General features: G+C 41.8%; 2 protein-coding genes, 2 long non-coding RNA genes and 1 pseudogene across 6 annotated transcripts; 2 read left to right on the top strand and 3 right to left on the bottom strand.

Annotated features, from left to right (window-relative positions):
- The first annotated feature begins 3,091 nt into the window (after positions 1-3,091).
- LOC139575308 (peptidyl-prolyl cis-trans isomerase C-like) lies at positions 3,092-24,343 on the top strand (annotated as a pseudogene).
- A 23,538-nt stretch (positions 24,344-47,881) lies between these two features.
- snx2 (sorting nexin 2) lies at positions 47,882-78,701 on the bottom strand. The gene is made up of 15 exons (XM_071400081.1): positions 78,380-78,701; positions 76,206-76,320; positions 67,728-67,882; positions 67,381-67,447; positions 65,725-65,768; positions 62,535-62,676; positions 62,301-62,379; positions 57,353-57,428; positions 56,755-56,868; positions 56,182-56,275; positions 53,637-53,842; positions 53,071-53,214; positions 49,302-49,382; positions 48,911-48,982; positions 47,882-48,413 (listed from the first exon to the last, which is right to left on the bottom strand). The coding sequence occupies exons 1-15, from the start codon at positions 78,485-78,487 to the stop codon at positions 48,363-48,365; spliced, it is 1,548 nt and encodes a 515-aa protein (XP_071256182.1). The 5' UTR covers positions 78,488-78,701; the 3' UTR covers positions 47,882-48,362.
- A 155-nt stretch (positions 78,702-78,856) lies between these two features.
- On the top strand, positions 78,857-81,193 carry LOC139575099 (uncharacterized). The gene is made up of 2 exons (XR_011674885.1): positions 78,857-79,070; positions 79,826-81,193. It is a non-coding gene; the product is annotated as an uncharacterized lncRNA (long non-coding RNA).
- A 7,151-nt stretch (positions 81,194-88,344) lies between these two features.
- On the bottom strand, positions 88,345-113,982 carry sncaip (synuclein, alpha interacting protein). 3 transcript variants are annotated; one of them, XM_071400067.1, is made up of 10 exons: positions 113,864-113,982; positions 100,733-100,830; positions 100,400-100,472; positions 99,432-100,276; positions 99,139-99,318; positions 98,603-98,716; positions 96,107-96,232; positions 93,818-93,987; positions 91,864-91,953; positions 88,345-91,744 (listed from the first exon to the last, which is right to left on the bottom strand). In XM_071400067.1, the coding sequence occupies exons 2-10, from the start codon at positions 100,787-100,789 to the stop codon at positions 90,745-90,747; spliced, it is 2,655 nt and encodes an 884-aa protein (XP_071256168.1). In that variant the 5' UTR covers positions 100,790-100,830; positions 113,864-113,982; the 3' UTR covers positions 88,345-90,744. The 3 variants fall into 3 exon arrangements, with proteins under 3 accessions (XP_071256168.1, XP_071256170.1, XP_071256169.1); XM_071400069.1 differs by having other exon boundaries at positions 100,400-100,451; XM_071400068.1 differs by having other exon boundaries at positions 100,733-100,815; positions 113,864-113,965.
- A 7,342-nt stretch (positions 113,983-121,324) lies between these two features.
- On the bottom strand, positions 121,325-131,029 carry LOC139575104 (uncharacterized). The gene is made up of 3 exons (XR_011674891.1): positions 123,725-131,029; positions 122,152-123,534; positions 121,325-122,016 (listed from the first exon to the last, which is right to left on the bottom strand). It is a non-coding gene; the product is annotated as an uncharacterized lncRNA (long non-coding RNA).
- Positions 131,030-136,670: the final 5,641 nt, after the last annotated feature.

The following is a 136,670-nucleotide window of genomic DNA, read 5'->3' as shown; positions in this document are numbered from 1 at the left end:
CCAGCCATGTGAAACCCATAGATTTTGGCCTACTGAATGTATTTCTAATTGACTGATTTCCTTATATGAACTGCAACGCAGTAAAACAGTTTAAATTATTGCATGTTGCTTTGATTTATTTTGTTCAGTGTAGATAATCCGGTTCTAGATTGATATAGCCCTAGATGTCCTAGTCTACCCTCTTTCAGGTAATACATTAAATGCAGTATTAGCCTTATATTTAGCTAATTCATGAAGGATTGGTTATGTATAGTAAGCTTCTAACTTGCAGCCTCTGTCTCTTGAATAATACGCACCGCACCAGTGCTCTTCTGGCCTATCTCCTTAAAAAATGCTCCTTCGCTCTTGGAGTCCCATGCAGGAAAAGCTAGACTAGAATAGCTTCTGGATATTACTTTTATACCATATCTTATACCAATAGCCTATGTGAGGAGGGACACAAGCTCTAGCTTGCTAAATGTTAAATAATGCAGCCAATAGAACTTGCAGGTAGTTTGAAAGAAGAGTGAACATGCGATGGCAGTAAGCTATTGCAATTAGGCCTATTTCATCAGACACATAACCCTTCAATCTTTGTAAAAGAGATGGTAAAGCCTTCTGCATCTATTTCTAGTCCAATATTATTCAAGAATGTCATTAAAATTATGAAGATAAGAACAACAAAACGTATTTAATTTAACTGTTGAAAGCAAGGAACGAATTAAGCAACAATGGAAAGAGAAAGAGGAGGTAGGCTAATAACATTAAGGGAAATATTATGAAAGATATATATGCATCAGCCTACTAATTATACAAATAGGCCTGATTCTATTTTAAAATGTGTGTGAAATGTTAAATGTCAGAATAATAGTAGAGAGAATGATTTATTTCATATTTTATTTCTTTCATCACATTCCCAGTGGGTTAGAAGTTTACATACACACAATTAGTATTTGGTAGCGTTGCCTTTAAATTGTTTAACTTGGGTCAAACGTTTTGGGTAGCCTTCCACAAGCTTCCCACAATAAGTTGGGTGAATTTTGGCCCATTCCTCCTGACAGAGCTGATGTAACCGAGTCAGGTTTGTAGGCCTCCTTGCTCGCACACACTTTTTCAGTTCTGCCCCCAAATTTTCTATAAGATTGAGGTCAGGGCTTTGTGATGGCCACTCCAATACCTTGACTTCGTTGTCCTTAAGCCATTTTGCCACAACTTTGGAAGTATGCTTGGGGTCATTGTCAATTTGGAAGACCCATTTACGACCAAGCTTTAACTTCCTGACTGATGTCTTGAGATGTTGCTTCAATAAATCCACATACTTTTCCTGCCTCATGATGCCATCTATTTTGTGAAGTGCAGCAGTCCCTCCTGCAGCAAAGCACCCCCACAACATGATGCTGCCACCCCCGTGCTTCACGGTTGGGATGGTGTCCTTCGGCTTGCAAGCCTCCCCCGTTTTCCTCCAAATATAACAATGGTCATTATGGCCAAACAGTTCTATTTTTGTTTCATAAGACCAGAGGACAATTCTCAAAAAAATACGATCTTTGTCCACATGTGCAGTTGCAAACCGTAGTCTGGCTTTTTTATGGTGGCTTTGGAGCAGTGGCTTCTCCCTTCCTGAGCAGCCTTTCAGGTTATGTCGATATAGGACTGGCCACCCCTCATAGCCTGGTTCCTCTCTAGGTTTCTTCATAGGTTTTGGCCTTTCTAGGGAGTTTTTCCTAGCCACCGTGCTACTACACCTGCATTGCTTGCTGTTTGGGGTTTTAGGCTGGGTGTCTGTACAGCACTTTGAGATATCAGCTGATGTAAGAAGGGCTATATAAATAAATTTGATTGAAATAGGACTCGTTTTACTGTTGATATATATACCTGTTTCCTCCAGCATCTTCACAAGGTCCTTTGCTGTTGTTCTGGGATTGATTTGCACTTTTCGCACCAAAGTACGTTCATCTCTAGGAGACAGAACACGTCTCCTTCCTGAGCGGTATGACGGCTACATGGTCCTATGATGTTTATACTTGTGTACTATTGTTTGTACAGATGAACGTGGTACCTTCAGGCATTTGGAAATTTCTGAGGTCTTGGCTGATTTCTTTTGATTTTCCCATGATGTCAAGCAAAGAGGCACTGAGTTTGAAGGTAGGCCTTGAAATACATCCAAAGGTACACCTCCAATTGACTCAAATTATGTCAATTAGCCTATCAGAAGCTTCTATAGCCATGACATCAGTATCTGGAATTTTCCAAGCTGTTTAAAGGCACAGTCAACTTAGTGTATGTAAACTTCTGAACCACTGGAATTGTGATACAGTGAATTATAAGTTAAATAATCTGTCTGTAAACAATTGTTGGAAAAATTACTTGTGTCATGCACAAAGTAGATGTCCTTACTGACTTGCCAAAACTATAGTTTGTTAACAAGAAATTTGTGTAGTGGTTGAAAAACTAGTTTTAATGACTCTAACCTAAGTGTATGTAAACTTCCGACTTCAAGTGTAGCTAGCTACATCTATTGGCTTTTATGTTTTCCTGTCGTGGGTCATGTGCAGTAGCCTGTGTCTTACATGTATTCGATAACAGCACAATCATTTGGTCTTGTTTGGGCTTGGGCTCATTAAATGTATTTAATGTATGGCTCATCAGGCTTAGGAAGAATCAGGCTTGAATTTTCGATCAAAGCTCTAATCAAATCCAGACATAGGCCCATTTATATGCTTTATAATGCTTTTGAAGGACACTTCTGGTTTTGCCGGGAAATAGCGGGTTACCCGGGAGAAAGTGATTTATTCTCCGGGGGTCAGAAGTGTCAGAAGAGTGGATGTAATTGGACATTATCTTCAATCAAAAATGGAGGGAGAAAAAAATTCCAGTAGCTAGCTGCATGAGTGAGAATGTGGACTTTGCCAGCAGACTACTAACGCTAATGGACGTGAGTGAAACATAAATACTTTGATATGCGCTTGGGATGAGCAGCAATGCAGTCATTTACATAACCGAAAATTGGTGGAAATGGGAACAAGGCTGAACCTGTATTACATAGCCAGTGGGCTAAATGACAAGCCGGTGGAAAATAGCAGTTTTTCTACACTGCATCGGCGAGGATGCGATGGAGATCTACAACATGATGGAGATTCCATATGCTGATCCACAGGACAAGAAAATGGCAGAGGTGAGCAAGCGTTTGAAAAATATTGTGCACCACGGAGGAATACTGTTGGAGAGATCCGTTTTAGGAACACAAGTTCAATGAAAAGCAGGTATTGACAAGTTTATAACCGAACTGAGGCTGAGAGCACGCAACTGTGAGTTCAGAGACACTGAGGATCTAATGCTAAAGGAGACAATTGTGTTTAGCATCACAGACAGTGTTAGCAGAAAAATTTCCCAAGTAATTCAAATTAAAAGAGACTGAGACTGTATTCATATCCCATGGAGGCACCTGCATAAAACCAAAGGGCGTAATGACATTGTAAGTGCACACTGCACAAACAAGCTAAAGGTCTATGTTACAGCTGCATCTGACTACTAGACAGAGAGGTCTGTGTACAGCTTTACCTCATCAGAAAAGTTGAAACAGTTGCACACCACAGTCCGCAAGCGCTACGCATCTGTGTTCAAAGGACTATGTGAGTTTCCAGGCCAGCACCACATCTACATTGATTCAAAAGTCTCTCCTGTTGTTCATGGATGTAGGAAAATCCCATATGCTGTGCTTGACAGGCTGAAAGAGACATTGGACAACCAAGAGCAGAAGGGTGTGGTCAGCAAAGTAACAAAACCAAAAGCGTGGGTGAGCAGTCTAGTCATAACTGAAAAGAAAGATGTCTCTGTTAGGGTATGCTTGGACCCTAAGGACCTGACTAAGTCCATACAGCATCAACACTTCTCCATACCCACGCCAGAGGATGTGCAATGCAAACCAACAAGCAATAAGGTCTTCACTATTCTAGATGAGAAGGATGTGTATTGGCAAATCAAGTTGGATGCGGAATCAGCCACTCTCTGCACATTCAATAACCCATAGGGGAGGTAACAGTTTAATCGCTTATCCTATGGCAAAAAAAAGTGCCAGCGAGGTATTTCAGCAGATTAACTCAGATCGTTTTTTAAAGAAGAGCATGACCGCATTCTACAGCAGGCAATGGACAGAGCCATCCGTCTGAATGTGAAGTTCAATGATGACAAGATACAGTACATGGTGAGTGAAGTGAAATACATGGGGCACATCACCAGCACAGATGGGGTTTAAGCAAGGTGTCAGCAATCACAAAGATGCCCCCACTAGAAGACAGAAAATATCTACAGAGGCTACTGGGCATGACACGTTTCCTAACCCAGTATATCCCAGATGAAGCCACTCAGAATCTTTTTCAGGAAGAACATGGCATGGCAGTAGCACCCAGAACAACAAGCAGCACTGGAAATTGAAAAAAAGCCATCTCCACTGCATGTGCCACTGCTGAAATTCTTCAATCCACAGGAAGAGATTGAAATCAAGTGCATTGACAATCTGAAAACTCCAAGAACACGACAAACTGAAAACTATAAATAGCTCTCTTCAAGTCGTTTCATTACAACAAATCTCTAGGCCTAATCAGCAGGCAGACCTATGAACAGTAGCCTAAATAACTCATGTGTAATAAATAGCCTAGAGATAATGACCATGGCTGAAGCCCACTATAGCCTTCCACCTTATAATGCGTAAAATGATGGTTTTGCAATGCTCGAAATTACACAGGATGCACTGTCGGGTTGTAGAGCGCTCGCTCCTGCGCATCTATCTTTCCGCCATTTCTCACTGAGCTGAAGTATGTTGGTCTACATTCTAGGGCTGTTTATACCCTACGGAGAGTAGCGTAGTGTCGCAATGTCGTTTTTCGTCATAAAAGGGGCGGCTACCTGTAGTATCTTCTGACATTCGATGTACTCCTGTGCAACATTACGTTTGTAACGCGCCATATCATTCATTGCGTAGCAGTGTTGTGGAGGCAGTTCAACTTGCTTGGTTCCTTGATCTGATCTATACCCACTGGGCAAGGGAATTTCGTATCTGATTATTTCACATGGCTATGTGGGAAGCTAATCAACTTCCAAATCACCTCAACTTCAAGATTGCTGTCTTGGTTTAGCTTGCCATTCAATAAGAAGCCTATAAAAAAATGTATGCACTCAACTACTGTAAATGCAAATGACTAAAATGTAAATGTAACATTTTCCATTGATAACCAAATATAATCTCTGTGACTGTTCAAACAATAAACCAAACAACATTGTAGCCTTATTAGAATGCCCCCAAAATTTATTTTGTTTAGAAGTAATAACTACCTGATTGACTACCTAAAAACAGCCCCATGCCATGTGCTTTTTCTCTGTGAGCAAAAATGATGGCATTCTATTTTTAGCTGATATGGGAGAGAATACATTCAAGTAGCATATTATACTGGGATAGTGTTATAGGTTACACTGGCAAGTGAAGAATATTTGCCGGGCCATATGATTCAATTAGAAATCAGATTATTTCACACGTGGGAAGCTAAAAGGCCAGCTTGCTTGCTGTTTTTAGCCAGATAGCTAGCAAACTGCTAGCGGCATAGCCTACAGCCAACTGGCAGGCAACCGGCAGGCACACAAGATAATGTAAAACAAACCTAAACTTTCATTATATGTAGCCATTATTCAAATATGCAGTTGGTTTTCATTTAAATAAGCTAACAGTGGTGATGATGTTTTAAATGTGATTCTTCTTTGCTTTTACCACAAATGGGAAGACAACAACAAGAAAATCTCTGCTATCGCCACCTTGTGTATGTTGATATTCGGAGGATTAGGAACACATGGGCCTGTGAGGGTATCATGTTACAAAAGGTGCATGTTGCTCCAAAAAAATCGGACTCTACCCAAGAGCACACATGCACGTAGATCTACGCACACAAACCCAGGCTGCCTCAAGAGGGAATTTGATGGAAGCCTTCATGAACGAACAGCTACTGTGTTGTATACATACTGGTACAAGAGTCAACGAGAGTCTACATTTTCATTTTTATTATTTAAAAAACCTTTATTTAACTAGGCATAGTTCATAACGTGTATAGGGCAATAACAGCACATTGCATTTATCCCATTCTAACGTTGAACGTCTTGGTACATTTATCGACATATCTTGTGTCACTCCCTGATCTGTTTCACCTGTCCTTGTGCTTGTCTCCACCCTCCTCCAGGTGTCGCCCATCTTCCCCATTATCCCCTGTTTATTTATACCTGTGTTTTCTGTCTGTCTGTGCCAGTTCGTCTTGTTTGCCAAGTCAACCAGCGGTTGTCACTTAGGTCCTGGTTTTTCCTAGTCCGGATCCGGATCCACGGCCTCCCGGTGGACATGGTCTCCGACCAGGGTCATCAGTTCTCGTCTCAGTTCTTTCTGAGACGAGAAAGGCTTTCTGCACCCTTATTGGGTCGTCGGCCAGCCTGTCCTCCGGATTCCATCCCCAATCCAACGGCCAGTAGGAGTGAGCAAACCATGACCTGGAAACAACCATAAGATGCCTCGTCTCGACCAACCCCACTACCTGGAGCCGACAACTGGTCTGGGTGGAGTATGCCCGGAACACTCTTCGCTGTTGGGCCACGGGACTCTCCCCTTTCGAGTACTCCATGAGGTATCAGAGTTTTTGGACTCTGCCCTGGCTATGAACACTTGCCTGTCCCTGACCTGCCTTTTGGCTACCCCTTGGATTATAATAAATATCAGAGCTCAAACCATCTGCCTCCTGTGTCTGCATCTGGGTCTCACCTTGTGTCGTTATAATCTTGTACAATTTTAGGAGCTAGCATTAGTTCACTGGAGATGGATCTAAAAATAGCCTATTTTTGTAATAAACTTATTCAAATAGGCTAGGCTGGAATGGAGGAGTAGGACTACTGTAGACTAGTAGCTTATATCGTCTACATAATAAGCTACACTCATTCCCCTGGCATGCACCATATAGGAAAATATACTTTATAAAAAGCCTGAGTTCAGGCTTATGTTTATGAGAGAGCTCAGCCATTCAAATGTTTGTAATGACTCATCATCCATTACCAGTAGTGTATAAATAAAATGTGGACCTATTGTATGTATGCCTAATTTATAGTTTTCTTCAGTTCACAGCTCAATATATCACCACAATAATTAAATATGATCACTTCTGTTTTACATTTCAAAAGAACTCTACTGTATATTAATCAATTACTGAAGTTAATGTGAAAAAGAAAATCATTATATTACATTCTACTCTCATTCAATCTATTCAATTATTTTGTTATATAATTAGTTCCTGTGTTTGTTTCCCTATTTCAGGTGTTGTTTGATGTCACTGTGACAGGCCATGAGGTTGGCAGGATTGTGATTGGCCTGTTTGAAGACCTTCTTCCACTGATTGTGAATACCTTTGTGGGTCTTGCAACAGGGGAGGTAGGCCACTGTACGCTGTCCGTGTAAAAGTTGTTATTGTGGTGTGAGTAAACAAGACAGGAAAGCATCAGAATACCAATTATCCATCCATAGATCATAGGTCTATGATCATGGCTGTTTAGAGAAAACCGAACCATGGATTACAGTTTCTCCTGGCCCATAGATTACAGTTTATCCTTCAGTGTGAGGAACCATCAAACACAAGTTGTAAAATCCTGAACTTCCCCTTTAACTGTTGACATGATGTTGTTCTTAAAGTGTAGACTGAACATAGCATCTAAAGTAGCCTACATTCTGACACACCTGCATATCTCTTGCACATTTGCAAATGGATAGGTGATACAGTCATGTGAATTTCCAAAATCATCGTCTTTGCAGAAAGGATATGGTTACAAAGGAAGTAAGTTTCATCGGGCAATCAAGGACTTCATGATCCAAGGCGGTGACTTCACAGCTGGAGATAAGACTGGAGGTAAGAAAGATCACATAGAGTTTGACCTGTCTTAGACATTTGATCTCATGTTGAACGTTGACTTCCAGCTGGAGATGGGATTGGAGGCAAGAAAGATCACATAGAATTTGACCTGTCTTAGACATTTGATCTTATGGTGAATGTTGGGAATAGTATATCAACAAAGCAGAGAAGGTGCTTACGTACACTCCCCCAAAGTTCTCAGTGGGCCCATCCCAGAGGGCACCTATTCCCTATATAGTGCACTACGTTTGACCAGAACCCATAGTCTCCAGTCCCAGTCTCTTCATCCGTCCCTACACAGTCCCTAAATGCTGTTTCCTCATTTGTTGCCACAGGTAGAAGCATTTACGCAACCAATTTGCTGATGAGAACTTCAAGCTGAAGCAACTGGGAGCAGTTGGGCCAGTATGGCCAACACGGGCCCAGACACAAACGGCTCCTAGTTCTTTTTATCACTGCGGCCAGGGCTCCTAGGCTGGACGGGAAGCACGTGGTGTTTGGGAAGATGCTGGAGGTTATGGTAAGTGGAGGCAAACAATTTGTTTTTAGAGTTTGAACATTTTTTGTGGCCACTGACATTGGAAAATAATTTGTCACTCACACATATACATACACATGAACACACACACACACACACACACACACACGCACGCACGCACGCACGCACGCACGCACGCACGCACGCACGCACGCGTGTACAGTGGTACAATGAATCGCTAGTATATATTCTAATCTTCTCTTTTCAGTCTGTGGTTCACACCATCGAGCTCCAAGACACAAATGACCGAAACCTGCCCTATACAGTGTGTCATTGTCAACAGTGGGAAGACTGAAGTCAAAAAGCCATTTATTGTGGAGGGTTGGGAGGGTTATCACTACACTTTCACTAGAGAAATATTATGCAGTTGTTGTTTATGTTTATTTATTACTAGAGCATATCCGTGGCTCTCTAATGGGTATACTAACTATTAACAAAATAAATTCTTAATTCGTGAGAAGATGTAATTTATAATGAATATGTTAAAACTGTTGGGCGTAATTTGTTGTTTGTTCTACACTAATTGTCAAATGATCAGTATGTCATTTGCACTATCCACTCAGCACTTTGTCATGCTAAGCCGAAACAACTTTTTTCTCTCACATTGTTGATACAAATAAACAATGTATGCAATACTTCACACATTTTCACATATGCTATGCATCAAATGTCATCACAGCAGCTGTATGTCGTTAAATGCATTTGAATGTGTTAATGAGGTCCCCTTTGTGAATAAAGTATGTTGCGTTGTTATGGTCATAATATTTTTATTTTCTCTATGAGAAATCAAATTTTCAGGATTAATCAGGAAGATGTAATAGTTAGCAGGCTGCAAAATTTTGAATATAAAAATGTATTGTGCACAATTGCATTAGGCAATGTTCCTATTAGGTCCCTTTGAGGGTTCAGTGAGACGGTATCCCACTGACGTTCAGAGAACGTTCTAGGAACATTAAAACCTCAGGACCATAAGAGGACATCCTTTGTCCCTGGAACAAAACGGGAACTAGACAAGAACCGCCAGGGGACCATGACACAACAACCAAATAACATCCTAAAAAAACTTCCTCAAAGATGTCCCTGGAACAAACCGGGAACAAAACGGGAACCTCCAGGTTACCATGACACAACATCCTGACCACTTTAGGAAACCATTTCATGACATTCCGGGGATGTCTTAACGGCACATTTTTGTTAGCAGGGCAGTACGCCGCGTGATGGTCCCAAGGGAACGTTCTCTGGTGGACCTATGTGTAGTTCCCTGTAAGTTATTGTAGCGGACATGAGTTACTCATGGTTGCTCAAGGTCATGTGATGGGTAACCCCACCTGTGACTTCAAAATCAGTGTCGGCCCTCAGACCAAAAGGGAATTTCCTCTTGGTCTATTGGTTAAGATGTTGGTTTCTCACAAGGTGGACCAGGGTTCATATCACACATGTTACATTAACAGGAAGTCATTGAGGACCATGTTAGGACATTTGTAAGATGTTCTCAAAACATTTGTTTTGCCAGTTGTCAGGACGTCACATGATGGTCCCAGATGTCCCAAACCATTATAAGTAAAGTAATGAAATGTTATGGGGCTTTTAAGATAAGTGGTAGGCTTTTCAGCTAAAATAGTGTACAAATCTTTAATCAAAGACAATATGATTACATTTGACATAATCACTTAGTACTGACCTTTCAATGTGCCCACCCTGGGATATGAAATCACAACCTCTGGATTTGGGTTACGCTGATCTTTCTGCTGCGCCACAAAGTCTGTAGCATTCTCAGAAGTCACCTACACGTGCATTACCTACAGTGCATTCGGAAAGTATTCAGACCCCTTGACTTTTTCCACATTTGGTTACGTTACAGCCTTATTCTATTTTTTAAATTTTTTTTATCTCTCAACAATCTACACACAATACCCTATAATGACAAAAAAAACAGGGTTCAAATCCAGGCTCTGGCTGGGCCACTCAAGGACAGGTCTCAAAGTCACTCCTGCATTGTCTTGGCTGTGTGCTTAGGGTCGTTGTCCTGTTGGAAGGTGAACCGTCACCCCAGTCTGAGGTCCTGAGCGCTCTGGAGCAGGTTTTCATCATTCATCTCTCTGTACTTTGCTCCATTCATCTCTCCCTCAATCCTGACTAGTCTCCCAGTCCCAGCCGCTGAAAAACATCCCAATATCATGATGCTGCCACCATCATGCTTCACCGTAGGGATGGTGCCAGGTTTCCTCCAGACGTGACGCTTGGCATTCAGGCCAAAGAGTTCAATCTTGGTTTCATCAGACCAGAGAATCTTGTTTCTCACGGTTTGAGAGTCCTTTAGGTGGCTTTTGGCAAACTCCAATGTGCCTTTTACTGAGGAGTGTCTTCCGTCTGGCCACTTTACCATAAAGGCCTGATTGCTGCAGAGATGGTTGTCCTTCTGGAAAGTTCTCACATCTATACAGAGGAACTCTGGAGCTCTGTCAGAGTGACCATCGGGTTTCTGGCCACCTCCCTGACCAAGGCTCTTCTCTCCTAGTTGCTCAGTTTGGCCAGGTGACCAGCTCTAGGAAGATTCTTGGTGGTTCCAAACTTCTTCCATTTAAGAATGATGGAGGCCACTGTTCTTGGGGACCTTCAATGCTAACATACATTTTTTTGGTACCCTTCCCCAGATCTGTGCCTCGACACAATCCTGTCTCGGGGGTTTATGGACAATTCCTTCGACCTCATGGCTTGGTTTTTGCTCTGACATTCACTGTCAACTGTGGGACCTTATATAGACAGGTGTGTGCCTTTCCAAATCATATCCAATCAATTGAATTTACCACAGGTGGACTCCAATCAATTGTAGAAACATCTCAAGGATCATCAATGGAAACAGGATGCATCTGAGCTCAATTTTGAGTGTCATAGTAAAGGGTTTGAATACTTATGTAAATAAGGTATTTCTGTTTTTTATTTTTAATAAATTAGCAAAAACATTCTTAAAAACTGTTTTCGTTTTCTCATCATGGGGTATTGTGTGTAGATTGATGAGTATTAAAAAAAATCAATTTTCGAATAAAGCTGTAATGTAACAAAAAGTAGAAAAAGTACTGAATACTTTCCGAATGCACTGTATAACACATCTCTGCACTAAGCAAAATAGTGCCATCTGCACTTCTATTTTAGTTATAAATTAATGTGACTATTCTCTTCATCATTGATTTCATTTACTTATTTACAGAGTTTTCCATATAGTGGTCTAATGTTGGTGACACATTTTATTCTGTTTCAATGTTACTCCTGAATCACTATGAAAAATACAATTGTTTTTCTTGAGTGTATCTTGATGGCCTCGGCAACAGTAACAAGGGGTATAGCTTTTTGGGGGGTAGAACGTTTCTTTGCAACCATCAGGTGACGTTCCCGGAACAAAACCTCCAGGGACTATGACAGAACGTTCTAAGAGCATCCTATAAACATCCTTGGGGGGTGTCCCGGAACAAACCGGGTACTAAACAAAAACATCCAGGAGACAATCACAGAACATTCCAAGAGCGTCCTATAAACGCCACCCTGGAACAAGCCGCGTACACTCTTAGAAAAAAAGGAACCTAAAAGGCTTAGTCAGTTGTCCACATAGGAGAACCCTTTGAAGAACAATTTTTTGTTCCAGGTAAAACGTTTTTGGTTCCAGGTATAACCCTTTTGGGTTCCATATAGAACCCTTTCCACAGAGGGTTCTACCTGGAACCAAAAAGGGTTCTTCTACAGTTGAAAAACCCTTTTGGAATCCTTTTTTCTAAGCGTGTACTCGACAAAAACTTCCAGGGGACCATGACAGATCGTTCTAAGAACGTCCTATAAACATCCTTGGGGAAGTCCCCGGAAACAAACCGGAACCTAGACAAAAACCTTCACAAGACCATGACACAACGTCCTGAGAACGTCCTAAAATTGTCCTTCGCGATATCCCTTTAACAAACCGGGAACTAGATAAAACCTCTACAGGACCATGACACACCATTCCGAAAACATCTTACAACTGTCCCTGGGGATGTCCCGGGAACAACCTGGGAACTAGACAAAATGTACATAGAACAATGGCACAATGTCATGTCGACTTTAGGCAACCATTTCGTGATGTTCCGGGGACGTCCTAATGACTCATTTCTGTTTGCATGGAATTCATATTTGTATCAGAAACAGTCCATCCAATCATATTATATCATGAATTATTTGCAATGCAGTAATAGTAAAGGAAAGTGTCAGCAAGGGCATTTTCTACAATAAAATGCTATTGTTAGAATTCTGTATTTGTACGGGTTGTTATTTTCTTCTCTATGGACCTGTCTCAAGTGGTTTTAGTATTTGTTCTAGTGTTTGTTTGCATTGGTATTTTTCCAAACTCAAGATAATTACTGGTCATCAATGAATACAATGGGAATGGGTTGTTCTGCCTTGAAGAAATACTGCAGTATATCAATGAGTCGCTAGGGGACAAATCCATTCATGGGCTAAATATGGTATGTATGAAATAATAAATTCTGGGGGGCCAGTAGAAAACCCAGACATTTGAAATGAATGGTCAAGTGCAAGTGTTGGGGTTGACAAGTGATTTGCGTAAGTTGACAACACTGTGAACTAATGAGAACACAGTGTGATATGTTTTCTTCACTCCCATGTCTCCACACTGCCAGGGCTAGAGGAAGAAAACAGCCATGGACACAAAGGTCAGAGCAAGAGGATACATCTCATGAGAACACCATGGAACGCACGCACGCACGCACACGCACGCACACACACACACACACACACACACACACACACACACACACACACACACACACACACACACACACACACACACACACACACACACACACACACACACACACACACACACACACACACACACACACACACACACACACACACACACACACACACACACAAAGTTTGTATTCTCCATCTCCCTCCATCTTTCCACTCCAGCTGAAATGAAAAGTTACCATTCCTGAACGCATGGTATCTTCATATGCAATGACTTATACCTGTATACAATGGCCTCAACACAACAGTGCATCTACATTGAAAACTGTTCTAATGTATTTTTCTGTACTTCATTCCAGGTAGTCATATACATGATGTGTGTAGTGTATCTGTAGTCTGAACCATATCTCAGTGGTTGTGCATGTAATGAGAGGTCTGACCATGCAGCGTGTCCACAAGAGTGGAAAATGGTCCAGTTCGGTAACTGGGTAAGAGCAGTCCAGAGCTGGTTGGGAATATATGAGAGGATCAATGGGAGATGGGCTAAAAGTTGGCTCTCTGTCCATTGCAGGGCTTGGAGAGGCTGTGAAGGGATGACAGGCTTCATTAGCAACAATACTGGGCAGCATGCAGTGCTCCCACAGGACCCTCAGTGCAGGATGATGGGACAGTACGCTAGAAAGGTCAAGCGCAGACAAATCAGCATCGCAGAATGAAAGCCTGATAGAACCATAAAACCATACAGACCAGTGCAACTTTCTGCCCGCAAATACATGGCCTATCAATTATACAGATCTACTTTGTATTTTTTAATCAAGATAGTTAGAAATACAGTACTGTATACTCTCATGTGAAATGTTCACCCCCCTGCTCTAATGAAACCAAATAGTGATATCTGATTATATTGTTAAGTTATGTGTGGATTTCACATACCACAGAATTAAAAACACAACTGGTTTTGTAGGCTATACTGTAAAGCAGAGACATGTACAGTATGAATGTGTCTATTATAAGATTATGCCGGGGCCAGATAATCACTATCATATTCCACAGTCTTCATTCTCGTAAAGCTTATACAAGGCAATACAACCATACTCATATACTATACACATTAGTTTTCACTAACATGTCCCTTCTGTATAACAGTGACATAGAGTTCCTGTGAAAGGCCCTCATGGCTAGGTTTCATTTCACTGCGTTGTCAAGCATTGAATAAACTCACTGAGAGTGGGCTATTGAAAAGCTTTTTTTTATGTCCCTCTACTGATTTCTGACAGTGAAATCATTTACAGATCTCTTCTCAGTGTCAGCCATATTGACTTCTTAGTAATGACAGTGTCTCACCCTGTTATACACTGACAATTATCACCAACCGCTCCTAGTCCACCAGGCTACAATTATGCTCTGTATTATCATATTGACACTTCTGACAGCCTTTTGACAGCACTATCAGATAGTATGAAGAGTTACTGTGGCAGAGCTATAAGCATCAGTAAGTACACTTTGAGCAATTAAATTAAGCAAAATTGCAGGTCGTTGTCCCAAGCCTGGGAAAATATTTTGTCAAGATTCAAAACACCTTTCTGGTGATTCCAGAGCCATCATTTTGTCCACTTTTGTATCCGCTCTACCACTCCCATTGTTCTGCAATGCTAAGTTATCAAACCTAAATAATGGCTCACTAACTCTCCTGGTTCATACATGGACTACTTTCTATGTGTTTTTAAGATTATGCAAATGTATCGTTGAACTATCACTTCAACATATATTGATTTGAAAACATACTTTGTGGTTAAAAAGTGTTTAAAACCCTGTGAGTATAAGCATTTCAGCCCTGTTTCCATTAGCTTTCAGTTCACACTGAGAATGTGGCGGAACATACACATAAAAATCATTAAGTTTCCATCTCTTTAAATTGTGAGTAGGACACCAGGTGGACGGCATTGACAGCCTCTCTGGTTCTCTCAGCACCTTACCACCATGTTCACCAATTGTCTGGATTTTTCTCTTTCCACAGTTAAAATTTGGTCACAAATTTACAAAAGGGACTTGTTCTCTCTTGACCCCAGCGAGGTACCATCACTCGGTGGAAAACATTGTGAAAATATCAAAGGCAAGCGAACTCGACAGGGGAGAGGTATAAACAGCCTAATGATTTCCCCTGAGTTTCTGCCTAGGAGCAGTGTCACAGAAAGCAGCATAAATGGTGACATATCCTCACTTAGGCTCTCGGGGAAATCGAACACTGACACTCCCTTTTCAACTTGGGCTTCCTCATCAGCCAATTACCGCAGTAACGGAAGAGCGCACTCACATCTTGGGACGAGAGAGCCACTAACCTTCTGAGATTATGACTGTGTACAATGCCAAACAGGCCACACTGCACAGACTTCAGGGCCACCATGCCCTGAAGAGCTATTTAGAAATGAATAGAGGATTCTTCACAGCAGCTCCAGATCACACCTCCATGTAATAGGGCTTTTTTGCCAGCTGCCAGACAAAACAAATACCCACAGGCTTTTCCCCCCACTCTCCAATGGATGGGAATACATGAACAAACAAAAATATGTATTTGAAAAATTCTTCCTGTTTACTAAAAACTTGAATATCTTTTGGAAAAAACTGAGTTTATAGAGGAAGATGGAGGAAAAAAGTTAGGCGGACGATCACTGCAATGTTTAATCATTAAGACGAAAGGTTGGCGCGGGAGCCATTGTGTTAAATTTATGCATCGCGCCACATTTATCATAAACTGGATTCCAGGCTCAGAATGCAGAAAAGAAAAGCTGCTTAATAAATCAAGAGATACTGAGCTGTAAGTGCTTTCCACTTGAAAGCATTGAGAGAGTAGAGGTTCTCTTCTCCACACCACCACTCACCACTTCACTGATAACCTGTGGGTACAGTGCATGTGTAAACTATCTCAGTGCGTAACAGATCACTGATAACCGTGCACAAATAAAACAACAGCAAAGCATTCATAACATCTAAAGTATCCACAGCAATTATATTACTATTAAAGGTGAATAAATTATGAACAGCTTCTGCATAATCTTATATGGAGTACATAGGGCATTTTTTCAGACCAAATTAACTCCTGCTATATTTTATTTTGGTCCTAACCAGAGACGTATAAGGTTCTAAAAAGGTTTTAATACAACAACATTTGTTGAACACACTGAAACAACCAGTTTATAACAGCCAACTACTAGGACTGAGAATATTCTCTGCATCCTCACCAGAATGGTGCTGCTGCTATTTTCCGGCAGTATTTGTCTCACTAATGTTTCTTCTCTGCAGTCATACACTGTGTGGCCTGTGCTTGGAGTAAGGAGCCCTCCGCTCCCTCTGAAACTAATTAACTGGGAAGGCAAGGAGGGGAGTGCAGGGAGAAGCGAAGGGCTGGGAGAGGAGTGACGATGAGACACAAAGGGCTGCGGGTGAGCTCTCTCTCAACCCTGGAAGCCCACTCAGCCGAGAGACAATGGATACTCCACCGTGTCCAACTTATCTGAGCATCAAGGCCTCATTACAGCCATATCATTAGAGGATAATTTCCATTTACACTGCTTTTGCCCCCAGATTGCCAATGGAAGCTGGTCAATATTCAGATTTAATTGAAACAACTTTGATACATACTGTATGTTCATAGTTTAGTATGTATTTGATATTACATTAGTGAAGGAGACCACTTTGGAATAGGTCCATATTTCATCGACTGGATTAAAATATTGTGCAACTATCAGAAAAATCTGTCATAACTGATGGATTACATATGCAATTTATTTTTGTAGCATGGAGGAAGTAGACAAAGATGTTCATTATCTCTGCTGTTATTTGCTATTTTTTTTAAACCTTAGCTAATATTCCACTATAGTGGTTAGTCTCAGCTCAAACTCCAGTGGATTATGCACTGTCCAGGCATTATTAGAATGGTAAAAGGTGAAGTTACCATCTAGTAGGCTCGTGACGAGCTATGGAGCTGGGGATGGGGGTGAGGATGGGCTAAAACTGTGAAGGTTCAGGCTAAAGTTTGGGTTAGGGTTAAAACAGAAAAAAGAAAAAAGAAAGTGCCTAGCACCAGGATTGAACCCGCGATGTTCGGAACCGTAACTCGCGTACAGTAGCCCCTAACCTAGGGATGGGCTAAACCTGGGGAGGGGCTCGCGTAGCCCCTAACCATAAACTGCAAGTTATGGCTCTGAACATCACGGGTTCAATCACTCTGATTTAATGCCTAAACTTAACCCTAGTGCCGAAACTTAATCCAAACTTTAACAACTACTCTGAATTAATGCCTAAACTTAACCGTTGAGGTTGGTAAACATGGCCTGAACCTGGGGAGGGGCTCGTGTAGCCCCTAACCATAAACTGCAAGTTATGGCTCTGAACATCACGGGTTCAATCACTCTGAATGAATGCCTAAACTTAACCGTCGAGGTTAGTAAACAGACCGCAACAAACTCCGTAATTAAAACGGCAACACACTCAGTTATGACAACTCTTTCAGTTTGCCTTAGAGGTTGCGTTGCGTAGTTCCATGGTGATATTATCATGGCAACTGTAACGGTTTTCTTCCATATGTCACACCCTGGCCTTAGTTATCTTTGTTTTCATTAGTATTTTAGTTAGGTCAGGGTGTGACATGGGTTAGTATGTGTTTTTGTATTGTCTAGTGTGGTTTGTATGGTTGAGGGGGTTTCATAGAGTAGATGGGGTTGTGTTCAGTGTAGGTGTTTAGAATTGTCTATGGTTGAGTGTAGTTGTTTAGGAAAGTCTATGGTTGCCTGATTTGGTTCTCAATCAGAGACAGCTGGTTATTGTTGTCTCTGATTGGGAGCCATATTTAAGGTAGCCATAGGCTTTAGGTGTTTGTGGGTAATTGTCTATGTTGAACGTTTGTTGCTTTTTTGTGTGCACTAACGTTTATAGCTTCACGGTCGTTTGTTGTTTTGTTTTGTTAGTTTGTAAAGTGTTTTACTTCGTTTTTCCTTCTTCAAATAAAAAGAAGATGTCTTATTTTTCACATGCTGCGTTTTGGTCCGTCTCTCCTCCACACGATCGTGACAGAATTACCCACCACAGGATCAAGCAGCGTGACAAGCGGCAACAGGAGCAAGGCATCAAGGATTCTTGGACATGGGAGGAGATATTGGATGGAAAGGGACCTTGGGCTCAACCTGGAGAATATCGCCGTCCCAAAGCTGAGCTGGAGGCAGCGAAAGCAGAGAGGCGGCGATATGAGGAGGCAGCACGGAGGCAAGGCTGGAAGCCCGTGAGTACTACCCAAAAATTTCTTGGGGGGGGGATAGGAGGTAGCGGGCCGAGGGCAGGTAGGAGACCTGCGCCCACTTCCCAGGCTAACCGTGGAGAGCGGGAGTACGGGCAGACACCGTGTTACGCAGTAGAGCGCACGGTGTCTCCTGTACGTGTGCATAGCCCAGTGCGGGTTATTCCACCTCCCCGCACTGGTAGGGCTAGATTGAGCATTGAGCCAAGTGCCATGAAGCCGGCTCTACCTATCTGGCCACCAGTGCGTCTCCTCGGGCCGGCTTACATGGCACCAGCCTTACGCATGGTGTTCCCGGTTCGCCTACATAGCCCGGTGCGGGTTATTCCACCTCCCCGCACTGGTCGGGCGACGGGGAGCACTCAACCAGGTAAGGTTGGGCAGGCTCAATGCTCAAGGGAGCCAGTACGCCTGCACGGTCCGGTATTTCCGGCGCCACCTCCCCGCCCCAGTCCAGTTCCACCAGTGCCTACACCACGCACCAGGCTTCCAGTGTGTCTCCAGAGCCCTGTTCCTCCTCCACGCACTCGTCCAATGGTGCGTGTCTCCAGCCCATTACCACCAGTGCCTACGCCACGCACCAAGCCTCCTGTGCGTCTCCAGAGTCCTGTGCATCCTGTTGCTGCTCCCCGCACTAGCCTTGAAGTGCGTGTTCCCAGACCGGTACCACCAGTGCCGGCACCACGCACTAGGCCTAATGTGCGTCTCCAGGGTCCAGTATGCCCTGTTCCTTCTCCCCGCACTAGCCTTGAGATGCGTGTCCCCAGCCCGGTACCACCAGTTCCGGCACCACGCACCAGGCCTACAGTGCGCCTCATACGGCCAGAGCCATCCGTCTCCCCATCGCCATCTGAGCCATCCGTCTCCCCAGCGCCATCTGAGCCATCCGTCTCCCCAGCGCCATCTGAGCCATCCGTCTCCCCAGCGCCATCTGAGCTATCCGTCTCCCCAGCACCATCTGAGCCATCCGTCTCCCCAGCGCCATCTGAGCCATCCGTCTGTCCCGAGCCATTAGAGCCGCCCGTCTGTCCCGAGCCGTCAGAGCCGTTCGTCAGTCAGGAGCCGCTAGAGCCGCCAACCAGACAGGATCTGCCAGAGCCGCCAACCAGACAGGATCTGCCAGAGCCGCCAACCAGACAGGATCTGCCAGAGCCGCCAACCAGACAGGATCTGCCAGAGCCGCCAACCAGACAGGATCTGCCAGAGCCGCCAACCAGACAGGATCTGCCAGAGCCGCCAACCAGACAGGATCTGCCAGAGCCGCCAACCAGACAGGATCTGCCAGATCCGTCAGCCAGCCATGAGCAGCCAGATCCGTCAGCCAGCCATGAGCAGCCAGATCCGTCAGCCAGCCATGAGCAGCCAGATCCGTCAGCCAGCCATGAGCAGCCAGATCCGTCAGCCAGCCATGAGCAGCCAGACCCGTCAGCCAGCCATGAGCAGCCAGATCCGTCAGCCAGCCATGAGCAGCCAGATCCGTCAGCCAGCCAGGATCCGCCAAAGCCGTCCAGCCAGGATCCGCCAGAGCCGTCCAGCCAGGATCCGCCAGAGCCGTCCAGCCAGGATCCGCCAGAGCTGTCCAGCCAGGATCCGCCATTTAGTCCGGTGCTGCCCCTTAGTCCGGGGCTGCCCCTTAGTCCGGTGCTGCCCCTTAGTCCGGTGCTGCCCCTTATCCCGGTGCTGCCCCTTATCCCGGTGCTGCCCCTTATCCTGGTGCTGCCCCTTATCCTGGTGCTGCCCCTTAGTCCGGTGCTGCCCCTTAGTCCGGTGCTGCCTCTTAGTCCGGTGCTGCCACTTAGTCCGGTGCTGCCCCTGAATCCAGTGGGGTTAAGTTGGAGGGTGGACATTTGGAGGAGGCTACGAAAGCGGGTAGTGACTATGGTGGGGTGGGGACCACGACCAGTACCAGAGCCGCCACCATGGACAGACGCCCACCCAAACCCTCCCATAGACTTTATGCTGGTGCGTCCGGAGTTCGCACCTTAAGGGGGGGGTTATGTCACACCCTGGCCTTAGTTATCTTTGTTTTCATTAGTATTTTAGTTAGGTCAGGGTGTGACATGGGTTAGTATGTGTTTTTGTATTGTCTAGTGTGGTTTGTATGGTTGAGGGGGTTTCATAGAGTAGATGGGGTTGTGTTCAGTGTAGGTGTTTAGAATTGTCTATGGTTGAGTGTAGTTGTTTAGGAAAGTCTATGGTTGCCTGATTTGGTTCTCAATCAGAGACAGCTGGTTATTGTTGTCTCTGATTGGGAGCCATATTTAAGGTAGCCATAGGCTTTAGGTGTTTGTGGGTAATTGTCTATGTTGAACGTTTTTTGCTTTTTTGTGTGCACTAACGTTTATAGCTTCACGGTCGTTTGTTGTTTTTGTTTTGTTAGTTTGTAAAGTGTTTACTTCGTTTTTCCTTCTTCAAATAAAAAGAAGATGTCTTATTTTTCACATGCTGCGTTTTGGTCCGTCTCTCCTCCACACGATCGTGACACCATAGTTGAAGGAGAGGACCAAAATGCAGCGCAGTTAGTGTTCAACATGTTTAATCTGACAATAAACGGGAACACTATACAAACAACAAAATAACAAATGTGAAAACCGAGACAGACCTATCTGGTGCAGAACACAAACACAGAGACAGGAAACAATCACCCACAAAATCCCAACAACAAACAAGCCTCCTATATATGATTCTCAATCAGGAACAACGATTACCAGCTGCCTCTGATTGAGAACCATATTAGGCTGGACACAGAAACAGACAAACTAGACACACAACATAGAATTCCGACCCAGCTCACGTCCTGACCAACACTAAACAAGCAAAACACATAATAACTCTGGTCAGGACGTTACAGTACCCCCCTCCTGAGGTGCGGACTCCGAACGCACCCCTACAACTCAAGAGGAGGGTCTGGGTGGGCATCTGTCCGCGGTGGCGGCTCCGGCGCAGGACGAGGACACCACTGTCTTTGTCCCCCTCCTTAGCGTCCTTTGAGTGGCGACCCTTGCCCACGACCTTGGCCTAAGAATCCTCCCCAAGGCCCCCACATGATTTAGGAGGTAGCTCAGGACAGAGAGGTAGCTCAGGACAGAGAGGTAGCTCAGGACAGAGAGGTAGCTCAGGACAGAGAGGTAGCTCAGGACAGAGAGGTAGCTCAGGACAGAGGGGTAGCTCAGGACAGAGGGGCAGCTCCGGACTAATGGCAGCTCCGGACTGAGTGGCAGCTCCGGACTGTAGGGCAGCTCATGACTGTAGGGCAGCTCATGACTGTAGGGCAGCTAATGACTGGAGGGCAGCTCATGACTGGAGGGCAGCTCATGACTGGAGGGCAGCTCATGACTGGAGGGCAGCTCATGACTGGAGGGCAGCTCATGACTGGAGGGCAGCTCATGACTGGCTGGCGGCTCCTGACTGGCTGGCGGCTCCTGACTGGCTGGCGGCTCTGGCAGCTCCTGACTGGCTGGCGGCTCTGGCAGCTCCTGACTGGCTGGCGGCTCTGGCAGCTCCTGACTGGCTGGCGGCTCTGGCAGCTCCTGACTGGCTGGCGGCTCTGGCAGCTCCTGACAGGCTGGCTGTTCTGGCAGCTCCTGACTGACGTACGGCTCTGGCAGCTCCTGACTGACGGACGGCTCTGGCGGCTCCTGACTGACGGACGGCTCTAGCGGCTCCTGACTGACGGACGGCTCTAGCGGCTCCTGACTGACAGACGGCTCTAGCGGCTCCTGACTGACAGACGGCTCTAATGGCTCGGGACAGACGGGCGGCTCTGAAGGCTCGTGGCAGACGGATGGCTCAGATGGCGCTGGGCAGACGGATGGCTCAGATGGCGCTGGGCAGACGGATGGCTCAGACGGCGCTGGGCAGACGGATGGCTCAGACGGCGCTGGGCAGACGGATGGCTCAGACGGCGCTGGGCAGACGGATGGCTCAGACGGCGCTGGGCAGACGGATGGCTCAGACGGCGCTGGGCAGACGGATGGCTCAGACGGCGCTGGGCAGACGGATGGCTCAGACGGCGCTGGGCAGACGAGCAGTGCAGGCGGCGTTAGGCAAGCAGGCAGTACAGACGGCGTTGGGCAGACGAGCAGTGCAGGCGGCGTTGGGCAGACGGCCGACTCTTACCTGCTGAGGCGCACAGTAGGCCTGGTGCGTGGTGCCGGAACTGGTGGTACCGGACTGAGGGCACGCACCTCAGGGCGAGTGCGGGGAGAAGGAACAGTGCGTACAGGGCTCTGGAGACGCACAGGAGGCTTGATGCGTGGTGCCGGAACTGGAGGCACTGGGCTGGAGACACGCACCACAGGGTGAGTGCGTGGAGGAGGAACAGGGCTCTGGAGACGCACTGGAAGCCTGGTGCGTGGTGTCGGCACTGATGGTACTGGGCTGGGGCCACGCACCATAAGGCGAGTGCGGGGTGCTGGAACTGGAGGTACTGGGCTGGGGCGGGAAGGTGGCGCCGGATATACCGGACCGTGCAGGCGTACTGGCTCCCTTGAGCACTGAGCCTGCCCAACCTTACCTGGTTGCATGCTCCCCGTAGCCCGACCAATGCGGGGAGGTGGAATAACCCGCACTGGGCTGTGTAGGCGAACCGGGGACACCATGCGTAAGGCTGGTGCCATGTACACCGGCCCGAGGAGACGTACTGGAGGCCAGATATGTAGAGCCGGCTTCATGGCACTTGGCTCAATGCTCACTCTAGCCCGGCCCGTGCGGGGAGGTGGAATAACCCGCACCGGGCTATGCACACGTACAGGAGACACCGTGCGCTCTTCCGCATAACACGGTGTCTGCCCGTACTCCCGCTCTCCACGGTAAGCATGGGAAGTGGGCGCAGGTTTTCTACCTGCCTTTGCCACACTACCCTTTAGCCCCCCCCCCCCCCCCCCCCCAAGACATTTTTGGGATTTCTTCTCGGGTTTCCGTGCTAGCTGTGTACCTTAATAACGCCAGTTCCTCTCACCGGTTGCCTCCAGCTGTTCCCATGGGAGGTGATCCTTTCCAACCTTAGCCCAGGGTCCTTTTCCGTTCATGATTTCCTCCCATGACCATTCCTCCTGGTACCGCTGCTGCTGTTGCTGCTGCCCGTTGCCATGCTGCTTGGTCCGGGTTTGGTGGGTGATTCTGTAACGGTTTTCTTCCATAGTTGAAGGAGAGGACCAAAATGCAGCGCAGTTAGTGTTCAACATGTTTAATCTGACAATAAACGGGAACACTATACAAACAACAAAATAACAAATGTGAAAACCGAGACAGACCTATCTGGTGCAGAACACAAACACAGAGACAGGAAACAATCACCCACAAAATCCCAACACCAAACAAGCCTCCTATATATGATTCTCAATCAGGGACAACGATTACCAGCTGCCTCTGATTGAGAACCATATTAGGCTGGACACAGAAACAGACAAACTAGACACACAACATAGAATTCCGACCCAGCTCACGTCCTGACCAACACTAAACAAGCAAAACACATAATAACTCTGGTCAGGACGTTACAGCAACATTTTAATTTCCGCTGTGGGTTGTGTGTGATGGCCCTCTGGTACCCAATGTCAATGGGGAAGGAGGAAGGCAGGCCAAAGTAATTGTGATTTCACACACCTGTCTCTTCCTGGCCACATATATCGTTTTTCTAATGAAAACTTAGTGCGAAATAGTGAACTTCCCCCTGTTGTTTCCCTTTGTTTGCTGGCTGTAGCCTATGGGAGGATATCAGTGGGGATGGAGGGGCCCAGTATTGGTGCCCGCCCAGCCCAGCCTGCCCCCCACTCGCCTGCAGGCCTCAGATCAATAACAGCTGAATGCCATCTGCTTGGGGCAGCAGAATGCCACCAGAGGTCCACGCCATGCATCTTCCCCTATTGAAAGGTTATTTTTATGCGAGTAAACAATTCATCCTCTGGCCGCATGCTTGATGCTCGTTTACCGCGCCCGATCAATACATTATGCAAAACGGAGGGGGGGGGGGGGGGGGGAATTTAATCCTAAGAGCAAACCTGACGCCCAGGTGATGGCAAATCGATTCCCCCGACCACTAAACTCTGACATACGGTCAGGGTGTTTTATAGCCGGAGATGCAAATTATGCTCAACTCTCCTCCAAATGTTGAAAATGTTTTGTCATTCCGAACATGCCTTAAACCTGCAAACAATGTAGACCAACGTGGAGAAGATCAAGATGTATTGCATTTCATAGAGATACGCTACAGACAAAGAGCAGAGTGGTAATGTTTAGGTATTACAAAAAACAAAAAATCGTCCCCTTTGGAATGAACTTCTCTATCTCACCTTTGCTTTAGCAGTTCCATGGGCCAGTGGCACCATTCTGCTGTCTGTCTGGTGGTGCTTTAATCCCTGCAGGGTTACAGTGGAGGGGGTTTAGTAAAGAAACAAGCGAGTGAGCGGCATGACGAGATGATGCGTGTGTTTGGGGGCATCATCGCTGTGATCTTGCCTGTCTGACACACAACACAGGCGTCGAGGGAGACAGATATTTCCAGCACACGCTCTGCTGGCCACACTGAACCTGTTACAGCTCCACAGGGGATTGTTCGCCTCTTATTAGATTTTCTACAGCACAGCCATTAGTGATAAATGTACTGGTGTATTCACTGTCAAGTTAATCAATGCTGCCAAAGTTTTGTTGACCTAACAGCAATCTATAAAGCAAACCGGCTCTTTTTTCTCCCCCACTATGACAACTCTGTCCACCACGGGGTCTAAACAAGGCTGATTCCCCTTCAAAGGGGGTAGTGCAGTTTGAAGTACTGTCTACAAATTGAAATACTGTCTTTAAAAGCACCCAATTGCTGTGACGCCTCGCCTGTCCAAGAAATTGTTTAAAAACCAGGGTCACTCAAATAGATCCAGTTTGATGGTTAAAACACTGGCAAATCGATAACTTCACAGATGATAGAACGTTGTCAAGTAAGAGAAAAAAAAATCATGCAATTGTCTTGACAACCAACTCCTTATTTCCAGCGGCGATAGCTGTTAAAAAGGAAAGGCGTTAGGTCAGGGGGTAGGCAGAATGGAGTATAGAGTAGAAATAAGACCTTGTTCTCCAGTCTCCATTGTAACCCACTGGGCACAAACTGGTTGAATCAATGTTGTTTCAATGTAATTTATCAACGTATTGTGATGTGGAATCAACGTGAAAAATACAATTGATTTGTAAACTGTTGTTTAGAGGGTGACATTTCAACCACTGGATTATGCCATCATGGTAACCAAATGTCAACATCAACTAACGTTGTATACAATATGTTGAATTTGTACCTTTAAAACAACGTCAGATTTTCAACAGTATATCCACTATCAGGAAAAAAAAACAATAGGCCGGGCAGCACCTCCTACTGGTGAATCGATCTAGCTAGAGCTACCCTCTGGTTTCCCATCCAAGGTTTTAATCAAGCTCAGCCATAGTATTTGTCTCTGACTATTACCAATGTGCTATCGTGAGAATGATTGTTGAGAGATCTCCACTTAAAAACTAAATAGATTCACCGTTTCTATAGAAGTAATTCCAAAGGGTAGGGTTAACAGAGCAAATTAAATGTGACTATACTTTATTAATCATCAATGATGCTATTTGAGCAAAAACTGGTTAAATCAATGTTGTTTCCACGTCATTTCAACAAAACAAATCAATCTGATGACGTTGAATCAACATGGAAAACTGATTGGATTTGCAAAAAGCCATCAACGTAGGGGAATTTCATATTTTTTTCACCAGACTATTAACCTAAATCCAATGATATGGTGAAATGTTTTGTTGATTTCACATTGAATTCCCGTTAGTTGACAACTGAACCAAATGTAAATCAAAACTAGACATTGAACTGACGTCTGTGCCCAGTGGGTAGCATTTGCAAAGTCATCAACAGCAATTGTTTGAATTCCTCCCAGAATTCAACTGAAAATAGACAATACAATAGGCTAGGGTTTCCAGCACTGCTTGATTTCAAATTGAATGATATTTAGTGATATTGAATTGTGTTTGGTTGTCAACGCAACCAAATGTCAACATTTGAGGAGTATCTTCTGCTTGGATAGTTCATACGTGCCACTTACTTAGCATGGCTTTAATTCCAGTTTGGCTACAAATTAATAATTGATATGTTGGATTCAGGTCTCCATCTCAACCAAAAAATCTATGTAAAAGAATAGGAATAAATCAAATCAAACTTTATTTAAATTGCATTTAAAGTTTGATTTGATTTAGTGTTATTCTTTAACTGGGATATAAAATATATATATACAGTATATTATACTTTTATGTAATCATATAAAACGTGCATGTTCAAGATAGCATGCAAAGGTCATGCCAGGTCTGTGGAGATCTTTACAATTGCTGTAATAATCTTGCAGAATCTCAAACTGCATTTATCACTTACAACATGTAGGCTGATTTGAATGTAATCTCAACTTCGATCCAGGTAATTTGGTTCTGCTATTAGATGAAGAACAGTGATAACACATTAATCTGTTGTATAAATAAACAAATGATCTGACATTGTATTCCCATTTGAACTGCTGTGCTTTTAAATGGTTGAAAGCGTAGTGATAGACACTTGTTTGACAACTAAACCAAAAATCAAACATTGTTCTTCCATTGGAATTTTGTTGTGCTTTATTATAATTATTTTGTACTTGTAGCCCTTTTTCTCCCCAATTGGTAGTTACAATCTTGTCCCATCGCCGCAACTCCCCTATGGACACGGGAGAGGCGAAGGTCAAGAGCCATGCACCCTCCGAAACACGACCTTGCCAAGCCGCACTGCTTCTTGACACACTGCTCACTTAACCCGGATGCCAGCCACACCAATGTCAGCTTGCAGGCGCCCGGCCCACCACAAGGAGTCGCTAGAGCGCATTGGGACAAAAAAATACCGGCCAGCCAAACCCTTCTCTAACCCAGACAACACTGGGCCAATTGTGCACCACCCCTTTGGTCACGACACAGTCTGGGATCAAACCCAGGGCTGTAGTGATGCCTCAAGCATTGCAAAGCAGTGCCTTAGAACACTGCGCCACTCGGGAGGCTTTGTTGTGCTTTTAGATGCTTGAACATATAGTGATAACACATTGGAAATTCAACTAACTTTTTGCTGTCTTTTTGAGTGGGTGAATATAGGTTGTAATCTCATTGATCAACGTCTCAACCGAATATTGCCCAATTACTCACGTTGAAATGGCGTAGTGTGCCCAGTGGGAAGGCCAGCCAGGTCACCTGTGATATAAGTCAGTATTCGACGTCCATCCATGTCTGAGGACGTCAGGAGATGACGTGGAAACCGGCCACTAGGGGCAACAGTTATCTAGCTGTTATCTTCAAGTAGGTTTCGGTTTTGTTAGGGCATTGTGGACTGGGATGGGCATCTGCCTCTGATTCAAAAGGTTGCAAGTTCAAATCCAGCAATAGAAAGTTATTTCTATTGCCTATCCCAAACTTTAAGCCTATCCCAAACTTTAACCGTTGCCTTAAAAAATGGAAGTTAATGCCTAAGAATTAGAGTTAAGGCCTGAACTTAACCTTAACTTTGAAATAGGACGATGGGAACAACTTCGAAATTTGAAGTTTTAGAAACATTGATGAACGTCTAATTTTGACGTGAGACTGTGCGAGCACCTTCCAAAGCAATTATAGATTTCTCTCATGGTCATTCTGTTACTTGTATAAACATTCAAATAACCTCTCTGTATGAATTGTGAGGGAGAGCTGACAATATTTGTGATTTTTGTTCTGTATTTTTGCCCTTAGTGAGAAATATAATCTCTGTGCAATCACAGATAATTAGTTATGGCTGGTCTGCAGTGAAGCCTTGCTCCGCTTTCCTTGCCGGTGAGGCCCGGGTTGATAGGGGGCGCAGAGAGGCACAATTACTCTGGAGAAAAGAGAGACCACTATAACCTGGCTGGAGAATACTGATTAACCTTTTTCACGCTGTTGACAAATGAATTGGATCAACGGTGTAAGACTGCATTTATCACGGACCTATCTGCACTTAGGCCCCCATTCAGCAGAGGAAAAATAAAAACGTTCTGCTAATAAACCCAACTAGCATGCCACAACGCATTACACTGTCATAGACCTCCCAGTGTCGCATCGATCTTCTTTGATCGCCCACAGAAAACCAGCAGACTGCTGTATTGACCAAACACATTACAGAATGTTGAATTATTACTGCATTTGTTACCAACATAGCTAGATATTAAACATTCAATACAGTATGTATACCGTACTGTATATCATTTAAAATGTCCTGTGTCTCTACTGTACTATAGAGTAGGCCTATATTTTGTGCGAAACATGACTGTTTTCGGTGGTTTCTAAGATAGCACTTGATATACATTCTCGGAGGCTGTAACTGTATTGTAAATTGAGCATAAAAAATAGTTGGATGTTTTCTATATTACCATGTGGTCAGCAAGGACTAGCTATGATATGTTTATTTATTTTTATTATGCACTCGTGGGAAATGTCTTAGTATTAGTTGCAACTATCATTCCAAAGCTACTGAATGAGCCTGAGAATCTGTCCTTCTTTCCCACACAAAGGTGGCTTTCTGTGGCAGGTTACAGTACCATTTGCATTTAAGTGTACACTCTATTGACCTTCAGTTGCAGTGTCCTGACTGCATGCCATTAATGTGTTTCAGGCTGTGATGTGTTCACTCAGCAGATGTAGCACAGAGGGTCAATTAACCATGCTTGCTAATTGCACATCCATTCAGCACCCTTTCCCTTTGCCATTCTGCTTGCTTTACAAATTAAGAACAATTGGGAGGGTGGCGTTAATTTGGTCTCTCTAATGAGTCATCTAGAGGAAATAGGCTCTGCAAATGATGATACAACTCTCACCGAACAATGTCCTGCAACCCTCATCCATTTCCCCCTTTATTAACTAGATTTGTTTTCAGGCTTTCTGGCCGGTTTGAAAGTAACAGGCCACCCGGTAACGAGAACAAAGCTTTCCCTCCTCCTTGTCTGCACTCTGGAATAATTTCAGAATAGCAGGCGAATCAAGAAGAAGAAGGAATTATTTTTCTTTATTAAGTGACCCGGGTCCCTTGGGGGACAAAACAAAGCAAACAATTAATCTTTTCCTATTGGTTCTGTGTTGGGGCAGCTGTGGCGCTTGGATCAAGGCGGCCCGTACCTCTGGCAGGCCAGGCAGAGTAATTAGACTTGGCCTGGGAATAAATGGACTCGACTGAGCGGCCATGCTCTGCAGAGATTTTACGTCCAACAGCGAGCTTACCCTTCTAATAACATCACCCTAGCAACCATCAGTGAAAATGACCAATCAACAAGTGCATAATCAAGCAGGGCTGGCCATATTAGATGCGGCAAGCTTTGGACAATTTTTTCTGGAGAACATTACATTAATTGCTACAAGTAACAAAGTGTTTAATAAGATAAAAGCAAGCCCCCCTGTTCACAGTTGGCTTGGCAGCAAAAACCTCCTCTGGTTCAGAACAAAGACTCCTGTGGTTCAGTGACCCAAAATATCAATACAAGTGTTGGGCAATACTAGTCAAATGGACTGCTGTTTTGCATATACCGTATGTCCCAAAATGTTGTTTAATTTTTGATGAACTGAAGAAAAAAAACGATCTAGTTTTTCATTCTTTTTTACTCTTCAATCGTTTTCCAATATCTGTTTTGGATCCCAACAAATAGTGGGATACCTGTAGGATTGTACACAGAGAGGATTCAAATGATGAAACTGGACAGGTACATTGGAATTTATACTGAACAAAAATATAAAGCGGTTTGCTGATGTCAATGTTGTGAACAGCGTGCCCCGTGGTTGCGGTGGAGTTATGGTATGGGCAGGCATAAGCTATGAACAATGAACACAATTGATTTTATTGATGGCAATTTGAATGCACAGAGATACCGTGACGAGATCCTGAGGCCCATTGTCGTGCCATTCATTCACAGTCACCTCATGTTTCAGCATAATGCACAGCCCCATGTCGCAAGGATCTGTACACAATTCTTGGAAGCTGAAAATGTCCCAGTTCTTCCATGGCCTGCATACTCACCAGACATGCACCCATTGAGCATGTTTGGGATGCTCTGGAATAACGTGTACGACAGCGTGTTATAGTTCCCGCCAATATCCGGAAACTTCGCACAGCCATTGAAGAGGAGTGGGACAACATTACACAGGCCACAATCAACAGCCTGATCATCTCTATGCGAAGGTGATTTGTTGCGCTGAATGAGGCAAATGGTGTTCACACCAGATACTGACTGGTTTTCTGATCCACGTCTTTTTTAAAGGTATGTATATCTGTATTCCCAGTCATGTGAAATCAGTAGATTAGGGCCTAATTTATTTATTTAAACTGATTTCCTTATATGAACTGTAACTCAGTAAAAAAATTGAAATTGTTGCATGTTACATTTATATTTTTGTTCAGTATAATTTCACTTTTCTCCTTGTCCATTGCAAGTACAGTATATAGGGCCATGGCAACTATAGTTTCACAGCCCATTGACAAATAATAGTCCAGTCTGTGTTGTCCTACATTCCTGGGCCTGCCCGCTCTCCAAAACCTGTGGACTCGGGAGAGGGAGAGAGCCTGGGCCTGATAGAAACAGTGATGGATTTCAGTTATTAGCAGATCAAAAAGATGGATGGTGCTCTGCTTCTTCCAATCAACATCATCATCTAGATCTATTTAAAGATAGTGGGTGTGCTAATCAACTTATTTAAGCCTGTGATAATATCAGGCAGAATAATCTTCTGTACTGTGCTGCATTCCCCAGTGATCGATAAAATCACTTGAGCCGGTACAAACGGAGGTAAGTAATGACTATCCCGGTCATTAATATTATTTAACACTCTTCTCACAGAGCCTAATGAAGAAGAAAAACTGTGTGTTCCTCTCAGCTCACTGTGTGTCTGTTCCAAATGGCACCCTATTCCCTGTGTAGTGCACTACTTTTGACTAGGGCCCATAAGGGTAGTGCACTACGTAGGGAATAGGGTGCCATTTGGGACGTATCCGTGTGTAATCTTCCCGCTGCCTCCTCCAGACCCATCCACACATCCTCTCAAGTTCAAATACAGAACTGTTGTATAATATCTCATGGAAGTTTTATTGGGAAGAAACTAACATTATAGTTAAAAAAATATAACGCTTCATCATTGGGACAAACATTGCTTCTATAAGAAAGGTAAAAGGTTGTAGCACAGACAGAATATGTTGGCTACATTTAATCAAATGAAAAAAGTTTCACATAAAAAGGAAATTCATAAAACACAACAAATTAACAGATCAAAACTAGTGACATACGTAATAGATAGTGCTGGTACAGTATGTTGAATAATTTGAAAGCAAAAAACTACCAACCAATTTTTGTGTGTGAAATACTTAGACATGAGTTAATGACATGTCTAGCCGGATATCTAAAAGGTTGCATCTTGCTACAGATCTATAAAGATGGGTACCCTAAGACTGGACTAGGGTACTATATGACAAAGACTTGATGTTCTCTTGTCAGTGATAGGGATCAGCACTCTCCCATCATTCGGTGAAAATGTTCGTCACATTTCTGTCAGTTTCCCCCGCTTCACCAAACGACGGGGTCAGCTCCTCAGCTCCTCAGAAAACCTCAGATTAATGCACCTTTAAAACCATGACAGCTGAAAAACCCAAGTTTGATTCTTAGAATGTCTATATCTACATAAGGTCAGACACACCAGGAGCTGTGCCTTGGAGAATAATGTCTGCTCATCCTCTCAATTGATCACTATATGGAGTACCCTTGTTTAAATAGCAGGTTGCAAAAATCCCAATAAAGGACAGGCACATAGAGCCAGTTTCCCGGACACAGATTAAGCCTAGTCCTGGACTAAAAAGCATGCTCAATGGAGATTTTCCATTGAAATAGGTTTTCAGCGCAGGACTAGGCTTAATCTGTGTCTGAGAAACCGTCCCATAATGTTGCATGGTTATGGCTTTCTCACCTTAGGTTGTATAGGTTGTATATTTTACATTGTCAGCCTTGGTAATTTTCCGTATTTTCCACCCACTTTGGCTACCCTGAGGTATCTGGACAGGTAGTGTGGCCGGTGACAGTCATTAACAATGGCTGGTGCTGAATGAAGACAAACGGTAGACAAGGCCAGTTTCCAGTAGGGCTAAGCTGCTTACAAGATAAATACTCACAGGGTGACCCTTCAGTCCATGATGTACAACCTCTTGTGCTCTGCACAGCCTCCGCCCACCACCTCCTATAGCCAGACCAGACGCTGGGGGAAGGGGCCACTATGAACTCACCTTCTTTAGCCCTAGATGGAATGTACCATAGTAGCTCATTAGTATACCTTCAGGTGAAAGAAATGGTGGCAAAAAAGAAAAACAATATCATAGACTGGCAAGATTCTGTCCCCAAGAACGACTCAAGGTACTGAGCTACTTCAATTCCATCAACTCGCCAATTCGGTCATAAAGCAAGGACGAAAATGGATGTAAAGCAGCAGATACAATCTCCCTTTTCCCTTGTGATTTTATTATTTGGGCACTCTGGATACCTACAGTACACACTACAAACCCCAATATTTTCAATATTTACATTTAGAATATTGTATTACAAGGATGCTCCTGCCTGCTTAAAAAAAACAACTCATCAACTAAATGTTATATCAAGTTGGGCAAATGCTAGGTTTAAAGCTGTTTTTGAAAAGAGAAACACAATTCACCCCCTGCTCCTCCATGTAGTTACATCCAGAGGAACAAGGGCACTATTTTGGATGGTTTTCGACACCCCTTGCCAATTAAATCTCAAAGAGGGATTCTCTGCTACAGTAGCTGTAGTGGTTGTGGTTCCTGTCTGTTCGGGGACCAAGGTCAAGATAGGAACCCCTAGGCCACCCTAATTATGACCCAAAGCCATGCCACTCAAGAGCCACTGGGGTTGCAGGGTCAGAGGTCAAAATCAGAGTGGGGGTGCCTAGAAAGGGATGCAGTCTGCACCTATTGTTCATTGATGTCTAGTGCATACCTCTCTGATATACAAGACTTTGGTAGAGGTGTTTATCATTAACTTGTAAGATACTGATACATTGATGTTGATATCTGGTGCGGATATTCATAAATCAATGTCACCCACACAGTCAGTGTATTCCATGACTTCATGACTTGATTAGTTTAGATATCGGATTATCTTCTGTTCCATTGAATAGTACTTATAAGGCCTATATTCTGAGTACTTTGTGTACTTGATCTAATATCAAATTGTATTCAAATCGATGTAACAATAGATCCTTAGGTTAAGGATCAACAATGTTTGAAGAGGAAGGCAAGACGTCTTTTTTTCGGTTTCAAAAATTATATTGGTTTCATTTGAAATTGCTACTGTATCGTCTGATCTCTGGGTGCTAGCTATGTTGCCATTAAGAGCTTTTTCACAAGATTTTGCATTCCCCATACAGCAACTGTCTTAACACCTACGTATATACTCCTGCATATGTTGTATATCACTTGTCATGATTGAGAAAAAGAAAACCCTCGTATCATTTCTGTAGATGATCAGCTTCACTTCTTCCTCAGTATGAAAACTATTTTCCTACTCTCTCCTACTGTAGAATCTAAAAATAAGTCAATAGTAAAGGTTTCCTGCTTCCCGCCAGCTTCCAGACCCCCAGCCCTTAACCTTTCCCAAAGTTGCAGATGAAATGTCAGCGGCAGACCCTCAGGTATAAGTTAGAGGCCTAACCGGACAGCACCATGGTATGAATCACTGTCATTCTAAATGTGGAATCAGCAATTCCAGACCCATCCTATCTGGACATTTAAAAGGGAAAAGGGCTGCTCCAGGAGCTTTGGTATTGATTTTTTTCCCGAACAAAGAGACTTTCTCTAATACATGATACATCATAATCACTTAATTTGTAACCTTGCCACAACAGATGTACAGGAGTTTCAAAACAGACATTTACCTGTAAGGGTACGGACCGACTCTTGTGTCTAACAATGACACACTGAGAACAAAAAGTCTGTAGGCCCTAATGTATAGGGTTCTACAGTATATCCTCTATTGAAATTGGTTTACACAATGAAAATATTGGTCTTTATTTGGTCTGTTCATGTCCGTTTTCCTTTTCTCAATGAATTTGACATGACTGTAAGTCCCAATATACTGTCTATCTGCGTTTTGTCTTCAGTATGTTACTGGTAGAAAAAAATACACATCTGAAAATGATGGATGGCTTCCAAACAAAAACACTGTTTGAAGAAAGAGGAACAGTGACATATACATAACTCAAAATCGTAGTGTCTGTTTTTGTTTCAGCGTATTATAATATTGTATTTATTATTTTCTGTCCTTTGTCCAACATTCTGAAGTAGAAAATGACTATAATTTATCCGTGTCGATTGTATACGTTTTAAATGTTTGCTACATTTTTGTCTGATATTTATTGTAAAGATGTGTGAATTTAAGCTTAAGCCAGGGTTCCCAAACTGGCAGCCTGCAGGCCAAATATGATTTTATTTGGCCCCCCAAGTTTTCTGAGCAAACAAAGATAATATATATATATAAGTATATATATATATATACTTTTTCAAATTGTTGGCCATAAAAGAACGTAAAAACACCAGCTCCAAATTATTTCAATTTGGGAAATCTGTTCCAAAGTATTCCCAAGCATAATAGAGAGATGATCGTATATAAATGTGAGCAAGGTTTGAAATGATTATGTTTTAGTCAAATATTATATCTAATTGGGATTATTGAGGTCAATTTGCAGTCAATAAATTATTTTTCATTATGTTCCGTTCCCCCTGACCATCCGTTCAAGAAAAAATCGGCCCACGGCTGAATCTAGTTGATGATCCCTGACGTAAGCCATCATTTGCCAAGAACTTAGTTAATTATTAATAGCCAGAGAAATGCACTTTCTTAACAACCACATTTACATTTTCATTTAGATTTCTAATAGGAGAATCATCAAACAAAAGGTTCAATCAGCCCCCCCCCCCAGCCCCCACCCCTCCCACCCGCCGACACACCCCACCCACCCTGAACACTTTGCAATCTGGGCCAAGATGAGAATGGCGGCCCTTGAAGTGGCTCGGTGAACGATGTGAGACACACACTGATGCCTCCTCTGTCTGATCTGCACTGAATCTCCTCTCCTCCTCTCCCGGGCGGCGAGCCTCACAGCAGATGCCACACTGCATCAGAACCAGTTTGCCTTCCTCTCTCGGACAGTCTAAAACACTTTTCCTGATCTCTTTCATCTTGATGGATTGTCAATATATGGATTGTCTTGCTCTCTAATTCAGTGAAAAAATCTAGTTTTCCATTAGTCTCTGCCTCTCTAATTTTCACTACAGCTTTTCTAAGTGTAATTATTAAAGGCAGATTCAAGAAAGCAATTACTGAACTAGTGTTCGTATCTTTGAAATCTTAATAAGCAGACAGAATGGGGTGTGGAGAACACAATACGATGGTACAATTCCCTGCTAGCCTTGTTATCACCTGGCACTATCAATTTATGTTACTCAAATTTAGCGTTTAAGGGTATTTACCAAAAAAAAAATCAATAATAAGCCAACCGATGATGTGAAAGTAATAGCTATATTACATTGCATGACGTTTGGTCAAATTTATTGGTCAATTTATTGGTCAAACATTTACAATTAAATGTTACTGTATGAAAGGATAAACTCAGACTGGCATCTACCGATTACTGCAGTATTGAACTGCAAGAGATGCAAATTCATTTATTAGAACAACATGTAAAAGTATTGCAAACAATCAGGGATGGACAGAGACCAGAAATCGGCTCTTTTTTTACGAAGCATTGTCATCCAAGTATACAACTGTATGTACAATGCTATTTATGCGCTAAGACAACAGAACATACAACACTTCCAAACTAAATGGGTACAACAAAAACAGCATGAAAAGAAAAGGAAAGAAAAAAGTCCTGAGACAAGACAAACAAACATTTTAAAAATGTGTTACCCCTGAACCCCTTCAAGATCGAATCAAATCAAATGTATTGGTCACATACACATGGTTAGCAGATGTTAATGCGAGTGTAGCGAAATGTTCCTCTGCTGGTCAGGTCCAATCTCCTGATGAGTTGAGGTGGTCTGAGCATGGTTCTTCCTCTGACCCAGTGGGCAAAACTGGTTGGGAATGACGCCATTTCAGTGGGTCTTCAAGTCTTTGACTTGACACAGTATTGTTTTAGTCAATACAGTGGTGATGATACCATGAAGCTATCTACACTACAGTAAACTCAAGCAATTGTACCACATTTAAAATAGATGCTTGGTACTGCCCTGGTCCTCCCTACAAAAATGTATACATCTTCTCTCTAGACCACAAGTCTCATCTATGAGGAATGGTAGGCACTTTATGTTGACTACAGCTCAGATTTTCATTTATGATATTATGTCTCTCAATATACATCATTCACAACATCACATCATTCATGTTCTGATACTGAGGTAGACATTTTCATACGCTTTATGTGCAAGGTGTTGATTTGTCATGTCATGCACTTCTAAGACCTTTGCTGCCATCGACAGAGACTACCCACTGGGCACACCATGTAATTTCAACGTGGATAATTGGGTAATATTTGGTTGAGACGCTGATCAACAATCTATATTCACCCACTTAAAAAGACAGACAAAACGTTTGTTGAATTTCCAATGTGTTATCAATTCTAAAAGCACAACCAAATTCCGAATGGGAATACAATGTCAGATATTTTGTTTATTTATACAACAGATCAATCTAATAGCAGAACCAAATGACCTGGATTACAGTAAAAGTACATGGTACGAGTGATCAATGCCATTCGAGATTCTGCACAGATTATTACAGGAATTGTGAAGATCTCCACAGACCTGCGATGACCTATGCATGCTATCTTGAACATGCTTTATATGATTACATAAGAAGAAATGTATAGTTGCAGTAACCTCAAAATTTAGCCATGGTTGTGTTACTCATTTTAAGGTTCAATGGTACATTTGTTTGTAAAATAGCTTTCACTTTAGGCTATTTATTGTATTTCAAACGTGATATTGTGTTTGGTTGTCAACCAAAACTAAACATTTGAAGGAGATTTATCTTCTGCTTAGAAAGTTTAATCTGTGCCACTGACTTAGTCTGGCTTTAATTCCAGTTTGTCTACAAATTAATAATTGATTCACGATCTCCATCTCAACCAAAAATCTAAGTCAAAGTATAGGACTAATTCAAATCAAACTCTGAGATGGAGAGATATACATTATTCATTTGTAAACAAACTGGATTTGTCTACAACTCATTCAAATGTTGATATTTATTCCACATGTTGTTGTGTTACAGTCTGAATTCTAAATTGATTAAATTCCTTTTTTCTCTCAACCATGTACCCCATAATGACAAAGTGAAAACACGCTTTTACAACTTTTAGCAAATTCATTGAAAATACAGTACAGAAACATCTACTTTACATACAGTAAGTATTCACACCCCTGAGTCAATACTTTGTAGAAACACCTTTAGCAGCGATTACAGCTGTGAGTTTCTCTGGGTAAGTCTCTAAGAGCTTTCCACACCTGGATTGTGCAAAAGTTGCCATTATTCTTTTCAAAATTATTCAAGCTCTGTAAAATTGGTTATTGATCATTGTTAGACAATCATTTTCAGGTTTTGCCATAGATTTTCAAGTAGATTTAAGTCAAAACTATAACTCGACCGCTCAGAAACATTCCCTGTCTTGTTGGTAACTCATAACCACCATCGATAAAAGACAGTACTGTGCAGCTGTCTTCATCGACCTGGCCAAGGCTTTCAACTCTGTCAATCACCGCATTCTTATCGGCAGACTCAACAGCCTTGGTTTCTCAAATGACTGCCTCACCTGGTTCACCAACTACTTCTCAGACAGAGTTCAGTGTGTCAAATCGGAGGGCCTGTTGTCCGGGACCTCTGGCAGTCTCTATGGGGGTGCCACAGGGTTCAATTCTCGGGCCGACTCTCTTCTCTGTATATATCAACGATGTCGCTCTTGCTGCGGGTGATTCCCTGATCGACCTCTACGCAGACGACACCATTCTGTATACATCTAGCCCTTCTTTGAACACTGTGTTAACTAACCTCCAAATGAGCTTCAATGCCATACAACACTCCTTCCGTGGCCTCCAACTGCTCTTAAATGCTAGGAAAACCAAATGCATGCTCTTCAACCGTTCGCTGCCCACCCGACTAGCATCACTACTCTGGACGGTTCTGACTTAGAACATGTGGGAAACTACAAATACCTAGGTGTGTGGCTAGACTGTGTGTGGCTACACTCTCCTTCCAGACTCATATTAAATCTCCAATCCAAAATTAAATCTAGAATCAGCTTCCTATTTAGCAACAAAGCCTCCTTCACTCACGCCGCGAAACATACCCTCGTAAAACTGACTATCCTACCGATCCTCGACTTCGGCGATGTCATCTACAAAATAGCTTCCAATACTCTACTCAGCAAACTAGATGCAGTCTATCACAGTGCCATCCATTTTGTCACCAAAGCCCCTCATACCACCCACCCCTGCGACCTGTAGTAGGCTGGCCATCGTTACATATTCGTCACCAGACACACTGGCTCCAGGTCATCTATAAGTCTGTGCTAGGTAAAGCTCCGTCTTATCTCAGCTCACTGGTCACGATAACAACACCCACCCGTAGCACGTGCTCCAGCAGGTATATCTCACTGGTCATCCCCAAAGCCAACACCTCCCTTGGCCGCCTTTCCTTCCGGTCCCATGCTGCCCATGACTGGAACGAATTGCAAAAATCGCTGAAGCTGGATACTTATATTTCCATCACTAACTTTAAACATCAGCTGTCCGAGCAGCTAACCGATCGCTGCAGCTGTACATAGCCCATCTGTAAATAGCCCACCCAATCTACCTACCGTATCCCCATATTGTTTTTATTTACTTTTCTGCTCTTTTACACACCAGTATTTCTACTTGCACATCACCATCTGCTTATCTATCACTCCAGTGTTAATTTGCTGAATTGTAATTACTTCGCTACTATGGCCTATTTATTGCCTTACCTCCTTCTGCCATTTGCACACTGTATATAGACTTTAATTTTATTTTTCTATTGTGATATTGATTGTACACTTGTTTATTCCATCTGTAACTCTGTGTTGTTGTTTGTGTCGCACTGCTTTGCTTTATCTTGGCCAGGTCACAGTTGTAAATGAGAACTTGTTCTCAACTAGTCTACCTGGTTAAATAAAGGTGAAACAAAAATACTCCAGTATAGATTTGGGTTTGGGTTTTAGGTTATTGTCCTGCTGAAAGGTGAATTAATCTCCCAGTGTCTGGTGGAAAGCAGACTGAATCAGGTTTTCCTCTAGGATTTTGTCTGTTGTCACGCCCTGACCGTAGAGAGCTTTTTATGTCTCTATTTTGGTTTGGTCAGGGTGTGATTTGGGTGGGCATTCTATGTTCATTTTCTATGTTTTGTATTTCTTTGTGTTTGGCCGGGTGTGGTTCTCAATCAGAGGCAGCTGTCTATCGTTGTCTCTGATTGAGAACCATACTTAGGTAGCCTTTTCCCACCTGTGTTTTGTGGGTAGTTATTTTCTGTTTAGTGTTTTGCACCTTACAGGACTGTTTCGGTTTCGGTTATTCTCTTTGTTATTTTGTATTAGTGTTCAGTTTTCAATAAAAAGCATGAACACTTACCACGCTGTGCTTTGGTCCGATTCCTCTTCTTCAGACGACGAAATCCGTTACACCTGTGCTTAGCTCCATTCAGTTTATTTTTAATTCTGAAAAACTCTCCAGTCCTTAACGATTACAAACATACCCATAACATGATGCAGCCACCACTATGCTTGAAAATATGTAGAATGGTACTCAGTAACGTGTTGTATTGGATTTGCCCCAAACATAACACTTTGTATTTTTGACAAAAGTTAATTGCTTTGCCAATTATTTTTGCAGTATTACTTCAGTGCCTTGTTGCAAACAGGATGCATTTTTTGGAATATTTGTTTTCTGTACAGGCTTTCTTCTTTTCACTCTGTCAATTAGGTTAGTATTGTGGAGTAACTACAATGTTGTTGATCCATCCTCAGTTTTCTCCTATCACTGCCATTAAACTCTGTAACTGTTGTAAAGTCATTATTGGCCTCATGGCGAAATCGCTCAGCGGTTTCCATCCTCTCAAGCAACTGAGTTAGGAAGGATGCCTGTATCTTTGTAGTGACTCGGTGTCAAAGGGATATTCAATGTTTGCTTTAAAAATATATAGTATTACCCATCTACCAATAGGTGCACTTCTTTGCGAGGCATTGGAAAACCTCCCTAGTCTTTGTGGTTGAATCTGTTTGAAATACAGTGCTTGATTGTGGGACCTTACAGATAATTGTATGTGTTGGGTACAGAGATTCAAAAATCCTGTTAAATACTATTATTGCACACAGAGTGAGTCCATACAACTTATTATGTGACTTGTTAAGCAAAATGTGACTCCTGAACTTATTTAGGCTTGCCACAACAAAGGGTTCACTATTAATTCATTTTTTAAACATTTTGAAAAACATAATTTCACTTTGACATTATGGGGTATTGTGTTTAGGCTAGTGACAAATAACCACAATTTAATCAATTTTAGATTCAGGCTTTAAGACAACAATATGTGGAACAAGTCAAGGGGTGTGAATACTTTCTGAAGGAACTGTAGGCCTAAATAGCATCATTGATTATATATGAGTGATAAAGCATGGTCACATTTAATGTATCTATTAAACCTATACCCTTTGGATAGACTTTGATAGCAACAGTGACTCTACTTCGTTTTTAAGTGGTCTAATTAGTTCTCAGTCATTCTCATGATCGCACATTGGTAATAGCCTGTGACAAATATCATAGCTGGGCTGGGCCTGGTTAAAACCCTGGATAGAAGACCAAAGGGTGGCTGTAGATAGATCAATTATCCAGTAGGAGGTGCTGCCCAGCCTGTTGTTGTTAATTTTCTCATCGTGAATATCACAGGAGGTTGGTGGCACCTTAATTGGCTCGTGGTAATGGCTGGAGTGGAATAAGTGAAATGGTATCAAACACATCATACACATGGTTTACATGTGTTTGATGCCACTCCATTCGCTCCTTGCCAGCCATTATTATGAGCCGTCCTCCCGTCAGCAGCCTCCACTGGTGGTTATAACTATGAAGATCTGACGTTGTTTTAAATGTACAAATTCAACATATTTTATACAAGCTTTGTCTGTGTTGAAATTTGGTTACCATGATGACATTCTCCTGTGTTTGAAATTTCACCCTCAAAACAACAGATTACTTTTTTTCAAATCCAATGTATTTTCCATGTAGATTCCACTACCACAATACATTGACGAATAAACGTTGATTCAACTAGTTTGGGCCCAGTGGGAAGGAACTTTGTGTTTGAAAATGACCTCCGCAGTAGCCGTCACCGTTTGAGTAATTTCCAAAGTAGCAAAAGGAAAACTGTCAAGCTAGTTTCTGACATAAATTTCCATCCCTCAATGTCAAGTGACACCAGTGAAAGGCCAGGGGAAACTGTTTATTGATCAGTGTAAAACTATTCAAGGGAGCAGATGAGGTTATATCTGAGATAGGCACTTACCAACCAAGACATTATGCTGCCCACCAGAGTGCTTTAAAGAACACAACTTCATTACATCACGCCACTTGTATTTATATCATTTTAAAGACCCTGCTGATTGGTTTGTAAAGGTGTCGATGGGAGCGGCTTCCTAGCACATCAGAGCTATTAACTGATAATCGTGCCCATTCATAATCTCCTGCATACTAAATGCTTGGGTGTCACAGTGCATTTACAGGGCCAGGAATTGGAACGTGGCCAGTTAATGAAATGGGAAGAACTCCAGCCCAAGCCATTTGACACTGCCAGCTGCACCCTCTCACAATTAAATTAATTCCATTTGCAATTCTGACCTTTCCCCGAAGCGAACAAAGAAAATAGGCAGCAGGAGCCTCGATTTTGGACCGCTCACAATGAGGCAAATGATCTTTTCTCAACGCATTCCTAATGGCTTTGATTGTTGGTGACATTAATAAAAGCACTTGATCAATATCTTACACCAGATACTCAAAGAAATTCCGTTAAAATAAAATCACAAACTGAATTTTATAATATCTGCACTCTATTGTTTTGCCATTCATTTCAATGGAAAGAGCGGAAAAGCGGTTAACTGCTCGTATTGCCATGAGTAGACAGTGAGGGAAAACTGTCAGAGTCCATAAAATGCCCATCACAAATGATAATGTGCTGTGCAGGAGTCAGCACCACAGCTCTCAAGATGGGAAAATATTGGCAAGTGTCAGATAGCCAATAGATTTATGTATGCAAATGCACAAGATCAATATGTCTGCCATTGCTGAAATTCACAATGGCTTTTGTGGTTCTCAGGAATATTTTCTGTCAAATAAAATCAAGTCGCAGAAAAAACTGAATATGAAAGGAAAACAGTCCTAACCCGGAGGAAGAGCAGAGATATTGTGAAAAGGCCACTGTCAATGTTCCACAAGGACTTTCAGCATGATTAAATCAACAATGAATGTCACCAAAAGGACAAGGGAGAAGTATAGCTACATCACTAAAGCATTTACATTGTGGAATTGAAATTCACTTTGTGTCCTTCAAAAACGTTTATTACATTAAATAAATATCTCTCCTCCTCCACGCGTCCTACAAAATGGTACACCCGACTACTTTACAAATAAAGAACTGAATAGATAATATGAACGAGAAATAAAACAACAAACTAAGCACAAGGGGACAGACATGCTTGTAACAAGACAGTGGCATCGCTACCCATGGGAACTCAAGTCAAACGTAAAGGTTGTGGTATCTGCATAATCATTACCACTTGGACAGTAAGTCATTCTGTGAAGACAATCAATGTTTTTTTAAGGAATCTTAAAAACAAGGGAGAGTGCTTTAACGAAGATCTAGTGGTCATGTAAATGGCCAAGTTGACAATATTGCTATAAGCAATTGAGAAGTAATCTGAATTCACATACATATTCTAGTTTGTTAGCAAACAAAATACTATTATACTATTCGGAGTGGCTGCACGACCTTTGTTCGACCCACCCCTAAGGCCGCTTTTCCCCCATTTTGAAACCTCCTTTTAATGTATATTATTCACCCCATAGGATAATAAGCACCTTGTGTATGGCAGTCTCTAACTTTGACTAAAGTGATAGCACTCTAGGTTCAAATGCTCTTAAACAAAACACTTCAACTCCTTTAAATGCTGTGTCCACGCTTGCAGACAGTGACCCTCATTTGGAAGTGCAGATTGAGCCCAGTTTAATAGTCACCCATGGATAATATCACATCTTCTGCATTGAACCAGAACAGAACGACTTGCTCATCTGAGCACTTTTCTAGTTATCAGGCCTCATCTCCTCTGACTCCAATGACCCGGAGTCCCTGACGCCAGAGGGCCACATGCTCAGTGTTGAGCTGTGGAATTAAGGTTAGGTGGTAAGACACAGAAACTAACGGGAGCGAAATGGGGAGTCATTTCTCTTCCAGCCACAAAATGAGCAGGCAAAGGATCATCCAAGACCACAGGAGCCCCACTATCAACAGATAAGAAAAATAAATGAATACGATTGGACACTGAACTTCAGCCCTCCCTTATCCTTTACTATATGAACTCGAGACACATTTAATAGAAATTTGCGAAATCAGGAAACCCTAATATCATGCAATCTTTCAGTGAGTTAGCTGTGGTACATACTCTTTGCTTCACACTAAAAGTCAGAAAAAAATACTTTAAAATCTAAATCAAATTGTATTTGAAACAACAGGTGTAGACTAACACTGAAACACTTACTTACCGGCCCTTCTCAATAATGCAGAGAGGGAGAAAATAAAAATAATAGAAAGATAATAACACGTAATAATAAAAGTAATAACAAATACACAATGAGTAACATTGTTTATAAAACCTATGCCGTCCACATAATTTAAGCGTGAATGTCATGTAAGCAACTGAGCAAACACGTTGGAATGAATGATCACCCTGTACAACTTTGACTAAAATATGTAAAGAAAAACCAAAGGCATAACCAGGCAGATTACACAAAGACCACCAAAAATAACCACTATGGGAAACAGTTTATTTTACATCAAGTCCACAATCCTGCATAATTACAAAATAGTACAATCAAATACTTTCAAATATTTTTTTCTTTATTATCTCTTCATCAGCACAACCGTATAGAAAAATACAAAGCCCGGAGAGTAATCATTGCTCACTGATAGTGACAGTGGAAAGACAAATGTCTAACCACTGGGACGACTGCTAGAGATCTGGGAGAAAGGGGGCTCACATTTGCAAGCAAATTATATTTCGGGAGAGCTGGCAGCAGTGTGCATGACAAACTGGTGCAATTTCAGCCATGTCACAGGAGCAGGGCGATATTTGTCTCATGTTGGCAAGGGTTAGTTTCCTGCTGTACGTAGTGCTCTCAGATTTGAATCGCTAGGGGTCCAGGGGCCTCCTCTTGACAGGGCACAAATAATTACAGTACACTCTTTTCAGTGTACTCTATTATATTGCTCTTCTTATCTGTGGGCTGAGGGTGTACTTGATCAAGTAAGGTCACTGTATTTTGACCACAACACACCATTACATTGCTATTTGGAGATATGATAAATAAAGCCAATGCTAGACAACATTTTTATCTGTTCTGCAGCTTTTTGTTCATTCGGCTCTTTTTTTTTATACCCCATAGTGTCCATATACTGAAGAATGTTAAAACTACAAAGGGAAAAAAGAGAGACATTCAGAGTGTTTTTGTGTAATTGATGAGGTAAAATAAATGTACCTACATTATTCTAAACCTGCACTGAATGCCTCTGATGTCAGGATAAGGTTTGGTCTATAGGATGCAGAATATGCTTATCTAGAATAATACATGCGATCACTTTGTGTCTCCTTTACAGTGCAACTCAAACAGCACTCTTACAAACAGCTGATTTATTAACAATACATTCTTTACATAAATATGTAATTGCATTTAACTAAAAGCAAATTACAACTTTAATTACAAATGTACAGGATATCATATCCAGAGTACTGAATACAGTGGGCTAGAAAGAGGTTTTTCCCCAAAAACAATCACATATAAAAATATGTTTTGAGTAGCTCAACCGTGTCACAATTTATTTTTCCTTCTTTTTGATAATAAGAAGAGGCTATTGATGGATGTTCCATGCAGTTCCTACATGGAACACAGGTTGTGTAGGTAAGAGAGAGACAATACTACAAAACAGTACAACAAAATCCTAAAGTGAGATAAGGTTCATACAAAATCAAATCAAATTTTATTTGTCACATGCTTCGTAAACAACAGTGAAATGCAGGTCCTTTTCCAACAATGCAGAGTTAAAGATGAAGATAAACATTTGAATAAAACATTCAAATAGTGACACGAGGAATAAATACATAGTGAATAACAATAAGTAAAAATGGCTATAAACAGGGAGTACCAGTACCGAGTAAATATGCAGGGGTAAAACGTAATTGAGGTAGCTATGTACATACAGGTAGGGGTAAAGTGACTAGGCAACAGGATAGATAATAGAATGTAGGAGTAGCATATGTGGTGAGTGTGAAAGTGTGTAAGTTTGTGTGTGCGGCATCAGTCTGCATGTGTGTACATGTTATATGTGTGTGTGAGTGTGTGCACACAGTAGGTATCGTTGCTCTTTACAAGAGTCAGAAGGGAATCTGAAATTACAATTCCATTTTCAATGCTTCTCTATGAGTACAAATTTGGAATTTCAGTTTACTTCCTGAATTGAAATGGAATTTACTCCCAACCCTGGCCCTGACTTTTATCTCACCAACAAACAATATCCTAACTAACCGGTTTAACTAACAATTGGTTGAATCAAACAAACGTTCGATGAGGTGGCATTACATGTCCCACTGAAACTAACTATGGGTGGATATATTTCATTCAAGATGTAGTATAGTAGTACAGTACGTGACAACGTGTAATCATTAGTTCAAACGAATGAGTTTCTATTGGAGAAATTCAGGTGGGTCCCTCCCCGTTTTGTCCATTTAAGAACATTTTACAACAGAATCGGAATAATGAATACACCCCTGATATGATTTTGGAGTGTTTCCTGTTTCAACAGCTTAGTCTCCTGCATTGTATCAAATCCTGATAAAGGGTAGGAATGTGTGTGCTATTGAAAACACCTGTGAGTTTCTAGTGAAACTGGGCTTTGTGGTTCCCTGCAAGAGCACTAAATTGAGTGGTGTCAATAGTGACATGGTCCCGTACACAAAGGCCCTTAAGGAGTGGACTCACTTCGTGTCTCTCATAATGGGCTGCCTCACATATGAATTTCCTCTTTTACAGATACCTAAAGCAATGCATTAATAAGACAGCTTGTCAATATGACAGCGACAATGCAAAGTCATGTGCACTGGACTTTCTGACAGCTCTTTGAAGACGTATTATGCAGTTCTAAACACTAGACAGGACATGTCGGGATGATTGTGTTCTGTATAAAGTTGTTGGGCTACAAGAGACGTAATACTGGCCAGTAAAAAAATCAAGTTGTAAATTGGCCACTGCTTATAACAAACTGGTAGTTCTATCAATAAGTGTACAAAACAATAGAAACAACTTCCTAATACTGAGATGCACCCCCTGAGATGCCCTCAGAACAGCCTCAATTCATGGACTCCACAAGGTGTCAAAAGCATTCCACAGGCCCATGTTGACTTCCAATCCTTCCCACAGTTGTGTCAAGTTGCCTGGATGTCCTTTGGGTGGAGGACAATTCTTGATACACACGGGAAACTGTTCAGCGTGAGCACACTCCAGTGTGCCTGGCACCTATTACCATACCCCATTCAAAGGCAATTAAAATGTTTTGTCTTGCCCATTCACCCTCTGAATGGCACACACACACAATCCATGTTTCAATTGTCTCCAGGCTTAAAAATCCTTAAATCTCCTCCAATGTATCGACACGGGTTGAAGTGGATTTAACAGGTGACGTCAGTAAGGGATCACAGCTTTCACCTGGATAGTCGGTCATGGAAAGACATTAGATGTGTTCCTAATGTTTGTACACTCAGTGTGTCTCAATAACATGTACAGTGTTAGTATATTAAAGTATATTTTAATGAGAATGAATGGAACTGTTAAAGAAAATAAACAAGCTCTCCTCAAAAACTATCATGTGGTGCGCATGGAATGTGTATGAAGCACCGTAGTAACTGAAAACTCCTTTGTGCACAGTACAAAGACAAGGCCTGTCAGCCACGTGATATGCACAACGACTACACCATTTCAAAACATCACAACCAACACTGAGATACATTCCTTTATTAGAATTAAAGTACTCAAACATTTGCGGCACGGGAATGTAAAGTCAAAAGAAAATGCTTTCAAATTAAACAATACAACAAAAAAAATCAATTAAAGAAATCATCAACCATTGCACATTAGGTGGCAATTATTAAATGCACAAATCATTCTGGTAGTAAATAAGACAGAGTAGTAGTGTTTGATCAATCAGGGAGTGCGAAGTCCCTGGCTTATCACAGTCCTCGTGCGGTTAATCTCTCAATAGAAATGGGACAGGTGCTTCTTTCAGGTGAAATCATAGGGTAAACAGAGCAATTCTCCACCAAAATGAAGTGGTTTTATTATGCATGTCAAAAGGTGTATTTTGTTTCTCCATGCATTCTCTTGAAGGCGTGATCTGGACGTAAACATAAGAAAATGTGTGATCATCAGATAGGGGTGCTATGGTTGGCAAAAACGCAGGCAAGGCGGGCCATCCAGTTATTATGCGATAGCTTTGGCTTCGGGTAAGAACGCCTCCCAATACTTTATCAGCTGTGGAGCAGAAGGGAAAATACAGCGAGAATCCAATTAGCTACATGACCATGCGTCAGACTTTTAAGGTTATCCTTAGGAAAATGAAGTTCATGAATGTCTATGGTCAGTAAAAAAAAAATCTAACAGCAAAACATTAGGTAGTATTAGGCCCATATGTTTATTTCCCTTTCAAATAGTATATTTAGGAAGTATATTATTTCAAAGTATGTTTTCAGACATATGTATAGTATACTGCCACACAACGCACTTTTCTGATGCTAATACTTGGCGCATATTTTATTCGAAGTTGAGTATTATGCTAATTAGATAGTATGTAGAATTCTGGGAAAACATGCAAGATAATCACTGAATTGTCAACATATTTTAATACATTTCATTATGAAACATAAATTATGACATTTGTTACAAGTGGTGTGTGTGTGTGTGTGTGTAGTTATGTCATTTTACTCTCCCACTACACTACCAATAGGAATCCAAACCCAGATATGCTGTACCTGCTGTTGTGTTTGCACAAGCGACTCCAGGTATTGAATAATGACAACTTTGAAGTCCTTCACCCTTTCTTTCTGTAACAAGAGAGACATGGTCACAGGTCAGACTAAATAACATTATGATGAGAACACATACGGTCAGTGTAATAAATCACTATCAAAACTCTCATAATACTGCAGTAAAAAATATAAATATATATTTTAGTTAGGGCTGTCCTGATATCACAAATCAACAAGTAGGTGTTTATGGAAACATCAAACTACCAATAAGGGTAAACATTTGTACTTGTCTTATTTCTAAACTTTATTTTAACAGGCCCCTCCCATCCACATGATGCCCATATTCTGGGGCGAAACCAAATACTTAAAAGATATTTTATCGTGTTCATCATACCTCGAATCGGCTCACTTCTTTTCGAATGGTTTTGGAAATCAGCTCAAAGTCTTTTTCACCTTGCTGGACCTTCCCCTCCAACTGCAAAGACAAAATGACAAGTTCTCTCCACTAAGAAAGTCCACAGTCCAAAACAAGTACACAAGTGTACAGATGTATTCTACACTGGTGTACTAGATTTATACACTAACCTGTTGCATAATTAACTGTTACTGGTCAGTTACTACTGTATACATTTTCCATTAGTCAATTGCATTTGAAAAAAAAAATGTAAAAGGTATTAAGTAATTACTAGTAATGAGGATAGACAAATTCTCAGGAGTTATGGGGTAAAGTAAACTCACTATTCACTGGAGATGATTGACAATACCAAGTTAATGGTGAAGCAATGAATATTAAGTTGGCGTAAAAAAAGTAATAATTTCAGACAAGCCCATTTTTACGCTTGCAAATACGAAACAGTCCTGTTCGTATAGATAGTGTAAGACAGTCACATGAAGCAGTTTGCACAATGCTGTGCCAATTTGCACAGTCCATTTATATATTCAGTTTATTAGGTTTTCAACCCTCACTTTGTCAAATCCTCATCCCCTAGTCCAGCATTTCCCAAACTCGGTCCTTGGGACCACAAGGAGTGCATGTTTAGTTTTTTTGCCCTAATACTACAGACAATTCAAATAAAAAAAACTTGATGATTAGTAGATTATTTGAATCTGCTGTGTAATGCTGGGGGGAAAAAACTAAAACGTGCACCCCTTGGGGTCCCGAGGACAGAGTTTGGGAAACCCTGCCCTAGTCCCAAAGTGATCACTTGTCTATTGATATCATTATAAGTTTCAAATGAACCAGCCAAACTTAGTCTTTTGACAAAGATGATCCATGTGACACTAGATAGGCACTCCAATGGGTGCAGTTTAGTGGTGAAATGGAGGGAACTGTAAGTGATGAAGAAAAGTAAATAAAAAAAGCCAAGCCCAGGGTCCTACCTCCTCAATCTCCTTGGTAGAGGCATGGCAGGGAAAATGCAGAAATTAAAGAGGCTGAAAATGTTTTGTTCTTAAAATAATTCAACCATGAACCCACTGTTGCCAAACACAGGTGAACTATAGAGGAATGGCATTCCACTGATCAAAGCAAACGGTTAGTAGGGTAGTAGCCGTTACAAGAGTCACCCTGGTTAGCATGCAATGCCCAAGACAGAAAGGGGAGATATTCAACTTAAAAAACAACCCCTATGTGAACATCTCCAGTAGCATGCGTTATGACAAAAATGTCTGGATTAATCTACCACCCCCCCGAATCTTATTGTCCTTAGTGTAATACTTATTATTGACCAGAGGGGGCAGTATGGTTCAAGATTTGGTAAATTAAAAAGTACATGGATAATACAAAAATATATGTTTTATTGTCACATACACAGGATAGGTGCAGTGAAATGTGTTGTTTTACAGGATCAGCCATGGTAGCAGGGCCCCCCTGGAGCAAATTATGGTTAAGTGCCTTGCTCAAGGGTACAGACAGATTTTTCACCTTGTCTGTTACAAACATCCTAAGCAAAGTATTTCTTAGGTTTCTCATATTTATTGCAAACATTTACTATGTTTAAAATAAAGTGTGAAGTATGTGCCTACAATTCAGAAGCGTTTTAACAATTGAATCGATGGCAATACACATAGGGAGAAGTAGCAGGAGAGGAAAAGGAGAGAAAAAATAGTGTTCTCATAAAGCTAATGACATTTAAGTTGAGTAGCGGAACGTGTAATGATGGCCTAATTGTAAGCAATGTCAAATATGATCATATTCAAATTAGCAATATTAGCTAACGCTAATCATTTGTGACCCTTTGAACCAGTTTTTCCAAGCTGATGCCCAAATAACGGATCTAGAGATGAATGCCAAAATAAACTCAAGTAATTGTTTTACCAAAACAACTGACACACTAAGGTTGGCTTGCTATTCCAAATCAAGGAGAGCAACTGGGGTTAACATGCTTCATTCAAGTTTAACACCCCTTCAGGAGTACCTGAATTTCCAGTCAGTAATGGAATGTGAAATAAAGCTTTAGAGGTGAATTTAATTAAGCTTATGTTTTGGGTTAAACTCCGCTTGATTGAGTAGCATCCAGATACTATTCTCAACACCATTTTAATGTTGTCAAAGTGAAAACTAACTTCTTGAATACATTTTTACATTTTGTAACTAACTACACTGAACAAAAATATAAAAACGCAACATGCAACAACGTCAAAGATTTTACAGAGTTACAGTTCAAATAAATTCATTAGGCCCTAATCTATGGAGTTCACATGACTGGAAAACAGATATGCATCTGTTGGTCACAGATACATTTACACAGATACAAGTAGGGGCATGGCTCAGAAAACCAGTCAGTATCTTGTGTGCCCACCATTTGCCTCATGAGGGCGATACATCTCCTTTGCATAGACTTGATCAGGCTGTTGATTGTGGCCAGTGGAATGTTGTCCCACTCCTCTTCAATGGCTGTGCGAAGTTGCTGGATAATGGCGGGAACTGGCACACGCTGTCGTACACGTCGATCCAGAGCATCCCAAACATGCTCAATGGGTGACATGTCTGGTGAGTATACAGACCATGGAAGAACTGGGACATTTTCAACTTCCAGGAATGTGTACAGATCCTTGCTACATGGCGCCAAGCATTATCATGCTAAAACATGAAGTGATGACGGCGGATGAATGGCACGACAATGGGCCTCAGAATCTCGTCACGGTATCTCTGTGCATTCAAACTGCCATCGATAAAATGCAATTGTGTTCGTTGTCCGTAGCTTATGCCTGCCCATACCATAACCCCACCATGTAGCACTCTGTTCACATTAGCAAACCGCTCGCCCACACGACCCCGGTACAGTTGAAACTGGGATTAATCCGTGAAGAGCACACTTGTCAAAGGTGAGCATTTGCCCAATGAAGTCGGCAACGATGCCGGACTATAGTCAGGTCAAGACCCCGGTGAGGACAACGAGCACGCAGATGAGTTTCCCTGAGATGGTTTCTGACCGTTTATGCAGAATTTCTTCAGTTTTGCAATCCCAAAGTGTCATCAGCTGTCTGGGTGACTGGTCTCAGATGATCCCGCAGGTGAAGAAGCCAGATGTGGAGGTCCTGGGCTGGCGTGGTTACACATGGTCTGCGGTTGTGAGGCCGGTTGGATGTACTGCCATATTCTCGAAAACGATGTTGGAGGCAGCTTATGGTAGAGAAATTAACATGGTAGAGAAATTCAATTATGGTAGAGAAATTAAATTCTCTGGCAACAGCTCTAGTGGACATTCCTGTAGTCAGCATGCCAATTACACGCTCCTTCAAAAGAAATCTGTAGCATTGTGTTGTGTGACAAAACGGCACATTTTAGAGTGGCCTTTTATTGTCCCCTGCACAAGGTGCACCTGTGCAATGATCATGATGTTTAATCAGCTTCTTGATATGCCACACCTGTCAGGTGGATGATTATTGGCAAAAGAGGAATGCTCACTAACAGGGATGTAAACAAATTTGTGCAAACAATTTGAGAGAAATAAGCTTTTTGTGAAATGGAACATTTCTGGGATCTTTTATTTCAGCTCATGAAACATGGGGGCAACACTTTACATGTTGCGTTTATGTTTTTGTTCTGGGTGTCCTGCCACTATATAGCTGCCCTCCCTTGCAATTCTATCCAGCCTATTTGAGCACACGTATCATTAAAACATCCGTTTGCTTGTTAGTGAGGTGCCCTTTTCTCTTACCTCTTTGATTTCGTCCTGAGCCTGCTGTAGCTTGTCAGGCTTGTTTGCGAACTGGAGTTTGGACTCAGCCTCACGCTTCTTCTGCAGCAAGAGCTGAGTGTCCTGCCACTTGGACCAAGTCTTCATCCGGTGGTCAAATACACCCTACGGAAAGAGAAAAAGCATACGTTTAGGTTCACTGCTAACCTCACATTAAAAGGAATCGAAATGGGAATGTGCCTTTATTACAACAGCCAAGGCAAAATGTTGTAAAGCAGAATTAGGGCCAGCAACAAGGTTTATAGTAGTAGAAGGCTGGTGTGTAAGTTATTTTACTCTAGGTGAAATTCAACAACAGAAAACATTGGAAATGTATTGCATATAATGAAGCCTTGGTAAGGGTATACATTCATAGGACTGTGCTAGGTGTCCAATGATCAAAAAAGGAAGGTGATACGCACATCCTAAACTTGAGAATATCGGTATGGGCAAAAAAATAATACAGATAAAGAAATGAGGCCCACACGGAATATATCTGTTCCTCAGAGCTTTATTCCAGCACAGTGGTACCGGTCTCCAGTGAATACCTTGACTGCAGTGATGAGACGTACATAGTCCCCCAGCAGCTCGGAGAACAGGTAGAAATCAGCGTAAGCCTGGTCCTGGTGCAGCTGGTCGATCTTCTCCTCCACCTCGGCCAACTGCGACAAGGCCCGCGACAGAGCTGTGTGGTCCTCGGAGTTCCCCAGCATGGCTGCCGACTTGGCGAAGGATGCCGTGTTTACCGACAGCTCTGAAGATGAGGAGAGAAACGAAGAGAAAGTGATCATGACATTGTTTAGAAAGAGAGTAGGTTCAAAGGTGAAGAATTGAAAGTGGTCCAATTTAAATGGTTCACAAAAAATGTGCAAGACAATTAAAAAGGTCCAATGCAGCCATTATTATCTCAATCAAATAATCTCTGGCTAACAATTACGTTTTAAATTAAAACAAATCAAATATAAACAAAAACAGCTTCTTAGCAAAGAGCAATTTCTCAAGCAAGAATTTCGGTAGGACTGTCTCGGAGTGGTCTGAGTGGGGAGGGGAAAACGCTTTTTTGTTGGTCTATTAACTGGTAACTCCACCAGGCAGGCCAAAACTCCATCCCGCCAAAACAAACTGAAATTTCAGGCAGTCTTTTCAAACAGTTCTTACACTAAAACGGGTATTATCAAACTTTTAAAAATGTACAGTATCATTCTAACCTCAGTGTGGAAATATACAGTATATAAAACACAGGAAATCACGTTTTTGACTGCACTGGGCCTTTAACAAAATAACAACATTGTTCATTTGAGAATTGTATTATAAATGGAAATTGTTTGATAATTGTAACACAAGACATTGTCCAGAATTAGACAGCACACGATATACAGTTGAAGTCAGAAGTTTACATACACTAAGGTTGAAGTCATTAAAACTTGTTTTTCAACCACTCCACAGACTTCTTGTTAACAAACTATAGTTTTGGCAAGTCGGTTAGGACATCTACTTTGTGCATGACACAAGTAATTTTTCAAACAATTGTTAACTGACAGATGATTTAACTTATTTCACTTATAATTCACTGTATCACAATTCCAGTGGGTCAGAAGTTTACATACACTATGTTGACTGTGCCTTTAAACAGCTTGGAAAAATACAGAAAATGATGTCACGGCTTTAGAAGCTTCTGATAGGCTAATTGACATAATTTGAGTCAATTGGAGGTGTACCTGTGGATGTATTTCAAGTCCTACCTTCAAACTCAGTGCCTCTTTGCTTGACATCATAGGAAAATCAACATACATTAGCCAAGACTTCAGAAAAAAAAATTGTAGACCTCCACAAGTCTGGTTCATCCTTGGGAGCAATTTCCAAATGCCTGAAGGTATCACATTAATCTGTACAAACAATATTATCTATATCCACAATAAAAACGAGTCCTATATTGACATAACCTGAAAGGCCGCTCAGCAAGGAAGAAGACACTGCTCCAAAACCGCCATAAAAAAGCCAAACTACGGTTTGCAACTGCACATGGGGACAAAGAGCGTACTTTTTGGGGAAATGTCCACTGGTCTGATGAAACAAAAATAGAACTGTTTGGCCATAATGACCATCTTTACGTTTGGAGGGAAAAGGGGGAGGCTTGCAAGCCGAAGAACACCATCCCAACCATGAAGCACGGGGGTGGCAGCATCATGTTGTGGGGGTGCTTTGCAGCAGGAGGGACTGGTGCACTTCACAAAACAGATGGCATCATGAGGGAGGAGATTTATGTGGATATATTGAAGCAACATCTCATTACATCAGTCAGGAAGTTAAAGCTTGGTCACAAATGGGTCTTCCAAATGGACAATGACCCCAAGCATACTTCCAAAGTTGTGGCAAAATGGCTTAAGGACAACAAAAGTTGAGCAAGGAGGCCCAAGTTAAACAAAGATATTGGAGTGGCCATCACAAAGCCCTTACATCAATCCTATAGAACATTTGTGGGTAAAAATTTAAAAGCGTGTTTGAGCAAGGAGGCCTACAAACCTGACTCAGTTACACCAGCTCTATCAGGAGGAATGGGCCAAAATTCACCCAACTTATTGTGGGAAGCTTGTGGAAGGCTACCCGAAACGTTTGACCCAAGTTAAACAATTTGAAGGCTGTGCTACCAAATACTAATTGAGTGTATGTAAACTTCTGACCCACTGGGAATGTGATGAAAGAAATAAAAGCTGAAATAAATCACTCTCTCTCTACTATTATTCTGACATTTCACATTCTTAAAATAAAGTGGTGATCCTAACTGACCTAAGACAGGGAATTTTTACAAGGAGTAAATGTCAGGAATTGTGAAAAACTGAGTTTAAATGTATTTGGCTAAGGTGTATTTAAACCTCCGACTTCAACTGTAGTATATTAAATATACATTATAGGAAGAATTTTACTGTCAGTTTGTGAAAAAGCACTACACGCGGTGCAATCATGTTTTGGAGTAATTGCAGTTGCAGATATTTTACGCACTGCGTGTGCATTTAAAAGAGCAGGATGTGGCCTTATATGTCTAGAGTATGTCTCTAAACTGGGGCTCAGGGTCAGGACTCATGGAAGGATTACCTTTCCGGTGGCAGACCAGACACTCCACACTAGCATGCAGTTTTCTGAGTTGCAAGTCGAGGTTCTCAAACTGCTGGTGCTTCTCCTCAAACCACTGTTGACACTCACAGAAATAAAGTCAAGCTGAAACATAATACAGTTTCTCCACAGAATTAAAATTATAATAGTATGAATAAGTAATGATAGTAACTGTGTATGTTTTCAAAAGATTTGGATTATTGATTAATAAATAAATGTACACATTAAAATGGAAATAATTTTTACATACTGAGTCACCCTGTGCGAGATGCTAGGTTTACATTCAACACATTGACGGTGCCAGCTTTCCAATGCCAAAAACGCTTTGACAGTTTACATTTGAATGACAAGTGTATCAAAATAAAGGCAGTTAATAAATTGCAAAGGAGTGGAAAATAAAAATAATATAGCTTTTCCCAGTAAGGAAGGAAAGGACCACCCCCCGAGCAGCACCTGGCTTGTGCCTCTACTTCTTTTCACTCGCACAATCTTAGAATTCAAGTGGAAAGCCTCATTAATTCGTCTCATTATTCAAGTCCAAAAATCAGCCCTTACCGCATCCGATTCATTCATCTTGATTGTCATTTTGTTGACAGCGTCGGCAGCTTTGTTTACCATCCTCAATATTCCGGCCCCACTCAGCGCCTGGGTGCTAACCGCTCTCGGCAGCTGGGATAAAATGACAAATAAGTGCAAACAAACCGGTTAACAGGCTAGGGCTCCGACCCAATCCCAGAGGGAGCCCAGCGCCAGGAGCTGTGTGGGGTTTTCTCCACTCCCATACATTTCAATGTTGTTAGAATCTAATTTAATCCATTTACTGGGAAAACTCTCAGAGGAACAATGGGCAAAAATAGCTTTCAATTGCTTTCAGCCATTTATCCTTCTTTTCTACAGTGGCATTTCATTACAACTGGATTAATACAGTAATGTCATGGGAACATATTGCTGTGACACTGGCTATTTTCAAAACAAAGGTCACATATGTTCTTGAGCTTATCCCAAACTATTTTCAGAAGTTGGCTTTATTAAAGGATAGTGAAATAGGGGAAAAATATCACCACAAAATAACAAAAATTTGCTTTTTTAAATTCATTCTCAAATTGGGTGTTGTTCAATTGGGTGTCGTACACAGATTGAGATTAAACGCTACCTCTGAACTCTCCAGGAACATCATTACATCCGGATCCTTCAGCAGGATGGGATGTTTCACTGTTCTCATCAGATACCTATTGAGCACAAAAGAAAAGGTTACATTGTGTATATAAGTCATTACCATGCTCAGTGCAAAGGTAACAATTCATGAAAAAATATTAAATAAATACAGTAGGGCTAGGAATTGCCAGGGACCTCACAATACCATATCACGATATGTGGTCCTGTGTGGCTCAGTTGGTAGAGCATGGTGCTTGCAACACCAGGGTTGTGGGTTCATTTCCCACGGGAGACCAGTATGAAAAAAATACAAAAATGTATGCACTCACTACAGTACGTCGCTCTGGATAAGAGCGACTGTTAAACTACATGAATGTAAATGTAATTAGGTGCCAATACGATATGTATTTTGATTCTCACAATTCTATATGTATTGCAATTTGATGTTCCAAACAGATTGCTCTCTATATGTCTGCTGCAGAGAGATGAAAGCACATGAGAAAATTCGTTTTGATCCTTCATGGCAATAAAAAAAGTGCTTAAAACATGGCTCACCATTTAAAAAGGAAGATGGAGAACAAGCTATCTATAGGATAAAAAACACCAGAGTTTTGGCGCAGGTACAGCAGACTAGTGTTAGCTAACGGTACCTGGCAAAAATAAATCGTTTTTTATTTTTTTCCAAAATCGGTACGTGGAGACAAAATATCGATATAATAGCATCCAGAATAATATTGCGATATGAACCTATCACTCAGATAAAAAATACATTTTCAAAATTGTCATCCAATTCAAATGGGCTTTGGTAAAAAAACAAAACACACATTCAGACATTATATATATATATATATATATATATATATATATATATATATATATATATATATATATATACATACATACATACACACATACATATACACACATATATATATACACACACAGTTGAAGTTGGAAGTTTACATACACCTTAGCCAAATATATTTAAACAACTCCTGACATGTAATCCAAGTAAGAATTCCCTGTCTTAGGTCAGTTAGGATCACCACTTTACTTTAAGAATGTGAAATGTCAGAATAATAGGGAATGATTTATTTCAGCTTTTATTTATTTCATCACATTCCCCAGTGGTTCAGAAATTGACATAGACTCAATTAGTATTTGGTAGCATTGCCTTCAAATTGTTTAACTTGGGTCAAACGTTACTGGTAGCCTTCCACAAGCTTCCCACAATAATTTGGGTGAATTTTGGCCCATTCCTCCTGACAGAGCTGGTGTAACCGAGTCAGGTTTGTAGGCCTCCTTGCTCGAACACGCTTATTCAGCTCTGCCCACACATTTTCTATGGGATTGACGTCAGGGCTTTGTGATGGCCACTCCAATACCTTGACTTTGTTGTCCATTTTGCCACAACTTTTGAAGTATGCTTGGGGTCATTGTCTATTTGGAAGACCCATTCACGACCAAGCTTTAACTTCCTGACTGATGTCTTGAGATGTTGCTTCAATATACCCACAATTTTCCTCCCTCATGACACCATCTATTTTATGAAGTGCAGCAGTCCCTCCTGCAGCAAAGCACCCTCACAACATGATGCTGCCACCCCCGTGCTTCACGGTTGGGATGGTGTTCTCCCCCTTTTTCCTCCAAACATAACAATGGTCATTATGGCCAAACAGTTCTATTTTAGTTTCATCAGACCAGAGAACATTTCTCCAAAAAGTACAATCTTTGTCCCCATGTGCAGTTACAAACTGTAGTCTGGATTTTTTTATGGCGGTTTTGGAGCAGTGGCTTCTTCCTTGCTGAGTGGCCTTTCAGGTTATGTCAATATAGGACTTGTTTTACTGTGGATATACACTGCTCAAAAAAATAAAGGGAACACTTAAACAACACAATGTAACTCCAAGTCAATCACACTTCTGTGAAATCAAACTGTCCACTTAGGAAGCAACACTGATTGACAATAAATTTCACATGCTGTTGTGCAAATGGAATAGACAACAGATGGAAATTAGAGGCAATTAGCAAGACACCCCCAATAAAGGAGTGGTTCTGCAGGTGGTGACCACAGACCACTTCTCAGTTCCTATGCTTCCTGGCTGATGTTTTGGTCACTTTTGAATGCTGGCGGTGCTTTCACTCTAGTGGTAGCATGAGACGGAGTCTACAACCCACACAAGTGGCTCAGGTAGTGCAGCTCATCCAGGATGGCACATCAATGCGAGCTGTGGCAAGAAGGTTTGCTGTGTCTGTCAGCGTAGTGTCCAGAGCATGGAGGCGCTACCAGGAGACAGGCCAGTACATCAGGAGACGTGGAGGAGGCCGTAGGAGGGCAACAACCCAGCAGCAGGACCGCTACCTCCGCCTTTGTGCAAGGAGGAGCACTGCAAAATGACCTCCAGCAGGCCACAAATGTGCATGTGTCTGCTCAAACGGTCAGAAACAGACTCCATGAGGGTGGTATGAGGGCCCGACGTCCACAGGTGGGGGTTGTGCTTACAGCCAAACACCGTGGAGGACGTTTGGCATTTGCCAGAGAACACCAAGATTGGTAAATTCGCCACTGGCGCCCTGTGCTCTTCACAGATGAAAGCAGGTTCACACTGAGCACATGAGCACATGTGACAGACGTGACAGAGTCTGGAGACGCTGTGGAGAACGTTCTGCTGCCTGCAACATCCTCCAGCATGACCGGTTTGGCGGTGGGTCAGTCATGGTGTGGGGTGGCATTTCTTTGGGGGGCCGCACAGCCCTCCATGTGCTCGCCAGAGGTAGCCTGACTGCCATTAGGTACCGAGATGAGATCCTCAGACCCCTTGTGAGACCATATGCTGGTGCGGTTGGCCCTGGGTTCCTCCTAATGCAAGACAATGCTAGACCTCATGTGGCTGGAGTGTGTCAGCAGTTCCTGCAAGAGGAAGGCATTGATGCTATGGACTGGCCCGCCCATTCCCCAGACCTGAATCCAATTGAGCACATCTGGGACATCATGTCTCGCTCCATCCACCAACGCCACGTTGCACCACAGACTGTCCAGGAGTTGGCGGATGCTTTAGTCCAGGTCTGGGAGGAGATCCCTCAGGAGACCATCCGCCACCTCATCAGGAGCATGCCCAGGCATTGTAGGGAGGTCATACAGGCACGTGGAGGCCACACACACTACTGAGCCTCATTTTGACTTGTTTTAAGGACATTACATCAAAGTTGGATCAGCCTGTAGTGTGGTTTTCCACTTTAATTTTGAGTGTGACTCCAAATCCAGACCTCCATGAGTTTGTAAATTTGATTTCCATTGATAATTTTTGTGTGATTTTGTTATCAGCACATTCAACTATGTAAAGAAAAAAGTATTTAATAAGAATATTTCATTCTTTCAGATCTAGGATGTGTTATTTTAGTGGTTTTTTTTGAGCAGTGTAGATACTTTTGTACCTGTTTCCTCCAGCATCTTCACAAGGTCCTTTGCTGTTGTTCTGGGATTGATTTGCACTTTTCGCACCAAAGTACGCTCATCTCTAGGAAACAGAACGCGTCTCCTTCCTGAGCGGTATAATGGCTGCGTGGTCCCATGGTGTTTATAATAGCATACTATTGTTTGTACAGATGAACGTGGTACCTTCAGGCATTTGGAAATTGCTCCAAAAGATGAACCAGACTAGTTTTTTCTGAGGTCTTGGCTGATTTCTGTTGATTTTCCCATGATGTCAAGCAAAGAGGCACTGAATTTGAAGGTAGGCCTTGAAATACATCCACAGGTACACCTCCAATTGACTCAAATTATGTCAATTGACTCAAATTATGTCAATTAGCCTATCAGAAGCTTCTAAAGCCATGATGACATTTTCTGGAATTTTCCAAGCTGTTTAAAGGCACAGTCAACATAGTGTATGTAAACTTCTGAACCACTGGAATTGTGATGCAGTGAATTATAAGTGAAATAATCTGTCTGTAAACAATTGTTGAAAAAATGTATTGTGTCATGCACAAAGTAGATGTCCTAACCGACTTGCCAAAACTATAGTTTGTTAACAAGAAATTTGTGGAGTGGTTGAAAACGAGTTTTAATGACTCCAACCTAAGTGTATGTAAACTTCCGACTTCAACTGTATATATCTTCCGCCCATTGACTGACGTGAAGGTCAGCGTTTACAAGTGGGCAGGGTGTCAGCTTTATACACCTCACTGTTAAAGAACCTAAATCCTGATAGCCAAAACAATTAATTTGAAGTAAGTTATTTTAATGGATATATATTAAAATAACTTATTTTACAATTAAAATTAATTGTTTTGGCCATCAGGATTCAGTTCTTTAACAGTGAGGTGTATAAATCTGACACCCTGTCCACTTGTAAACGCTGACCTTCATGTCAGTCAATGGGCAGATGATAAAAAGGGCAGAGAAATGTCAGGGCCTCACTTAACGTAAATATTTATTCGATTCATCAGAATGGGCTAAAACCAGGGATGGGGCAGCAGTAGTCATCCTCGGGCTGAACACCGAAAATGTTGGACAGCTCTGTCCAGAGAATACGGTGTGAAGCTCGGGAGGAAAGCACCATCCCCACCCCCCCCCCCCCATTCGTGTGTTGACAGCCTCGAATCCCTGGAGCGCTGTGATAATTATTTACCTAATATTTCTAGGTTAACCTTTCAAGCCACAAAAGACCAGAACAAGAATGCTCTTTAGACTGAAGGGGCTTTTCACGTAAACGTTTTGTGTAAGACATGAGAGCTGTCTCGTCTGACAAGTAGGGCATTAAATGAGCTGCGTGGCGAGGATCATTCTCTGTTGGAGGACGGGCGTGGATGTATGATGTAACGATCGCCAAAACAAATGAAACAGCAGAATAATGATTTGATGTAATGGTTACATGTTTGCAGTAGGTCTGAAGTTCTGAAAAACTACTGATTTTGAGAAGGGTTTCTTGTATGTTCATAGATACCTTTCTAAGGCTGATCTTCTCTTCTCGACAAATTCTGCAGAAGACAAATCCTCTTTCCCAACTTTGACCTTAGTCATTCCTGCAGATGAAGACATATACAAATGTTTACACACAGTCATTCCTGTAGATGAACAACGTTGCCCAGGCAAAATGACTGCCCTCTTTACACACTACTGTAGGAAATATCAGCTCCGCTGATTCAATTCAATTCACATCCATGCAGATTTCACTCACCCACAATGCTTTTCTCTGGAGCGGGAGGGACTATGTATCCTATATGCAGGTACTTGGAGGCTAGTTTGCTGTGCAAGCCTAGAAAGTCACTAAACCTCCTCCTTACAGTGGTTTCATTCTTGCTGAAAATGGTCATAGAGGTCTAGAAGAAGGAGGAAGAAGACGATGACAAGGCAAGAGTGGAAAACGTCATTTTTTTTGTTGTTGTTGAATTTTACCTCCTTTTCTCCCCAATTTCGTGGTATCCAATTGTTAGTAGTTACTATCTTGTCTCATCGCTACAACTCCCGTACGGGCTCGGGAGAGACGAAGGTCGAAAGCCATGCGTCCTCCGAAACACAACCCAACCAAGCCGCACTGCTTCTTAACACAGCGCGCATCCAACCCGGAAGCCAACCGCACCAACGTGTCGGAGGAAAAACCGTGCACCTGGCGACCTGGTTAGCGCGCACTGCGCCTGGCCCGCCACAGGAGTCACTAGTGCGCGATGAGACAAGGATATCCCTACCGGCCAAACCCTCCCTAACCCGGACGACGCTAGGCCAATTGTGCGTCGCCCCACGGACCTCCCGGTCGCGGCCGGCTGCGAACCCAGAGTTAGCACTGCGATGCAGTGCCCTAGACCACTGCGCCACCCGGGAGGCCGTCATTTTTCTTTTTAAACTTATCATAAATAATACAACTTATTATGTACAGTGCATTCGGAAAGTATTCAGACCCATTCATTTTTGTCACGTTACAGCCTTATTCTAAAATGGATTCAATTGTTTTTTCCCCCTACACACACACAATACCCTATAATGACAAAGCAAAACAGGTTTAGACATTTTTGCATTTATACAAATAAAAAAAAACTGAAATATTACATTTACATAAGAATTCAGACTCTTTACGCAGTACTTCGTTGAAGCACCTTTGGCAGCGATTACAGCATCAAGTCTTTTTGGGCATGACGCTACAAGCTTGGCACACCTGTATTTGGGGAGTTTGTCCCATTGTTCTCTGCAGATCCTCTCAAGCTGTCAGGTTGGATGGGGAGCATTGCTGCACAACTATTTTCAGGTCACTCCAGTGATGTTTGATCGGGTTCAAGTCAGGGCTCTTGCGGAGTCACTCAAGGACATTCAGAGACTTGTCCTGAAGCCACTACAGAGTTGTCTTGGCTGTGTGCTTAGGGTCGTTGTCCTGTTGGAAGGTGAACCTTTGCCTCAGTCTGAGGTCCTGAGCCCTCTGGAGCAGGTTTTCATCAAAGATCTCTCTGTACTTTTCTCTGTTCATCTTTGCCTTGATCCTGACTAGTTTCCCAGTCCCTGCCGCTGAAAAACATCCCCACAGCATGATGCTGCCACCACCATGCTTCACCGTAGGGATGGTGCCAGGTTTCCTCCAGACGTGACACTTGGCATTCAGGCCAAAGAGTTCGATCTTGGTTTCATCAGACCAGAGAATCTTGTTTCTCATGGTCAGAGTCTTTAGGTGCCTTTTGGCAAACTCCTAGCGGGCTGTCATGTGTCTTTTACTGAGGAGTGGCTTCCGTCTGGCCACTACCATAAAGGCCTGATTGGTGGCGTGCTGCAGAGACAGTTGTCCTTTTGGAAGATTCTCTCATCTCCACAGAGGAACTCCAGAGCTCTGACAGAGTGACCATGGTCACCTCCCTGACCAAGGCCCTTCTTCGCAGATTGTTCAGTTTACCGGGCGGCCAGCTCAATCAAGAGTCTTAGTGGTTCCAAACTTCTTCCATTTAAGAATAATGGAGGCCACTGTGTTCTTGAAGACCTTCAATGCTGCAGAAATGTTTTGGTACCCTTCCCCAGATCTTTGCCGCGACACAATCCTGTCTCAGAACTCTACGGACAATTCCTTCGACCTCATGGCTTGGTTTTTCCTCTGACATGCACTGTCAACTGTGGGACCTTATATAGACAGGTGTGTGCCTTTCCAAATCATGTGCAATCAATTGAATTTACCACAGGTGGACTCCAATCAAGTTGCAGAAACATCTCAAGGATGATCAATGGAAACAGGATGCATCTGAGCTCAATTTCGAGTCTCATAGCAAAGGGTCTGAATATTTATGTAAATAAGGTATTTCTGTAAAAAAAAAAAAAAATCTTCTTAAAACCTGTTTTCACTTCGTCAATATGGGGTACTGTGTGTAGATTGCTGAGTATTTAAAAAAAATCTGTTTTAGAGTAAGGCTGTAACTTAACAAAATATGGAAAAAGTCAAGGGGTCTGAATACTTTCCGAAGGTACTGTATATTATTATGTCGGAAAAAGTCAGTTATCAATTCTTCTGTGCTGGTTAAAAAAACATTTTCATTCAATAGGTTTTGGTTACACTTGTAATATCCGTGCCCATATGGAAATTCTGTAAGAGTAATATATATATGCCAATTATTTGATGGTCCGATCGCATTCTGTCTCCTATCAAAACTTTTTAAAACTTTTGGTGCCAGCGAGATTGACATGAGAAAGACGACTAGCTTGACTAATCCTCCTCCATGTATATCTCACTAGGTCAGGATATTTCAGCCTCCATATTTCCACTAGTTCCACTAGTTCCAATATATCCATGATATTTGTGATTTCCTTAAGAGCATAAGGGTGATAGTTTGTAGTGTGATTTCCTTTACGGTCCATTGAGGTATTTAAAACCCTATTACAATCTCCCACCATAACAATAGAGTCTTGTATTGCATGTAGGCTTGATAAATTATTATATGTATTTTCAAAGAAGCGTAGATCATCATTATTCAGACCATATAGATTAATGAGCCAAATCTGCCCAAAAACATATTTAAAAGAATCCACCCATTCATTAATAATAAAAACTTAACACAAATATACTTATTGTACAGGTACTAAAAAAAAATGGAATCACTTTGTTGTCTTGAGTCACCTCATGATACAGTTTACAAATAATAACTACAGCGATATCAAATATGGGCACTAAAACCATGCCTATTAACACTGTCAATCTATTTGTTGCCTTCTGACCTAACATAAAGTATACCCCACTCAAAGTGTGGATACGAATGTGCAGTACATGTGTATAATCTTAATCAACTTCAACGGTAACTTTCCCTGGTAACTTTTTGGGGAAAGTTACCAGAATTTTGCAACCCTACTCTGAACTTGTCCCAAGTGCTTAAAAAAAAAGTTGAATATGAAGATATTTTCCTTACCTTTGTAGTTACTTTGTATCCCATGTAAGCATTCATTCCATCCCCTTAAAGAAGAAACATAAATATTAGCGTAAACCAAAGTCACGACATTGGTTTAACTATTCCCTCCTCGATACAACAGCATTGTCGCTCATTTTCTATTTGAGAGGATAATACAATCTATATCATAAGTATTCACCCCCTTGGATTTTTTCAAATTTTGTTGAGTTACAAAATGGGATTGATGTGGATTTAATTGTTTCCCCCCCCTCACTGACCTACACAAAATGCTGCATTAATGTCAACTTGAAAAGAAAATTATATAAATTAATAATAATAATAATTATAATGTCTTCACCCCCTTTGTTATGGCAAGCCTAAAACACAGGAGTCAAAATTTGCTTAACAAGTCACAATGTTGCATTGACTCACTCGGTGTGCAATAATAGGGGTTAACATGATTTATTTATGACTACCCCCTCTCTGTACCCCACACTTACAATTATCTGTAAGGTCCCTCAATTGAGTAGTGTATTTCAAGAACAGATTCAATCACAAAGAAGAGGGAGCTTTTCCAATGCCCCGCAAAGAAGGGCACCGATTGGCAGAAGGGTAAAAATAGAAAAAGCAGACAAGGAATATCCCTTTGAGCATGGTAAATGTATTAATTTGGCTTTACATGGTCATCAATATACCCAGTCACTATAAAGACACAGGCGTCCCTCCTAACAGAGTTGCCACAGAGGAAGGAAACCGCTCAGGGAGGCCAATAGTGATTTTAAAACATTTACGGTGTTTATTGGCTGTGATGGGAGAAAACTGAGGATGGATCAACAACATTGTAGTTACTTCACAATACTAACCTAAATGAGAGTGAAAAGGAAGCCTGTAGAGAAAAAAATACTCCAAAACATGCACTCTGTTTGCAACAAGGCACTAAATGTCCTAAATGTTGTATTCTGGTCAAATATAACAACACATCATTGAGTACCACTCTCTATATTTCCAAGCATAGTGGTTGCTGCATCATGTTGTGGAAATGCTTTTCATCGGCAAGGACTGGAGGAAACCTGGTTCAGTCTGCTTTCCACCAGACACTGGGAGACAAATTCATTCATTCTTTTCAGCAGGACAATAACCTAAAATCTATACTGCAGATGCTTACCAAGAAGAGAGTTCATGTTCCTGAGTAGCCTTGTTACAGTTTGACTTAAATGTACTTGGAAATATTTGGCAAGACTTGAAAATGAATGTTTATGAACAACCAACTTGACAGAGCTTGAAGAGTTAAGAAAATTATAAATGGGCAAATATTGCACAATACAGGTATGCAAACGCTCTCAGAGACTTACCAAAAAAGAATAACAGCTATAATCGCTTCCAAAAGTGTTAATAACATGTATTGACTCAGGGGAGTGAATACTTATCTAATGAAGTTAGTGTTTTATTTTTCATTAACAACAAAACATTTTTTGAATTTTTTCCCAGCCATTGCGCGAACGCTAGTTAGGATTGGCTCACAAAACCACCTCTTACTTCCTTCATATGGAACACAGAGACATAGCAATGGTATCCATGAGTTCATCTGACTCTGGGGAAATAGATAAAGGGCTTCATTGCCAAAATCCCAAAGTATCCCTTTAATATATGAATACATTAACACGGTATTAAACTTACCAACTTTTTCTGGATCGGACACTGCTATATGCATGTCAAAGGTGTCACCACTATCGTCCTCTTCAATCTACAAGGAAACAAAGTCAGAAAAATAAAATGAAAGTCGCACTTTCAACCTCTCCTTGCAGTGAACCTTTTATACTACCAATGCTTTGGAGGCTAACATTGGTGGTATAAAAAGTCCCCCTTGACCTTTGTGTTATGAGAATGCTCCATGGTGAAGTTTCCCCAAGGTACATATCTAGGATCAGCATCTCCTCCCCCAATACTAACCTTAACCATTATTTGGGAAAACCCAAAACTGGCCCAAGATCAGCGTCTAGGGCTAACTTAACCCAACTACTTACCTCATCCAGGGCTCTCTCAAACATCTCGGCGGTGCCCAGGCCCATCCTGGGGGTGAGCATAGCTGTGGGGGTGACGGGGGTGATGGCCGGAGATGGACCATCTGATAGGATGGGCTCCCTCTCTGGACTATCCAGAGAAACCTCCTCTGTTGCTTCTGAAATACAGACAAAGAATAGAAAATGACACAAACAAAACATTACACTGAGAAACACAATACAAGTGATGACTCCAAACAGAAAGGGAAACACTTGGAGAATTATGGTATTCATATACTTCTACGGTTTTACCTTCAAAGAGCGTAATACAAACACTTCAGAGTTAAACGGTTTCTTTTTAAAAGGGATAGTTATAATTTGCATTTCTCTTGTTTCAAGTCCAAAACATCTTACAATAACTTTGAGCTAAACAATGAATTTTACACTTTGGTATGATTTGGACATGAAATGTGAAAAATTGTTATATTCCATTTGACACCAATCACTTCTTGACCACACACCTTTTTATTTGAACAAAACTTAATGGACAGTTGAAGTCAGAAGTTTACATACACCTTAGCCAAATACATTTAAACTCAGTTTTTCACAATTCCTGACATTTAATCCTCGTAAAAATTCCCTGTCTTAGGTCAGTTAGGATCACCACTTTATTTTAAGAATGTGAAATGTCAGAATAATAGTAGAAAGAATTATTTATTTCAGCTTTTATTTCTTTCATCACATTCCCAGTGGGTCAGAAGTTTACATACACTCAATTAGTATTTGGAAGCATTGCCTTTAAATTGTTTAACTTGGGTCAAACGTTTTGGGTAGCCTTCCACAAGCTTCCCACAATAAGTTGGGTGAATTTTGTCCAATTCCTCCTGACAGAGCTGGTGTAACTGAGTCAGTTTTGTAGGCCTCCCTCGCACACGCTTTTTCAGCTCTGCCCACACATTTTCTATGGAATTGAGGTCAGGGCTTTGTGATGGCCACTCCAATACCTTGACTTTGTTGTCCATTTTGCCACAACTTTTGAAGTATGCTTGGGGTCATTGTCTATTTGGAAGACCCATTCACGACCAAGCTTTAACTTCCTGACTGATGTCTTGAGATGTTGCTTCAATATACCCACATCATTTTCCTCCCTCATGACGCCATCTATTTTATGAAGTGCAGCAGTCCCTCCTGCAGCAAAGCACCCTCACAACATGATGCTGCCACCCCCGTGCTTCACGGTTGGGATGGTGTTCTCCCCCTTTTTCCTCCAAACATAACAATGGTCATTATGGCCAAACAGTTCTATTTTAGTTTCATCAGACCAGAGAACATTTCTCCAAGAAGTACAATCTTTGTCCCCATGTGCAGTTACAAACTGTAGTCTGGATTTTTTTATGGCGGTTTTGGAGCAGTGGCTTCTTCCTTGCTGAGTGGCCTTTCAGGTTATGTCGATATAGGACTTGTTTTACTGTGGATATAGATACTTTTGTACCCGTTTCCTCCAGCATCTTCACAAGGTCCTTTGCTGTTGTTCTGGGATTGATTTGCACTTTTCGCACCAAAGTACGTTAATCTCTAGGAAACAGAACGCATCTCCTTCCTGAGCGGTATAATGGCTGCGTGGTCCCATGGTGTTTATAATAGCGTACTATTGTTTGTAAAGATGGTACCTTCAGGTGTTTGGCAATTGCTCCCAAGGATGAACCAGACTTGTGGAGGTCAACAATTTTTTTCTGAGGTCTTGGCTGATTTATTTAGATTTTCCCATGATGTCAAGCAAAGAGCCACTGAGTTTGAAGGTAGGCCTTGAAATACATCCACAGGTAAACCTCCAATTGACTCAAATTATGCCAATTAGCCTATCAGAAGCTTCTAAAGCCATGTCATAATTTTCTGGAATTTTCCAAGCTGTTTAAAGGCAGTCAACATAGTGTATGTAAACATCTGACCCACTGGAATTGTGATACAGTGTGAAAAGTGAAATAATCTGTCTGTAAACAATTGTTAGAAAAATTACTTGTGTCATGCACAAAGTAGATGTCCTAACTGACTTGCCAAAACTATAGTTTGTTAACAAGAAATGTGTGGAGTGGTTGAAAAACGAGTATTAATGACTCCAATCTAAGGGTATGTAAACTTCCGAGTTCAACTGTACCCATTTGCCCATGGTAGAAAGAGACTTTTTGGACTTCAATGCCAAAACATTTAGGAGATACAGGAGCTCAAGTTTTACTGATTTTGCATAACTTACCATGACCATCCATGACGGTTGAGATGTAAAAAAAAAAATAAAAAAAAAATACGTTTTAAAAATATAATTATTAAACTTTAAAATATCATTATTTTATCCTTTTACGTCAATTATCTAAAAAGACAAACAAAAAAATATGACTTTTCGCATATGTTGTAACTTGTGACACAGCATACATTTGAATACAGGATGGGTGTCATTTGATATTATGAAAGGTTTCCCACAGGGGTAGATTTTAGGTCCTGTACTTTTACTGTTTATGTAAACAATATTGGTCTCTCTGCAAAAAAATATAACATATGCATACGCTTGGAGTGACTTTCCATCATTGTGCTAAGTTTCATGACAAAACACCAGGCGGTTATGTAGCGTCATCAAATCATATCAGAAGGAAGAGAAACAACATTTCATAAAATAAAATCTACCCCCCCTCACAAAAAGTATAATGTGCGGAAATTCTAATGGGCAGAGCTTGTAGGGCCTTATGGGAAATGTGTTGCTCATGAGGGGCTGCATATAGACTATATGACCCAAAAAATGTGTACACCTGTAGAACATCTCATTCCAAAATCATGGGAATTAATATGGAGTTGGTCCCCCCTTCACTGCTATAACATGCTCCAACTTTCTGGCAAGGCTTTCCACTAGATGTTGGAACATTGCTGCGGGCACTTGCTTCAGCCACAAGACCATTAGTGAGATCGGGCACTGATGTTGGGTGATTAGGCTTGGCTCGCAGCCAGCGTTGCAATTCATCCCAAAGGTGTTCGAAGGGGTTGAGGTCAGGGCTCTGTGCCGGCCAGTCAAGTTCTTCCACGCCGATCTCGACAACCAATTTTGTATGGACCTCGCTTTGTGCATGTGGGCATTGTCATGCTGAAACAGGAAACTGTATTTATTAGGGATCCCCATTAGCTGTGGCCAAGGCAGCAGCTACTCTTCGTGGTCAAAACACATTAAGGCACTGACATTACACATAAAACAAAAGATAAAACAGTACATCAAATAACATTGTTACACCACCACATATCTACAAAGCAAAATGTATAATACCACCACACAACAATATTACAATGTACGTGTGTGGAGAGTGCATGTGCTAGCACCAATGTGCGTGAGTGTCTGTACCTGTGTGTCTCTCTTCACAGTCCCCGCTGTTCCAGAAGGTGTATTTTTATCTGTTTAAAAAAAAATCTGATGCTACTGCTCGCATCAGTTACTGGATGTGGAATAGAGTTCCATGTAGTCATGGCTCTATGTAGTAATATGCACCTCCCATTGTCCATTCTGGACTTGTGGATTGTGAAGAGACCTCTGGTGGCATGTCTTGTGGGATATGCATGGGTGTCCGAGCAGTGTGCTAGTAGTTTAAACAGACAGCTCGGTGCATTCAGCTTGTCAACACTTCTTAAAAAAACAAGTAGTGATGAAGTCAATCTCTCCTCCACTTTGAGCCATGAGAGATTGACAAGCATATCATTAATGTTAACTCTCTGTGTACAGCGAGTGGCGCAGCGGTCTAAGGCACTGCATCTCATTGCTAGAGGCATCACTACAGACCCTGGTTCAATTCCAGGCTGCATCACAACCGGCCATGATTGGGAGTCCCATTGGGCGGCGCACAATTGACCAGCGTCGTCCGGGTTAGGCCGTCATTGTAAATAAGAATGTTATTAACCGACTACCATAGTTTAATAAAAGTTAAAATAGAAAACATGTAAAGGCCAGCCGTGCCGCCCTGTTCTGAGCCAATTGTAATTTTCCTAAGTCCCTCTTTGTGGCACCTGACCACACGACTGAACAGGTGCGACAAAACTAGGGCCTGATAGTGTTAAGAATGCAGAGTAGCACTTTATTATGGACAGACTTCTGTGTGATTTTATACACCTAACAGCAATGGGTGTGCTGAAATAGCCGAATCCACTCATTTGAAGGGGTGTCCACATACGTTTGTATATATAGTGTATGTACAAAATTACATGACTGTAGCTCAAACATGGCCAGGAGAAATGTTTGTTCAAAGTTTGGTGGGAGACAAAGTCTAATTTGCTGAAATTCTAATGGGCGGAGCTTATAGGTCCTTATAGGACATGTTGCTCATGAGGGGCTGCATATTCGTACCACATTTCATGACTGTAGCTCTAACAGGACAGGAGATATGCTTGTTCAAAATTCAGTTGATTACTATAGCACCCCCCTTGGGCCAATCAGTGTAAATGCCGGTCCTCTATTGCAAGACGCATCATTCGCCCAAGTTTAGTCAAAATCAGGCCAGCGGTGTCTGAGATATCTCGTGTGATTAATGTACGTACGAACGAACGGAGACAGATCTAGTCATCGTGGCGGACAATTACAGACATACTGTACGAGTCACCAGATCTGATCACAGGGATGGCTAACTCTTGAGGTCCCGTTGATTATTACAGAATTAGGTAAATCTGCATTCAGTTTTTTGCAATCCGTGTATGGAATGATCTGCAGAGCTCTCTGCACCTTGATGCTCTGGTGCCTCTAGTAAAGTTAAGGTTGTTAATGGAGGACCTCATTGTTGAGGAATGTGTTTGTTTCTTAGGGGGCTTTCACACATCCTTAGTTTGTTTCGTTTAGACTGGTGTGAACACCATCTGCACTTGGGAGCGCACTAAACAACGCACTGTGGTTTGTTCAAAAAGGGTGGTCTCGGCCCGAATGCAGACCAGACCAAACACAGGAAAAGAACCAGAGTTGCGCATTATTATTGGTTGTGCAGCATTATAACTTCTTTATTACCTTATATCGCTGAAATATTCTGTAAGTACCAGCACATTTATGAACGCATCCGATGCAGATTAGAGGAGACGGGGGCTATACCGGGGATACAGGCTACTGATACAGGCTATAGTCCTATTCACGTCGCAGTTAGAGCAGCTATTGAACCATTTACTCCTGCATGTTGTTGGAAGACAAGTGATGCTTCATGATAATCATAAATGGATTTAACTTGAGTATTTTTGTCCATTAAACAAATGACTTGCATGGACACATGGTTTTGTTTAGGAATTTTGTTCGTTTGACATTTGGCAATGTGAAACCAACCAGACCAAATGAAGAAAAATACAAATGTAACAACAAATTGTCAAATTCTGATTTGAACTATAGCTCAAACCTGTGTGAAAAAGACCTTAAATTGCTTGTAGTACTGTATGCTTTTATTACACTGTATGTTTGAATGATGTACATTTTATAAATTGTGTTCAGGGATCCCTTGAAAAAGAGGCCTTGGTCTCAAATGGGACCAAAAATAAAGGTAAAAAAAATAAAAAATAATAACATTTCAGGCACATAAAACAGATAAACACTACTCCTTAGTGTATGGGTTGCTCAGGTGGGTGTCTAGGGTATAGGGTTGGAGACTGTTCCATCACGATAGGGGAATAAATAAATTAACTATATTTACAATTTATTTAAAAATGTATACCCCATATCTGCACAAAATGGAAAGCTCTCTCTCACAACGACCCCCATTGTTAGGGCGCAGACATGAGCATCTCGTCATTATATAGAGATCTCTGGTGTAAATAGGAAGGTGCACAGTACAGAAGGAGCGAACGAGACCAAAAAGACAACATGAGAACAAGCGGACATAAACTCTCTTAAAAACATTAAATCCAAAAATCTAGATTCTGCAATATAGACATTTGGAGTATTGCGCAAAAACAAATTTGAATTAATAAAATGAACTCGATAAATCCCCCAGCCCTACTTCAGACTAGGGCTGTTACGGTGACCGTATTACCGTCACACCTGCAGTCACGAGTCATGATGGCAGTCAAATTCAACATTACCGTTTAGTCACGGTAATTATGCTTCTCCAAGCTCTGATGCTGCTGATTGTCATTGGTAACCTACCAAACTTGCTATGGTTTGTATCACAACTAAAGTGGCCAAATTACTTCTTAAAATGAAGCACATTCATTCACTTTACAATGGGTATAGAGCCTAACTGGCATTCATACACAGCGCGTGAGTTTCAAGTTTGGGAAAGATAATTTTCAACATAAAAAATGCACCTTTATAATAAAAGCATTACATGCATAATCTCATTTGTGGTCACTTTTGATAATGGTGTTTTCCTGTTAATGGAACATAAGTGCTTACTGCTGTGTGCGCATTGCTGCGCTTATGTAAACAAATAGCCTAACAGTTTATCAACATTTTATGCTCAACGTTCTCATCTGTTGCAGCAGCCTCATTGCTTAAAACATGTTTTTTGATGCTAGTGGTTGTATTAATTTGGGATCTATCGCATCCCACAACTGTTCCAGACTATGTTGGAAATATTTATTTATCGCACAGAATAGGTCAACTTTTGTACTATGGGGGACAGTAGATTGACATAGCCTAGTGCTTTTGCTAATAGAGAGCCTACTCATGTTTTATTCAGCTATGTTTAATTGTATTCTTCATACTATAAAATAACACCATGGAATTCTAAGCAAATCTTGTCTGCTAAATGAACTAGCATAGCCCACAGCCATATGATAGCCAGATCAGGGCCTAACATAAGGACAACTCAGAGTATGCTATTCTGTTCTTCTGAAATAGAATACATTTTCTTCATATCATAATTCTTTGGACCTGTCTAAAATATATAATGGCTTTATTGAGATGGTGTAGGCTATATTACAAGGATTAATTGGACTTTTTCAAATGTATATGTTCCAAAAGCCTGCATCAGAGGCTTGTAGGCTATGCGTGGAAGCCAGGAGACGCTAAATGTGTTTATGTTAATTAACAGCCAATTACCGTGAGACTGGCAGTTATTTGCATGACAATCACCGGCTGAGAAAATGTCACGAACGCCACAGCCCTACTTCAGACCACTGCAATTTAGGTGGTACATCATTGAAATGTAACTTAAGTAGGAATGTTTATTCTATTATCTATATTTCAATAGGTTCCTAAGGAAGATTGACAGTATAATTTAAAACTGATATTCCCATTCAAGTCAACATTCTCTGATGTGTGGAGCTCCAACCATCTTTGTTCCACCATTTGAAAGTTTGATTTTATTCAAATTTTAGTACATTTATCCAACAAAACATAACCTTGTCCACAGGCTATTGCGCATAGGGCAAACAAGCCTGGGAAATCAACGATTCAAAGTTGGACTTAGTGGGAGTGACCTACTGAGTAAAGTATTTGTCACTTTTAGCGAATCACACGACTGAGGCACAGAGGAAGGTTAGGGGGAAGGTGTTGTGGGAGATGATTGGTTGGGAGATGATTGGTTGGGAGATGATTGGTTGGGAGATGATTGGTTGGGAGATGATTGGTTGGGAGATGATTGGTTGGGAGATGATTGGTTGGGAGATGATTGGTTGGGAGATTAAAGGCAATTCCATGGAACCGTAATTTTGCTGAGACAAAAAAAAAATTACTTTAAAATAAGTCGCTCTGGATAAGAGCGTCTGCTAAATGACTTAAATGTAAATGTAAATGTAAAATGTATGCCAACCAAAATCCATTGATATAAAAATGCTAAAATCATACAACTATGCACAAAGACTACTTTTAACAACTTACACAGAAAATTTAACAAAAACACTTGAGGAACAGTGCAGATGGAAAGCTTGGTAACAGAATGACAGTTTGTGCTGTTGGTGCCATCATTCTGTTACCATGCTTTGCAGCTGCACTGTTCAAGTAAATCGTTTTTTGTAAATGTTCTATGTAAATTGTTAAAAGTAGTCCTTGTGCATAGCTATTTGCATTTATAATATGGACAAATATGTATAAAAAGTTTCATTCAAATCAAAAGGGCTGCGGTCAGAAAGTGATTTAAAATCAAATGGAATGACCCCTAGGGGATATCCACTTGGATTGGTTTTGCGCCATAAATGCAAAAAAGTTAGCATTTTAAGACAGTGGCCAGGTAAACAAAACCAAAAAGAATAGATTGGTGTCTTATCTTCTATAGACTGCTTACAGCAGGGGTAGGAAACCCTGGTCCTGGAGTGCCGCAGGCACTTCATGTTTTTGAAGACCAGGTGTGTTGAATTTAGGCAATCACTGAACTGCTCAATTAGCTCAGTTGGTCAGGTGTGGTGCCTAGCTGGAACAAAATCATGCGGCACTCCAGGAACAGGGTTGCCTACCCCCCGGCTTAAAGGGTAAGGAAACCAATAGGACATTTTGTAATTTAGGTTAACTATCCCTTAAATAATAGAGTTAAGTGAGGAGAGGCATTTAATCAGAGGTGATGGGAATACCTGCAAACAGATCCTCTGGGTCATCATCCAATGAAATGTCTTCTTGCTTAGGTCCATTTGTGCTGATGCCTTCTGCAGGCATGCTGGGTGGATCTGAAGATGAGGGTTCTGGAGACTGCAGAAAAGCACAAACATAATAAAAATAACAGAAGCCCAAAGACCAAAAGAAATCTGATCAGTTAAGACTAATTGTATTAGAGGAACATAGGCCTAGATAAAAGGTTACACCAATGTTAACTTAAAAACCAATGAATTTCAGTATAGACCTATTATGTGACATGTTGGAAACAAACTAGCATATGGGCCTACAGGAACTAAGTAGAAAAAAACTGAAACTGTTGCATCATCACATGTCCTCAGATGACAACATTATTTTATTGGAAAGTAAGACAAAAAACACACATCAGCTTCCAATTAAATAGGATATGAGCAGCCATACTGTAAAAAGGAGGAATCATAATGGGCAGTAAAAAATGAATTTAAAGGTGCAATATGCAGAAAACACTCAATTTCCTGGTTGCTAAAATTCTAATAGTTTGCCTAATTTCAGTTTGTGATAAAAAAACAAGCCATGTATAATATAGAGAATCATTGTGCCATTTAAACCGCTGTGAAATATATTTTCAATAGCCAAAAATGTTATTTTCAGTTGGTGTAAAACTGAAAGTAAAAGATGCACACACAAGACACCGTCACAATTCAAGAACACTTTAGAGTGTATGTAAATAAAAGCTGAGCTAAGGAGAAAGGAAAGGAAGTGGGACTGATAATGGGAGGTTTCCTCCACCTACTACTCAGCACAGGATAAGAGAAACCAGGAAACTCTCCTTGGCATCAATGTTTGATTTTGAACTCAGCAGCAAACAAAGTCCACCACAGGCAAAAAAAAAACAGCAGCAGCAAAGCCGTATGCCTCGATCACACTTACAGCGTCATTGCGTTTTGGTACACCAGAAGTACATTAATTTCCAAAGGAACGCTGCGTTTGCCTTGTAGCATTGCGTTGCAGAGGCAGTTGCGGTGCATTCTGTGTAGTGCATAGGTTGGATTAATCAAACGTATGCTTCAAATGGTATGCGTAGATGGCTTGACGGAAAGGGTAGCAAAAGGTGAATGTTGAACTTTTGCTGCACACATCCAGATCATGTTGCACAATGACGCTGTAAGTGTTTTATGTTGGGCCTTCAGACTTCACATTCAATCAACATTTTTAGCTTTTGAAAAGTAAAAGTTACCAAACTAAGTTTAAAAGATATGACAGAATGTTAATAATAAAAAAATATATAATAATAGTGGGGGGGATGAGGCAGCGGTCAATGGAGACGACTCTTAACCTTAGTCCACTCCACTTAAAAGTGCAGAAAGAGGTCCACTTAGTTAACGTGTATGCTCATCATTTGTCATTTGTTTATTGGAAATTTCCAAGGACCATCTATGCAATAAACACACACCTGATTTACACCTGTAAATTCACAGCTCACAAGGGAAATGTATGACTGACACAACAGGAATGGAGAGATTAGTCTACATTTCAGAGAGGGAGTCCATTTCTAGGATTGGGCTAGTGCACTCTCCCATAATTGGTGATATTCCAAAGAGATATTTCTAATCGTTTGTAGAATATTAGGCTTTTAGCATTTTACAACTAAGAGCATAAGACCATCTGTTAAATAACTAAAATGTCAAATGTAAATTGTACAGCAACAAATTCAGCTAAAAACCAAGCTAATGTTCGTAGAACTCCAATTAGTGTCCCATTGTTGGTTTATCCCATTTTAAACAAATAATATGAAATTAAAATTGTGCCACACCTGTGATTATCCCCTGATCTATTGAAAACCCGGAAACCAGTAAACAGCGCAGACGTTCTGCGTTTTACTGACGCAGGGCTGAATCTCAAGAACAAACCCCCTCCCAGTTTGCATTATTGGCCATCATCAGGATAGTGAGCTGGCTACAAATTATCATTCATGATTATAATAAACTGTAGTGGCTACTTTGTTGCATGATTTTCATTTAAAGAAACTAACGCCCGAAGCACAACCGTATCATAAGCCTAACAGCATCTAGCTCACAACAACGGAAGGTCGCCTGACTTACTTGTCGTCTAGTACTGTATCAATGAGCATCAAGCCCCTAGTTGCTTTCAATCCTCGGCCTCGGATCACTCTTACCTCTATTGTAGTGACAGTACTGACAAAAAAGCCTTCTCCATCTTCGATTTCCCTGAAGTCAGTCTGTCCTGCATCTCCCAGTGTTGGCGGTTCCATCTCCGCAGCCATCTTCCTTTAGCAATAATATTCGAGTAAGAAAACAATCGACAGAAAAGAGTCAGGAGGTTCGCTAGCTGTCATGTGACTCACAGGAACAGTTTGGTCAGAGAGGAAGAGGCGAAGCGAGAGCATTTACTCTGCCCAAAATCTGTCCGCGTAAGCTATGCCCTTTTTATATGTAGGTGCACGAGTTAGTGTCGAATTACGTGAGGCTTATTTGATCGAATTGAAGTTTGTAACAGAAGACTGTTGTACTGATATAAGGATATGTACGTGGCATTACGGCAACTTTGAGAAAAACGACCACGACAGTTTTACCTGTTGTTCACACGCGTATATGCCCTCTCATTGGCTAGAATAGTCCCCCCTGATCTCGCCTGTCTTTAATTGAGGACATGTATGTTCATTGTTAGAGCGGTCACTTGGCTATCTTGTCAATATAATAGATCATCTTTGATTTAGTCTCGTGACAGCTGGCGCTTTCATGGAGATCATATTTCGCTCTGGTCGCAGTAACTCATTTAGTGTATGCTGATGACGAAAAGGACGATGACCAAGGGCAGTGTTTGTGTGAAGTGAATTAACAGTACATGTAATTCAACTAGTAATTTAACTACATTTTGCAGTAGTTGAACTAAATTCAAATCTGGTTTCAGTAGTTAATACAAATTGTTTTGCCATGTAGTAGTGTAGGTACTACACACTAGTTATTTTGTTAAAAGGCAAGAGAATATGGATTAAATAGGCAGTCATTTCCTTTCTTTTTCGGCATTAGACCTGTCTAATTCTCACTTGACACATTGTTTTAGTGTTTAATACATTGTTAACATATGACCCCAAAGTGATATGTTCTTGCATTTTGTAGTCTATAACATTTAAGATTTACATATGAGTTTTTCAGGAAGTAGTTTGTTTTTTCAAAGTAACTTTGGTTAAGTAAACAATATTTTTCTTAAAATGATACGTTTGGATTTTGGCAATGAAGCCCTTTATGTATGTACTTCAGTCAGATGAATGCTTGGATACCATGTTTATGTCACTGCCTGCAGTTTGAAGGAAGTTAACTAGCGTTAGCGCAATTACTGAAATTCTATAGCAATTGCTAGCATGCTAGTAGATAACAGAATTCCAGTCATTGTGCTTACGCTAGATAGCATTGGTTCACAAAACTACTTCTAACTTTCTTATTACTGGATGTAGAGACATAAACATGGTATCTGAGTTCATCTAACTCTGGGGAAGTAGATACATCCTGAACTGTCACTTTAAGGGTAGCTTTAGTGTAGCTAAACTTCTTCCAGTGTAAAGTAATTGGTAGCTTGTAATTCTCTCTTTCTCTTCTCTCAGAGGACCTGAACCCTAGGACCATGCCTCAGGACTACCTGGCCTGATGCCTCCAGTCCACCTGGTCGTGCTGCTGCTCCAGTTTCAACTGTTCTGCCTGCGGCTATGGAACCCTGACCTGTTCACCAGACGTGCTACCTTGTCCCGAACATGCTGTTTTCGACTTTCTCTCTACCGCACCTGCTGTCTCTAACTGAATGATCGGCTATGAAAAGCCAACTGACATTTACTCACAACCACTGTGATTATTATTATTTGACCCTGCTGGTCATCTATGAATGTTTGAACATCTTGGCCATGTACTGTTATAATCTCCACCCGGCACAGCCAGAAGAGGACTGGCCACCCCTCAGAGCCTGGTTCCTCTCTAGGTTTCTTCCTAGGTTCCTGCCTTTCTAGGGAGTTTTTCCTAGTCACTGTGCTTCTACATCTGCATTGTTTGGGGTTTTAGGCTGGGTTTCTATATAGCACTTTGTGACATCGGCTGATGTAAAAAAGGGCTTTATAAATACATTTGATAGATAGCGTGGTAAACTATACTGAACAAAAATATAAACGCAACATGCAACAATTTCATTGATTTTACTGAGTTAAAGTTCATATGAAGAAATCAGTCAATTGAAGTAAATAAATTAGGCCCTATTCTCTGGATTTCACATGACTGGTAATACATTCTAGGGTCTCCCGAGTGGCGCAGCGGTCTAAGGCACTGCATCTCAGTGTCACTACAGACCCTGGTTTGATCCCGGGCTGTTTCACAACCGGCCTTGAACGGGAGTACCATAGGGAGGCGCAGCGTCGTCCGGGTTAGGGGAGGGTTTGGCTGGTGTAGGCCGTCATTGTAAATAAGAATTTGTTCATAACTGACTTGCCTACGTAGTTAAAGGTGAAGAAAAATGAATGCATCTGTTGGTCACATATACTTAAAAAAAAAAATGGGCCTCACAATGGGCCTCAGAAATATGCTTTTTGTGCGTATGGAACATTTCAAGGAGCTTTTGAAACATGGGACCAACACTTTACATGTTGCGTTTTTATATTTTTGTTCAGTGTATATTTTCAGAGTAGCTTACCCAACACTGCTCACGGGATATTTATGTATTTCCAGTATCACTAGCTAGAGAGCAATTGAAAAAATGGACCTATTTAATTTCCGCAATAATTTTAATAAAAGTAACTTTGCACACTTTTCATCTAAGAGGACTCTTCGGAACCTTGCCTATGGAAAAAGGGCTTCTAATAGGCCTGCAGATCTACTATGTGTACAGTAACAATGTAAATAGGCCTACAGTATACCTGCACTGTAATTATTATGTGTACCTATACTGTAATATTATAATTGCAATGTAAATACATTTTACATTGACCACGTTTTACACAGAAATGGCTCATCGATGAATAAGGGAAGTTATACCCAGATACAAAGACTTGCTGTAGATGTTTGATCACAGTTTATACACATTACTGTACACCTACCTCTATGCTAGTTTGTGCTATATATTTTAAAGGTTTTGCCACTTATGATATAAATAGGCATAGGATTACTTGTAGAAGATACTAGCAAGGCTACTCTGTGTAAAAAGTTGGAATATCTCTTCAGACAATGTATTGGTGAAGACATCTTGACGTAACTTTACAGAGAATGCTTAGAAACATACATGGGTTTCCATTACCTTGTCTAATCCATTGTGTCACATATCACATCAGCAGCATGGGAGACATGTTCCAACAGGATACAAAGGGAGATGGAGAGATTTTTTTATTGATGTCATTAAATAGGGTCACTATGCTATTAGCTAAAGAAGTATAAAACTGTGTTGGATGAATTGCATCGCACAGGACTATGGGTGACTTAAGAAAACTGCGACCACATCTGTCTCCTCTAACTAAATGACAGCTGTAAAAGTCATTTGCTGGGATGCAACAGGATGGGGTGACATGTTTTAAATCCTCAAACTAAACTCTCGCATTGAACCCTGACAGTTTGAGAGCCCAAGATAGGGCCCCACGGGACACCATCCCCCACTCCCTGCACCCTCAACCCCCTAGACCCCCCAGTCCAGAATCACAGGCGGGCTGAACGCAGGCATCGAGCTGTAACGACAGTGCACTTGTCTGCCCCGCTATAATGAGCTGCTATTTACAGCAAATAAGGTGGCTAAGAGAACACAGGCCTAAATGAAGCACTGGTGAAGCCGCCACTCCCCTGAGGGCAGGGCCAAGGGCCTGGCAGGGAGGCAGGCCGGCATTGAGGGACTTCTTATTCCTTTCTCTGTGGACACACTTCTGAGCTTTAATGGGAGACACTCACCAATCAATGGAATAGGTTAAAGGAGCCATTGCATTCCAATAAATGTATGCTGGGCCCACCCGACTATGGCATTGGAGTGGAGTGAAGCACAGTGTGACATAAGCAATGAAAAGTGCAGCCCTGGAAATATTAGGCTAGAATCTAATAGGAAAATAATACATCCAGGGCATGATAAAGAAGTTGAATAATGACTGGATGTTAGAATAAAGAGGGTTCTCCTTGGATCATTGGGTGCACTTGCAGACATTTTTCCTTCTGTTTAATAAGAACTCATCACAATTTTTTAACACTAGATTACCTAGTCTGGTCCCAGATCTGTTCGTGCAATAATGTCAACTCCTTGTCATGGAGCCCAAACATATCTGGGACCAGGCTATAGATTACCCTATGTCCTAGAAATTGAATAATTTCTTTTCATAAACCAAGGCACACTTTTCACAATCAACTTTGGTAACGGTATATAGGAGGTCAAAGTGGGACTAGGTCAGTGGTTCTCTAACCATATTTCTTGCCACATCCAAACCGGGAGGACCCAAGAGGAATTGGCTGGCTGGCTCCTGACTGATCCATTTGGGAAACACTGGTAGGCTTTAGGCAGCAAATAACTCTTTCATAATAGTTTTCAGAAATATAAGGTGGTGGAACCGTCACCTTTCCTCTGTCAATATAACTCCTGGTTATGGTAAAGGATGCCCAGTAATGGAGTAAGCTTTCTCTTTCTGTTCGTAAGCATGATAATGTTTTTTTAAAACTCAGTATTGCAGGACCTCAAGGCTGCACTGTACTTGAAGTCCACTACAAAGGATAGCATTTGTAAAACTACTGGGGCCGATGTCCCAGACCCAGATTAAGCCTATAGTCCTGGAATAAAAATAATTTTCGATGGAGAATCTTCATTGAAAGTGCATTCCAGGACTAGTCTTAATCAGTGTCTGGGAAACCAGCCCAGAAAGTATACAATTAGTCATGCTTTGTTCTTTCATAACTTTTACATTATAAATTTCAAGAAATGTGTGTCTTTCAGGAAGTGGTAATGTGAGGAATCTGTACACACTGCAGATTGAGTCAGCGGGAAGAGTTGTCATTCTAACTGGAACTGCTTCCATGAAATGACAACATAGAAAAGCATTTGGGTGAATAAAGTGGCTTGCAACACAAAGTCAGACAGACAGACAGAACAGGATAGATGACAGAAGTACTCTTTAAAGGCCCAGTGCAATCAAGTTTGTTTTTCCTGTGATTTGTATCATATAACTAACACTAAATGTGTGAAAAATGTGATCAGTGATATTTCCTGATAGTTGCTGGTTGAAAATATAATTTACACAGGACCTTCTAATCCTGTAGGTTTGGCATGGGTGGAGTTTTGGCTTGCTGGGTGACATCCCCAGGCAGTATAAGGTCATAGACCAATAACAAAGAAAATTCAAAACCTCTGCCAATAACAGCTCGTTTTCAGGTTACATATCCCTCCCATTTGGCCCCTCCAATTAGGCCCCTCACTCAGACCACTCCCAGACAGTCCTAGCAAAATTCTTGCTTGAGAAATAGACTTTTGCTGAAAAACGTTTTATTTTTTACAATGGGAATGGGAAAGTATTAGAGTAAGAAAGGACATTGAGATAAAAACAGCTACAGAACTTTTTGGGAAATATATTTTTTAAGATTGAGTTGTATTGTTTCCAGAATACCTGTCAGCTACTTGTTTGAGAAGGAGTTCTCAGGCAGGCAAGCAGCCTGACAGCAGGTCAAGGGTAATTTCTAGCAGTACAAGAACACCACTCTGTATGGACACTCAGTGGACTGACAGACATAGGTACCATCTATAAGGAATAATTTGACAATCTCTCTGAATATGACAGCAGCTATTGTTTTCTCTATTCTTTCCAATGGCAGCTGTGCACAGTGGTATCAACCAGGTATGCGCACCATTGGTGGTGGATGAGGTAAATTCCCTATTACAAAGTAAAGTGCTAAACACGGAAATACACAAAAAAAATCCAATCTATTGTTATCATTACGGTAATCTCGGTTAACCCTTAAGTCTCTGTAATTGGTCAGCTGCTCGATTAAGTTACGGGTCCATACATGTTAAGAGAAGAGATGCTAGAACAAGGAGTGGAACCAGAACAAAGAGCTCCACCCTATCTCTTTGTTACGGGCCAAATGTCCCATCTGCTTCCGAAATTCGAAAGATGCTAACACCTGCAAAACCGTAATTTGTCCAAATAACCAGTGCTGAAAAATCCAAACACTGGAACTACTGCTGCTCGTTATCCCACGCATCCCATTCCTTCCCGACATATTCTACCGGTACCAGTTATGTTTACGTAGATATGTCCATGAGAGATTATCATTACATAATTCAAGAGATGCCCACTACACACATATTTCAACACATACTTGACTTCATACCTTGCTGCAACACTGTACTGTACGTACATAAAATGTTTTCCTCTCTCTCTTCCAAAGGGAAAATGGGTAGCATATGTTGCAACTTCCAAAATATGTAAACTGCAATAAAAACCCATTTGTTTATCATGATCTTCTACTGATGCTATTTTCAAATTTCAATCTTTAATTTGTTGGGTGACCATTATTTGCCCTCTTCTCCTCTTATGCGTGACTGTTATTAAAGGAGCAATCTGGGATTGGTAGATACATTTTTGGACGCATAAATTAATGCTATATAGCCATTGATTCTTGAAGAATATAATTTATAAACGCCTCATGAGCTCAGTTCAACTGTCATACGCCATCAGAACCTAAAATATACGATTATTTTACCTCATCATTTGTAGGCAATGAGATTGTAAACAAACTTAAAACATGGCTAAAACTATAATTTCGATCTCATGGATGGTTAGTCCTTGCTTCAATAGCTCTGTTTAAAAATTTGAGAGTGGTTACATTTCTTCAGCACAGCTGTTTACCAAATCAAGGGGTGAGGTCACCGCTTTGTTGTTTTTCAAATTCTGGATTGACCCTTTGAGATGTTAAATGGAGTGTTTCACTATTATGGGATGTGTCCCACATGGCACCCTATTCCCTGTGTAGTGCACTAATTTTGACCAGGACCCATAGAGCTCTAGTCTAAAGTAGTGCACTATATAGGGAATAGCCTAGGGTGCCATTTGGGACAGACCCATGTTTGGTCTGGAGCCATCTCCGGGGACTAGGGATTAACAATGAGCTGCCTGTCTCTAGTGGCTGTGTTGACAGACTTCATGTTGTTATGATTTACAAGGTGCTCTACAAACAAGCATCATTATTAATGCTGTAAAACAGGGAAAGATATCATTCTCTATTATCTACTTCCTCCTCACTAATGCAAATCAAAAAGTTGACATTACAATTTCATGATGTGCTCATGAGGTATTTTCAGACAGTTAAATAGTAGTTGTAATATACATCTGCCAGATGACCTCTGTTTTTCAGTATATTTCTAAAACACATTTGATGCATACCAGTCTCATGCCCACATAAGTCAAATATACACTATGTAATGTGTGGTATGTTTATAAGGGGTCCATCAGGAATAACTTAAAAACTCAAGCATTCCAGTCCAAATACGGAGTGTGAATGGTGCTGCTTTCTAATTCCAAAATAGCACTCGCTTAAAAACCAAATAGCCATTATTCTTTCTCCCATGAATATGAAAAATATATATATATATTTTTATTTACAAATTATGTTTTCTCCTCTCTGGTTATGTATATTAAAACAGTTATAATTATTACATTATTACCAATCACTTAATGTTTTTAGCATACATAAATGATAAATTAGGAGGTTTTTTATGAGTTTGCATCATCATAAGAGTTTTTGCTCTGTTATGAACATGCTCTATATTGAAAACTTGACTGCTGGCATGCACATTTTTGGGAGTATTGCATTAACAGTGAACAAAATACAAAAAAAATGTTTTGAGTGTAGTATTACTTTAAACATACTATAGCAATATACCGGGTATATGTTTAATACGGCACAGAGACAAGACCTAACTCATTTTCTTTGTGGATAACCCTTCCTTAATGACCTCAATATACCAACAGACAATTAGTCCATGTGACCTAAGACATTTGGAGCCTGATTGAAAATCACTGGACTTTCAGTTTCCACCTAATTTTTCATTCTCAAAACTTCTTTAATTAAAAATAAAATTGCTTTTAAAGACTACCTGTTCATTGCTGGATAAAGATGACAGCTTTTGACAGCACAGGTAAATAATATCAGCAATTAAATGTTGAGATAAACAAAATGGCTTTGGTTTGTGAGTTACAAGATGTAAAACAGTACTAAGAGAATGAATGCTGCTGTAATTTTGTATTTTTGCATGTGGTGCAACTTGAACAGCAATGCTTCCCTCTTCTGGTACACTGTGGAAGGAACAGTCTACCCTATTGGATACCAAGCATTTCTCTGAATGAATAAATGGCCATTTGCTATCTTAATATAATGCAACAATGACTACCCATATACGATATTAAGATGCAAATGTCTTATTGTGAGCAAATCTATAAAGATAACAAACTCCATGCAATACAACAACGAGTGAATACTGGATACTTTCATTATTTTTTACAACCTTTTTACATGCAAATGTGTGTTTGCTTGTGTATGTACAAAACTTACAAAAATGTGTTAAGTTCCTATGCCATGAACAAAAGAATGTGTGGGACTTTTGTGATGTATCATTGTTTACCGGCTCCCAGGTTCAACCAGCATGCATGTGAGCAATACAATTACCTTTTTTCAAAGGTTGCATTTATTAGTATCCATCATCTCTGCCATTACATCAATTAATACTGTTGACGGGTGAAAGATTGTCACAGGCCAGGCAGAAACCTTTTCCCATCCTTCACAGGGAGAAGTTTCCTCCTAGCGTTTTTTTCCACTGGCATTTACTGCTGTCATCCCAGAAACAACAGAGCCCAGTGGTGTCAATTATATTTGATTGACTGAGTAAAGCACACACAAATAAGCCAAAACAATGGACACAAAAATCTATATATGACTCCCCTTGTCAAATCAAGTGCTTGTCTCCTCCATTTTCATGTTGCACACTAGGCCTGGCGCCCCATGCTTAAACGTTTCCTCTCACACCATCACCCAATTAAACTCCCTGGGTCTTCAAAGGTGTGGAATGGCTCCCTGGGATATTGACTCAAACTGTTGTCCAATAAATGAGGTCTAATTTGTCAGTTTAACTTCACCCAAAAATTGCTTGTTTTTTGGAACATGAACTGCGATCTGCTCCTGTGGTATAAAATGAAAATGTCTCTCAACCGATTCCCAAACCGATGCATTTTATGAATGTATTCAATTGACACTACTCCCATCTGTGAATTATTGTTTGGCTAATCGTGTACCTATGGAAAATGTTTCATATTGTAGACTAAGATTAAAAACTACAATTAGTGAAGATCCATTAGATTCCTTTGGGATACTTACATGTAATAAATATAGGTTGATTTCCTGCAAAATACCAAAATATTGTTATGTATAACGTTACAGTAATGTGTTTCTGATAGCATGAAGCCACAACATGTATAGTGGCTATAACAAGCTGACATTATTCTTGTTTTTAACATACATTTTGATGTCTGAACAAACCATATTGAAAGATTGTCTTAAGTGTCACCCCATGAAAAATATATGATCTTATTTAAACCCATCAGTCTCAATGATCTATCTCAATAGAATGAAGCAATGACATACACCCTATCTATTGGTTGAATTGGTTTTGAAAAACAGCATAGACCCAATGTGTTGCATCTATTTTTTTGCCAACCTCTGTCAGGCTCCTTAACGTGTAGAGTAGTCATCTTTAACTACACTTGCTAAGAAATGATTGAATGGGCTCAATTTAATGGACTCCTTTATTTCCTGTTCTGATTATTTGTATGTACTGTATTTTTGTTTTATGAACCACTCCACACAAGACATTCCCTGCACAGGAAAATAAAGTTCCTTGAATTGAATACTTGGTCAATGGCCACATCACTTCGAAGGACACAACTTATATTACATGTGTAATAACTGTATTACCTCATCATGATGGCATTTTATCTTGATTATGGATTGTGGTGAGCCAATACTGACTCATGACTGCATTTGGACTTACATCTGAGAACGACCCAGGTAATGTTTCAAACCGTAACAATTTCAGACTTGTTTTGAATCCACAGAATCATACAGACAAACAGGAGACAAGTAATGGTTTATTTCAGCTCTGAGTTTGTCGTAACTAGTGGGAGGGCGGGCGCAAAGCATCATCAACATTTGGTTAATTCCGTCTTTGTGCATACAAAACCTAACAACTCTTTTACAAAATGTAAAATACACTTTATGTTTAACACCGCACATAGATTAGAGCAACTATTGCATTTGTACTGAGGGAAGTATCAAATTCATTGTTTGACATTTTGTCAAATGTGTGTTACACCAAAGATAAAAACAAAAAACATGATCAACCATTTATATTCCACCAGAGCCCTAACAATGCTATCATAATTAGAAAAGGACACGTGTCCTCATTCTCAAAGTGTGGTTATATTAAATCACTGCATTCAAACCTCTCATCAATACATGTCACTGATACAGACAGGAACTCAAATATTGGCAATAACCAACCACTGCATAGATAATGAAACTACGAATGACTAGAAGTGATGTGAAGGAAGATTTAAATATATACAGTGGTTTCAAATACACTGAACTAAAATATAAACGCAACATGAAGTGTTGGTCCCATGTTTCATGAGCTGAAATAAAAGATCCCAGAAATGTTCCATATGCACAAAAATATTTAAAAAATAATAATAATTTGTACAAATTTGTTTACATCCTTGTTAGTGAGCATTTCTCCTTTGCCAAGATAATCCATCTACTTTACAGGGGAGGCATATCAAGAAGCTGATTAAACAGCATGATCATTACACAGGTGCACCTTGTGCTGGGGATAAAAGGCCACTAAAATGTGCAGTTGTCACACAACACAGATGTTTCAAGTTCTGAGGGAGCGTACAATTGGCATGCTGACTGCAGGAATGTCCACTAATTTACTGTTCATTTCTTTACCATAAGGCGCCTCCTACGTCCTTCTAGAGAATTTGTCAGTACGCCCAACCGGCCTCACAAACACAGACCATGTGTAACCATGCCAGCCAAGAACCTTCACATTCGGCTTCTTCACCTGTGGGATCATCTGAGACCAGCCACCCCAGCAGCAGATGAAACAGTGTTTTTTATTTAACCATTACTTAACTAGGCAAGTCAGTTAAGAACAAATTCATATTTACAATGACGACCTACCCTGGCCAAACCCTAACCAGAACGGCGCTGGGACAATTGTGCGCCGCCCTATGGGACTCCCAATCACGGCCAGTTTTGATACAGCCTGGAATTGAAACAGGGTCTGTAGTGACGCCTCTAGCACTGAGATGCAGTGCCTTAGACCACTGCGCCACTCAGGAGACCACAACTAAAGAGTTTCAGCACTAACTGTCAGAAACCATATCAGGGAAGCTCATCTGCATGCTCATCCTCACCAGGGACTTGACCGAACTGCAGTTTGGTGTCGTAACCGACTTCAGTGGGCAAATGCTCAACTTCGATGGCCACTGGCACGCTGGAGATGTGTGCTTTTCACAGATGAATCCCGGTTTCAGCTGTACCGGGCAGATGGCAGACAGCGTGCATGGTGTTGTGTGTGCGAGCGGTTTGCTGATGTCAACGTTGTGAATAGTGCACCATGGTTGTGATGGGGTTATTATATGGGCAGGCATAAGATACGGACAATGAACACAACTGCATTTTATCGATGGCAATTTGAATGCAGATACCGTGACGAGATTCTGAGGCCCATTGTCGTGCCATTCATCCACTGCCATCACCTCATGTTTCAGCATGATAATGAACAGCCCCATGTCGCAAGGATCTGTACACAATTCCTGGAAGCTGTCCCAGTTCTTCCATGGCCTGCATACTCACCAGACATGTCACCCATTGAGCATGTTTCGGATGCTCTGGATCGACAGCATGTTCCATTTCCAGCAACTTCGCACAGCCAATGAAGAGGAGTGGGATAACATTCCACAGGCTACAATCAACTGTCTGATCAACTCCATGTGAAGGAAATGTCACACTGCATGAGGCAAATTGTGGTTAAACCAGATACGGACTGGTTTTGTGATCCACGCCCCCTACCTAAAAAAAAAAAAAAAAGGTATCTGTGACCAACAGATGCATATCTCTATTCCCAGTTATGTGAAATTCACAGATTAGTGCCTAATGAATTCATTTCAATTGATTGATTTCCTTATAAGAACAGTAACTCAGTAAAATCTTTGAAATTGTTGCATGTTGCGTTTATATTTTTATTCAGTGTATATGCTTTGTGCTAGTGCACATTAAGTGCATGAGAAAAACCACAGATTGTATTACCAATGGTATAACTGTGTGTGCATAAGTATACATACTCAAATACAATTGTATTGGATACTTCAGAGGACACTTCAGTTACTAAAATATTGTCAAGATGATCAAATACTGTGAGAGAAAGTACAATGCTTTTTTTTGGTCCTTTAACCAAAAAAAAACAAGGCCCCTAAACAGCACTAGCTTTGCTCTTGCCCTTGGAGTGCCCACATGGACTGGTTTTAACCTCCGTTTTCCTGCCAGGCGAGCCCTGGGACACAACACAGCTTGACTGTTTGACAGAGGGAGACGTTTGGACATTATTATTGTTGCTGTTCTGATTTCCACTCAGCGATTCCATTAGGGAGCGGAATGTCCCGAACGGGCGCTTCACCGTCTCGGACCCTGTGGGAGTCCTACCTCCGGCTCCTTCTTTACTGTGGGCACCCTTGGGCGGCTCACTCTCTGGTGGCCCCGTCTTGTGAACCACCTGCTCATCAAAGGTCACCCTCAGTTTCAGGTTCTGGGAGGTCTTCCTTCGAGAGGTAGGCGATTTGAGTGCACTTTTGGGGCTCGTCGTGGTCTTTTGTCCATTGTTGTAGTCGGGGAAATCTCCACCGGCCTCCGGTTTCCCGTCAGCGTCAAGCTCGCTTTTGTCCGATGTGGGCGAGGGGTATCCATCCATGGACTTGGAGGTGCTGAGGGTGAAAGCGGACTTGTGCTCGGTGGTCGAGGTGTGTTTCTTCATGCCCAGATGCAGGCTGCCGACAGGCTCCTCGCTCTCTGCGATGGGCAGGTGGCTGGGTCTCTCTAGGCGCACCCCTGGGGGTGGCCCATGTTTGGCCTCTTCAGGGGGGTAGGTGTCCGAGTCGGACTCACTGAGAGAGCGCTGCATGATCTGCTTGAGTCTGGCCAACTTCAGCTCCCGTCTTTCCACCACCCCCATCCTGCGCAGGGGCCCAGGGTTGGCCCCGTTCAGACTAGGAGGCCCCGCTCTGGAGCCCTCCTGGAACTCCAGGGACAGCTTCTCCTTGGTGCACACCTTGTCTGAGATGTCTTTACCCAGCAGTTGGCGCAGGACGGTGTCTGAGTCGACGCTCCTCTGCCTCAGGATCCAGTGGCCATCCCCGGGGGTCCCCTCTGCGGTCAGGGTCATCTCAGGCCACGCCTCCACAGACGGGACATGGGAGCTGATCATCAAAAAGACAGAAATTACTGATTTGGGTATATTTAATTTACATGTACGTGCTTGTAATCAATGTGTAGACGGTGAATGGTGTACAGTACAGTATGTGGTGGAAGATCAGACCTGGGCGATCGTGGCAAAGTTCCCTCTGCTTTTGAGGGATCCAGGTGTAGCTGAACTTGATTCTGTAGAGCAGTCGTCTTTGTTGCTTGTCTGAATTTTTTTGGAACAATATATAATGATAACACTGACATGCAGGCAAGGTAAATTAACCAGCTATGGAAATCTTCATTTTTAAAACATCGATTCATTAAAATGAACCTCCAGAAAATCCTCAGTGCATCTCCATTTCCAAAACGCTGTATAGAAGAAGTTTGCATGCTAAAAATTTACATTTTCTGAAATACTGCGGTTATTACACCCTTTTAAAGAAATTATTATTTATTTTTAATCCACATTGGTGTAAAGACTAGGTTTATGTGCATCCCAAATGGCACCCTATTCCCCATGTAGTGCACTACTTCTGACCAGAGACGAAGTGCACTGATAGCCAGAGGTGAGACCAAGTCACTATTATTCGAGTCACAAGTGTTGTAACAATGGTACATACGTCTTCATCAGACTTATTGATTATTAATAATATTTCATCAACATTCATACATGGAACAATAATTTTCTCTCGTGCAACGTACTGACTCCAAAGTGTGGCGCACAGTCCACGTAGCCTAGAATGCGCACTGAGGTGGGCGCAAGCAGAATGACAGAGACATAGGACACAGACACACGGAACTCCGACATAAACAGGGAAATATGAGCAAAGGAAACGATACATTGAATTAAATAAACAGAACTTCCACCACATGAGTCTCACAAGCGCTCATGTGAACAATAAACCTCACGCCGCCTCAGAGTGTAAGAAATGGTCAATTAAAATGTATCGTATCAAACAGAAAAGTCAAAGTGCTGCAATAAACAGTACGGGCATGGAATGATGCAACGCTAGCAATTATTGTCGGATTAGATGAAATGTAGATTTACCATGTATGCATTTAAAACATGTGAAAGCAACAGCAACCATTTCGACAAGGAAACAAAGCTCTCTACACTGGCGAGAATTGCGCCACAGTAATAATGAATTTTAACATCAAATTCCAAATGCAAGATTCATAAGTAAACTATAAATTTCAAGCAATTTTGACATACCAAAAGACCAATAAGCCTATGCTATTAATTGTTCCTTGATGCCCCATTGCTGGTGAACTTTCATTTACATTTTAATTACTTAACAGATGCACTTATCCAGAGCGACTTACAGGAGCAATTTGGGTTAAGTGCCTTGCTCAAGGGCAGACAGATTTTTCACCTAGTCAGCTCGAGGACTCGAACCAACAACCTTTCTGTTATTGGCCCAACGTTCTTAACCAATAGGCTGCCTGCAGTTAATATTCTTGATCACCAATTCTTGGGGGAGCTGCATATTTAGTTATTATGGCAATCCTCTCTCACTACCATTTCATGTTTGCGCTGCATCTGTACAGCAAATCAGCAATCTGTTCGCTAGCTCACCCGACCTGTGTTGAGGGTCGAGTGTGCATTTCACTAGCCAATCTGTTGCCTTTTTTGCTAAGGCGATGCTGTGGCTACTGTCTCTGGCTGCATGGAGAGTGATCCACGGAGACTCTGTGCCACAATGAGTGACAAAATGTTACAAAACCTGGCCGGATAATTTCAAGTCATCAGTCTCAAGTCTTGAGAGTCCAAATCAAGTATTAAGTTATTTTATTTTCTATTAAGTTGAATCTCAAGTCATCAAATTTGAGACTCGAGTCCAAGTCATGTGACTCAAATCCAAAACTCTGCTAATAGTACTATATAGGGAACAGGGAGTAATTTCAGACAACACAAGTAATCTGAGGTGAGTTAAAGGCCGCATCCAGAATAACACCCTGCTCCCTACATAGGGAACTACTTTTGACCAGGACCCATAGGCCTCTGGTCAAAAGTAGTGCACTATATGTATGCAATAGGATGCTTTTTGGGATAGATCAAAAGAGTCAGACAGGAACCTCCCACTCACTCGTTGAGCTGCTTGGTGAGCTTGACCACCTGGGAGGCCAGCGACATGCACGTCTCCACCACCACCAGGTAGCGGGCGCAGGTGGTGTGGCCCTGCCGCTCGGCGCTCTGGGAAGGCCTCTCGCCGCCCTGGTTCTGCACGGTGACATTGGAGCCGTACTCCACCAGGGTCTGAGGAAAGAAAGACATGCTGCTTTGTCAGTTCAGTTCAGCTTTGAAGCCTTACCAAAATAATGAATAGATGTTCAAGAAATTGGTACAGAAAGCATTTTGTACAAACGGATGGGCAAACATCCAAAAAGTAAATTTACAAATGTCCTTATCGTCCAGTATTCTTCCTCTAAAACAACTTAGTTTAACAACAAAACATGCAAATGAAATCTGTATTCTCTAACGTACATAGAAGTGCAGAAACAAAGTAAAACAGTGTTTTCAATGTTTCCTAGGCCCAGCTTGTCTCTCTGAAACATAGTTAATGTGGTCACCGACAGTACTTTTGATACGTCTGGCTTGCCGAATCAACAGCAGGACACTAATCATGAGTAGTATATCCGGCCCGCATCCTCATTATATTTTGTAAAAGCACAGTCTAAAGTCCAGATCCTCTCTTTTATAGACAAGGGCACATTAGAATGAGGAGGCGGGCCGTATATATTACTCCTGATTTGTTTCCTGCTGTTGATTAAGAAAGCCAGGAGCAACCAGACGCTGCACTTGACACATTTACGAAATTGCTTATTCCAGTTACTAATAAGTATGCACCCAGTAATAAAATGACTGTAAAAACTGTTAGATCCTCTTGAATCAAAGAGGAATTTAAAAATTGATTGAGAGGGATGAGGCAAAACTATGGCAAATAAGTCTGGTTGGCAAATGTACTGCAAATTAAGAAATCATGTGACTAAAGTAAATAAAAATAAACTTATGAAACAAAGAAAAATTATATAAAAACATTATAGTAAAAAGCTTTGGGGCACCTTAAATTTTTTAAAAAGCCAACTCGGCGCCATCATTCATTGAATCAGATGGCTCATTCGTCACAAAGCCCACTGATATTGCCAACTACTTTAATTACTTTTTCCATTGGCAAGATAAGCAAACTTGGGGATGACATACCAGCAACAAACGCTGACCACTACACATCCAAGTATATCGGACCAAATTAGGAAAGACAAGAATTGTATTTTTGAATTCCGTAAAGTCAGTGTGGAAGAGGTGAAAAAAGTATTGTTGTCTATCAACAATGACAAACCACCGGTGTCTGACAATCTGGATGGAAAATTACTGAGGATCATAGCAGACGATATTTCCACTCCTAATTGCCACATCTTCAATTTAAGCCTACTAGAAAGTGTGTTCCCTCAGGCCTGGAGGGAAGCTAAAGTCATTCCGCTACCCAAGAATAAATAGTAAAGCCCCCTTTACTGGCTCAAATAGCTGACACATCAGCATGTTACCAACCCTTGGTAAACTTCTGGGAAAAATTGTGTTTGACCAGATACAATGCTATTTCACAGTACACAAATTGACAACAGACTTTCAGCACACTTATAGGGAAGGACACTCAAGCACAGCACTAACACAAATGACTGATGATTGGCTGAGAGAAATTGATAAAATGATTGTGGGTGCTGTCTTGTTAGAGGTGTTGACATGTTGTTGACATTATCGATCATTCTGCTGCTGGACAAACATATGTGTTATTGCTTTACACCCCCTGCTATAATGTGGATAAAGAGTTACTTGACTAACAGAACACAGAGGATGTTCTTTAATGGAAGCCTCTCAAACATAATCCAGGTAGAAATCAGGAATTCCCCAGGGTAGCTGTTTAGGCCCCTTGCTTTTTTCAATCTTTAATAACGACATAGCGGCAGTCACAAAATTTTATCAGCCGGTGATTGTCGAGCAAATAACTTCCGGTCTCACGGTAATTGACCATTAATTAACATAAATATATTTAGCATCTCCTGGCCTATGCCCTCCCAGGCCCACCAATGGCTGCGCTACCCTGCCCAGTCATGTGAAATCCATAGACTATGGCCTAGTGGATTTATTTCTTACTCAGTAAAATCTTTGAAATTGTTGCACATTGCGTTTATATTTTTGTTCAGTATGTATATATATCGATATCTTCAAAAAGAACATTCTTGAAGCACATGGCAAACAGTTGAGTGTGAAAAGCCCAGCAGCATTTCAGTTCTTGACATAAACCGGTGCGCCTAGCACCTACTACCATACCTTGTTCGAAGGCGCCATGCTTTACCAACAGCCACAGAGGACCACATACCTGAATGCAAGTGAGATGGCCGTACTGAGCAGCTACATGCACTGCACTGTTTCCGTACTGGTCCACTTCGTCCAGAGAAATGGCTTGCTCTTGCATGAATTGGAGCAGCCACAGCAGAACCTTTTCCTAAAAGAGAGATAATGAACATCCAAAAGGACAAAATATATACAAAAAAAATTAAAGAAAATGGGATTCAAAAGTCATACCATATATTAAGTGTGGATATATCAATATTAAGTGTGGATAGATATTGCGGTGACAGAAATGCTGCAGTGGTGACCACACTGCAATATACTGAATATATTTCCACACTTAAAAGATGCACTACGCAGAAATCGCTCCGCCATTTCCTGGTTGCTAAAATTCTAATAGTTAACTTAATAGCCTAATTTCTGTGTACATTTTACAAAACAAGCAAGTATAGTGTAGAGAATCATTGTCTCATCTAAACAACTGTGAAATAACTTTTCCATAACCAAAAATATTGCATTTTCAACTGGTGTACAAAACCCGAAAGTAAGACTCAAAAACTAAACTTAAGCACATGAAGCACTGAAATAGTGCACATAGAACAGATCTACCACTTCTTAGACTTGCTTTCAATAAGAATGACAGATCTATAACCCACATTTCTATGTGAATTGGTCAGGTTGCCCAAAAAGTTAGATATTGCAGTATTAACGTTGTATATACAGTGGGGAGAACAAGTATTTGATACACTGCCGATTTTGCAGGTTTTCCTACTTACAAAGCATGTAGAGGTCTGTCATTTTTATCATAGGTACACTTCAACTGTGAGAGACGGAATCTAAAACAAAAATCCAGAAAATCACATTGTATGATTTTTAAGTAATTAATTTGCATTTTATTGCATGACATAAGTATTTGATCACCTACCAACCAGTAAGAATTCCGGGTCTCACAGACCTGTTAGTTTTTCTTTAAGAAGCCCTCCTGTTCTCCACTCATTACCTGTATTAACTGCACCTGTTTGAACTCGTTACCTGTATAAAAGACACCTGTCCACACACTCAATCAAACAGACTCCAACCTCTCCACAATGGCCAAGACCAGAGAGCTGTGTAAGGACATCAGGGATAAATTGTAGACCTGTACAAGGCTGGGATGGGCTACAGGACAATAGCCAAGCAGCTTGGTGAGAAGGCAACAACTGTTGGCACAATTATTAGAAAATGGAAGAAGTTCAAGATGACGGTCAATCACCCTCGGTCTGGGGCTCCATGCAAGATCTCACCTCGTGGGGCATCAATGATCATGAGGAATGTGAGGGATCAGCCCAGAACTACACGGAAGGACCTGGTCAATGACCTGAAGAGAGCTGGGACCACAGTCTCAAAGAAAACCATTAGTAACACACTACGCCGTCATGGATTAAAATCCTGCAGCGCACGCAAGGTCCCCCTGCTCAAGCCAGCGCATGTCCAGGCCCGTCTGAAGTTTGCCAATGACCATCTGGATGATCCAGAGGAGGAATGGGAGAAGGTCATGTGGTCTGATGAGACAAAAATAGAGCTTTTTGCTCTAAACTCCACTCGCCGTGTTTGGAGGAATAGAAGGATGAGTACAACCCCAAGAACACCATCCCAACCGTGAAGCATGGAGGTGGAAACATCATTCTTTGGGGATGCTTTTCTGCAAAGGGGACAGGACGACTGCACCGTATTGAGGGGAGGATGGATGGGGCCATGTATCGCGAGATCTTGACCAACAACCTCCTTCCCTCAGTAAGAGCATTGAAGATGGGTCGTGGCTGGGTCTTCCAGCATGACAACGACCCGAAACACACAGCCAGGGCAACTAAGGAGTGGCTCCGTAAGAAGCATCTCAAGGTCCTGGAGTGGCCTAGCCAGTCTCCAGACCTGAACCCAATAGAAAATCTTTGGAGGGAGCCGAAAGTCCGTATTGCCCAGCGACAGCCCCGAAACCTGAAGGATCTGGAGAAGGTCTGTATGGAGGAGTGGGCCAAAATCCCTGCTGCAGTGTGTGCAAACCTGGTCAAGAACTACAGGAAACGTATGATCTCTGTAATTGCAAACTAAGGTTTCTGTACCAAATATTCAGTTCTGCTTTTCTGATGTATCAAATACTTATGTCATGCAATAAAATGCAAATTAATTACTTAAAAATCATACAATGTGATTTTCTGGATTTTTGTTTTAGATTCCTTCTCTCACAGTTGAAGTGTACCTATGATAAAAATTACAGACCTCTACATGCTTTGTAAGTAGGAAAACCTGCAAAATTGTCAGTGTATCAAATACTTGTTCTCCCCACTGTATATCTCTTATGTGTAATTGTTTTGTTTTTACTGTATCTATGTTGTATATACTGTATGTAGATTATGTGTAGGTTCTTTTGTCTCGATTCGGTATGTCTTTTCGGTTCCTGGTACATGTAAATGTACTTGTCGAATAAAGGTGACCTTTTATGATTTCCCCAATGATACGGTTATAAAACGGTGTGCGTCTCCCTCACCTGTCCGTAGCGGGCTGCGTAGTGGATGAGACTGGGGTGCTCTCGGCTACAGCTCAGCTCGGCGATGGCCTCCGTCTCACTCACCATCCAGCGCACACACTCCAAATGGCCGTTCTGCACGCACACAAACACGCACAAGAAATTCTGTAGATCAGTTTGATATAGACACTGTCCTGATGCTCTTTCATTGAAGACACGGAATGAAAGAGGGTAAATGTGAAAAATACAGATAAGTATCCAAAACCCAGACTTGCACAACCGGAGACATGGTGTCATCTTTCCCCACAGGAATATCAAGGTCTTAACTAACAACCAACTCTAGTAGGCATTCGTTCCAAATGGCACCCTTTTCACTATATAGCGCAGTACTTTAGACTAGGGCCCATAGGGTGCCATTTAGAATGAAACCTAGACGTCTGCCTTGGTTGACATGGTAGGTGGACATGATTGGACATGGTTGATTCGCCATGTCCACAAGTTACGTTTTCTAGAGGCCCTGACCCAATCTCTCACCCATCCTCTAACGCCTCACTCACCTTCACCCCGAGCCCAGCAGGTGTAAGCTGGTGGTTGTTGCGCTCGTTGAGGCAGTCCTCTCCCATGAGGGAGGTGAGATGCTGCAGGCAGTCAGCGTGGCCCTGGGACGCAGAGATGTGGAGCAGGTTGTTCCCCTCCTCGTCCTGGATCAGCTCCAGGTTATCAGCCGCCAGGTGAGGCTGTGGACAGAGAACACCAGGAATAACACTCAGCGAGTTGCTGATACAAAATGGTATTGTTTATATAGCCTACAACTATATTGTTATGGCTTTTCCCCATATTGTTGACTTACCAACAGAGAAATCTGCCCCTCTCGGATGATATTGATGATGTTCTGGGATTTCTTGGTCTCGTCATCCCACTCTCCGTGCAGTCTTGTACCATTCCAGGTCTTACTGCTGTCCTGCCTAGACCCAGCACAGCCCTGGAGGGGGAACATCATAGCCTGGCTGCTCCCAGGGGTGTCAGCCCCTGTCTTGTGTGCCTGTGTCTCTGGGTAGGCCCTGTTGGCTAAAAGTTTATCCATGTCTGAGGCAGAGGAACTGCTAAGTGATCCTGGTGTGGAGTGGTCATAGCCCCCAGTGGGTGGCCGGTGATTGTCCGGGTCCAGAGATTTCAACTTCCTCATATCAGACCACTTGACGGGCGAAAGCATACAGTACTGGGTGACACTCGCAAGGCTCTCAGGCTGGGTAAGTGTTGAGGTCTTAACGCCGTGGCACCTGTCACTGGCGTTGCCACCGCCGCCCACCGTCCTTTTGTCATGGGGAACTCTGGGAAGAGTAGAGACATGTTGGCTGGATTTAATGTAAGGCACGTCCAGTATCTCATCCATGTCCAGGTCGTAGTGCTCCAGCTCCCCAAAAAGAGCTCCTCCGGTACCCAGGCTCTTGGCTTTAAAACCCTGGCCTTCGCAGGCTGCAGGTGTTTTGTCTGAGGCTTCTTCTTTGCTGCTGCCTTCCCCATTGTGAGCCTGAGCCTCGTTGTCACTCTCGTTGTCAGAGGTCTCCGGTTGATGTTTGAGTGGCGAGACCCTCTTCACAGGTCGGAATTTGCTGTGGACGTCGGCGATGCCGGTCGGCTTGATTCCACCGCCACTATGTGACGACACACCACGGCTCCAGTTGATGGCTGGGGCTAAAGATGGTAAAATAAAACAAAAACGTTTCTATCTGCCATTTAGGCTACCTGTAGTGCTACAAAATAATAAGGCATACATTTTTTTTGAATGCATTTACAATAATAGCCTACAGGCCCCACCTTGTCTTTCTTCTCCCTGACCATCGTTTCTTCTGGACAGCTCTGGAATGTTCTTCAAGGATGTCACAGAATACTTTTACAGGGAAGAGACCATCAACATGTTTGTTCATAAGCGCTTATTACATTGAAATATTAATTTAGCCAAATGTAGCCTAGAAAGTACTTCATATAGAGGTCGTTTCCCCAGACGACACAGATTAAGACTAGTCCTGGACTAAAAAGAAAACAATGGAGATTAGGTTTAATCTGTGTCCAGGAAACTGCCCCATAGCATAGCCAGATGGTGTGTAACTATTTCTTGTAGAACAACCAGAGTTTTGGACTTTTACTCACCACTGAATCATCAGTGAAGTCAATCTCATCCAAATCCAAGTATTCAGGAGCATCCATCTTCAGTCAGCATTATTCTTGACACCCTAGTGAGAAGCAACCTGTTTGATAAAGCCTGATATTAGCATTCCACATTCATTTCACATTCTAAGTAAAGACAGCTTTGTGATTTATAGATCTGGACTGTGTCTTAAATAGCACCCTATTCCATATTGAGTGCACTACTTTGACCAGGGCCCAAATGGGATGCCATTTGGGACACACAATTGACTATAGGCCACTTCCTGCAAATCTGTGATGACCAAGTTTCTATGACCTGGAGTGGCTGTTTGAACTGTCTCGATCCAAAAGTCACCCAACAAAGCTGATCAACGTCTACAGGCTAAATCCTTTAGGTGACTCACTTAGAATGTTCAACGTAATGTGATTAGCTGTGCAGTGTTTAGGGTTGACCCCATTTAGTTGACTTGTCGATTGATTGGTCGATAGGCTGTTGGTCGACAGATTTCTTTAGTCAAGCAGTCGCAATTATGATTACTTTTTCATGGTGCACAAGACACCCGTCTGATTCGCACCTGTCTCAATGGACTAATCCATTGCAGAGGCCGCGGGGATGGCAGAGCCCATCACTGTAAGACATGTGATACTGAAATTGTATATAGTTGTATTATGTAAAAATAATGGTGCTACACTAATAAATCAAATATTATTTTGGATACGGTCGCTGTCCGCAGTTCTGAAACAATCTTCAGTGTCCTGTAGAATTGGTGCCTTTCCCTTTGTTGCTATATGCATAATAGCATAGTTAACTAGCATATTGGGATTGAGAACAATGCAGCGGAGGCAGCAGAGACGAGGAGCAGCCCTTCCTTAGCCTAATTGTCTAAGAAAATTGAGAGAATAAACCCTGACTTAATTAGGCCTATAATCAATACAATACTGCATGTGCCTGGCTTTATAAATCATCCATTTACAGTATCAGTCAACATTTGGTCATACCCACTGTTTATTTAGACTATTTTCTACACTGTAGAATAATAGTGAAAACATCCAAACTTTGAGCTGTTCTCTTTATTATTTGAGCTGTTCTTGCCATAATATGGACTTGGTCTTCTGTATACCACCCCTACCTTGTCACAACACAACTGATTGGCTCAAACGCATTAAGGAAAGAAATTCCACAAATTACCTTTTAACAAGGCACACCTGTTAATTGAAATGCATTCCAGGTGACTACCACATGAAGCTGGTTGAGAGAATACCAAGAGTGTGCAAAGCTGTCAAAGGCAAAGGGTAGCTACTTTGAAGAATCTCAAACATATTTTGATTTGTTTAACACTTTTTCAGTTACTACATGATTCCATGTGTTATTTCATAGTTTATATCTTCACTATTATTCTACATTGTAGAAAATAGTAAAAATAATTGAGTAGGTGTGTCCAAACTTTTGACTGGTACTGTATATCTACAGAAATAAGACAGATCTTGCTTCTGTTGCCTGTTTGAGTGTTTGTTTAATAGCCTACTGATTCCGTGAGCACCAAGCCTCATGCAAATGGAAAAATGTTGGATAAAGCAATTCCCCAGATTCAGCTGTTTTAATCTGTGCTATGCTGTAATAAAGGCTTTACAATTTTTGTTAGAACAGACTGGTATTACTTACAAATTGATTTAGTGTTGTTTACACTGTTGCAAACAGGCAGGAAAAATATTGTAATGGTGTCACGACTTCCGCCGACGTCGGTCCCTCTCCTGGTTTGGGCGGCGTTCGGCAGCCAACGTCACCGGCCTTCTAGCCATCGCCGATCCACCTTTCATTTTCCATTGGTTTTGTCTCGTCTTCCCTCACACCTGGTTTCAATTCCATGTTGTGTATTTAACCCTCTGTTTCTCCCATGTCCTTGTCCGGAATTGTTTCTTGTAGTGCTTGTGTACGTTATGCTGGTGGATACCGGGTTTTGTTTGACCCATTCATTGATTGTTATGTTTACGGTGGTTTTTATGTTTATTAAACGACACCGGTGTAAATCTGTTTTCGCTCTCCTGCGCCTGACTTCTCTGCCGCCAGTACGCACACCGGTACAAATGGACACAGCTCTTGCTCCTATATCCTCCTTTTTCTTGATCTCCTTCTTATTGGTATTATGATCATTATAATAATAAGCAATGTCGTTGTCATTAGTAGGCATATATAGTAGCCATGTGTAACCACCATCGAGCAGTAGGATTAAGAGCGCATCCTGTTCAGTCTTACTTTGGCCTATAGTTCAATATATATATCAATATCAATCAATCATTTATTTGTTCATGCCATCAAACAGTATAGGATACATACATATTTTGAAATGCAATGAAGCATTTTAGTTTTAAAATTAAATAAAAAGGGTGCTTTGAATAATTAGCCAAAACAATAAATAAACCACAATCCACGAATGTATGCAACTGTTTTTAGTCTGCTGAAATAAAAGGCTTTATATATATTTATTTTTTCCTCATTAGAACAGACTCTGGTAAACTTATTTATTTAGTGTTGTTTACACCGTTTCTAAATGGTCAGAAAAAGTAATAATATTGTAATCTAACAGCAGCTGTTTGGCACACATAATACTCACGCAACACGTGCTCCTATACCCTCCTTTTTCTTGATCTCCAGTAGTTTCCACAACTAAGTTAAATGTCTTCCACAGATCTGACTTCCCCTTTCCCTCCTGAGCAACCAGTAAACATTCACCTGTTTCGAGTTTATTTTTCACTTCCTCATCATCCATGTTGCTGTCACGTGTTACTGTGTTGAGGTTGTTATAACCAATTTATTGATGTGATCATGAAAGGCTATAGGTCAGGTCCTATTGGTGACATACATGCGATGCTTACATGTTTCACGCAAAGAGAGCAAGGGTTGAGGGAATAATCTACATTGTAGAATAATCCCAAAACAAATTAGGGATTACGGTAACAGAATTTCTCAGTCACAAACAAGTAACAAACTAAATGGCTGAAATGATGTTGCAGCTTCAGCATGGACAGCGTAAATAAACACTTGCTGTGCTGTGGTGCCTTTTCGCTGAAGTAGGGAGGAGAGCAAGACAACGTGAGCCAGTCACACAGGCACTCGCTGTCTTTTTTTTTTATAACAGCGTAACCATCGAGCTCTTTGAGCTGTTTTTGTACAGCACTTTGAGATATCAGCTGATGTAAGAAGGGCTATATAAATACATTTGATTTGAGTCATTTGTGTGTCTTAATTAATCAAATTAATGCGTAAAGCATTAGACAACCTCAGTGCATATGTGGTTGATTTTACAGAAACACAAAAGGTGCATCTGTCTAGATATGGAAAAATACATTTAAACATTTAGACCAATCGATTGTTCGAAAGAAAAGGCCGACTTTCCGTCAACCAAGATTTTTTTTAGTTGAGGCCAGCCCTAGCAGTGTTACAGAAAATTATTGCCTTGAATCTTGAAAACAATGGTGCCTGAATCCACATACTGGATTCAGGCAGCCTCACTGACTTAGGCTACACGAGTCACAAAATGGCACCATATTCCCTATTTAATGCGATACCATATGGGCCCTGCTCAAAAGAAGTGCACTACATAGGGTCAGGAATAGGGTGCAATTTGGGATGCAGATATTGAGAGAAGAACAAAAACCAGCATTTCCGGTGGGAACTGTATGGCTGCCAATATTGTGTCAGGAACTGCATAATCTGAGAATGTAGGTCTAGGATTACAGTTCATTGGCTGTCGGGAAATCTACAAATAATAGGCTGCCTTTTCATTCGCTACAAGATTAGCCTATTAGCTAAATTAATTTAAATGAAAATATAGGCTAGATCATGTGCAAACTGAAAAGCTTTCTGAAGTCAGTAGCTAGTTAAAGCTACAATTCAATTAATTAGACATGATTTGGAAAGGTACACACCTGTCTATATAAGGTCCCGCAGTTGACAGTGCATGTCAGAGCAAAAACCAAGCCATGAGGTCGAAGGAATTGTCCGTAGAGCTCCAGGACAGGATTGTGTCGAGGCACAGATCTGGGGAAGGGTACCAAAAAATGTCTGCAACATTGAAGGTCCCCAAGAACACCGTAGCCTCCATCATTCTTAAATGGAAGAAGTTTGGAACCCCCAAGACTCTTCCTAGAGCTGGCCGCCCGGCCAAACTGAACAATCGAGGGCGAAGGGCCTTGGTCAGGGAGGTAACCAAGAACCTCATGGTGACTCTGACAGAACTCCAGCATTCCTCTGTGGAGATGGGAGAAACTTCCAGAAGGTCAACCATCTGTGCAGCACTCCACCAATCATGCCTTTATCGTAGAGTGGCCAGACAGAAGCCACTCCTCAGTAAAAGGCATGACAGCCCGCTAGGAGTATGCCAAAAGGCACCTAAAGGAATCTCTGACCATGAGAAACAAGATTCTCTGGTCTGATAAATGAAACCCAGATTGAACTCTTTGGCCTGAATGCCAAGAGACATCTGGAGGAAACCTGGCACCATCCCTACGGTGAAGCATGGAGGTGGCAGCATCATGCTGTGGGGATGTTTTTCAGCGGCAGGGACTGGGAGACTAGTCAGGATCGAGGGAAAGATGAACAGAGCAATGTACAGAGAGATCCTTGATGAAAACCTGCTCCAGAGCACTCAGGACCTCAGGACAGGACAAAGACCTTAAGCACAAAGCCAAGACAACGCAGGAGTGGCTTTGGGACATGTCTCTGAATGTCCTTGAGTGGCCCAGCCAGAACCCGGACTTGAACCCGATCGAACATCTCTGGAGAGACCTGAGAATAGCTGTGCAGCGACGCATCCCATCCAACCTGACAGAGCTGGAGAGGATCTGCAGAGAAGAATGAGAGAAATTCCCCAAATACAGGTGTGCTAAGCTTGTTGAGTCATACCCAAGAAGACTCGAGGCTGTAATTGCAGCCAAAGGTGTTTCAACAAAGTACTGAGTAAAGGCCCTGAATACTTGTGATATTTCATTATTTTATTTTTTTATATAAATGTGTAAATATTTCTAAAAACATGTTTCTGCTTTGTCTTATGGCTTGGGGGTAGAAGCTGTTGAGGAGCCTCTTGGTCCTAGACTTGGCGCTCCTGTACCGCTTGCCGTGCGGTAGCAAAGAAAACAGTCTATGACTTGAGTGACTGGAGTCCCTGACAATTTTAAGGGCTTTCCTCTGACACCGGCTATTATTTAGGCCCTGGATGGCAGGAAGCTTGGCCCAAGTGATGTACTGGGCCGTTCGCACTACCCTCTGAAGCACCTTACGTTCAGATGCCGAGCAGTTGCCATGCCAGGCGGTGATGCAACCGGTCAGGATGCTCTCGATGGTGCAGCTGTAGAACCTTTTGAGGATCTGGGGACCCATGCCAAATCTTTTTAGTCTCCTGAGAGGGAAAAGGTTTTGTCGTGCCCTCTTCACGACTGTCTTGGTATGTTTGGACCATGATAGTTCATTGGTGATTTGGACACCAAGGAACTTGAAAACGCTCGACCCACTCCACTACAGCCCCGTTGATGTTAATGGGGGCCTGTTCGGCCCGCCTTTTCCTGTAGTCCACGACCAGCTCCTTAGTCTTGCTCACATTGAGGGAGAGGTTGTTGTTCTGGCGACCGTGCATGCTCTGAGTACACCTCCTGGTAATCCGTCTGGCCCAGCGGCTTAGTGAATGTTGACCTGTTTAAAAGGTTTTGTTCACATCGGCTACTGAAAGCGTTATCACACAGAAATCCAGAACAGCTGGTGCCCTCGTGCATGCTTCAATGTTGCTTGCCTTGAAGCGAGTATAAAAGGCATTTAGCTCATCTGGTAGGCTCACGTCACTGGGCAGCTCGCGTCTGGGTTTCCCTTTGTAGTCCGTAATAGTTTTCAAGCCCTGCCACATCCGACGAGCGTCAGAGCCGGTGTAGTAGGATTCAATCTTAATCCTGTATTGACGCTTTGCTTGTTTGATGGTTCGTCTGAGGGCATAGCGGGATTTCTTAGCGCCCGGATTATCTCCCACTCCTTGAAAGCGGCAGCTCTAGCCTTTAGTTTGATGCTGATGTTGCTTGTAATCCATGGCTTCTGGTTGGGATATGTACGTACAGCCACTGTGGGGACGACGTTGTCGATGCACATATTGATGAAGCCGATGACTGAGGTGGTGTACTCCTCAATGCCATTGGATGAATCCCGGAACATATTCCAGTCTGTGCTAGCAAAACAGCCCTGTAGTGTAGCATCCGCGTCATCTGACCACTTCCGTATTGAGCGAGTCACTGGTACTTCCTGCTTTAGTTTTTCCTTGTAAGCAGGAATTGGGAGGATAGAATTATGGTAAGATTTGCCAAATTGAGGGCAGGGGAGAGCTTTGTGTGCATCTCTGTGTGTGTTGAGTAAAGGTGGTCTAGGATTTTTTTCTCTGGTTGCACATTTGACATGCTGGTAAAAATTTGGTAAAATCAATTTAAGTTTGCCTGCATTAAAGTCCCCGGCCACTAAAGTCCCCGGCCACTAAGAGCGCCGCTTCTGGGTGAGCATTTTCTTCTTTGCTTATGACCTTATAGAGTTGGTTGAGAGCGATCTTAGTGCCAGCTTCATTCTGTGGTGGTAAATAGACAGCTACAAATAATATAGATGAGAACTCTCTTGGTAGATAGTGTGGCCTAAAGCTTATCATAAGGTACTCTACCTCAGGCGAGCAATACCTCGAGACTTCTTTAATATTAGACATCGCGCACCAGCTGTTATTGACAAATAGATCCCCCCACCCCTCGTCTTACCAGCATCTTCTCTGTTCTACCGGTGCATGGAAAATCCTGCTAGCTCTATATTGTCCGTATCTTCTTTCAGCCTCGTCTCAGTGAAACATAAGATGTTACAGTTTTTAATGTCCTGTTGATAGGATAATCTTAATCGTCGGTCATCAATTTTATTATCCAATGACTGCACGTTAGCAAGAAGAACGGATGGCAGTGGGAGTTTACTTGCTCGCCTACGGATTTTCAGAAGGATGCCCGATCTGCGACCCCTTTTCCTGCATCTTTTCTTCACTCAAAAGGCGGGGATCTGGGCCTGTTCCAGTGAAAGCAGGATATCCTTCTCATCAGACTCGTTAAAGGAAAAAGTTTCTTCCAGTCCGCGGTGAGTAATTGCTGTTCTGATGTCCAGAAGTTATTTTTTTCAGTCATAAGAGACGGTAGCAGGAACATTATGTACACAATAAGTTAAAAAATAAGTTACACAAAACGCAAAAAAACAAACAAAATAGCACAACTGGTTGGGAGAATGTAAAACGTCAGCCATGTTCTTCAGCGCCATCTTAAAACAAGATAATAGCCTGGCCAGCCGCTAATAGCCTGGGAAGCCGCTAATGGGCGCTATGGATCTCCACTATCTATAGAGCACACTAGCGGCTTCCCAGGCTAGTACGCTAGCTCGGCTAAGTCTGGTCGTCACTAGTTACCACAGCCATAAAGTCATAAACCCTGTCTATTTCAAAAATGTTGCTTCATAAAATCTGATCTTAAACCTGACCTTAACCACACTGTTAACTGTATGCCTAACCCTAACTTTAAATTTAGACCAAAAATCATATGTTTGTTTTCATGAATTTTTACAATATAGACAATTTTGATTTTGTGGCTGTGGTAATTAGTAATAACCGCCAAGTCCCATTCCCTAGCTGGAATAGCCTAAAACATGCCACTTCAACACAGCTATGACCGAAAGTGACTTTTTCGTAACAGGTTAATAGAATTTGCGTAGCATGTTAGGAGAATTAGGCTGAGGTCAAGTAAAGGGTCACGCTTACTACAGGCTCTACGCAGACGGAAGACACAGTGTTGCAATGTCGTTGAAAATTGAGACACGCCATATCCTTCCTTCCGCAGCTGAGGGGGGCAGTGTTGTCGCTTGGTTCCTTGATCTGATCTATAGGCTAGTCATCAAAGTAGCCTATTTTGCATTACTAACCAAATTTAATCTCAGCAACTGTTCAAACAGTAAACCAAACAACAAGAATCCACCCAAAAAGGTGATTATAGGCTATTGTGAAATGGTAGAACCTACTGTAGACAACTAGCTAGCCATGTGCTTTTTTACTCTGTGACCAAAACATGATAACGTTCTATTTTTAGCTGATATATATGAATGAATACACAAGCAGCAAATCAAACTGGGATAATATTTTAGGTAAGCCTGGGAAGCCTAGGCTCAATGTGCATTCCCAGTAATACACTCGTGTCCCCAGTGGGGCATCATATTCCTCCTTAACTAGCTTTCAAATGGGGAGAAGGCAGAGAGAAACTGGGAAAATATGCATACTTTCTTTATGAAACACCATTTTCACCACCATGCTAGAGTGGCTAATGTGTAGGAATGCTACCTTCTCAAATAAAATCAAATGTATTTATATAGCCCTTCTGATGTTGCGCCTTACGTTCAGCCTTGGGTAAACAGACTGCGACCTGATTGGCTCAAAGCGATACACAACATCTGGGATTATCATTTCTAAGCATTAGTCACTAGCATGGGGGTGGAAAATGGTCTTTCATAAAGTAGGGATGCACGATATAATTGGTGAGCATATCGGAATCAGACGATATTAGCTAAAAATGCCAACATCGGCCCGATGTCCAGCTTAAAGCTGATGTGCAAAACCGATGTCATAGCTGACGTGCATACGTAAGTAGATGACGTAATGGCGCCACGAAAAATACAGCGCTACACAAAACAAACGCAGAAAAACATACGCACACTTCCAACAACTAAACAAGTTCAAGTTGAGCAGTCATTTGAAAGAGTAAGAAAAATTCTGAGACAACTCGAAAGGCGAAATCCATTAATGCCAAGATAATGGAATTCGTTATGCTACTTGCTAAGGTGTCACGACTGACATTTGGACCAGCGATGTCAGCCCCATGAGCATGCTGAGTCTGACAGCACAGTGGGTCGACGAGGATTTCGTACTGAGGAAAGCCATATTGCATGCTCAAGAATATGCTGGTTCTCATATCACTGCTGCCATTTCAATGGCATTTGAGAACATGAACACACTCCTAGCGCCATTCGAACAACTGACTCGAGAAATAAGCTAATCAACAGCGTCTGCAGCAGACGTGATACCCTCTCATAGCATTGATACGCCTGCTCAACAATACTGCCGACACAGACGTGGGGTTAAAACTTACAAAAGTACTCGAGGCTGTGAACAAGCGATTCGGTGGTATTCTCTCTGAGCCTCTTTACTGTGTCGCCACCATGCTCGATGCTAGGTGCAAGGACCGATACTTCGATGCAGACAAGAAACGGGGTTTACGTGAAATGTTACATACACAGCTGGACAAGATGGAAACGGACACAGTGACAGTGTGCACCGAGGAAGAGAGGCCACGGACAGACAGAGCTGAAACTTCACTGCTTGACATGTATGATGAAATCCTGGTTGAGAATGAAACGTCTGAACAAATGAACAACGAAACAGCACAGCAAGTAAGTAAAATAAATACAATTTTATGTTTTATTGGTGATGGGGACATACGTAAATGCCAACAAAATAACTTTTTGGTCAGTGTGTGTGTTTCAACTATTTAACTGTACTAGAATGCTTAAAAGTCCGCAAAAAATGTTAATATCGGTATCGGTTATTTTTGGCAAGGAAAATATTGGATATCGGTATCGGCCAAAAATGTCATACCGGTGCATCCCTAAATAAAAGCATTTCATGCATAATTGCATTTGCGGTCACTTTTGAGAATGGTGTTTTCCCGCTAATGGAACATTTGCGCTTATAGCCTACTGCCATGTGCGCACTGCTGAGCTTATGTGAAGAGATAGCCTAATAGTTTATCAACATTTTAAGCTAAACATTCTGATCTGTTGCGTCAGCCACATTGCGCAATTAATGTATTTTGATGCTAGTGGTTGTATTAATTTAGGATCTATCGTATCCCGCAACTATCCCAGACTATGTTTGGAATAATTCTCTCACACAGAATAGGTCGACTTTTGTACTATGGGGGATATAGATTGACATGGGCTAGGGCTTTTGCTGTTCGTTAGGCCTACTCATCTTGTTGGCTGACGAAAAGTAAATGTGGACAGTTCTTCCAATATCTTCAATATGCACCTCGGAATTGTATAAGGACGCCCGCAGTTGCGTCCTGATGTGTCTGTCTTCACTTGTAGCCTGTGAGAAAGATCTGATCACATGATGGAGAGCCATGTTAGTGAGGTGCTACCGAGCACGCAGCACTCAGGGAGAAGGGCACAACGGCCACTGGCTGCAAAAGGCATGGATTCCTTTAGGGTGCATTACGGCAACATAAAGGGGATGCCGCCGTGACATTCTAGGCATTATCAAGTGTTTGTCAAATTGTGAATGAGTGACTGATGAAGTATGTACACCCTGCGCAAAAAACAAAACAGAGCTCATGCCTTTCAAGCAACTTTTTTCAAATCATCATTAGAGTCGCATCATGCAGCCTTACAATGTATTAAACATCAAAACATATAGTGCAACATTTGTAGAACAACTAAAGTTACATTAATAACTCTAAATTAAGCACACAGCAACACCCATTTCTTTGTTTACTTCTTTGGGGTAGGGGGCAGTATTTTCACGTCCGGATGAAAAGCATGCCCAGAGTAAACGGCCTGCTACAAAGCCATAAAAGCTAAAATATGCATATTATTAGTAGATTTGGATAGAAAACACTCTGAAGTTTCTAAAACTGTTTGAATGATGTCTGTGAGTATAACAGAACTCATATGGCTGGCAAAAACCTGAGAAAAAATCCAACCAGGAAGGGGGAAATCTGAGGTTGGTGGATTTTCAACTCAGCTCCTATTGAAGACAGTGGGATATTGATAATGTTGCACTTCCTAAGCCTTCCACTAGATGTCAACAGTCTTTAGAACCTTGTCTGATGCTTCTACTGTGAAGTGGGGGCGAATGAGAGGGGAATGAGTCAGAGGTCTGCCAACAGCCACAAGCTGACCATGCGCGTTCACATAAGAGTTAGCTCCCGTTCCATTTGCTTTTCTGAAGATAAAGGAATTCTCCGGTTGGAACATTATTGAAGAATTATGTTAAAAACATCCTAAAGATTGATTCAACACTTCGTTTGTCATGTTTTTACGGACTGTAATATAACTTTTTTAACTTTACGTCCGTACTTTCCGCTGGACTTGCCCGCGCGTCGTGAGTTTGGAAAGTGTACTGAACGCTAGAACAACAAGGAGGAATTTGGACATAAATGATGGACATTATCTAACAAAACAAACATTTATTGTGGAACTGGGATTCCTGGGAGTGCATTCTGATGAAGATCATCAAAGGTAAGTGAATGTTTATAATGTTATTTCTGACTGATGTTGACTGCACAATATGGCGGATATATTTGTGTCTGGATTGGGCTCTGAGCGCCGACTCAGATTATTGCATGGTTTGCTTTCTCCGTAAAGCTTTTTTGAAATCTGACACAGCGGTTGCATTAAGGAGAAGTGCATCTAAAATCCCATGCATAACAGTTGTATCTTTTAGCAATGTTTATTATGAGTATTCATGTAAATTGACGTGGCTCTCTGCAAAATCAAAGGATGTTTTGGAACTTCTGAACGTAAGGCGCCAATGTAAACTCAGATTTTTGGATATAAATATGAACTTTATCGAACAAAACATACATGTATTGTGTAACATGAAGTCCTATGAGTGTCATCTAATGAACATAATCAAAGGTTAGTGATTCATTTTATCTCTATTTCTGCTTTTTGTGACTCCTCTCTTTGGCCGTAAAAATGGCTGTGTTATTCTGTGAATAGGCACTCACCTAACATAATCGTTTGGTTTGCTTTCGTCGTAAAGCCTTTTTGAAATCGGACACTGTGGCTGGATGTACAACAAGTGTATCTTTAAAATGGTGTAAAATACATGTATGTTTGAGGAATTTTAATTGTGGGATTTCTGTTGTTTTGAATTTTGCGCCCTGCAGTTTCACTGGCTGTTGAAGAGGTGGGACGCTACCGTCTCATGTACCCTAGAGAGGTTAACCGCTCAACACAGAATAGCCGCATGTGCGCACTCCCTCAAATCGTTTGGAGAAAATATCCTTTCCATTTTATTCAGCTTTGTTCAATTGTATCCTTCAATTGTATTCTAGAAAGCTCTGACGATAAGTAAAGCTTATTAAAGAGCAGTGATACTATCAAGAGCAGTGTTTGGGTTTCTTCTTTTTTCCTCATTCTTCATACTATAAAATAATGCCACAGAATTCTAAGCAAATCTTGTCTGCTAAATGAACTAGAGTAGCCCACAGCTATTTGGCAAAGCCAGATCAGAACCTAACATAAGGACAACTCAGAGTAAGCTATTCTGTTCTTCTAAAATAGACTACATTTCCTTCATATCATGCTTCTTTAGACCGGTCTAAAATACATTTTAAATTTTTGGTATTTGGGGGGGTCGCTAGCTAGGACATGGTGTCGCCCTAGCCTCCTGGCAGTCATTGAGGAACAAATGGGGGTGCTCGATGGGCGGTGTTCATGAAGGAACCAATGGGATGCTCGACGGGGGGCATTCCTGAACATGCAGCAACGCCCCGAATTGCAGGCTGCAGTTGCACACTACCAAAAGGTGTCTCCTAATACAAAAACCCCACTCCACCCACGTAGATCAACGGAGTGAAGCTTGTAGTAAGCGAAAATATTTCCCGAACCTGCTAAGAAAATATCTTCGTGCGAAGTGGTGTGTTTTTATGGAGTCCCTAGTTAGCTAGCTAGCTTGATGGCTGGCTGGCATTTGGAAAACAAATAGCTAGCTAACGTTAGTTACATCACACGTTAAATGTCTAACTAGCAAGCTAATTAACATGCAGTATAGGCAGTGAAAATTGGACATGGGGAAAAAAGGTCTGACTGCTAGCTAATTGAGCAAGTATCACCATTCTGTGGAATGACAATCGACCCCAGCATCTCAAGGCAAGCAAGTTAGCCTTTTAGCTAACGTTAGCTAGCGAGCAGTTGAAAACGAATCAGGTCATCAAAAAGAGGGATGCAGATAGCTACACAAGTATTCAACAAACACAATCTCATATAGCTTAATATATAATATTATAAAAAATAATTGTTTTCGTTTACAATACCTTTTAGCTCAGTTAGCTAATGCCCAGGTTTTGTCTTCGACTATTTTCTAGGCTCAGTTCCAGATTCCAGCTGTTTTTGAGGTCCCAGACTGGACCAGCGTCTCATCAGCAACATTATAAAAGTACTTCCGTTCACGGAATTTTGGAAAACGTTAAAAATAAAAGTCCCCGACGTAATAGTAGAAAGGTTTCATTAACTTGTATTTATTCATGATATTGTTTATGAAAAATGATTTTTAATGAAAAAATCAACAATGGTTTATACTTGTTCATATTTAAGTGACATTTGCATTAAATGGGGGTTTCAAACATATTTCCAAAGTTCAATAAATGCCCACAATGCACTACACTGTGTGAAATACATATTGGTTTACAGAGAAAAAAGTATTATATGTGCCAATGTAAAAAGTGTGTTGGGAATACTCAGTGGGGTCTGTAGAATCTATACATGGTGTTATATTATGAGAGACTCTGGTCTAAATACCCAGCAACACTTTCTACTCCACCCACTCCATAATGATGGGGGAAAAAATCTATACAGTTACAGTACATATCGTGATATTATTTTTGACGATATATCATAACATTTTGACAATAACGCAATCTTATTTTTGCGCCAAATCTCTAGTATTTTTCCTTTGTATCTTGTTCTCCACCTTTTTAAGTAGGGAGTCTGATCGAAACTAATTTTCTCATGGCCTTCACTTGTCCTCAAAAACATGAGCTTGCACACACCCAGAAAAATGTGTTTGTGTGGAGGTGCTGACTAATGGCAAATAAACTATAAACTATCCAAATAAAGAGAGTCGCACACTCCATATATAAACTCCCAGTAATTTATTGGGTATTTACCAACGTTTCAGCATCACTGTGCCTTCTTCAGGGTAATGTCATGAAAACTTGAACCAGGTTATGTAGACAAACAGTGCAATTAGTGCAACCAATGACAATAGTGAGGGGTGTGTCATAACGATTAAGTTAATTAGAATGAATTAGTGAAACTGTTAAAAAACAATAGTTTATGGCATATTAAATATATTAGGCTGTTGTTATCATATAGAAACATAATTGAATATTGTACATGATATTAGCATCAACATACATTATTGTTTCATTCAATTTTACATATTTAATTGTTTCGTATTTAATTTAATATTTGTTACATGTAATCTTTTGGTTCAACCTTAATGCATAATAAACATCATCAACAGGGGGAACATATTAGGGGTATGCTAATAAGCTGTAGAAAGAATATATCAATTTCTAAGACTTGTTCATAAAATAAAGAATTATTCATAAGAAGGGCCTGAGATCAAAGTCAATATTCAGACCACTAGGGGTCAATATTTTTAGATATGATACCCAGTACGCCTCCTTTTGTAGTAGTAGGATCTCGATGTTACCTCCTCTCCTTGGTAGAGCAACATGCTCAATGCCTGTGTATTTGAGGGGGGAGATTGGATGGTTAGCTTCAACAAAGTGAGCTGCTACTGGATAGACAATGTTCTTACACCTGATTGAGCTGCGGTGTTCAGCTATGCGTTGTTTTAATTGTCTTAATAGTTTGTCCTACGTAGGCTTTTCCACATGAACAGGTGATGAGATAGATTACTCCTTTGGTCTTGCATGAGAAGATACCCCTAACTTTACCCCTAACTTTTTCAACCTGTATGTGGGTGTCTGAAGAAGGATGTTTCTATAGTGCTATTGCACTCCGCATGAGCCACATTTGTAGTTCCCATTTGGAATGGGTGTCAAACGTGTCTGAGTGGGCTCAGGGGGCATGTCAGATCTCACCAAGCTATCTCCAGTATTGCGACCACGCAAGAGGTGTGCAATTTATTTTTATCTGATTGCAGAATATGCCAGTGCTTTTTCAGGACTGCCTTCATTTTCTCCGAACCCTTGATATACTTAGTGCAAAAGTCGTTTTTCTTCTTTGGTTGAGTTTTAGTAATTCCTCTCTTGGTTTTTGAGATATTTTCATCATTGCAGCATCAAGAGTTTTATCCTTGTAGCCTCTCTTTTTGAATTTATCTGTCATTTTTTTTAGCATTGCTGATACAATCTGTCTGGTGGCCACAGATTCATTTAACCCTGCATAACTGGCTATATGGTAGACCATTGTTGAGGGGAAGGGAATGCATACTATCCGCACATAGCAAGGTATTGCGGTCTGTGGGCTTTGTGTATAAGTCTGAGTGTAATGCATCATTCTCTTTGATGATCCATAAGTCCAGGTAGTTTATTTTTCTCTCATCAGTCTGCATGATGAATTTGAGGTATTCAGAGCTCTCGTTTAGTAGAGTTTGGAATTAATTTAGTTCCTGCTGACTTCCTTCCCAGAGCACAGACGTCATCTATGTATCTCTTACATAGAAGGATTTTAGAACATCAAATCACAATAAAACAACAGTATTGAATCGCAATACATATGGAACCGTGAGAATCGCAATACATATCGTATCGGCACCTACGTATTGTTATAATATCGTATCGTGAGTTTCCTGGCAATTCCCAGCCCTGTTCCATAGCACCCAATGCAAAATACTGTAGGTCTATAAAAAAAATATTGAGCCATTTTTGGAACTGTGGCCCAGAAATAAACAGGAGAGCCATGCTTTTTCAATTTCAGTATTGCTCAGTGTTTTAGAATTAGTTGCTAGTGATGGGGGTCACCTTGAGGTCATGATAGGGGCTGCACCAAATGATTAATGTATTATAATATTTGATTATGCTTATGTTGTATTAATAGAAGGGGAAGGGCTATAAGACCCTCCCCCACTACATGTATAGGGTCCTGGACCACAGATTAGCAATATATGCATTATAAACTTTAATACTGTTCCACAGTTATTTTCTAGTCTCTGTCTCTTATAAGAAACGGTCTGAGAGATGTGTCAGCAATTGCAGTCAAAACAGGGTGTCTGTGAGAAAGCGCCTCAAGGCTAAAAGAGATACATAGATACAGAACCCTGCAGGGGAGTAAAGAGATAAGAGACAAGTCAGACATACCACTATAAGCCACACGGGAATGGAAAATTACTGCTGAGCCCTTAGAACACACTGGACTACTGGTTTCTCCTGCAAGTTTGTATAACTGTATATGCATGGGTTTTATCTCATGAGTAGAAGATGTTGACGTCAGCAGTTACATCACTAGGGGTTGACTGCAAGCATATTAAAGCAACTTTTACCTTTTAAATTTTGCAGACCTTACTCTGAAACATGCGTGCTATGTTTCCATTGTCAACTTCTGTCTGTAATTGCATTAAAGGTTTGATTTATTTAAAGAAGATATTGTCTGATTGCTGATTTCACCAATAAGCCAATGATTGACAAGGAACATACCCCAACACTAGTTATAGCTCAATATGTGCCCGATGCTGCCACTCATCCCTGATTCTCTGCTGGGCGCACAATATCAAGTGCGCCTATATTTAGTGTGGTCTCAATCAAATGATCCATAGTCTATACTAGGCTATAGGCCTGTGCAAGCAGTAATCTGATGTCCTGTTCAGTTTGAGACGGCGCGCGTGAAGATGAGAAGGTAAACTTTGATAGTTTGCTACTACTATAATTTATTTTAATTAAAACAATATGTTTCGTTTCCCATGGTGAAGCTATTTATCAGAGTTATTGATCTCACAATAAGCCAGATTCGAGTAGGCCTGACTTAAATAATTTACATTTGGCTACATTGAAGCAGCAGCCCCGGCACAATCCATCGGAGATGGACAGTGCATGATTGCTGAAAGTAGACTAATTTGAGAACAACTGATTCATTTAAACTTCTCTTTGTTTTAATTAGACTTTATAAGAAGAGGGCTTTGTGTTGGAGCCTAATTCTTCCTATTTAAAGGTGAACTACACCTGCTGATTTTGCCACATTTTTGGGCTTGCTCCTCAAGAAATGCTGGGGGCCATGACAGAAGCCAAAGGTGAGTTGGCTTGGGGGTGTGGTTTGATGTGGGTGTTTCTTGGGTGTGTCCTTGCCACTACCAAGACACCCATCTGTCAGAACCTTTCCCGCAGCTGTTTCCCACCACTCAATCACAACACATAAATCTCCTTTGTTGTCCTTTTTCTCACCTATCTACACACAATACCCCATAATGACAGTGAAAACATGTTTTTAGAAATGTTAGCAAATTTATTGAAAATGAAATACAGAAATATTTAATTTACCTAATTATTCATACCCCAGACAATACATGTTAGAATCACATTTGGTGGGCCTCCCAAGTGGCACAGTATTCTAAGGCACTGCATCGCAGTGCTAGCTGTGCCACTAGAGATCCTGGTTTGAGTCCAGGCTCTGTTGCATCCGGCCGCGACCGGGAGACCCATGGGGCAGCACACAATTGTCCCAGCGTCATCCAGGTTAGGGGAGGGTTTGGCTGGCCGGGATGTCCTTGTCCCATCGCACTCTAGCGACTCCTGTGGCGGGCCGGGCGCATGCACGTTGACACGGCCGCCAGGTGTACGGTGTTTCCTCTGACACTTTGGTGCGGCTGTCTTCCGGGTTAAGCGGGCATTGTGTCCAGAAGCAGTGCGGTTTGACTGGGTCGTGTTTCAGAGGACGCAATGGCTCTCGACCTTCACCTCTTCCAAGTCCGTACTGGAGTTGCAGCGATGGGACAAGACTGGTAACTACCAATTGGATACCACAAATAAGGGGTACAAAAAATAAAAAATAACATTTGGCACAGTTGCCAAAAGTCATATCTCTGTCCAGTATCTGTGTTCTTCTGCCCATCTTAATCTTTTGTTTTCATTAGCCAGTCTGAGATTTTTCTTTGCAACTCTGCCTAGAAGGCCAGCATCCCGGAGTCGCCTCTTCACTGTTAATGTTAAGACTGGTGTTTTGCGGGTACTATTTAATGAAGCTACCAGTTGAGGACTTGTGAGGCATCTGTTTCTCAAACTAGACACTCTAATATACTTGTCCTCTTGCTCAGTTGTGCACTGGGGACTCCCACTCCTCTTTCTATTCTGGTTTGAGCCAGTTTGCGTTGTTCTGCGTAGGGAGTAGTACACAGCGTTGTACGAGATCTTCAGTTTCTTGGTAATTTCTCGCATGGAATAGCCTTCATTTATCAGAACAAGAATAGACTGACGAGTTTCAGAAGAAAGGGCTTTGTTTCTGGCCATTTTGAGCCTGTAATCGAACCCACACATGTTGATGCTCCAGATACTCAACTGCTTCTTAAATCAGGACAACCGTTTTCAGTTGTGCTAACATAATTGCAAAAGGGTTTTCTAATGATCAATTAGCCTTTTAAAATGATAAACTTGGATTAGCTAACACAACACATTGGAACACTGGAGTGATGGTTGATGATAATGGGCCTCTGTACGCCTATGTAGATATTCCATAAAAAATCTGCCGTTTCCAGCTACAATAGTCATTTACAACATTAACAATGTCTACGCTATATTTCTGATAAATTTTATGTTATTTTAATGGACAAAAAATTTGCTTTTCTTTCAAAAACAAGGACATTTCTAAGTGACCCCAAACTTTTGAACGGTAGTGTAAGTCTCTAAGAGCTTTGCACACCTGGATTGTACAATATTTGCAAATTATTATTTTTTAAATTCTTCAAGCTCTGTCAAGTTGGTTGTTGATCATTGCTAGACAGACAGATTTTCAAGTCTTGCCATAGATTGTCAAAACTGTAACTAGGCCCCTCAGGAACATTCACTGATGTCTTGGTAAGCAACCCCTGTGTATATTTGATCTTGTGTTTTAGGTTATTGTCCTGCTGAAAAGGCGCATTTGTCTCCCAGTGTCGGTAGGAAAGCAGACTGAACAAGGTTTTTCTCTAGGATTTTGCCTGTAGCTGTATTCCGTTTCTTTTTATCCTAAAAAACTCCCCTAGTCCTTGCCGATGACAAGCATACCAATAACATGATGCAGCCACCACGATACTTGAAAATATGAAGGGTGGTACTCTGTGATGTGTTGGATTTGCCCCAAACATAATGCTTTGTATTCAGGACATAAATATTCTTTACCACATTTGTTGCAGTTTTACTTTAGTGCCTTATTGCAAACAGGATGAATGTTTTGGAGTATTTGTTTTTTGTACAGGCTTCCTTCTTTTCACTCTGTCATTTAGGTTAGTATTGTGGAGTAACTGCAATATTGTTGATCCATCCTCAGTTTTCTCCTATCACAGCCATTAAACTCTTTAACTGTTTTAAAGTCACCATTGGCATCATGGTGAAATCCCTGAGCGGTGTAATTAATAACTTCACCATGATCAAAGCGATATTCAATGTCTGCTTGTTTCATTTTTACCCAGCTACCAATAGGTGCCCTTCTTTGCGAGGCATAGGAAAACCTCCATGGTCTTTGTGGTTAAATCTGTGTTTGAAATTAACTGCTCGACTGAGTGACCTTATAGATAATTGTATATGTGGGGTCTAGAGATGAGGTAGTCATTAAAAAAGAATGTTAAAACACTATTATTACACAAAGAATGAGTCCATGCAACTTACTATGTGACTTTTAAGCACAGTTTTACTCCTGGACTTATTTAGGCTTGCCATAACAAAGGGGTTGAATACTTATTGACTCAAGACATTTCAGCTTTTCATTTTGAATTAATTTGTAAACATTTCTACAAACATAATTCCACTTTAACATTATGGGGTATTGTGTTTAAAAATATATATTTAACCTTTATTTAATTGTTATTTACAATGACAGCCTTGGAAGTGGGTTAACTGCCTTGTTCAGGGGCAGAACAAGAGATTTCTTTAACCTGTCAGTTCGGGGATTCGATCTAGCAACCTTTCAGTTACTGGCCCAACGCATTAACCACTAGGCTACCTGCCGCACCAAGGCCAGTGTGTTGGCCAGTAACTCAGGTAAAGCTCATAAAGGCTGCCGATTTCTACAATTTCTGGGATTTTAAACATAACCCTAACCACACTGCTAACCTTATGCCTAAACCTAATGTTAAATTAAGACCAAAAAGCATATTTTAGTTTTCATACATTTGTACAATATAGCCAATTTAAAATTTGTGGCTGTGGTAACTAGTGGACACCCTGATTCTATGCTTTACAGACTGACCAGATTGGATTAGATTCGGGCTAGTGACATTACGGTTTGTTGCTCCTAGTTCACTGTGTTAGTCAGACTCAGTTAGCTACCACCAGAGGTGGAACCAAGTCATTGTTTTACAAGTCACAAGTAAGTCTCAAGTCTTAGCACTCAAGTCCCAAGTCAAGACAGGCAAGTCCGAGTCAAGTCTCAAGTCAAGACCGTCAAGTATCAAGTCAAGTCTCAAGTCCTAAACTTTGAATTTTGAGTCCTAAACAAGTCATAATGTGCTCTTCACCAAGTGTAATACCATTCCATATTTAACAAGAGTAATAGTATATTACATTTACGCAAATCATGAATGCTTTAAAATATATATATATTTATTACTTTCCAAATAAACTTTATATTTCCATGGATATACATGGGTAGCCATGAGAAAGAAACATCAATATGACAACAAAAACAAAATATTGTAGTGCTCTCTCTCTCTCTCCGGATATACTCTAGACACCTAAAACAATCCTGCCATAAAGTTAATCATTTATTTAAAGGTACATCAAAACAACTGATACTGAACTTCAAGTAGGCCTACAATTTGAACACTGGCCTGAATGTCTGAAAAAAAAATACAGATCCCAAAGATGGGAGATAAAACTTGAACATGGAGACTACATGTGTGTGTGTAATGCATAAACAGTAAAAAAAATTATCTTATCTCAGATAAAGACCAAATTCGATAAAAGTCTGTCAGTCATTTGTGCACGATGAGGCCGCAGTAGGATGCCACCATGGCTGAAGACACGCTCCACCGGAGCACTGGAGGCAGGCACTGCCAAGACCCTGATGGCCACTCAGGTCAGTGAAGGAAGAGCCTTCCTGTTCATTGCCCAGAACAAGAGGGCATTCTATCCTTTGCATATGTCAAGGTAGTGACTTAGCTGTAGTGCTGGAGTGGTCCCAACAGCTTTCTTCTGCCTCTTACAGTATGCTGCAAACAGCCCTTCTTCTTGTCCAAGACTACGTTCCTCTCACTCTTCCTCATCAACAAGAGGCACAGCTTGCTCAGTCCCTGTAGCATCTTGCAGAATCAGTTCTGGCAAAACATGTAAAAGCATAGCAGAAACAAAAAGGCCAGTATTAGAGTATTGGTGATGCAGTGGGTTAAACTGAAAAAATATTATTGGATTAAATTATGAGAAAAAGTTACATTAAACTCAATAATATTTACCTTTCACTCTTTGTGCCAACTCCTCCTTGACCTCCTCCTTGACCTCCTCCTTGACCAGCACATGGTGCTCCACCCACATCAGAGAAAATTCCGGATCCAAGGCAGCTGCATTGAGGTGACTGGATCTGAAAAGTGGGCAGTGATTCCATCTTGTGTCCTGGCCATTTTCACATTGATGAAGATTCCAAGAAATCTTTTGTTCAGGGATGCCTGGAGACTTCTGACCAGGCCGCTCAGGAAATGGACTTGAGGCTTCCGCTGCTCCAGGTGGTGATTCAGGGACAGAACCGAGGGAACAACAGAACTGATTGTGACTATCTTCTCCCCCTGTGTCATGCTGTATCTGTTGCTTCTCCAAATGGCTTCAGGATGTCCACCAACTCCTTCAACTTATTCCACTCCCGTACTGTGAACAACAACTCCTTGTGCCCAGCCTTTTGTAGAACATGACTGAGCTTAAGATGATCACATTGGGTAACTGCCTTCACTTGTCTCAGTGTTGAGTTCCATCTTGTGTTGACAGCAGAAGGGATGCCTCTTTCCCCAAATTCAGCCTCAAACACCTCTTTGAATGTTGTGCTTGTATGTAGCAGTGAGCTGATTTTTGATAGCTTTGAAAGAGAAGGAGTCATCACTTTTGTTTCTTTCAAGCCGTCTCCCACCACCAGCTGGAGAGTGTGGGCAAAACACTGCAAGCGCTGTTTTTTGCAATAGCAGCATCCACTGTTTGCTGGTCTTCCAGGGTTAGGTCATTCCAGAGCTCTGGGTCATCAAGGTGATCTTCGTCATGTACTTTATCTTCTTGTTCAATGGGGAAGAACACCGTGAATGCTTTTCTCATGTTGGCAGCATTGTCACTAATGATATAGTCCAATTTATCTTTAATGCTGTACTCACCACATATGGCCTCAAATTGCTCACAGATTCTTTCGGCTGTGTGTGGGCCTTTGAAGTGGTCACAGGCCAAGAGATTGGACTTGAGCCTTATCCTCTCTCCGTCTTTCTCCATACAGTGCACAGTGACACCAAGGAAGCCCCTCATCTTTCGGTCGGACCAAATGTCCACTGTGACTGAAACATGGTCTGTCTTGCTCAACTGAGTTTTCAGTTTTGAACGTCTCTCTGTAGCGAGGTTCTCTATTTTTGATGCCAATGTTCTACGACACACTGGGCTGTACTTACTGTCAACCACTGGCAGAAAGTGTCTATTGTGGAAAACAAGAGTTTTCGTCAGAGGCAAGTTGCAATCGATAACCAGGTCGGACAGTATTGCATTGTTGATAGCTTTCTGCTGTGGATGATTCATGGGTCTCCATGAACTGTGAGATTGGAGACTGTTGTGGTTCACTTGTGACACTTTAGTTCATCTGGTATTGTTCAAATCTGTAAGCATATAAAAAAAATTATTGAGCGGGGCAGTAGCACAATCTTGCCTGGTCTCAATCTTGGGTGCAAAGATCAGGTTCCCGCACTGGCTGACTGTGTGGAGGCTCATTGATTTAACGTTATGTTAGCCTACATGCTATACTAGCAAAGTTATATATAGCTGTCGGCTATATTAGCCACGACTTACCGTTCTTTGTGTAGCTTCAAATGTCGAACAAAGTTGAAAGTTGTTATGCCTCCATCTGTAATTTTCTTCCCACACGTTTTGCAAGTTGCAATCCATTTTTTGTTGACTACAGCGTAGTCTGTATATCCGAAAATAATAATTTGGGGTATCATCTTTCCAATGGTTCAATCTGAATTCACCCGCCGACCTCAAGTCAGGTCGAGGACAAACGAACTCCAAGCACCAATTCCTTTAAAGAAAAATGACACTAGATGTAAACATACACACACGAACAACAATTTACAGATGCACACAAACAACGATTACATCTCCTCTGCCCAGACCGAAATGCTCACACCCCCATCCCTAGCGCCTGCATTCATGTTTTCCACATGGCTTTAAATTGTACCAATTTATGTTTTATGTTATTTAATAAATCATTAGATTTTTCCATTGTGATAATGAGGGCAGATTGATGGATTTCCAAGTTTTTAGTATATGTTTTTTGAAGATGAGTGATGAGAAGAGAATCGTCCAGCCTATTGGGTATCTCACTACCAGTGGCGACTTTAGCATGTAAATCTTGGTGGGATGCATGCCAGCAAAGCCACTACACAACACAACACTAACAAATACATTAATTTCAGTATAACGGTGACAAACGGTGCCCACAAACGGCCTACATAAAGCTGTCCCAACAGCAGTCCCAACATCTTACCACTGCTACACCTGGCTATCAGCGAAGCCTCATCTGGCAGCGAAACAGTTAATTCAACCTAATTTACTGCCTTTTAAAAAAACATAGCTGATATGGCTGACTTGCTTAAACAAATGTGGTTTCAAATGACAATTGAGATGTACAAACTATGGCATAAGGGGACGACGAGCGGATAAAAGGCAATCGTAACTTCGATTAAGACATTATTAATGAGCGAGTTAGGACGGACGTAGTCAATATAACTATTTGTTTAGCACTTTTGAAATGTACAGCGACAGAATTTAGAACATGGGCCGTTCTTACAGTATTCTCCCTGTACACCAAGTCAGAACCGTAGGATAAATAAAAAAGGCATATAAGCAGACAATTAAATCTCTTACAATATTTGATTATGAAATTTCTCTAAAACAGGCTATAGGCTACACGTGCACAAACAAGTCAGAACAGTAGGCTAAATTATGAGGGGAAAATGGTGAGGCACATGGGCTACTAACAGCTAACTACCCAACATACACTTAGCATTACTTTCTTAGCTACAGTATACATATCTCCCTGGCATATTACATAATTTATGCAGCAGCATACAATACATTTACGGACTCACCTTGTTGTGCTGTCCTCACTTGAACAGGAAGGTGGTGCGGCGGTCCTTTGTGGGCAGATTTTGTCATCAACCTTTGTCATCAATATCTGGCATTCTCTGGATTTATGGTGCTTTCAAGACAAGTGGAAATTTGGAAAAAAACAAGGTCGAATCATGACGTTAGTGATCTTCAGGTCGGAGCTCTAGAAAGAGGCCGAGGTCCTGACTTGAAATTCCGTGTTGGATGACCGTTCAAATTGTATTTTCCCAGTTGGTATTTTCTGATTTCCCAGTTGTCTTGAACTCACTGAAGTCTGAGATTTCCTAGTTCTGAGTTTCCAGTTGTTTTGAGAGAGGCAGAAGTCATGCTGGATTGACAGCATGGCCAATGTTGAACGTTTATCCTTTTAAGCTTGGAAAAAAGACCCTCTACCCTACATGAAGGGTCGCCACTGGGAGTTGTCATGGAAATTCTAATTAATGTGGAGAGACTTTGTCATTTCTTCAAACAATCAACCTTTATTTAATAAGAATTGCAATAATGCAGCTGGTCAGCCCTCCACTCTGAGGTGGAAGGCCGAGAGCTCAAATGACACTAGAAATGCAGGAACCTTATATAGTCAGGCTGTCTTATGCAAACATATACAAAACACATGATATTGGTATGTGTATGTGTGTGGAGAAACAGGACTAAACTGGGATAAAAGGTACAGAATTTGGTTGTCTCGTCCTGTAGCAACTGCTGGTTATTCTAATCTTCTAGTGAGGACAAAGGACAATAGGTGTCAGAGCAACATCTTTATCACTGGCAGTATGCGCCTTTTGCTGTCTGCCCAGATGATAGATGGTTTCACACCCACACACACAATCATGAATCTTTCACCCAGCAACAAGCTAATACCAGGACAACATCTTTATCACTGGTGCCCAGGATACAACACTTTGCTCTGTTTTCAGTAGATTAAGAGTAATCAGTTCATTCTCTTCTGACTAACAGGAAACCATTGGTCGCTCTGGTCAGCTCTTGGCTGTGGGCCCAGATCAGACAATGGTAACCTACTTCCCTAGGTAGGTTCCTATACTACACACACAAAACAAGTTAAAACAGGCCTATACTAATGCACACACATTTATCTTATATGATCTAGCTTCTTTAACAATATCAAAATTACTGCCTAAGCAACTAAGCTTAAGGAAAGATCTTCTAGTATCAGTAAGGTTTAACAGAAATTGCCCTGACAGAGTACCTATTTCTTTGTTAACCGCTCAACACAGAATAGACGCTTGTGCGCACTCCCTCAAATCGTTTGGATAAAATATGTTTCTTTAGACCTGTCTAAGATAAATAATGGATTCATTGTGAATGTGTGGGCTATATTACATGGATTTATTAGACTTTTTAAAATGTAGATGTTCCTGCGTCAGTGTCTTGTAGGCTATGTGTAAATCATGTCACATAAAACATTACTTTTCTGTCCTTGGATTTATGGCAGTGTAAGTTGTCATTATATCAATCAATCAATCAATCAATCAAATGTATTTATAAAGCCCTTCTTACATCAGCTGATGTCTCAAAGTGCTGTACAGAAACCCAGCCTAAAACCCCAAATAGCAAGCAATGCAGGTGTAGCAGCACGATGGCTAGGAAAAACTCCCTAGAAAGGACAGAACCTAGGAAAAAATCTAGGGAGGAACCAAGCTATGAGGGGTGGCCAGTTCTCTTCTGGCTGAGCCAGGTGGAGATTATAACATAACATGACCAAGATGTTCAAACATTCATAGATGACCAGCAGGGTCAAATAATAATAATCACAGTGGTTGTAGAGGGTGCAACAGGTCAGCACCTCAGGGATAAATGTCAGTTGGCTTTTCATAGCCGATCATTCAGAGTATTTCTACCGCTCCTGCTGTCTCTAGCATGTGATAACTGCACCAATTAGTATCACTTTGATTGTGTTGGCCAATCTCAGATAGTCAAAAGGATTTAGAACATGGATTTAGTCTTAAAGGGGATTCAGTCTTAAAGAGGACTGTGACACATTCTATTGCTAGCGACAACTAGGTGAAATTAAACAAAATGGTACAAACAGAATGTAAATGAGGCTCAGGTACAAACCCTATTACCTGTGGAGAGTTTAAATTAGGGAATGTCAACTGCTCAGAGAAGACCATCAGACTGGCAACTTGATATGCAAAATGTACACACTTTTGAGGATGAAGAACCTGCTTCAGATATCCATCCTGAAGTAGCCAAGAGTTCATATGACGGAGTGTCAGTTGCGCAGCCCAATCAAATCTCAGAGACCCAAGATATTGGTTAATGAATACTGTGTTGTACCACCAATTCTTTTGAGAAGTGAAACTTGGTCAAAAATACATTTGATTTCACATAATTTTAAAATGTTGTCATAAAGAGCACATGTTCAACTTAATACAAAACACGTTTTCCAATATCAAGAGGTTAAATTTAAAAAATGACTTTAGTAAATGTCTACAATTTCCACCCATCACCCAGGAAGTAGGATCTGGAAGTTTGAAGTGGTGATACAGCGCTTCTGTGTTATACTATTTAAAAACACTTAGCAATACGTTTTATATTTCCAAGACACTTTTATACCTTTAAAACCTTTGTTTTAAATGTTTTCTTTCGGGACCAAGGAGTTAGTGCTGTTCTTAACACATCGTATTCGGCTGGATTTTACTGTCTCCTGGAGCTAACATTAGCAGGCTAGCCCCGGCTAGCTCTGACTAGCTAGGTTACCTAGCTGTCACCAGCAAAGCTTGTCTCACCAGGACCACTGTTTCTGACTTGAGTATAATCACGTCAGACTCCTCTGTTTTGGAGTCAGATCCGGAGATGAACAGTAAAGCCATAAAATGTGAGACCTGTGATATTTATGCTAATTGTAGTGAAAGCGGAATAATTGACTGACATAAACATTTGTGAAAAGTGTAAGCAGCTCCCCAGCTAACACTTCTAGGGAGAGAGAACATTTTTGTAATGTTACCGGTAATGTTCCCCCTGATGTTTGAGTGTCCAGTTTTCCGTTAGTTAGGGGAACATTCTATGTATGTTAGTAAAAACCTCCTGAGGACATACTTAGCATGTTTTGGCGTTAGAGTTAGGAGAACATTCTCTTAATGTCAAACAAAACTTACTCAGAACGTGGTTACCATGTTCTCAGAATAAAGATATTAATGTTCTAGACACGTTCCACGGGACATTGCAAGAATATTCATGTGTCCAGTTTTCTGAGGGTTAGGAGACTATTCCATCAAAGTCACACCAAACATTTGCGGAACATGGTGTTCTATGTTCTATACACATTTCATGGGAACGTTGCAGGAACCGTTCTTTTTTTTGTTACTTTGTTTGAATTGAAGAACACAAAGAAAATACAAATAAAGTAAAAGAACAAAAAAAAGATCTGGCAGGCACTGCACACATCATACTTTCATCAGAATAGTTACAGTGTCATCATCTTTGAATTAGAAAATGTTCAAGTACGAATCATATTTTTCCCAGTATTCCTGGCCTCTCTCCTCATGAATTCTTAATGCAAAGGTGTATTTCTTTAACAATATCTATCCATTGTGTCACAGTCTCTTTGTAGCCATTTCCTAGTGATAGCCTTTTTACTGGCTGCCGGTAGGACCTTCAACAGGTACTTTTCTATTGTGTAAATTATCAGTTATTTCACCCAAATACAAATAAATTAATGTTTGTTCTATGTCAAATCCAATTATTTTTCCAACGATAGATCTTATTTCTCCACAGAAAAATGTTGATTGCGGGGCAGGACCAAATGATATGAGAGTGATCCACCCTTGATAGCCTGCATTCTCTCCAACAAGGGTGTTGGGAGCCATTTTGGTTTGATTTCAGTTTAGGTGTTATGAAGAAACGTATAACATTCTTCCAACAGAATTCTCTCCAAGACCTTGAGATGGTAGAGCTTAGTTGAGTCTCAAATATGTTCAACCATGTTTCATCAGTTATTTCAATGTTAAGTTCCTCCTCCCATTTCTGTTTAATATAGTTTGTAGAATGTTTCTTTGAGGATAGAATACCCAAATTTGAAATAGTTGTTTTGTTACTCCCCAAGATTGAGGTGCTCGAGGGTCAATCACTTATATCTCCCTTAAAAAATAGTTTCAAACTTGTAGGTATCTGTAAAAATATTGTTTATCCAAGCCGTGCTTTTTTACTTAGGTCCTGGAAGTTCTCCAGGTCCCCATTCCTTATAATTGTACAAAATGATCTGATGCCTTTCTGCGTCCACTTTTTAAATCTGCTATCTTGAATTGCAGGGATGAAGCTGGGGTCTTATGCGGGCCAACTCAGCAGTTTGACCTCTCTGTCTAAAGGAATTTGCTTAACTACCCTAAACCATGTGTCACGTTCCTGACCTATTTTATGTTATTTTTGTATATGTTTAGAGGTTCAGGGCGTGAGTTGGTGTGGGCATTATATGTTTTGTGTTTCATTGTTTAGGTCACTTGTAATTAGCCTTATATGGTTCTCAATCAGAGACAGGTGTTTGACGTTTTCCTCTGATTGAGAACCATATATAGGTTGGCTGTTTCACACTGTTTGTTTGTGGGTGATTGTCTTCCGTGTCTGTGTACCACACCACACCACACGGGGCTGTTTTCGGTTTGTTCGTTTTATGTAGTCTATTCCTGTTCGTGAGTTCTTTCGTGTCTGTATGTAAGTTCCATGTTCAGGTTTCGTCTACGTCGTTTGTTATTTTGTTTATTTCAAGTATAGTTCGTGTCAGTGTTCGTCGCTTGTAAATAAATTCATTATGTCATATCACAACGCTGCGCCTTGGTCGAATCACTACTCCTCCTCTTCGTATGAAGAGGAGGAGGAATTCCGTTACAGAATCACCCACCAACAAAAGATCAAGCAGCGGTGTAACGGGAGGAGGGGAACAGCTGGAGGCAGCTCGGAGAGCGGAGGAAACCGGAGAGAGGAACCAGCGTTATGAGGGGACGCGCATGGAAGCCCGAAAAGCCTGTGAGTAAACCCCAAAAATTTCTTGGGGGGGGGGGCTAGAAGGGAGAGTGGCGAAGTCAGGTAGGAGACCTGAGCGAGAGTACGGGCAGACACCGTGTTACGCAGTAGAGCGCACGGTGTCTCCTGTACGTGTTCATAGCCCGGTGCGGGTTATTCCACCTCCCCGCACTGGTAGGGCTAGATTGGGCATTGAGCCAGGTGCCATGAAGCCGGCTCAACGCGTCTGGTCCCCAGTGCGTCTCCTCGGGCCGGCTTACATGGCACCAGCCTTACGCATGGTGTCCCCGGTTCGCCTGCATAACCCAGTGCGGGCTATTCCACCTCGCCGCACTGGCAGGGCTACGGGGACCATTCAACCAGGTAAGGTTGGGCAGGCTCAGTGCTCAAGAGAGCCAGTACGCCTGCATGGTCTGGTATTTCCGGCACCACCTCCCCGCCCCAGCCTAGTACCAACAGTGCCTACACCACGCACCAGGCTTCCAGTGCGTTTCCAGAGCCCTGTTCCTCCTCCACGCACTCTCCCTGTAGTGCGTGTATCCAGTTCGGTGCCTCCAGTTCCGGCACCACGCACTAAGCCACCTGTGCGTCTCCAGAGCCCTGTACACACTGTTCCTTCTCCCCGTACTAGTCCTGATGTGGGTGCCCTCAGCCCGGTACCTCCAGTTCCGGTACCACGCACCAGGCAAAGAGTACGTTTTGAGAGTCCAGTGTGCCCTGTCCCTGCTCCCCGCACTAGCATGAAGGTGCGTGTCCTTAGCCCGGGGCCTCCAGTTCCGGCACCACGCACTAGGTCTACAGTGCGCCTTATCCGGCCAGAGCCATCCGTCTCCCCAGCGCCATCTGAGCCATCCGTCTCCCCAGCGCCATCTGAGCCATCCGTCTCCCCAGCACCATCTGAGCCATCCGTCTCCCCAGCGCCATCTGAGCCATCCGTCTCCCCAGCGCCATCTGAGCCATCCGTCTCCCCAGCGCCATCTGAGCCATCCGTCTCCCCAGCGCCATCTGAGCCATCCGTCTCCCCAGCGCCATCTGAGCCATCCGTCTCCCCAGCGCCATCTGAGCCATCCGTCTCCCCAGCGCCGTTAGAGCCGTCCGTCTCCCCAGCGCCGTTAGAGCCATCCGTCTCCCCAGCGCCGTTAGAGCCGTCCGTCTCCCCAGCGCCGTTAGAGCCGTCCGTCTGCCCCGAGCCGTTAGAGCCGCCCGTCTGTCCCGTGCCGTCAGAGCCGATAGTCAGTCAGGATCTGCCAGAGCCGCCAACCAGACAGGATCTGCCAGAGCCGCCAACCAGACAGGATCTGCCAGAGCCGCCAACCAGACAGGATCTGCCAGAGCCGCCAACCAGACAGGATCTGCCAGAGCCGCCAACCAGACAGGATCTGCCAGAGCCGCCAACCAGACAGGATCTGCCAGAGCCGCCAACCAGACAGGATCTGCCAGAGCCGCCAACCAGACAGGATCTGCCAGAGCCGCCAACCAGACAGGATCTGCCAGAACCGCCAGTGAGCCATGAGCGTCCAGAGCCGTCAGCCAGCCATGAGCGTCCAGAGCCGTCAGCCAGCCATGAGCGTCCAGAGCCGTCAGCCAGCCATGAGCGTCCAGAGCCGTCAGCCAGCCATGAGCGTCCAGAGCCGTCAGCCAGCCATGAGCGTCCAGAGCCGTCAGCCAGCCATGACCGTCCAGAGCCGTCAGCCAGCCATGACCGTCCAGAGCCGTCAGCCAGCCATGACCGTCCAGAGCCGTCAGCCAGCCATGACCAGCCAGAGCCTTCCGCCAGCCAGGATCCGCCAGAGCCTTCCGCCAGCCAGGATCCGCCAGAGCCAGCCAGCCAGGACCTGCCAGCCAGCCAGGATCCGCCAGAACCTTCCGCCAGCCAGGATCCGCCAGCCAGTCTGGTGGTGCCCCCCATTCTGGTGTTGCCCCTCATCCTGGTGATGCCCCTTAATTTAGGTGGGGTTATATGGAGGGTGGTCATTTTGAGGAGGCTACGAAAGCGGGTAGTGACTAAGAGGGGATGGGAACCACGCCCAGAGCCTGAGCCACCACCGTGGTCAGATGCCCACCCAGACCCTCCCCTAGACTTTTGGTAGTGCGTCCGGAGTACGCACCTTGAGGGGGGGGTTATGTCACGTTCCTGACCTATTTTATGTTATTTTTGTATATGTTTAGAGGGTCAGGGCGTGAGTTGGTGTGGGCATTATATGTTTTGTGTTTCATTGTTTAGGTCACTTGTAATTAGCCTTATATGGTTCTCAATCAGAGACAGGTGTTTGACGTTTTCCTCTGATTGAGAACCATATATAGGTTGGCTGTTTCACACTGTTTGTTTGTGGGTGATTGTCTTCCGTGTCTGTGTCTGTGCACCACACGGGGCTGTTTTCGGTTTGTTCGTTTTATGTAGTCTATTCCTGTTCGTGAGTTCTTTCGTGTCTGTATGTAAGTTCCATGTTCAGGTTTCGTCTACGTCGTTTGTTATTTTGTTTATTTCAAGTATAGTTCGTGTCAGTCTTCGTCGCTTGTAAATAAATTCATTATGTCATATCACAACGCTGCGCCTTGGTCGAATCACTACTCCTCCTCTTCGTATGAAGAGGAGGAGGAATTCCGTTACACCATGTCTTAAGAGAGAAATTAATCCACTGATTTTGTCTATTGTATATTTCTATTACCATGTCCTGTTTACCCAAAACTGACTCTATGGGTATCTCGGTCAAAGTCTTTCCATTTGGATTCATATTCTGAATTACACTAACACACCAAAATAATATTTTAGGTTTGGTAAGGCCATACCCCCACTGTTCCAGATAAACCTTGAAATCCATTTATCCCATTCCCTAAACTGTTTAGGTGGGATTTCTAGGGGCAGTGATTGGAACAAATACAGTAACCTTGACAGGATATTCATTTTGATTGTTTCAATTCTACTACTAAGAATGAAGTGAACCTGTCCAGGTCATCATATATTTTCTTGTTGATGTGATCGTAATTCATGTCATAAAGTTTGGGTGTATCTTATGGTAGATTTACTCCAAGATATTTAATGGAGTACTTCCTGTGGGGTATAATTATATACTTATGCTTGGGTCTTGTGTACGTTAAGCACATACCCTGAATATGTTCCAAATGTTTGTAAAACATCCATCAATCTAGGTACACTTGAGTCTGAGTCTTTAAGGAATAACAGAACATCATCAGCATACATGCATATCTTATGTTCACTGCTACCACTGCTAGAAATCTTATGTTTCTTATGTTCTCCCGCAGAGTCCAGTTAAAACAGGCCTGAAGTAGAGGTCTTAGTTGCTCTCTGAAGAATTGAACCCTTTTGAAGGGAAGCTAACAGTGCCTGGATATTTATTTGCTTTTAGACTAGATATATTGCATTATTCATTCATTCAGTAGTTATTTCTGAAGTAAGTCTATCATTTTGCTCTGTCCCAATTGAGGGGAGATCAAGTGAGTTAAAAAAATGCTTTATTGTCTGGGCATCTTGCTTCTCTGGTTGCTTGTACATATTTGTGTTGTATGATTCAAATGCATTCTGTATTTCATCCAATTTGCATGTAATCTTCTTTGTTTTGGGGTCTTTTATTTTCAAAATTGTATTCTGTGCTGTCACGCCCTGATCTGTTTCATCTGTCTTTGTGATTGTCTCGAACCCACCTCCAGGTGTCACCTGTTTTCCTCATTAGTCCCTGGGTACTTATTCCTGTTGTCCCTGTTGGTCTGTTGCCAGTTTGTCTTGTTTTGTCAAGTCAACCAGCTTTTTATTTCTGTGCTCCTGTTTCCTCTTCTATGTTTTTGCTAGTCCTCCCGGTTTTGACCCTTGCCTGCCTTGACTCTGAACCTACCTGCCTGACCATACTGCCTGCCTGCCACCCTGTACCTCCTGGACTCTGACCTTGTTATGATCTTTTGCCTGTCCACGACCATTCTCTTGCCTGCCCCTTGGATTATAATAAATATCAGAGACTCGAACCATCTGCCTCCCGTGTCTGCATCTGGGTCTCGCCCTGTGCCTTTATATGTGCTTGTTGTTTTCTGAGTCTTCATGCTAGTCATTTTGTTGCCTTTGAGCCTGCTTCATAATATCGTTGTTTCAGGAACCTAAGCTTTTTCTATACTTCTTCAGTATAAATCTAGTCAATTTCTTGTTTTACCTTTTGAATCTCTCATAATTTGAGGGTCTTTGTAATGACTATGAGATCGTTCTAAGTTTCCCGATCCTACAATCCTTAAGCCTGTGTCTATCTGCACTGCACATGAAAAAGTAGTCTAACCTGGAGTATTCAGTGTGGCGGGCTGAGTAAAAAGTATATTCCCTATCTGACATGTGGATGTTGCGCCATACATCAAGCAGTCCTAAATCCTGAAATATCCTATTGATCTTTTTAGAAACCACGCTAATTTTCCTATTTTGATTTTTGCTGTCCAATTTTGAGTTTAAGATCATATTAAAATCCCTTCCACAGATAAGAGTGCCAGACGTTTCTGTGGCAATTAAATCAAACACCTTCCTATAGAAGACCATGTCACTCCCCGGAGGCGCATATACATTAAATAATGTCACTTCCTTGTTATCCAGTCTACATTTAACTAATATAAATCTGCCCTCGTCTTTTATTTCTGATATAAACTCAAAATTAAGTGAATTTGGGATCAAGATTGCAATGCTCCTTCTACCCAGTTTATAAGAAGAAAAAAAGGTATTCCTATATCCCATTTTCTTGGGTTTCTTGTGTTCAGGAGGGGAGAAGTGACGAGTTTCCTGCTAGAATAATATGTCAACTCTCTCCCGTTTCATCTTTGCTATTACCTTCTCTTGATGGCACTCGCCAGTCCGTTTACATTACCTTAAATTCCCGATGATGCATCGATATAAAAACAGCAACAACCTCTGCAACATGTGCATAACATGTGCCTAAAAAGAAAAAAAAAAAACTAACAATAAAAAAGTAAACCAAACTAGGAAAATACTTAGCTATTTGGACTCCCATGTTAGAGGACTGTGTCTTGCCTCTGAAATGTGACCCTGTCCGCTGGAGGGGCCCCTTGCTCAGATATGAAAATGCGTGACGCCAATCAAGTTGTTTCACCTACATAAGTGCCTAGGGAGGAAGGGTTAGGTTTTTTTTGTGGCGCATGCCCTAGAGATATCCCTTATTTGGACAGTGGTTAGGGCATTTGACATTGATGCTGGTGGCCTGGGTTTCAGACCCTCTAGGGGAGTCACCCTACTCTCACATTCTTAGCAATATACAGTACGTTGGTAGCCCTGTCCTGCAGTCGAATGACAGGAAGCGCCCTCTAGTGGCCTCATAGAATGTTAATAACCGTTTGACGCGTACAATCACATATTTGTGATCATTGTTGTGGTCCCTTCAGCGTACCATCGCAAATATGTGATTGGAACAGTAGCAACATATGCGTCTAAACAGAATTGTTGTCCGAAAAGCATCTAAACAATGTTTTGTACGGATGGAAAATATAGGTCTTGAAAAGTATTTATCAATTTCACCTTTTATTGCAAAAGATAAATGCGAACTTCATCATCAAAGCATCACACGGAACACATCCACAGCCAAACTCATTGCATAAAACAGTCTAAATAACAGGTTGCGCTGACAGAAAACGAAACATAAGTTAGTGACCTAACAGCTAGACTTCTTTACAATGTACCACATCTCTGGTGAGCACAAGGGAGAAATGTAATACTGTTTAGAAAAGAGATACCTGTTAGCTAAGCTAACACCAGCTAAATTCTTTATAATGGCAGCCATGTTTGTTTATGTTTGAAAAGCGAAAACTCCCTAATCCCAGAATGCCATTCACTATAAAACAGAAATAAACAAAGTCAAAGATGGCTGCGCCCTTTGCCCCGAAAAAGATCAACTTAGTTTGGCCACTTTTCAGCATATTACAAATCTTCGATGTGCTTGTTACAGTGTATACAAGAATCGGAGCACATGACTTGACAAGTCATTTACAGTTTTTGACAAATCGCAAATAAAATAAAATGTTATCACCTCAGATCATCACCCCAAATACAAAATGGGTGAACACTACCGTCAGTGAAATGTATACGTATCTGGTATGGTGCTGCTGATGGGGCTAGTGAAGAAGGAATCTGTGAGGGACTACTGGACCATTGACCCCATGCCGCAGACCCCTTTTTTCCAAACCCTTTTCTCCCAGGACCGCTTCCTTGTCTTGCTGAGAGCGCTCCACTTTGTGAACAACGCCACTGCCAACCTCACCGACCCTCTTCACAAAATTAGGAATGTCCTGTGCAGCTTGACCAGGGCATTTGGAAGAGTATTTGTGGCTCACAAGGACGTTTGCATTGATGAGTCTCTCATGGCTTGGAAAGGGAGGCTTGCATTCCGCCAATATATCCACTCAAAGCGCCACAGATTTGGAGTCAAGGTCTTTGTTTTATGTGACTGTCTGACAGGATATGTACATGACCTGATCTACACTGACACCACCACAGATGTAAGGCATGTTGGCATATCTGGATCAGTGGTGATCACCATGCTGCAGCCTTACCTCAGAAAGGGGCACACTGTATTTGTGGACAACTGGTACAGTAGCCCTACCCTTTTCCAGTACTTTTTGAGGGAGAACACAGGGGCCTGTGGCACAG

This window comes from Salvelinus alpinus, chromosome 5 (assembly GCF_045679555.1).
Source record: "Salvelinus alpinus chromosome 5, SLU_Salpinus.1, whole genome shotgun sequence".
NCBI lineage: Eukaryota > Metazoa > Chordata > Actinopteri > Salmoniformes > Salmonidae > Salvelinus > Salvelinus alpinus.
The sequence above is the reverse complement of the archived record's forward strand: the minus strand, read 5'-3'. Positions and strand labels throughout refer to the sequence as shown.

Bases quoted from the DNA above. Each gene is read 5' to 3' on its own strand.
- snx2 (XM_071400081.1), bottom strand. From the start codon at position 78,487: ATGGCTGCGGAGATGGAACCGCCAACACTGGGAGATGCAGGACAGACT. The intron at 67,448-67,727 runs GTAAGTAGTTGG...GTTTCCTTGTAG, and splicing joins TTGAGAGAGCCCTGGATGAG to ATTGAAGAGGACGATAGTGG. The intron at 53,215-53,636 runs GTATTCACTGGA...CTCTTTCCGTAG, and splicing joins GTCTCATCACTGCAGTCAAG to GGTGTATTTGACCACCGGAT.
- sncaip (XM_071400067.1), bottom strand. From the start codon at position 100,789: ATGGATGCTCCTGAATACTTGGATTTGGATGAGATTGACTTCACTGAT. The intron at 100,473-100,732 runs GTGAGTAAAAGT...TCCCTGTAAAAG, and splicing joins ACTTCACTGATGATTCAGTG to TATTCTGTGACATCCTTGAA. The intron at 98,717-99,138 runs GTGAGTGAGGCG...GTGTGCGTGCAG, and splicing joins CTGCTGGGCTCGGGGTGAAG to AACGGCCATTTGGAGTGTGT.